Source organism: Macrobrachium nipponense, chromosome 25 (genome assembly GCF_015104395.2).
Source record: "Macrobrachium nipponense isolate FS-2020 chromosome 25, ASM1510439v2, whole genome shotgun sequence".
Lineage (NCBI taxonomy): Eukaryota > Metazoa > Arthropoda > Malacostraca > Decapoda > Palaemonidae > Macrobrachium > Macrobrachium nipponense.
Genome location: NC_087214.1, coordinates 62,971,603 through 63,089,498, shown reverse-complemented (window position 1 = coordinate 63,089,498; position 117,896 = coordinate 62,971,603). Strand labels below are relative to the sequence as shown.

Below are 117,896 nucleotides of genomic sequence, written 5' to 3'. Positions count from 1 at the left end.
TCTGTCCAGCTGATCAGGTGTGCACCGCAGGATCAGTGGTCAGACTTCTGGACCAAAATTTATAAGATGGAGGCAAGCATACCTCTTTATAAATAGCACAAATGCAAGAACTAGTCCTACTTCAAGAGCCAAGATGAAGTCATGGGTTTGTCTCTTGTTGGCTTCCACTCCCTCCCTTGTTGGGGAGTGGTGGATAAAACTCCTATCCCTAATGAAAGGGATAGGATAGATAACACAATTTCCCACACTCACACTTTCCCCTTTACGATACCTTTAACCTGCAGGACAATTGGTTTAATGAAATACCAAACACACAACACACAAACAGGTACTCGCCTCTGGCTCCAGATAGGCTAGGCTGTGCTGTCCGCTGGATAGGTTATAGGCTAGCCGTGACACATCCACCGCCGATAACCAACCACAACCCGCCAAAACCAACACTGCCCCAACCACCACTCACAGACACCGAAAATGCACCCCCAACCTCTTCAACTTCACCAAAACCAGACAGACACACGCACAACAACCTTACAACACCAAAATCAATCAATTACCACAAAATCAACTAACAACCAACGGACAAATGCTACCAAACCAACTCTGAGAATTCACTAACTGCCTTACTTCTTCCGACTCTAGTAACAGGCTTCCACTGACTTACTAGAGAGCGCCACAACAGACATGCTTCCGACCGCCATTTAACCACTCCAACTCATTCTCTCTCTCTCTCTCTCTCTCTCTCTCTCTCTCTCTCGTATCTCTCTCTCACTCTCTCTCTCTCTCTTCTCACAACCTTTGGAGATGTTGTCAAATATAAACTATCATTACTCCTCCATACTGTGGGTAATATCCCAAAGGTAGAAGGAAGTAAAGGTGGCCTGGTTGGCCCAAACCCCTGCCTTCAGAACCTGCGCCAGGGAGAAGTTCTTGCGGAACGCAAGGGTTGGACCAATACCTCTGACTTTGTGGGCTCTCGGACGAAGGGTACGGGTGTCGTCACTACCATCGGCATCGTATGCCCTCCTGATCACCTCACATAGCCAGAAAGAAACAGTGCTCTTGGAAACTTCCTTCTTGGTAACCACGACGCTAACGAAGAGGCGTTGACACTCAGGCCTGAGGTGTCGAGTTCTCTTCAGATAGCGCCGTAGCGCCCTCACTGGACAAAGCAGCATCTCATCCTCATCATCATCAGTAAAGTCCTTCAGGGAGGGGATCGTGAAAGACTCGAACCGGTCGTCAGGGACCGAAGGATTCTGAGTCTTCTCTACGAAGTTCAGGACGAAATCGAGCGTCACAGATCCCCATCCTCTGGAATGCTTGATGTTGTAGGAAAGACCATGAAGTTCCCCTACTCTCTTTGCCGATGCCAGGGCCAGCAAGAAGAGGGTCTTGAGGGTCAGATCCCTGTCTGACGACTCAGAGTGGCTCAAAGGTCTGCGAGTCAAACTCCTAAGGACGAGAATAACATCCCACCCCGGGGGCCTGAGTTCCCTGGGTGGGCAAGACCTCTCAAAGCTCTTCATCAGGAGGGAGATTTCGAAGGAAGAAGAGATGTCCACACCTCGCATTTTAAGGACTAGTGCCAGGGCGGCTCTGTATCCTTAAACTGCAGAGACGGAGAGGAGCTTCTCTCGGCGAAGAAAAACAAGGAAATCCGCTACCTGCTGAGCAGTGGCTCTGAGAGGAGAGAGACCCCGTCCACAACACCAACCACAGAAGACGGCCCACTTCCCCTGGTATACAGCTGCAGAGGACTGTCTGAGGTATCCAGCCATCTCTGTTGCTGCACTGCGAAAAAAGCCTCTCGCTCACAAGAGATGGTGGACAACAGCCAGCCGTGAAGACACAGGGACTCGACCGACCGGTGGTACCGCTCTACGTGTGGCTGGCACAGGAGGTTGTGCCAGGGGGGAATCTCCCTCGGTGCTTCGGCGGGCAGAGCCAGCAAGTCCAGGTACCAAACAACTTGAGGCCATTTGAGGGCCACCAGGATCATCCAGAGATTCGAGGTGATCAACGCCCTGCTGATCACCTTGCGAATCAGACAGAACTGGGGAAAGGCGTAAACGAAGAGGTTGTCCCACAGGTGTTGAAGAGCGTCCTCTGCAGCTGCCCATGGGTCCGGCACAACTGAGTAGAAAACCTGGAGTTTTCTGTTGTGTCGGGTGGCAAACAGGTCTACGACTGGATGGCCCCACAGGTTGAAGAGCCTTTCCGCCACGTCTGGGTGAAGGGACCACTCGGTTCCTATCACCTGATCCCAACGGCTGAGCTTGTCTGCTACTACATTCCTCTTGCCTGGAATGTAGCAGGCTGACAGCTCTACTGACGTGCACCTGCAACGTCAACTGGTGCAGCGGAAGGGACACTAGGCCCCCCTACTTACTGTTGACGTACACCACTACCGTGGTGTTGTCGCTCATCAACACCACTGAGTGTCCCACCAGACGATCCCAGAACTTTTGGAGAGCGAAGAACGCTGCCTTGAGCTCCAGGACGTTGATGTGAGGGTGCTTGTCGTGATGATCCCACACACCCGCAGCCAGCAACTCCTCCAGGTGTGCGCCCCATCCCTTGGTCGATGCGTCTGAGAACAGCAACATCTCCGGGGGGGTTTAGTGCGAAGAAGCACTCCTCTTACAAGGTTCCCGTCGTCCAGCCACCAGGCTAGGTCCTGCCTCACCTCCTTCGTGAGGGACACGGGGAAGAAGGGAGGGTCCCTTGCCTGTGACCAACACTCCTTTAGTCTCCACTGAAGAGACTGCAGGTGAAGACGCCTGTGAGGGACTAGCTTCTCGAGACAGGAACTGTCTTGCTGCCTCCCTGAACCTGCTGATCCGCAAATCTGCGGGGAAGACTCACCCTGCTGCCGTATTGATCAGTATGCCCAGGTACTTCATCCTCTGCTTGGGCTCGAAATCCAACTCCTCGTAAATCACTACGATCCCCAGATCGCAGCAGAATTCGAGGAGTCGGTCCTTGTCCTGTAGCAACTGCGAGCTCGACTAGCCAATTGTCGAGATACCTCAGAAGACATATCCCTACCGAGCGGGCCCAAGACGACACCAGCGTGAACACTCGCATGAACACCTGTGGGGCGGTTGAGAGACCGAAAACAAAGTGCCCTGAATTGGTGCACCATCCCGTCGAGGATGAAGCGGAGGTACTTCCTGGAGGATTGATGGATGGGTATCTGGAAATATGCGTCCTTCAGATCCACAGAAAGCATGAAGTCTTTCTCCCTGATGGAATTGAGCACTAATCGTACCGTTTCCATCATGAACCGAGTCTGGCGAATGAATCTGTTCAAGGGAGAGAGATCTATCACCGAGCGCCACTCCGCGAGGACTTCTCCACCAGGAAAAGTAGACTGTTGAAGCCCGGCGACTGATCCCATACGATCTCCACAGCATGTTTGCTCAGCATGGCTTCTACTTCCTGCCGAAGCGCTATGTCCTTGGTTGAACCAGGAACGTACGTCTGAAGATAGACCAGGTTGGAGGTAAGGGGTGGCCGAGACTCGAAGGGTAGTAAATATCCTTCCCGAAGAACGTTCACTATCCAGGTCTCTGCTCCGTAGCGCTGCCATGTTGCCCAATGGCTCGGCAGGCACCCCCCAACTTCCGGCAGCAGGTGAGGGGGAACGCCGTCCGTAGCGTTTCCCGCCTCTCTTCGGCTTCTTCTTCCCAGATCCTCCTCAAGAGAAGGACTGGGAGGAGGGCTGGTTATGGTCGCTCCTTACTGAAGAAGTCAAAGGCAGAGTCTTTCCTCTGGGCTTCGACGAAGAAATCGTCTTAGCCGCAGAGGAAGCGCTAGCTAAACTCTCAGGCTTAGCCGCAGTCGCTCGAGGTTGCCCAGCCACCTTCGAAACTGCCTGGTGGACTAGACGGTCCGTTGCGAAGATTCAATGCCGCCTCTCGCCCAGCCACCCTGGTCACTCGGGTGAGGACAGCGTCCCTACGCCGAAGAACAAGGTTGGCCCACAGGTTAGCCATCTCGTGAGCCAGGTAGGAGATGGCCCTACCTCCAGACTGGCACAGTCTCACCAAAGCCGGGTCCCCTTCAGGAGTGATGTTCCCCAAGGAGGCCGCGGTTTTCGACACTGTGAGGGGACCACAGGTCAAGCCAGGAGACTGCTTGGAATGCTGCCATAGCGGTAGATTCCAAGGCAAGTGCCTCCTGCTGCGAGAACCAGAGGTTCTCTGACAGGAGCTGCTGTAGGGACACCCCTGGAGTTAGCCTAGCCAGCTCCAGGTTAACCTGTTTGGGCAGCAGAGGATCTTCTGAAGGCACGTAGACTCTCCTCTGTCGTGGTAGAGGCGGGGAAAGGAGCTTGGATGACCTACCGGACCGAAGCGAACCCTCCTGTCCGGAGACAAGAGCGTCCACCTGGCTCAGTACGCTGTAAGCCAAGGCTGATTGCGGCAGACCCGCAGTCGTCCTGGGCTCCTTTTTGGGACCCCAGAACAACTCCAAACCCGATGTGGGCTCGGACGGTGGGAGTGGCGATCCTTCCCCAAGGTCGTTGTGCCGACAAATCAGCGCAATAACCTCTGAAAACGGCCTCTGGATCTCGGGAGTGACTGCATCCTGCGGAGACGGGCCGTCAAGCCCGTCCAGCGAGAACGCTTCCCTAGAACCTCCTCCTCCCACAGGAGGAACCACCACAGACCCCTCATGGTCTCCTCCTGCCACTTGCGCATACTGGTCGATCCGAGGACCGTGCCAGGTTCGTAGGGCGTCGTGGGGGGATCGCGAGGGGCGCGCCTATTCGCCTTGCTCTTTCCAGTGTACACCCAAGGAAGTTGAAGGGATAGGAGAGGCAGACCTGATGCTCCCCCCGCGCCCACCAGCCGAACCAGTGTGCTGAGGGGGCTGCAGGCGATCGCCAACCCGCGGTGGCGATTGAGCTGCATGCCTAGTCGAGCGGCTGGACTGAGAACAGCGGCGACGGTCCCGAGCATCAGAAAAGCTGCTGCTAGCCCCCCTCTCCGGCCGGTCCCGGTGGGAGCGGCGGTCGGGGGACCGGCAGAGTCCGCTGTCAAGGTGGGAGCGAGGCCTGTCCTCACGGCGCGCCACGTTGCTTGGACTGCCTCAACCCTGGGTACCTGCGGCTCGCTGCGAGAGCGATCGCTGGCCTGGCGGGAGTCACCTGGATGACTCCCACCAGTCTTCCGCTCCATGCCTGGATCCTGGCCCCGAGCAGACTCGGTTGCCTGGGTCTTGGTTGTACGGTCACCGGTGGGCAACCGCACACTTGGTACCTCTCGAGAGCGAGAGGCCAAGACGGTACCTGGCACCGAGGCAGAGCCTCTGGCGCCAGGCGAGGAGGTACTGGTGTTAGCCGGTGCTCCTCTGGTCCCCGTCCTCTTCTTCCTTGCGGAAGGAGAGACAGGCCGCGTTCCCGAAGGAACAGGAGGACCAGGGAAGCCCCAACCTTCCTACCGGAGTGGGAAGGACCCTTAGAAGTCTCAGAGCGAGCTTTCTTGGGGGGGGAGAGGAGGCGACCTTCTTCTTAGGCTGTGGGCCCTTAGAAGTCGAAGGGGAAGCGGCGGCAGACGACGACGAAGACGAGAAGACGACGACGACACCTTCCTCCTCCTCCTCTTCTTCATCAGCTTCTTCAGGACCACCGTCAGGTCTTCCATCCAGGACGGAGCCAGGGCAGTTGCCAAAGCAACAGGGCCCGACTGCACCTGTCTGGAAGGACCTGGGGTGGGAGCAGCAACACCACGAGCAGGAACGACGGCAGCAGGAACTGGTACTGGTACTGGAGCGGGAGCATGGACAGGAACAGGAGGCGGGGCCAGAAACCAGTGGCATCCTATGCACACGTGGCAGGTCCAGCGGAGAGCTCTAAGGACACCGGAAGTCAAGGGCTGAGGTGAGAGCGGCAAAACCAGGTGGCAACATCACAGCGGGCATCCTCACCTCCGTCAGCGGCATCTGCATAGCGGCTGTCGGGGTCACCGTGGCTACGTGCTGTGTGTACACCAGGTGCAGCGGCGCAGCATAGCCAGGCGTGGATACCGTAGTTGTAGTGGTGGTGGTCGAGCCGTGGGTGACCGTCATAGACCCCCTCGCCAGGTGACTCGTCGGTGTCCCCTGGAGCCCCAGCGAATACCAGGCCCGGCCGAGATCGTCACCCGTGGCAAGCAAACCTGAAGAAGGGAACAGAGTCAGGTTAGTAAGGGGGGGGGGTTGCCCCTCGCCCAGTGGGGGACAGATCCCACTGCGAGCGAACGGAAGACCCGAATACAGTTGAATGTCAGGGTACCTCGGCCCCCCCCCCTACACTCAACTGATCAAGCTAAGAGAAGGAACGAGATACCTCCCCCGAAGGGGAAGGAGCCATGTGAGGGAGCTGAGATGGAGGGAGAAAAGAGGAAGATGTGTCCGTGACCAGGGAAGCAACCGGAGAATCCTCTGAAGACTCCCTGGCCGGCTTACGAGGCTTCTTCCTCCCCCCATAGCGCTCCCACTGCTCCTCCGACCAAGAAACACATACATTACATGACTCGGTGCGAGAGCAATCTCGCCCTCTACACCGAGTACAAAACTCATGAGGATCGACCTCAACAGAGGACTGAAAGGCCCCACACTTACGGCCCACCTCACCAGGGCACAATCTGCGGCTGATGGGGGCGGCACGGGGGTCTCTCCGGTTCTCAGGATTCCATTTCGAAGTTCAATCACTGAATGAATGATACAAAAAAACACACGTGCTTACGTATCCTTTTGCACAAGCACACAATAATAGAGAAAGCCAAAAGAAAATCTTCACGCAGTGAAGCACACAAAGCATATGACCATAGCGAGCAGAGAGGCGAACAACACATCTGTCTCCGTCGGCAACCAAAAGCAAAGTGGCTCCTCTCCTCGCAGTCGAGCTGACTGCCAACTGTGGGACAAGCAGTTAACTACCGAACTCCCTTGTTCGAAGCTTACGACCGATTCAGCTACCGCTAAGTACCATTCCTATTGTTAAAGGACCGAGGGTTTGCATACATACCGCAACAAAGGACACACACCTTACAAATAAACAACTTTGCCTCTGATGTCTAAATAAAACTGAAAATGCTGCAGATTCTGTCAGAGATTTCTTACTTTTATACATGTTCTTGTTATACAACCTGAACCCATATCCTGAAGTTTACTTTGGTAGTAATTTGGGTCTATCTTATCTGAAGGAAATGGTAAAAAAAATACTGGATTACATTACTTCCTTTACTGGAATGCATTCACATGATTTCATACAGATTGTTGATACACAAGCACATAGTTTAATTCCTGAATAATGTTGAGAAATTAATCTTCAAAAATTGCACACTTCTTCTCTAGCTTCAGCACAAAATTTTGGAGATATCTTTGCTGACATTAATTCTCTTACACAGTGCATGCTTGTGCAGTATTGCCTTTATGCCACTTAACAATAGTCAACAGTTTATATACATTATATATTATTTTTTTTTAAACGAAGCCTGCGTGGTAAGGAACTACTGAAATGAAGCTACAAGCTAGATGTTTGGTCTTTTGGAAAGGATATTGCACCTTGAAACAAATGTTTTATCCTGTATCCATGCATTATGAATATAGAAATACTCTAGAATGCAAAGCATGCTTGGGTATTTCTTTGCAATGATTCTGCTTTACAACCCATGCTTCCGCTTTTCACCTCTGGTTCAGAATGTGGCAATTCAACAGGAAATCTTATGTCTTTAGCACTTCTTTAATGAATATCTGTTTTCTGACAGAATAACATAATCTTAATTCTATATGAATGAACTTTTAGCATTAGAGACGTAAAACATGCATAACCAGAAACACCAATAATCTTTACTGCAAATTACTCAAAACAAATAAAAAATATAACATAAATTTAGGCATATCGTAAATGAATGAACACTATATTTGTGTTAACATATCCATACAGTACTCCCATACCATACTCTTAGCAGAAGCATTAGGCAGATGCAATATCCTTAAAAATGTTCATTCATACTGTGACTTCAAAAAGTCGTAAATACAATACATAAAATGAAATATTAATGAAATAAAGGACTCAAACAGATTTTTCTGAGGGCTCTCCCAATATACTTAAAATATTTCCAACTATGTAATGTGTATTTGGCACTACTTTACAAAAAATATTGGATCTTACCACAAAGGCTTCAGCGCAGAGGGGTTGCACCACTCAATAAAATGTTTATGATAAATATCCCTTCCCTCACTCCAATGTTAGCACTTTTGTACCAGTTTAGCTGTCTTTAGTTGTTTTATTGTGTCGAATGATGCAACAGATTAGTTCTAAATTATCTAAAACGATCCGAAGAATGAAATGTTAACATCTGATGCTGACGTAAGTATTACTATGGAGGAAAATATAAGGCATACAGTGAACAATTCATTTACAGAAGACTACAAAAATAAGTCTGACTTCAATAATAATCACAGTATTACATACATTTAGTGTGAGTGGATTACGACTCCCCTAGCCTGATCACAGTATCAAAACAATCCTTGAATAACTGAAAAGAGGTCTATAGTAATTGAAGGGAATTGGTGCTTTGCTTTTCATATTATACAATAAAAATAGATTTAGCTCTTGGCATGTAATTTGTTTGTTGGAAACCCCTGCCACAACCAAGGCATAACATTGACTGCTATTCAGTGTTGCAGATTGAATAGAATTCAGAGCATTTCACTTGTATAGACTGATTGCTAGGTATCTAAACCAACTATGTACGTATACTGTATTGCCATGAGTGTCAAGAGAATGTCAGGAAATCTTCAAGAATCGTGAGAAATACAATTTTTCTTGCTTTAGAAAACTTTGTGATGTTGATGTATGGATGAAATTCAGGTGTATGTTTTAGAAGGAATTCCAAATAATTTTGCAGCCCTCCTCAATCACCACTAAATAGAGCCTCACATTATTTAGTGTACTATATCCATAATCCAATTGAAAAATGAGCAAATACAACTGAAAAATAATATGCACATTCCTTCAGATATATATGCATATCTGGTATTTGTAAATCAAAATATTACCTTTCTCACTTAACTTTCTGGTATTTCAGCCATTACAGTATTTGTATTTCTATCAATATCTGGGCTCTAATTCCTTAATAATCTGTAACACAGAATAATACTGCTTCTTAAACAGGTCCACAAGGAAATAAGTATTAATTAAGGCCAATTCTGCATGACTTCCATGTGTACTGTAATTCGTTTGAGTACAGTCTATAAGCGTATGCATCTGTAAAAGTTACCCAATAGACAGATGTGACCTGGCTCATTGCACAGTACAGTAATCCTAATTTAAACAATATTTATACGTACATATCTATAAAATGATTTTGGTAAATTTACTTTAAAGGGATGCATAGGGCAATGACAAATCCGTATGATCTTACCTATGTGTCTTTTCACATTTTTTAACCAAACCAGGTACAGTCGTCTAACTCAACTCTGCCAGATCTCTCCCTCGGAAAACAGAATTGATGTACCGTGAGTCTCCCGTGGATTTGACCTTCCAGTCAACAGAATGGTTTGATTGAATTTCCTGTTCACTGGAACAAAGCTTACAATGGACCAGACCTAGGAAACGCACCTTGGCACAACTTACCCATCGGTAAGAGTTGAAAGTACGCTCCTTGGAACACAAATGGCTGCCATTGGAGATACTTATTAAGAAAATATATTTATATATATATTTTTAGAGACTTTAACAATAAAGACCAAGAAAATAGATACATAGTACAGATAGAAAGATAAATAGAATTTGCGGCAAGTACACACATATTCTGTATACTGTCAAATACTAATCAGTTCAATTGAATGGATTTGTGATTAACCATGGACAAAAATATCTATTACAATGTGCATACTAACATCATGTACACATTTGTGTGTGTAAATACCTGGCATTTCTAGTAAAAATCAAGGTAATTTGTACACAAAATACATACATAACACACATCCACATTTAAGAGAATGAAAATGAGTTTAAGTACTCTACAAGGATCACAAAAAACAAGATTTGCTATCGTTTATCATGACGAGAAAATGTCTTTCATTCTTTTTTTGGTCAGGAGAGAGATTTGATATTAATAGACCTTGAATAAGAATAAAAAAAAAAAAAAAAAAAAAAAAGAGAGACACAAACACACACAAATGTAACATGTACTGTACTGTACATACCTTCAAATATTTAGCAAATTCTATGCTAGTTTACACAAACATCTGGATGATCTTACCATATTTGTAGTTCAAAAAACACTCTTGAAAAAGAGAACATCAACAGTATGGGAATTTCGCTGAAAATGTTACGTACATGTATTTGAATCTCCAATGCAGACAACAACAGGCCCACATTAATTCTCTGAATCCATGTGCAGCCTTTTGCATCATTTTCATCTTGTCATTACACCTTAAATTTATAGATGATGAAATTTTTAAAAATTCTTTCCAAACTGATACTTCAACTCTATTAAAGTCTGAAAATATATTTCTTTTGTCACCAATGAACCAGCAAAGGTGTAGGACACTGGATATGCATACCTGGAGGAATTCCAAAACAACAATGCCTTGAGAATTTTGTGATCGATAGATTTCATATTTGAATGTTATTACGTAGGTAAAGATATCCCTTCAAATCCACATTTTCTTTGCTCCTTGACTGTACTAAAACATTTCTATTATTTTCATGTAGTATATAAGCAGGCATTATTGTTTCCCACAGAAGAATGTATACTAATTAGGTATACTGTGTATACATATATATACAGCATATATATACACATTTATCATAATACAATGAAGCTATTCAAAGCAATGAAGAGGGTAACCTCTTTTACGACATCAAAGCTCATTTATGATCTTGTAAGTGTTGCATGATAAAATGACATGAAATTTCTAAAAGAACAACCTGTCTCAACCATAATACAAATATGGATTAAACTTATAACGCACAAAGATCCCAGCTTGCCGAGAATTACACGCCTTATTGCCCAAGCTGCAACTGGGTGTTACCCACAATAAATTCCTATACCATATACATCAGTAAGTACCAGTCCTCTCAGGAACAAAAGAATGGGTGTGGTTCTCTCAGGAACAAAAGAATGGGTGTGGTTCTCTCAGGAACAAAAGAATGGGTGTGGTTCTCTCAGGAACAAAAGAATGGGTGTGGTTCTCTCAGGAACAAACGAATGGGTGTGCTGCATCGGTGTAACTACTAGACAGAACACAATTCAAACCGACATGTGACCTTCTGCAAATGTCTCTGTGACAGTCAAGTTTTACTATAACCTTCATGAATTTTAAGAGCAAGAGACAAAGGCCACACTTTGAAGATGACATATCATCGCTAGCGATTCAAAAGATTCCTGTGAGCTCTCTAAATAGAAAATGTTTGTTCTTTCAACATGCCTTACTTCAAAAGGGACAAATGAACTCAATTCTTCAAGATAAGAATCTGGAAACAACCTGTGGCTTTCCTCCTCTTCTGAAACTAATAAGAATTATTCTGTCAAGTTGCATCACAAAGCAAATTTTGCATGGCAATAACATTTGATGTAAATTATGACAGTCTGCATTAGGAGAGTAAATGTGAAGACAGCAAATATTCCACTGACCATCTCTTGATGGCAAGAGTTAGTACACAAAAAAAGGTTTACAAAAATTGTCTCTTAAAAGACCCCTTACAAGTTCATGAATGATCAGATTAAGATGCAAAGAGATTCTAAAAAGTTAACACTAGCAAAGGGTGAACTAGATCACCACTCCATAAATACCAATCTTTTTTTCCTTTTAGGAACTACAGATATCACTGCAACCAACAGAGCAATCAATAACAATTATGATACCTCTTTTGATGTAAATGGAAGCATAATGCTCTACACTACAACAAACCAAGAAAAAGCTTGCCTTACACCAAACACTAACTAAGGTTCGGAAAGGAAATCAAAGGAATCCTACGAAAACGCTTCTTTCAGAAACAAAACAAGGCAAATCCTTTCCAGTGTGAGAGTCACACAAAAGAATCTGACAAACAGCGGACGAAACGTGTAACAAGTCCACTGGCAGTTACCCTTTCGTGTGCCATCCCCTTTTAATCGACGCTCTCTCAAACATCACGTAACATAAGCAGCATTTTACTAAAATGATAAAATAGTTCATGAGGACTATTGCCTTGTCAAGTGAATGCCTGTTTCCACACTGCAAAAACAAACAAGAGGCTCCAGAATGAGATCATGTTTACAGTACAGTAGTACTTCAAAATTTTAAAGCAACAACAATCACATACTGCTTAATATAAAATTTTTAAACAAATATATTTATGTACATATTCCTACCTACCACTTTAAGAGCTCATAGTAGAGTTGAGTGTTTATTCATAATAAAGACATTCAATGCAAAATATATTCAAGTTTAGTATGTGGCTACACTTAACTATCTCACCCTTAAGGTGACAACAGAGAATATTCATAGAGTACAAGTTTACTGCAATTGACTTTATAAGTTCCAGCTTAATTGACATAAACCCTAAGGTATATAGAAGTCCTTATGTTTAAGGAATGAACTTGACTGGGCAGAAAATTCTCAAGTTTACACAGCAATGTAACATGACTTATCAAAGTCCCATACAATTTCAATTTCTCTAATCTATACTAACACTAATTACAGTCTCACAAATACTTTAATTGAAAGTGGCATATCCAACAGAATTCTTACATTGCAGATACATCTCCAGCGTTCTGAAGTAGTACTTTGAAGTCAAACCCTCAAAATGTTTAACAACACGAAACAGTAAAAGACCCTTCTCAATAAATAGCCCTGAATCTCATCACATATTTGGAGACAAAATTAAAGAGGGGAAAACAGAATGCACGAATACAGTAATACAGAACAAAGGTATTAATAACATCCTGATCAAGGTGACTGCAACTTACTGGGAGTGAAAGTTAAGTAACTTGCTTCCATACCATCTCAAATAGTTTTTCTAATTTCATTCAGAATTCCCAACTACATAGCAACAATATCTTCAAATTCATTGAGAGTACAGTACTTTCTTGATAATGCTTTTGTGATTCACCCATTCAAAATTTCTTCCATTGCACTTGACCGGACACCCTTTTTCCTATCTTACAAAATTTCATTTCTATTAATAACCAAAAGGATGAAAACCAAAGCTCAGTTTATCCACAAATGTTTCTGCTAACCTTCCATCCACCACACTTATATGTAATATATCGAAAAAAACGCTTTTCTAATCATTAAAATGTTAGGCGATTTAGTGTAACGAGGCTTTCACCGATGGAAAAAAAAAATCAACCCCATTTCATAAAAGTCTGGGAAACCAATGTTGCACTGGCATCTATTTTTACTTTCAGTTCTTTGAAGAACATTACCTACTGCCAGGCAAAAATGTGTGAATATTTCATCTGAAACCACAAAGACTGACGAACTCCTCTTCGGTGAACGAACTTCAATCAAAATACTCAATGACCACCCCAAAAAATAATAACACTAATAAATTCTAAAGTTAATTTCTCAATCTGTGAATATAGTGCAGTAGATCAGATCCATTCTGTTAATAACCATATTTTGATATGAAATTTTTAACAAGTAAACCAACCATCAGTGTGAGAAAATAATTGACAGCTTTCGCCATAATAATGAATAATAAATACTGGTACTTTCAAACTCAAAACAGAAATTCAGTCAAAACCCTTGAGTAGCTTTGCTGCAACAACCACTGAACAATTAGTTTCCATGGTTATTTTAGCACATGATATACTGTACTTCCTTATATCAGAACATACATTCTTATTGTTTACAAACACTGCTCCATTAAAAAGGTCACTTTCCTGCAACATTTCATATCCTCATCATGTGCTTCCATCATAGCAACTTCTCCCTGTTTCTCTACACAACGCACTTTCATATAATGTAGTACACATCACAAAATGCCTCTTCTTATTCCACTCTACAGGCCACAACAATGGTAGTTAGGAATTTTAAGCTAGTGGTCTGGTTCCATTACCTAATAATAATAAAATATGCTTCATATATCTTTCTTAAGAGGTGTCTCTTCTTACTTTCATGTGTTGAGCATACTTTGCTTATTCCACTTATGAGCTGCTGTTCCATTTTCTATGTGCTACCAATCTACTAATACATCCCCTTAAAGGATACCTTTTCAACATCCCTGCTATAAACAAATTTGTTCATATATCCCACTTAGAATGCTAATTTCACCTCTCTCCCATAGGCTAACCATGCATGCTCATACACCTCTCTCCATAGCTGCCTATTGTTCTCTTCATAACTGCTTGTTGTTATCTTTTATGCTACACACATTTCCTGAAATTACACCTAAGAGCTACCAACAACTAGTTATTGCAACTTCAACTACCCAGTAAAGGTGGATAAAGTGTCCCCAAAAACAATGTTACACAGGATCTTCTACAAACTGCTGCCCATTTTTCACTTTCTCCTTAAATGAAGAACAAAACTAATGATGTGCACAATTCATTTTCAAAAGGCATATGTGTACAGGGACAAATTCGTTCCAGTCAAGTAAACAATCCATGCTCTGCTCTCTAGACTTCACATAAGTAGGCAAATATTCAAATGAAAGAACTGCATAATATCAGTAACTTTGAAAGAAATACAGAAAAAATTGAAAAGTACTGTACTCCAAATTTTGCTTATCAGGAATAAAAAAAAATTCCAGAACGTAAGTGGTTTCTAATGGAAAAGATGAATGAAATGAAGAAAAAAATAGAAAGTCCACTCACAGTCTCTCTAACAGTTAATTCCAAAAAATGTATAAAATTGTGAATTAATACCAAAAAGATACAAACTTGTTATTCATAGCATTAATAATAACTAAACCGCTAAATATATAATAAATTTGCAATGAACATGAGTGCAAAATTTGGGATGCTACAAAAGAAATTACAGCTCAGTTGGGAAGTATTTTCTAAGATAAAGAACAAAAGTAAATCACTACAGAACAGACTATTAACTAATCTCATTTATTTCTCTGAAGCATTAACATCCTGGACACTTGAAAACGGTCATGAACATAAGAAATGAATATTCTCTATTCTCCCTTCTGCCTTTACTGTACTGTACATTGGACTAACAAACACTCTTTGAGTCCTGTATAGATTTCTGTAGCAATGGTTTATTGCTGCACCAGTAACAATATAAAGCCCTAACTTATAAAAAACACTTAAGTAGAGTTAAATGCACAAATACGCTGGTATTTGACGTCACGCTTCGCGCCATTGGAATTCACAGCTCTACTTTCAATGTGTGTGGCCTTGAAAATCTTTTCTCCTGTCCCTGAAAACAATACCACTCTTCTCCTCGACAAAATATTTTCGGCGCCTTTCGTAAAAACAGCAGTCATTTTCGTAAGCGCTGAGTCGGCGGAAACTTTACAAATCGACGTTGGATAAACTACGGCACGTGTCAATTTATACACTGATAATAAAGCACTTAAAACTTGATTTTCCATTCCATACTTATAGAAAATATAAAACACTAAAACATAAAATGATCACCATTGAAAAAATACATTATGCATAACCAAATGTTCTCTGCTATGCATCATATTCCAAAGCCATAAATGGTGGCAAAACATTCTCAACAGCCCAGCACTTTCACTCGAATGGTAAAGGATGGACCCTTTCTACATCTGCACCAAGTCACAGCAAATCAGTCTTCACTCTTGAAATCACACTGCTGTGTTGGCATTTTTATTTTCTTTCCTTGTAAATGTGAATGCCATAGCAAACACATCACGGAAAAGAGAGTAAGAGGTTGCAGAAACCTCGAAAAATAAGTCCTCAATATCTTGTGTTGGTGAATACCTAATGACGACACTTGGAATAGATCAAGCCTTCCATCATGTTGAATGAGTTTCCATCCGGATGCAATGTTATCAAAGCTCCTGATATTAACTGAGCCTCCAGGAAGCCAAAGTTGTCCACACCAGTGATGACGGCCGATTCTGACTTGAAGTTCTCATTTTGTACAATTACAGTTGCATTGCTATAAATGAATGAGGTTCAGTTGTAGGTGATTAACATCATAATTTATTATTGTCATTATTTTTCCTATCTTCACCTAATTCTCAGCTTAAAAGGAAATTATAATCAGGCTGGCCAGAGGGACAATGTTTTATTCAAGTCTATGTTTCAGAATTGTGAGTATACTCGTGTTCATGAAAATGACTGAGTCAGAACTTCTTTAACAGTTTTGTTTTGAAACCAACACACTTGTGATCTTGAAGACCAGCAAATCAAATTTTATATAAACTAGATGATAAATAATAGATACTCTATCATTTCATTCAGAACTCATAATTTATTATCTAATCTCAGTTACTAAAGATTTATTATGACTTCAATCTTTACCAAGAAAAAGAAGAATGGGTCACAATAAGGTTTGAGAAAAAAACGGTGAGTGAGCAAGCCCTTGACATGACTAAATTAAATAACTTTTGTCTACTAGATGACCCATCTCTCCTGTACCCACTTTTGAAAACCTCAAGGTGACCTAATTAAAAAATTTTTAAACTGGTTCTGTTTCAGCTACTTTGCCATGTCTCACAGACATCCAGTTATTGCCTAACAAATTCCCAAAACTTCCCTTCTCTTCCTTCAGTCTATTCCTTATTCCCTGAGCCTCAGATACCAATGCTTTCCCTTGGTCTAGGTCTAGCATTAAAAAAAATCATTGCATTTTCTAATATTCAATTCATTTACAAAACCAAACAGCAGGCAAAACTACATCTTGGCAAATCCTTTGGAAACTAGAAACAATAACATCCAAAGAACTGCGCACGAAGAGAAGTTCAGCAGAGAATTTCTGAATAGTGTGGGTTCCTTACCTGTGTAACCAGTACTTGTAATACTTATGGACCACTCCCTCTGGCCCACTCTTCTGGAAGTCATTCACAAGCTGTTCGAAGGCATTGAAGGTTCTGGCAAAGAAGACTTCTCGCTCCAACTCAGGAAGATTCGCATTGTTATCTTTGTTATGTTGCCGGATGGCATCGTTGATGCAGTACGTGGGATTGCTATTGGACAGATTGACACCACATCCTGAAAATAAAATCCCAACAGTTAATGTACAAATAACAGAGGCACCACAGGGTTCCTCCTTTTAAATACGTACAATGAACCTGCCACATATCCTTCTGAATTCTGGTCAAGTAATTACACATACTGCATGTGATTTCCATCCATGTTATACCATGCCATTTATAAAAGTTTAAAAATAATTCCAGAACATTATTAAACCTTTTTATCGCTAAATTTACCTTTTTATCGCTAAATTTACCTTTTTCATATTTTATGTAGGCTGTTATTAAGCAATTTGGAATTATGTTGACTGGAATCCAAATTTGAGCAGCTAATTCTGCCCCAATTATTTGCCATTTGCTCAATAAATTCAGTGCTGTGCCTGTTATTGACTGCTCTTTTCATATCATGGGCATTCAACCCTTTGGAAACTTGACAGGCTAGTTCACGACCTACTTGTTCCACAAAAATGATCGTCATAATGAATATCTAATTATTCTAATTATCAAGCATCCCAACTAGCTGCATATACCACAAAGATACAACCTAACTGTTTTGAAATAAGCAAGACATTAAAACAATGAAATGAACCCATATTGATGTCATACAAAGAACTGGATGAAAAGTTCTAATGAAATCCTACAATGAAAGGCTTCATATCCCTGAAGAAATCTGCTAATGCCTCATCAATATGAAACATTTACTCCCACCAACACATTGCAAGTAGTACTAAGTAGTCTAGTGTCACTGCTAGATATCATCGGCCTACTTCTAACATACTTTATTAAAATATGACTTACCTATATTCGCAATGACCACGTTTCCCACAGTTGAGGCCTCCACTATCACACCGCCAATCTTATGGTCTCTCCCTATGTAAATATCATTAGGCCACTTCAAACACACAGGTATATCACTGTAACCAGGCTGATCTCTCACTGCATCAGCCACAGCAATTGCTATCAAGTGCTGGATGAACGAGAGATGCTGCCCAAGAGTGGACGAAAGCGCAACGTGTAGCTGGATCGTAAACATAGCACAACCTAATGGCGACAACCATGCATTGCCACCACGACCTGAAACATTCAAAATACTGCATAAATCAATGCACAGTGCACTGGTAAAGTTGGATACATGGCATATAATTCCTCCAATTGCAAGACAAATGACAAACAAAACCTCTATTTTTTAGATAAAATCCAATGACAAAATATATTTGGAACAAACTGGAATGCAAATAAAACAAAACCTTTTCAGAATGATAAGAAAACATTTATATTTGTGTAAATCCAAACAAAATTGCAAGCATTAAACCCACTGTGGAAACTTTGGAGCAACACCGCTTATCATTACTGTATGTACTTGATCTGAGGAGTTATTCACCTTTACAAGGTGTTTTGGCACAAACAAAAGTAATCTGGTTTGTCATTTTACCAATGCCTATTATTACTACCATTACCTTTGCCATGAGTTTGTTGAGTAGGAAGGACTACTATTCCATTCAAAAGAGGTGGATGTCCAGCAGTAGCCCTCATACTTGATGACATTACATCACAGTATATGAGCAAGCGCCCCACATATGTTGTCTTTAAGGCCTGTAAAAATTTCTTTGATTAATACCTTTAGACAATATCAAGAAATAATGGAAGACACTTCTTTAAATACAGTAATCATTTACAATTTGGGATAAACATGACAGTAACTTATTTTCCTGGACTCCTCCTTGATAAATTTTGCTATAAAGCAAAATAACCTGTAACAACAGTGGATTCCCAAATGCATAACGAATCTATAAGTTCCATTCTTTGTAAAAATAGACTGTAATACGTATAGAGACATTTTACGAGAATGGTCAGTCACATTTTACAAGAACAGTCAGTCACACTGTAGACTTTAGGAAGGCTGGTCCAATAAGAGTCATTCTTAAATAAGGTGTACAAACTGGGTAAGATGAAGGAAACTAGCAGCACAGTTAGCTGAATAAGGAACAAAGGGAATGGATAAAAAGTATAAAGCAAATGGCAATATAGTTGGAGCCAATGGGATGCTACAATTGACCTATAGCACTATCTACAGTGCACCACAGAACTCATGCTGTGTGAAGTACAGCTTTATGGGGTCATAACCAATTTAACCCTTAAACGCCGTAGCGGTAAATAAAAAAATGACTCCCGTATGCCGGAGGGGTTTGAGAGTGAGCGCGTAAGCGGAAAAAATATTTTTTTCAAAAAATCACAGCGCGCTTAGTTTTCAAGATTAAGAGTTCATTTTTGGCTCCTTTTTTTCTCATTGCTTGAAGTTTAGTATGCAACCATCAGAAATGAAAAAAATTATAATTATCATATATAAATAATGCGATATATGATAGCGCAAAAACGAAATTTCATATATAATTGTATTCAAATCGCGCTGTGCGCCAAACGGTTAGAGGTAACAAGTTACTTTTTTTTTCGTTGTAATGTGCACTAAATTGCGATCATTTTGATATATAACACATTGTAAAACGATAAAAGCAACACAGAGAAAATATTATCACAAAATGATGCATGAATTCGTAGCGCGCGGATGTAAAAATATTTTTTTCAAATATTCACCATAAATCGAGATATTGTTCTAGAGACTTGCAATATGTTTTAAAATGAAGATAAATGATTGAATATGACAATTTGTCGAAAATTGCATTTTTCCTAACTATACAAACCTGAGGTCCTTTAACAATAGGAAGTAGCTAGCGGCAGCTGGAACGGTCGTAAGCTTCGAACAAGGGGAGAACGGTAGTTAACTGCTTGTCCGACGCGCGACTGGGAGGTAAACAAATCACTTTTGCTTTTGGCCCATGCAAAATACGCAGAGTGAGGGGTGGCATGAGGAGGGACTATATGTAAAGGACCTCAGGTTTGTATAGTTAGGAAAAATGCAATTTTCGACAAATTGTCATTTGTTCCGATACGTAATACAAACCATCGGTCCTTTAACAATAGGAAGACTCACTTCTTGGTGGGAGGAATCTGAGTCTTTTGATGAACAGACTGGTGTTCGTCCATCCCTGGAATGCCTCCCTGGTCGTAAGAGCGAGGGAGGGATCCAAGCCTCTGTCCGATTGATCGGGGTGTGCACCGCAGGATCAATGGTCAGACCTCTGGGCCGAGTACTAAGAGAGAGGCAAGCGTATCTCTTCGTACCAGCAAGCAAGAACTTGTTCCTGTTTGCAAGAGGCAACATAAAGTATGGGTTGTCTCAAGCTGGCATCCACTTCCTCCCCCTTGTTGGAGGAAGTGGTGGATATACGCTCCTATCCCTAGTGAAAGGGATAGGATGGGGCTCTGTTCAGTAGCTCACCTGCATCTTGTCCTTAGTCCAGCAGGGTGACGACCGTGTCCCTCTAACCACAGGTAGAGGGGAAGAAAAAGATGGGAAGAGGAGCCAGTCACACTCTCATTCACTCATCCATTCTTACGGTCACACCAGGACTCGATGCTGTTCAGCCTGCGAGGGTCTGGGTTCGCTACACAACGTGTTGAGCAGCCACCACGGGTCCCAAGGAAAAAGATCCAAGGACCTGTGGGCAATATCCCGAAGGTAGAAGGAAGGGCATGTGGTCTGGTTGGACCAGACCCCTGCCTTCAGTACCTGCGCCACGGAGAAGTTCTTGCGGACAAGGCAGCATCTCCTTCGCATCGAAGGCGGTGAAGTCCATTAGGGAGGGGATTGTGAACGACTCGAACCAATCGTCAGGGACCGAAGGGTTCTGAGTCTTCGCTACGAAGTTCGGTACGAAATCGAGGCGTCACGGATCCCCATCCCCTGGATGCTTGACTTCGCAGGAGAAGTCATGCAGTTCCTCAGAGGAAAAGAAGGAAATAGTCGCATGACCTATCCCTCTTCTCTACTTCGGTGATGTCCAGTACCCATACTGGTCTGTCCGTTTGCCACGAAGTCTCTCGCATCCTCCTATCCCCATGCAGCGAAGTTCTCGGTAGTGGATAGGACACCGACACTCCATGGTGGGTGTCGATGGTATAGGTACTGTGACAAGCTATTAAAACGAAGTAATGATTGCTCTGTAACAACCGAACTAAGTCAACAGCATAGTTCGTAACTGACTCGGGCGCTCTGACAGCTGCCGACTGACTGCGTCGGTAGGAGGCAAGTTGTCAAAGCATCCGAGTAAGTCACGTGACCTTCGCCTTTAAAGGGTTATGCCGAGAGACCAAACAAATAATGTATTTGTTTGTCACCAATGCCGGACAGCGAGGTGATGATTCTCTTAAGGCATGTGCCCAACAGGCGAAAGTCAATTGCCTTCTAGAGACCAAGGTCCCTGAAGGTAAAACATCTCATGGTTGTTGAATCTCAGCTAAGGAGAAACAACACTATGTACCGTTGAAGACGAAGGTAGATATTGAATGCAACCTACGGTCTTCACAGATGAATCGAGAGAAGGATTCTCAAGATTCATAGCCTGTTGTACAAATGGACTGAAAAAACGCTAACCGCTATTCATTGCTGTCCGGTGAGAGTCGTAGTTGCAATGAAAGCGGGGCGTTCTTCAGTAATGAAAACACAGGGGAAAGCCGCCTGAAGAACTGCTTCTCATGGGCTGAACATTTGGAAGTAGAGCTGTCAGGTCGGAGAGTAGGCGATGTCTTCTGACACATCTCGTAATTCGGGTTGAACAATGAACAATTGTACACCTACAATTACGAGATATTTTGAAGACAAACTCAGATGTCTGCAAAATCATTCGCATTATCGCAGTGCGATGCAGCGAGACTTGTACAGACTTCTGTTACCGTGGCGGTAAACAGAAAGATGAAAAAGTCCAAGAGATATCTCTGTTGAAAATTCTCGCAATGTCGAAGGCGATGGAATCTAGCGGTCACAGGGGGGGGGGGGGCAGTAGATGCCTTTCCTTCATTTTGCGAGAATCCCCGTTAATCAGAGACCTAAGTCCATGATTGTTGGGCAGAGATACGGTTCGGTAGTCAATCAAAGCAGGGGAGAGAGAGACATACTGACCGTGAATCTCGGAGGCCCAGCTGATACTGGGCTGCTATCAGGCAGTTCAATACGCAGTAGTTGAGCCTGAGCTCTCGCTGACTCGTCATCCTGAGTTGCCAGGTAATCCATTATTCCACGAAGGAATGCGTTCGGCTAGAACTACCGAGCATAAAAGATATGCTCGAGCAATTATATTTAGGCGAAACGAATTTCGGTAAATATAAAAGTTGAAATGGTGTTGTCGTGACAAAACCGTAAGTATATAAAATTGAAACTAAAAACTCCTGGGAGGTTGCAGGCAACCCCGAGTTGCAGTTCAATTTTGAATACTTCTCTTATAAGTCGCAATCCGTAGATTAACTAGGATATGCGCCTACCCCTCGGACAATTCAACTGCTTAGTAGAATCATGTCGCGAGGTTAATATACGTAGTATATTGGTAGGATTCTGAACACGATCTCCATCCTAAATTCTTTCCTTCAAGAAAACAAAATAAGGATTGGAGATCGACCACCTTCGTTCTCTATCAAAGAGAGTGAAGGAGAAGTCTTCCTCGAAGGAAAGCTTCAATGGTGAACAGAATACTAAGACGATAGTTCAGCCAAACTGGATATTCCGTCCGATCTCCTCTATTCCAGGTTGGTCGCCTACTGTGAGATAGTTTCTTTCAGCAGCAGTCTTCTTCCCAATGCTAGAAATTCAGGAATTCGAGCATAGGCGAGGTTCCCGATTATCGTGTAACATATCGGGGATTCTCGTCTCGCTCACTTTGGACCGTGGTCTCGCTGTAAGTGTTTGGAGATCGAAAAAAACTCGAACACCTCATGAATGCGCTAGAAAAATTCCGTTAGAATTCTAACGCAGTCGCTGCGAAACCCCCACCGAATTCGTCAAACGATTATCGGCTGGTGGTCCTCTCGATTCCCGTAGAAAATCGAGAATGGGGCAGGATTACCTCCTCAACGAACCGGGGGCTTTACGTCAGGTAGGACCCGAAGGTCCCCCCAGGTAGCGCAGTCCCCGGAACGTTGGGATCCTACAGAGAAATTCTCGTAGGATCACCCTCCTGTTTCCCTCGTAGCCGTAAGGCAGAGAGGGAATGGGGGAGGAATTGGGATAGCTCAGCATAGCCTTTCACCCAGTGGAACTAGGCGTTGGAAGACTAAGGGTAGGAACTGGCCCATCGCCTTGCGGCGATGGCCTCTCAAGAGTCTGGGAAAACGAATCGTCAGGAGAAAACGTTTTCCCGCGGAGGGTTAAGAACTCTCACTGTAGGTAAGGGTCTGCCGCCACTGTGAACGTCGTCTGGGTGGGGCTGATCGACACCTGACAGGAGAGAGCCGATACCGTCCTCGACTCATTCCAGTCCTCGTCGAGGTCGAAACCTCTCAGGAGGACCGAAGGAGTATTTAAATACGGTGTCCGAAGACACATAGAAACGCCGCTGTCGCAGTAGAGGAGGTGGAAGTAGCTTGATCGACCGGCCAGAACTGAGAGAGCCTTCTTGTCCGGTAGACGAGAGACTCTGGTTCGAGACAGAATCGGCAAGCTCCGATCGCGGCAGACCCACCGTCGGTTTGGGTTCCCTCTCGGGCCCCAAAACGACTCGAGCAGAGACGTGGGCTCTGCTGGTGGGAGCGGCAATCCTTCCGCAAGGTCTTTATGCTGATGAATCAGCTTAATGACTTCTGCAACTTCCTCTGTATCTCGGGAGTAACCGCGTCTTGCGGAGTAGGACCGTCCAGTCCCTCCAACAAGAACAGATCCCGAGATACTCCTCCTTTAGAAGGAGGAACAGCGGCAGGCCCCTGACGGTCGCCTCCAGCTACTTGCGCGTATGTCCTGGTCGGTCCTAGACCCGTGCCTGGTCCATACGGCGTCATAGCGGGATCGCGAGCGGCGCACCTCTCGCGATCAGTCGTAGGTACCTCGCTCCTCCCGGTGTAGCCCGAGGAGGTTGAAGGTACAGGAGAGGCAGACCTGACGCTCCCCCCTAGCTCGCTGGCAGGACCAGCGTGCTTGGAGGGCTGCTGCTGATCGTCAACCCGCGGTGGCGATCGAGCAGCAGGCCTAGCCTTGCCGCTCGCCTGGGGCGAGAGGCTCGGCTGAGAATGTTGACGCTGATCTCTAGCGTCAGGCGAGCTGTTGCTGGTTACTGTCTCCCCCCCCGCCCGGTCCCGATGGGAGCGGCGGTCAGGTGACCTGCTAGGCTCTCTGTCGCGGCGAGACCGGCCAGCGTCCTCTCGGCGCGTCGAGCCGCTGGTACCGACGGCCGCGGGGACCCCTTCCTCGCCTCAACCCGTGGCTGGTCAGCGACCGTCACGTCAACCCGAGCAGCCAGTTGGTCGCTGCGAGAGCGTCCACTGGCCTGGCGAGAGTCGTGTGCACGACTCTCGCCAGTCTTCTGCTCCGCGCCGCGGTCTTGACGGCGAGCGAGCTCGGGCGTCAAAACTTTGGCTGGACGGTCTCCCCGTGGAAGAGCGTCCACTCGGTACTTCTCGCGAACGAGAAGCGGCCGAGACGGAACCTGATTTAGCGGCAGGACCGCTAACACCAGGTGAGGACGTACCAGCCGAGGCTGGTACACCTCTGGTCCCCGTCGTCGTCTTCTTTGCAGAGGAAGAGACGGGCCCCGTTCCCGAAGGAACAGGAGGACCAGCAGAAGAGCTCCCCGACTCGCCTGAGCGAGACGGGCCCTAGAAGATCCCGAAGGAGTCTTCTTAGGGGGGAAAACCGGGTTACCAGCTGGTCGCTGCAAGAGCGGCCGCTGGCCTGGCAAGAGTCACCCGAGCGTCTCTCACCAGCCTTCTGCTCCGTGCCGCGTCTTGGCGCCGAGCGAACTCTGGCGCCGAAACTTGGCTGCACACGGTCTCCCGAGGGAGAACGTACACTCGGGATCTCTCGCGAACGAGAGACCGAGCCGGAACCTGGCGTAGCGGCATCGCCGCTAGCACCAGGCGAGGAAGTACCAGAGCTAACCGATACTCCTCGGTCCCCCGTCTATCTCTTCCTTACGGAAGGGGAGACGGGCCCTGCTCCCGAAGGAGCAGGAGGACCAGCAGAAGGACCCCCCGTCCCACCGGGGTGGGACGGGCCCTTAGAAGTTCCCGAAGGAGACTTCTTAGGGGGGAAGGCAGCCTTCTTCTTCTTCAGCTTATGGGCCTTAGAAGTCGAAGGGGAAGAGGCAGCAGCAGACGATGAAGACGAAGATGACAGCTTCCTCTTCTACTCTTCCTCGTCAGCTCACGCAGGACAGTCGTCAGGTCCTCCATCCAGGCCGGAGCCGGGGCTATTGCCGAAGCAACACGGCCCGACTGCACCTGTCCGGAAGGACCTGGGACTGGGGAAGACACACCGTGGGCAGGACCATCATGGACAGGCTCAGAAACCAGGAGCGACAGGAACAGCAACCAGCTCAGGAGCGGCAGGAACAGCGGCAGCGGTAGACCCAGAAGGGACAGCCAAGCCAACAGCGGGAATCACATCAGCGGCAGGTACGGCAGGCCCAGCGATCGCCTCGTAGAATCATCGGCAGCCAGCGGAACCTGGGTACTGGCGGCCGGTCCAGGGGCGAGCTGCTGGAACAGCGGAAGTCTGGGGCAGGCAACACGAAGAAACAGGCGGCGGCGGCAACACCCCCTCGGTACGGCGGCGGCCCTAGTAGCGGCAGACGGCGGCCACCGACACAGCATGGGGAGTGTAGACCAGGAGGGGGGGGGAGCAGCATAAGCGGCCGTGGTAGTAGTGGAGACCGCCCCAGACATCGCTAGACGCTGCCAGCAGCCGTGGATGCTAGGCACGGCCCTGCCGCCCGCGGTGGTCCATACCTGTTCCAAGGCGTCTCCCACGGATGTAGCACCTGCGGTAACATAGATAGATTAGTAAGAGGGGTTCCCTCACGCACGGGGGGAAGACATGCCCCACCCCGAACGCAAGGAAGACCCCAAATATAAAATACAACGAAGAAGCTGAGCGGGGGGCAGGAAGGAAGACGAAGAATCGGATACCAAGGGAGTCGCGGGAGAGCTTTCCGACGACTCCCTGGCAGACCTTCGCTTCCCCTACCCCCGCACAGCAGTGAAAAGTAATATGAAAATGAAACAGAATACTGCCCTTGCGATTCACTTCATAGAACTTAAAGGGGAAAAGATCAATTCCCGGGTAAGAACGGAAACTTGATCCAAATAATATGATGCTATCATAAAATATATATGAAATGAAACAGAATACTGCACAATTTCACTTTCACATAAAAACGTAAGGATCAATTCCCGGGTAAGAACGAAAATTGATCCAAATTAAATTCATGCAAATAAATAAATGAAAATGAAAGAATATTGCAATTGCGAATCCACTTTCATTCCATTCTATTATACAAAATAAAAGGCTCGTGCCGAGCGCAATCACTCTCTCGGTAACGAACGCACAGGGCAAAAATATAATGAAAAGAGTACTTACATTTTTCAATTACACACTTTCGCCCAAAATACATGACTCGGCGCGAGCGCGCCCGCCCTCGGCACCGAGACATAATTCAAGGGTTCAATTCATGAAAAGAGAGGAAATCGCCGCATCTACGGCGATAGCTCCATGTTGGTCCATAATTAAGTAATGAAAATGAAAACAGTGTACTTACAGTTTCATTTTCAAGTTAAACAAACCATTAGTAGAAAACACAATATAAACAAAGCATACGACGATGAAGCGGGCAGAGAGCGATGACGAACACGTCCTTCACACCCGCGGCCGAAAGCAAAAGTGATTTGTTTACCTCCCGCGCGACTGTCGGACAAGCAGTTAACTACCGTTCTCCCCTTGTTCGAAGCTTACGACCGTTCCAGCTGCCGCTAGCTACTTCCTATTGTTAAAGGACCGATGGTTTGTATTACGTATCGGAACAAATGATAAATGCTACAACCTTCCAATATTTTTTGTTATATTGTGCATGTTTTTGCGCACATTTCCATATATAAACCTTTAAAAAAAGCGTAATATGAAAAGGCACAAATATTAGGAGAATGTGACCTACGCGTTTCCGAGATTTTCGGCCGAGAATCGGCGCGCGGACGGAATAAAAATATTTTTTTCAAATATTCACCATAAATCGAGATATTGTTCTAGAGACTTGCAATATGTTTTAAAATGAAGATAAATGATTGAATATTACTAGACTGTAAGTATTTGCTTACCCCCTTACCCCCAAGATAAAAATATATATATATATAATATATATATATATATATATATATAAATAGATATATATATATATATATATATACATATATATATATATATATATATATATATATATATATATATCATATATATATATATATATATATATATATACATATATATATATATATATATAATATATATATATATCTATATTATATATATATATATACAATATATATATATATCTATATATATATATATATATATATATATAATATATTTATAATATATATATATGATAAATATATTAATAATATATATATATATATATATATATATATATATATATATATAAATATATATATAATAGATATATATTATATATAGATATAAATATAGAATATATATATATATAATATATAAGATATATATATTAATATAATAATTTTTTTATACGTATATAATATTACATTCTTCGATTCTGGTACCAATACATAAATAAAAGGAATGCAGGTGACACTTCTCTTTTCGCATACAATGAAATGTCTTATTATTATTTTATCATGCACACATTCAGATATATAAAAATTGTAATAAAATATAAAACTAAATATAAAATAAATGCAGAATACTCACTCGTAATCCTGACTCTTTGTTCTATTCTTGTTTTCTCCCTCCTCCATTGAAGAGTCTTGCATTTTTTTCCGCTCGACATGACGAGGTACAGGTGGATGGAGGGAGACGCGCGCCCTTACTGCTGATGGACCCGGCGGCCCCGTGCGCCCTCCGCTGTCGGTTTAGGGGGCGCGCTCCAATACATGACCTTAGTGTGATACTTTCGGTCACACTCCCCTATCCTCCAAAGAGCAACTTTGCAGAGACGACAGAAGAACCGGGTGTCTCTCCTTCTGCCATTCATATGGCACACCCGGCACCGTTTCTGCCTTCGCCCTTCTAAGGCCTCCAGTATGTGTTCCCCTGGCTGCAGCCGACACGCAGGGTCCACTACCCGACGAGAAGCGGTGATGGCGGGGCCGGCAGCAAGAGGGGGGGGCGTCGTCAGCAGGGGCGGCGGCAGCAGGGGCAGCGGCAGCAGGGGCGACGTCAGCAGGGGCGTCGTCAGCAGGGGCGGCGGCAGCAGGGGCGGCGGCAGGTCGAGCGAAGTTGGCCCTCCTATCTGCCCTTTCCTCTCTCTAGGGGCAGATCTGCAGCTCGGGGCAGGGGGTCAGTTATGGAAGGCCACTCATCGGGATCGAAGTTGATGAGGGCATTCCCGGCTACCTCTAGGAACTGTACATGGGTCAACCTCGGAAGATTGTCACCGCGGTACCCACAGTACAGTATGTAGGCATTTTGGAGGGCCAACTGAAGGATGTATTTGAGGAGCTTCTGTGTCCACCTTCTGGTTCTCCTGGCGAAGGGATAGTACTGGATGAGCTGATCAAAGAGATCAACTCCTCCCATGTGCCTGTTGTAGTGCTCAATGACAGTAGGCCGCTCGGTACGAAACTCCTCAAACACAACTCGGCCCTGTCGACGTGTCTTCTTCCGCTGTACGATCTCTTCTTGGATGGGTTCATGACTCGTCGTAATCATGGGGACGAGTCGGACACCCTTCCAACAGATGACGAAGACAGCGCCCTTCCGCCGCCACTCTGTCTCTCCTCTTGCCAGGTGTTGCGGATGACTAGCGAACCTCTTGAGGACATTCGGGGCCCCACGCACCAACCGAAGGGTACCACTGACGTGAACACCTGCTTCATACAGTTCCTGGGCCAGGGATACCGAGTTATAATAATTATCCATAAACAGGTGATATCCCTGGTTACGGAAACGTCCCACAAGGTTGAATACAGTGTCACGCAGCGTGGAGAATACCCCGGTATACACTGAAAAGTCCACAACGTATCCAGTGTTGGCCTCGGTAATGAGAAAGAATTTCACACCATATTTCTTTGGCTTCTTGGGGTTATACACTTTTATACTAAGACGTCCTTTGTAAGGCATCATCCCCTCATCCAAAGACAGGTTCTTTCCAGGAATCACGAGATTACTACACCGCTCACGGATATAATCCAACACTGTACGCACTAAAATGAGGCGATCACTGTTATTCCGGGGTATGGCCCTTCGGTTGAAGGCGTTGAAGTACCTGTCCATCGCCAGGAAATTATCACGGGACATAACGCCAGGCACATTCGGCATACATAAAAAATAACTTCTCTTCCAATATTGCCTGACGTCGATAGCAGGTGTCAAACCAAAATAAATGTGGAGCCCCAAAAAATGTGCCATGTCAATGAGGTTGCAAACCCCGCCAGTAATACGACAAGGTCGTCTTCAGCTCATACCGGCAGTACCAGCGTAGTCCACCGTCTCGTGTACCAGGTATTCCAGCAATTCCCGCGTCAGGAAAAGCTGGATGAATCCCAAAACAGTCAGGGGTACTGGTACGGTCATCCCAGGGGTTGCCGTGAAGGGGTGCATGTTAGGAGGGGTGGGGGCAAATATTCATCCTCACTTTCATCGGGACTGATGTCCTCATCACTCGATGACCATCCGCCATCAAAATGAGGACTTGCGACATGTTCCCGATCAAGCTCCGAAAGATATTCGTCTATGTCCCTTGGTTGGAGGCCTCCCAAATGCCTACGAATGCCCCTAAGGACGCCCACATGCTTCCTAGGGGTAACCAAAGGCAAACGATGTGTTCCCGAAACACTTTCAGCCACACAGAACGGCCTTGAGGCGCGGGGTCATGCTGGGTGCTTGGCCCCTCGCCAGCATCCATGTCCAAAACTCGCCTTACACGATCCCTTCCGACGGGTAAAACGCGCCTTTCACGGTTCACACGTCGTTGAGACATATCTAGGAATGTCTTGTAGCAATACAAATGCTCAAAGTCTCGCACAAGTCCAGAAAAACACGCTTTTCACGAAAGATCGCTCTCGGATGGTGCGCTACTGATGCTGGCTGGAGCGAGAAGAAGGGATATCGCGCATGCGCACCTGGGTCACGCTTCAAAACAAAACAAAAAAAGGCCTTGATCCGTGGACTCCCAGCATTCCCTAAGGCGCGTGATTCAAAAGTTTTAGGCTGGTAGGCCTATAAGTATTTTTCCGCGAATTTTAAAAAAAACTTTTGTATGTCGACGTAAAATACGTCCAGTCGGCACCCGACAGACAATTTATCTCGACGTAAAATACGTCCAGTCGGCGTTTAAGGGTTAAAGGTTATAAATAACCTTACAATTCAAAAAAATCATTAGGTGTCATTGATTGACATTTACCTAGTTAAATGTCACATGAGTCTACATATCCAATTAAAGTAGGTGCTTTCTGATGTTCACAACCTACGCATCATAAAGAGATAAGATGTAGGATTTATTTCAACTCAACAACAATCATCATTCAACTTACTTCATAGTACTTAACAGTAGAAAAGGTCATGGGGCAAGCATTCATATAAATTGGAAGAATATGTTCATCTGGCTTCTGCGGAGTGTCTCCCGAGGCTATGAACTGGATAGTAATCTGAGGACGTTTCAGTTCTTGACCTTCCATATGAGGTTTCAAGTGTGTGAGCAGTTCTTGCTTCAGCTGCATAAAGCAAAAAAATTGTTTTAATGAAGCAATTTGTTTTTACTCAATTGTTACACAGAAATGTGGGGCTTGCTGTACACTCTAAAATTGCATTACAGAATAAACAGGCTGATTACGACGCTAACTTATGAGAAAATCATTTTCACCTTAAAGTAAAACTTGGTTGTAGTGTACATATTTAATTTAAAGAGTTGTTTGCAACTTTAGTGACTGAAAGCACATATGACATTCACTGAAATTATCTATGAGGTTGAATGCAGATATTTATACATATGTTTACATACCGAACAGCGTACGAGGAAAAAAAAAAAAAAAAAAAAAAAAAAAAAAAAAAAAAAAAACACCAAGTGTCTACACACTGTGTACAGCGGCCCCCCCGTATTCACGTTCTACGGATTCGCGGACTCGCAGATTCGCGGATTTCTCTCAGGAACATTTCCCCGCATTATTCACGAAAAATTCACCTATTCGTGGTATTTTTCTATAAGAAACATCCACAAATTCCTGGTATTTTTTATCAATTTCATCATAAAATGCTCTTTTTGTGATAAAATTATTAAAAAAACCTGGTATAAAAATTTTTAGTGGGTTTTTCTTGAGTTTTAACTAACAAAATAGGAGGCTTTAAGCATTTTTGTAGGGGTTCCAACTATTCGCGGGTCTTAACTATTCAGGGGGGGGGGTCTGGTACGCATCCCCTGTGAATACGGGGGGACCATTGTACATGCAAACTTTCAGCGCTACGATTTTTACCTCGTGTCTGCCTAAAGCATATGCTGCAGTGAACAATGATGCTGCATTTGTCTGTGTAGTGTCCATATTCAGTTCTGTGGACAAAAGATCTCTCAAAATTTCGAGACGTGCTTCATTGCTGGATGACAGTTTGGCACTAACCTCGGAAGCTCCAAAACATTCTCTTGGATCTCGTTCCAAGTGCACCTAAGAATGGAGAAAGTCATCAACAAAAATTTTTCAAACAGATGTAAAACAATATGTACTTTACAGACTCAGAGCATCAGAAAGTGCTCATCAAGAAAATATTAGACCACCTTTCATGCTTACACATTTTTTTTCTAGGAATGCTTGGCAAGTCATGTTTTGCATAATGTTTTGCATAACTCTGAACATCGTAATAAAAACTTTTAAGCTTTGCCATGGTAAGAATCAAGTTTTGTCCCCTTCTAATAGGAGGAACCTCATTATAGTGAACCCTAAACTAAGGGACTTACTTAAATGCCTTGCAACTCACCTGAGAAAATACAGCTTTTCCTTTGTTTCCTTGAAGTTTGGCTGACAGAAGTGATGGAGCTCCCCACGTGTCATCTGTTGCGAGAATGGTCAGGTTGAGACGATGGCGTCCTCCCCACTCGTCTGTGATTTCCACGTGGGTAGGCTCGACACTCACAGCAGATCTGTTTTAAAAGGGGAAAATGTGTACCTCATCAAGAAGGAAAAAACCCACCAACTCTTGAAAGAATTACAGGAAGCAGGGAACTGAACTGTCATAGCAAATGTTTCTAGAGAAAACTCACAAAACTAACTTGTAAAATTTATTTGTTCAATAAACTTTGAAGAGCATGCTACCAATCAGTCCCATCATGAAACCTATAAAGAAAAAATCATACTTTAATAATTCAAGTTCCTTTACTCCAATTATGCTTTGTTCTAAGAGAAATACATAATAAAGTGACAATGCAGTCCATTGGGGTAACGATGATGACGAGTTCATGAACAATCACAGGGGGGCAGAGACGATAAAGAAAGGGGTAGTCTTTAAAATTTTGCAACCATTCATGCTTGGCAGCCTCTACTACATTATCTACAGTAAGAGTGTTTCACCATTTTGAAAAATTGGTCATTGCAAAAGCTGTGAAAGCAATAATAATAGGGTATAAAATCCACATCATTCTTTAATTGAACTTAAACTAGTTGATTAAGTCAACCGTCAAGACATACTGGACAATCCAGATGAATTTATCATGAGTCATGGGATATGCACCCCTATAATTACTGCTATTCAAAATGATATTGTTATGATACAATAAAGTTTTATACATACTTACCTGGCAGATATATACATAGCTGTTGACTCCGTCGCGCCGACAGAATTTCGAATTTCGCGCACACGCTACAGGTAGGTCAGGTGATCCACCGCGCTGCCGCTGGGTGGCAGGAATAGGAACCATTCCCGTTTTCCATCAGATTTTTTCTACACCATCTGTCTCCTGAGGGGAGGCTGGGTGGGTAATTTAATTGTATATATCTGCCAGGTAAGTATGTATAAAACTTAATTATATCATAACAATATCATTTTTATACATTCAACCTACCTGTCAGATATATACATAGCTGATTCACACCATTGGAGGAGGGTAAAGACAGCTAATAACTGATTTAACAGAAATCACAACAATCGTTGTAGGTAATAATAACATAAAACCTTGGTTCCTACCTGTTTAGACTGAAGACTTCATGGTTAATGCCCAGGAGTCTGCTTAGTCTCAAGAGCCTCAGCGAGATATTGATCTATTGCTAAGAGTTCTTGTAGGTCTGCCAAAGGGGTCTTATCCACTTACTTGGCCGATCCTATAAGGGCTATGTCAAAGGGTTTCAATCCACTTATATGACAAGAACCTTTTTTCTAAGGAGCACAATCCCGATCCTGATCACCTTAACCTAACCAAATGTTGTTTCTAAGATTGCAAGAAGTCATCCCCAGACTCCTTGCAACCAACCAAAAAACTCAATCACAATATTTTAAACCTAATTCTTTATGAAAAATAAATAAAAATAAACAAATATAATTTCAATTTGTACTACCTCAGTTGTAAGACCTATTCACATTCTCACTGTCAAAAGCACCAAAGGCCGCTTGTGCGACACCAAGCACTCCTGTCAGCAGAAAATCCTGATACTGTCTTAAAAGGAGAGGTCCATGTACGAATTTAGACAATGTCTTTAATACTACTCCGTTTAAAAGGCACATTTCTAGTTCCTCACTAGCAAGGGCTACGGCCGCCTGTGCGACACCAAGCACTTTTACCAGTAGTAACACAAAAACCCGCCTCAAATAGTGGAGATCTCCATAATCAAAGACACCGTTTTTATCCAAGCCTATCCTGTAAGATAAACTCACAGTTCCTTACCTAAACAAGGCCATGGCCGCCTGTGCAACAACTAGCCGTCAGATAAGAAAGTTAGAGCCCATCCCACCAGTATGGTATGGAAATATTAGACTTTTAATAAAAGTTTAAGGATCGGTATGTGTCCTCATTCCCAGCACTGTATCCGCAGACACAAAAGGACCTAGAGAGAAGCACTTGTCGTAGGTAATTTTAACATCTCTAAGATAGTGGGATGCAAATACCGAGTTGCATCTCCAATAGGTCGCATTAATAATGTCCTTCATGGACATATTCTTTTGGAAAGATAATGATGTTGCCACTGCTCTTACCTCATGAGCTTTAACTCGTAATATTTTAAAGGAATCCTCTGCACAATCGCTATGAGCTTCCATAATCACACTTCTAATAAAATACGCTAGCGCATTCTTGGACATTGGTCTTTTCGTGTCCCGAACTGCGCACCATAGACTTTGTTTACATGCCTTCAACTCTTCTTTCTTTTTAAGATAGAACCTAAGAGCTCTAACTGGGCATAAAGTTCTTTCAATTTCGTCTCCCACTAAGTTTGAAAGACTTTTCACCTCAAAACTCCTTGGCCATGGTTTCGAAGGGTTCTCATTTTTTTGCCAAAAAACAGAGTTTGAAAAGAACAGATGGCTGCGTCTTTCTTAAAACCCACCCGAGAATCTAGGGCATGGATTTCACTTATTCTCTTAGCCGTCGCTAAGGCTATGAGAAAAACACACTTTCTCGTCCAATATCTGAACGAGGCACGGTCGGGAGGTTCAAATTTTTCCGATGTAAGGAATTTGATTCCAACTTGGCGGAGTAGAGGATATAGATTTTGACGTCTCGAACGATCTTATGAGATCGTGCAAATCTCTATCCTCTGCCAAGTTTAAGCCTCTATTTCTAAATACCGCTGAGAGCATACTTCGGTATCCCTTTATTGTAGATACGGACAGATTGGATTCCTCTCTCAGGAATAACAGAAAATCTGCTATATTGGTCACAGAGGTATTGGAGGAGGACAGCTTATTCTTCCTACACCATCTTCTAAACACATCCCACTTCAATTGGTAGACCCGGATAGTTGACGATCTCCGGGCTCTAGCAATTGCTTTCGAAGCCTTGCTTGAAAAGCCTCTCGCTCTGACCAATCTTTCGATAGTCGAAAGGCAGTCAGAGCGAGAGCGGGGAGGTTTTGATGGAACCTCTCGAAGTGGGGTTGTCTGAGAAGATCTATCCTGTTTGGAAGAGATCTTGGGTAGTCTACTGTCCATTCCTGTACCTCTGTGAACCAATCTTGGGATGGCCAAAACGGGGCGATGAGAGTTAATCTCGTCCCTGTTGATGCTACGAACTTCTTCATCACTACTCCTAGCAACTTGAATGGAGGGAAAGCGTAAGCGTCGAGTCCCGACCACTCCAGTAGCATGGCATCCACCGCTATCGCTCTCGGGTCTTCTACTAAGGAGCAGAAGTTCTCTATCCTCTTTGACAGGAACGTCGCAAACAAATCTATCTGCGGCCTTCCCCACAGGTTCCACAGTCTTTGGCAGACTTGCTCGTGCAGAGTCCACTCCGTGGGGAGAACTTGGTTTGTCCTGCTGAGCCTGTCTGCTCTGACATTCCTTTCCCCTTTTACAAATCTGGTCAGGAGGGTGATATTCCTCTCCTCCGTCCATGACAACAGATCCTTCGTTATCTCGAATAGGGAAAACGAGTGCGTCCCCCCTTGTTTTTTTATATAAGCCAACGCCGTGGTGTTGTCTGCGTTGACTTGAATCACTTGATTTCTTACTTCTGACTTGAAGAATTTTAATGCCAGAAACACTGCATATAGTTCTTTGGCATTTATATGCCAATCCTTTTGTTCTTTCTTCATTTGACCAGAGACTTCTCTTGCCCCTAGAGTCGCTCCCCATCCCGTCTCTGAAGCGTCTGAGAACAAGATTTGGTTTGGGTTCCGAACCTCTAGGGACACTCCCTCGTTCTCTTTGAGTGGGAGCAGCCACCACTTTAGGTGTTTCTTCACCTCTATTGTTACCGGAAAAGTGTCCGACAGATGGCCCTTCTTCCAAGTCCAAGATCTCTTTAGGAAGAATTGTAGAGGCCTTAGATGAAGTCTTCCTAGGGATACAAATTGTTCCAGGGAAGAAAGAGTCCCTATAAGGCTCAGCCACTCCCTGGCTGAACTCCTGTCTTTCTTTAGGAAGGATGTTACTTTCTGAATCCCTCAAAGAATCCTTTCTTGGGACGGAAAAACCCGAAAATCCCGAGAATTCATCTGAATCCCCAAATAGACTAAGTCCTGACTGGGGATCATCTGCGATTTCTCGAGATTCACGAGAAGTCCTAATTCTTTTGTCAATTCTCATGTTTTCTTCAGATCCTCCAAACATTGTTCCTGGGATTTTGCTCTTATCAGCCAATCGTCTAGGTACAGAGAGACTCTTATGCCTTCCAGGTGTAGCCATCTGGCTACGTTCCGCATCAGGTACGTAAATACCTGTGGAGCCGTGGAGAGGCCGAAGCACAAGGCCCTGAACTGGTAGACCTTCCCTTGTATCACAAACCTGAGATACTTCTTTGATGACGGGTGAATAGGAACGTGGAAATATGCATCCTGCAGGTCTAGAGAGACCATCCAGTCTCCTCTTCGCAGGGCTGAAAGTACCGAGGCAGAAGTCTCCATCGAGAACTTTTTCTTTTCCACATATTTGTTCAGAATGCTCACGTCCAAGACTGGCCTCCATCCTCCGGATGCCTTTGGAACTAAAAACAGGCGGTTGTAAAACCCCGGAGAGGAAGGATCCTGAACCTCTTCTATTGCCTCTTTGTCCTTCATTCCTATCACCATCTGAAGAAGTGTCTCCCTCAGAACAGGGTCCTTGTACTTCGCCGACAGTTCCTTTGGGGAATTCGACAAAGGTGGTCTATCCTGAAAAGGTATAATGTAACCTTTCCCCAAGACTGCTAGCGTCCAAGGATCGGCTTTCCTTATCGCCCAAGCCCCTACGAAGTTTAGGAGTCTGGCCCCTACAGATGTTTGGAGGACTTCGCTGCTACTTTGATTTCTTGAAAGATCGAAAGGAGGACCTTCCTCGCTTTTCTGCTGTCTTCCTTTTCGTTGGAGGACGAGAGGTGGAACCTCTCCGAAAGGGCACTACCGGAGTACGAGTAGTCTTCCTCGCTACTGGTACTGTTGGTCTCGATTTCTTGGAGGATTGTACTACTATTAAATCTTGGGTTGCCTTTTCAGCAAGAGACTTTGAAATCTCCTTCACCAAGTGCGAAGGGAAAAGGTGATCCGAGAGAGGAGCGTATAAAAGGGCTGACCTTTGTGAAGGAGATACCGCTTTGGTCAGAAATGAACCAAACAATGATCTCTTCTTCACTACTCCTGCTCCAAATAGAGATGACAATTCTCCCGAACCATCCTGAACCGCCTTATCCATACAGGATAAAATGCAATGCAAAACCTCAGGTTCTAAAACATCTGGTTCATTTGCCTTCTTGGCCAGCACTCCAAGGGACCAATCCAAGAAGTTAAAAACTTCTAGTACATGGAAAAGTCCCTTGAGGTGCTGATCCAATTCTGACATGCTCCAATATGCTTTAGCTGTATTCAAAACATGTCTCCTCGATGCTTCAACCAAGCTTGAAAAATCCGCCTCCGTGGAAGATGGAAGCATAAGTCCCATCGCTTCCTCTGTCCTGTACCATATTCCCCTCCTACCCCCGAGCTTACATGGAGGAGTGCAAAAAACTGTCTTCTGAGCTTCCTTCTTCACCTTCATCCAATTATTTAAAGATTGAATAGCCTTCTTCATTGATATGGCTGGTTTCATTTTTAAATACGAAGAAGATTTAGGAACCTTCGTACTGGAGAACAGAGATCTCGGGGAAGGAGGAGGTGCAGGGCTTAGAGAGTCTCCAAATTCTTGCAGGAGAAGAGAGGCTAACACTTTATAGTTAGATACCCCCTCATTGTTCGGGGTTTCTTCCTCCGACACTTCATCCAACTCCATCATAGAAGGAGAGCGAGCTCTTTTATTAGAATCTTTGTCCGTAGACCTATTCCCTTTAGGAGAAATACTCCTAGAAGGAGAGAGACTGACAGATCTAGAAGCTCTCCCTTTCTTATCCACTAAAACATCCTGAGACATGGAGGTTGAAACCGTAACCTTCGATGTACCAGGTTGCTTCCTTGAATTAGGGTTTCTATTTGTAGGAGACTCGCTATCCGAAGACATTACATGACTATATAAAGATCTTCTGTTACCCCTTATAACTTCTCGCTCTTGCAGCTCTTCATGTTCAGCTGGCGCCTTGCGCCTGACTGGCGCTTCGCGCTTGGTTGAATCTTCTCTGCGTGCTGCTGCGCTCGCGCTCGCTGACCTCGCGCTGCGCTTCGCGCCTCGCGCTCGACTAGCGCTTCACGCCTGGTTGACGCTTCGCGGCCGTCTATCGCGTCGCGTCTGGCTGGCGCTTCGCGCCTGTATGTCTCTTCGCGGCAGCCTGGCGCTTCTCGGCAATCTGGCGCATCGTGCCTGGCTGGCGCTTCTCGTCTGGCTGGCGCTTCGCTCCTGGATGGCGCTTCGCGCCTGATTGTCTTTTCCTGCTTGTAAGAATTCTCACGTGCGGCTGGCGCCTCGCGCCTGGCTAGCTTCTCGCGCTTGGCCGTCTCATGCGATATCGGATAGCGCCTGGTTGGCGCGTCGCTGGCTGGCGCCTCGCGCTTACCTGGTAGTTCTTTGCGGCTGACTGGCGCTCCGCGGCTGACTGGCGCTCCGCGCCTGGCTGGCGCTTCACGCCTGGCTGGCGCCTCGCGCCCCGAACTCGCGGGTCTGTGAAAAATAGACCCTTCATCCGAAGAAGAATCTTCTTTTCTGGGAGGTTGATAGTAAGGATTTTTTTACTTCTTCACAGGAAGATTAACATCCTTTCTTCTTGGAGGATCTCTCGAAAGAACCCCGACTAGAGAAGCAATAGACTCTTGCATATCCTTTAATATCTTAGTCGTTTCTTCTCTCTGGTCTAAACGAGAGGAAGGAGAGCCTTCTTTCTCCATTCTCCACGACTTAGCGGGAGAAGCCAAAACCTTTGCTTTCTTAATCTCTGTCGGGGAGTCCTCCGAAAAACGTTCCGGACTCGAGTTTATGCCCGATTCTTCCCAGATCCTCTTCAAGGGACGAGAACGATCCGCTGATCTCCATCCTCTTTTAGGTGAGGAATTCTCCGAAGACGAAAAACATTCACGTAGAACGCTTTTTCTAATGCGTTCTCTGGCAGTCTGTGACGTTACAGATTCTGCCGAAGAGACGTCTGACTGGTGGGGATCCTCCATAACCTCCGTAAGGCTTTTGACATTCCTTCTCCTCTGGGCTTGGGAGCTTGAAAGAGGTCTAGGCCTGGGAGCGTTGTGAAGCCAATCAGACGCCTCCTCCACTTCACTGGGGAAATTCACATCACTTTCCACAGCACTACTTTGCTTACCTTCTATGGCAGCCATTTTACGCTCCATTTTCATAAGCGCAGCTTTAAGGCTTGCGATGTCCGAAGCAGAGTCCGTAGGATCTGCATTCGGAGAAGGACCTGAAATATTACAAGGAGCGTTCATAATGTTAGAGGAGGGTACAATATTACTCACCAAACCACTTGAAGTTTGAGAGCTAGGCTTGGTTTTGGAAGATGACTTCCTTAACCGGTCTTTCTCTAATTTCTTTAAATAAGAAGTTAGAGACTTCCACCCTTCAGCACTCAAACTCTCACATTCATGACAAGTGTTATCCATCGAGCATTCATACTTCCTGCATATTTTACATACAGTGTGAGGATCAACCGAAGCTTTCGGCATTCTCACCTTGCACCCTTCATTCACACACATTCTTACCACACTTCCAGAATCAGACATCATGATGAAAATTCCAAGCCAAAATCCAAATAACGATTCACAATAGCGTATGCCAGTACAACGATCCAAATACGTCACCAAAGGGTCCAAAACGATGATCAATTGTATCCAAAAACGAAATTCAGCCGGAGATACCAACAACGATGTTGCCAGTATGGCCGACAGAAAAAATCTGATGGAAAACGGGAATGGTTCCTATTCCTGCCACCCAGCGGCAGCGCGGTGGATCACCTGACCTACCTGTAGCGTGTGTGCGAAATTCGAAATTCTTTCGGCGCGACGGAGTCAATAGCTATGTATATATCTGACAGGTAAGTTGAATGTATAAAAACTTTTGTCACTTACAGCAGGTTCCACAGCACTGTGAAGAAGTCACGTCCACTAACCTGCTTGGGATTGGTTTTGGCTTCTCCACTTCCCTGGAAAAGCGTTTGTGTTGGGGCGATGAATGGAAGCAGTGTTGGTGGTGCAGCAGTTGAACTCCTGACCACTGATGGTAACTCACTGATACAACTGCTTGTTCTTGTACCTCCACTGTACCTAGAATGTCCAATCTTTCTTAGGCTCCCCAGGCAAATGAATAAAATACAGTGGCTTGAAAAGTCTTCAATAATTATGTGCCCAATACCTTTGTAGCCATATTCACATGTCCAGTTTCTAAGTAGTTTCTTTAATGCAAATACAATATACCTTTAGGTTGTACTTAAAACACACTTTACTCTCCAGTTAAGAAAAAATATCACAGCATAAACTAAGTTTATCTAAATCTGTTAGTACTAAATCAATATGATTGCCACAGAATATTCTTTTATTAAATTACATTTATATGAAATTCATTACCTTAACCAGTTATATAAATACTGAAAACTTAAAAGTTAAGTAACAGACCCTTCCTTACTCTTCAGAAAACTATTATTGTAAATATAAAAGAAAACTGAAATTCCACTACATGCAAAAGATTGCTTAAACTATACTGCAAATCATGTCCCTAAAACTGGTGAGAGGCAAATTCCAAGGATTTGCAAATTGGTTCCACATCCCAGTGTTTCAAATGTGGCACAGTGTGCCATGTTCATCCTCATGATATGACGCAACTACAACATGCAATGTTAACCACAAGCGTCATGAGAAAAAGTCGTTGATTATGTTCACGCTCACATTACGACAACTGTTTCATATACGCTAATAAACATGTGAGGATTGCAGGTGGCGATCAGTGTTTATACTTAAAAACTACACCACTCAACTGAAATAAATGACTGACATGATCTCACATAGCATCTTATAATTGGAACCATCCAACAGAAAGACAGACAGGACAATGGACAATAAAATATTAAAAGTTGTGCATCACAGGCATTCACGTTAATATGGGTTTCTCAAATATCTTGATGAAATGTCACATTTTTATATTGTGAATCAAGTTACATCAAAGTGTCTCAAGGCATTTACCGATTGAGAGGTTAGTGGTCACAGATCTGTAAACGATCACTATAAAGTTTTCTATGTTTATGACAGTACAAAATCTCAAGTCTGGGTCTGATGATTAATTCACATCAACAAACATGTACTTCTTAGTGTACAAAACTAACGTACCTTGTGAAAACTTCTCAATACACCAAAATAGAGCAATAGTAACCGTTAGCCTATCTTCCAAGACATTCAGTACAGGTAGATTTCACACTGGAATACCATTTGTCTTACTCTATTCTTACCAGAGCAATAAAATGGTGGTAAGTCCTAAAGGCTTACCCATAGAGACCCTTTCTTGATAATTCTGAAGATTAAAACCTGGACATGATATGATAAGTCTGGCACTTCCAAACATCTTTCACATAACCAACAGCCACTAAACACCAAAATACCTGCACACAATTTAGCAATGTAGGACTGATAACAGAATTCACTACATGTAAGACAGAACTGAGAGAAAGATGCTTGAGAGAGTGAGAATATAGGATATTTAGTGATGAGGGAAAGAGTGAGAGGAGAAATCAGTAGAATGGTGGGGCAAAGAGAAAGAAAACCTATCTGCAACTGTGGATCTTTGAGGTCAATGATACAAAGCAACACCAGCTGATTAATCCTATTATTATAATTTTAAAAAATAAGGATGGTGGACAGGTTCCACAAATACTAGAACTCACTGTCATCACCATCATGAAATTAGATTCTACGATGGTACTACATAGAGGAAATTCAGCAGTCAATCATGGAATGGTACTTTCAGACATTTACCAGTTGATTTTGCAGAAATTAAAGAACTAAGCATAACTTATTCAGTATCAAAGGGGGATCTTTGAAGACAACAAATTAACAGCAAAATTTAGCAGCCAATTCCTCTGATGTATCAAATAACAGACGATGCCACGATGGCACTCTGTAGCTAGTGTTACCAGAAAGAGCCAACAATGGACATTGCTTGGACATTTAATGCCAAGCAGGTATCCTAGCTACAGCTACATGGGCATTCATCAGTTGATGCAGCAAGAATAAGGACAAAAACCTGACAAAAAATTTTTGCATTTTCACGCACTTAGGGGATTTGAAAGATCATGCAATCTCATTCATTAACCCATGGGCTGTGAATGATACCTTCAGCTGTTCAGTCTGAAACATGAGCACAAAATATGTTAACCACTTTTAATGTTTTCTATGAAGGGAAATTTTGGTTACTACATAAAAAACAACCAGCAATAATGTGGCACTCTGTAATTTCTGAAACAATGGTAGAGGAAAAAAGTGGATGGTTTTTGTGACTACCTGCACTCTCATTGATTAAGTGGTACATGATAATTCAAAGGCATTTAGTAATAAAAACAAACAAGTATTTTCTCTTCAGTACCAACATATCATCTCAATGAGGGCAATATAGATCACAAACTTTTAAGACATTTGAAACTGCCAATTAAACTGAGCCTTATAAAATGACAAAAGTTCATCTTGATCCATTCTATTCAGCCAGCCTGATGATGAGCCATTTTTTCTCTCACAAAACCAAAGGGAAAAACGTATGACTGTTGTTTAACAATAGCCAATAACTAATGCAATTATACTAAACAAGAGAAATGTTAAATTACACACCAAGGTTATGGGAGCGTCACTGCACTTATCACAGTTACTACTGATGTCACTACACTACAATGCAACTTCTTGTTGCAAAGATAGAAATAATCAATTATATACAAATTGACAATGGATATCTTTCCCTCCCAGAAACTTTCTGCATAAGGGAGGAAAAAACATCAGTAAAACTTCAGTAAGAAGAAATATTCCTCATCACAAGTCTACAACATCTACAAGACAAATGCAGTACACTTAAGACCCTCATCTGACACCACTTTTCTGTGAAAGCGAATAGCCAATACCTGCTACATCCTTCTATCCAAACATTAGGCTGCCACAAGCTAATGTCTAACTATGATCATTTGTATAAATCTTGCCTTTCCTTGTAATTTTGTTCATTCTACCACATGACAAGAAGCGCTACCTCAAATCCTCATGAACACTGCAAGCAATTTTAAATGATTGCACCTTCTGTTCGTCCAGCCCCATGATAAATGAAAAAATTTGGTAAAAGCTTGATTAGACTAATATAAAACAGATGGATAGCTTCTAAACAACTTCTTTTCAAATAAAAATTAAATTTTTTTTCTTCTTCTTATGAACTTGTAAGTCTTGCATAGAAAATAACCTTAAAATTCATCTAGCAAATCAGTTAAGGCCCTTACAACTAGTATTAAAATTCATAGAAGATGACACCAGCAACTACCTTACCAAAGGCAGTACGAAACACTTTTAATTGGGTATCTCTGGTTAAGGTAAAAACCAAACCAGAAATATGTTCACAAAGATTGAGCACATGTTTATTAAGGCCAACACTGAACATTGGTACTATATTTCCATTTGGTTCCGCATGTACACTGTAAACCTAAAGCATATCATTCTAATACTTTACTGAGCATATGTTCTAAAGCCCTATACCTAATGCAGATATACTTCTCACTCAACTGAGCATATACAGTTCTGTATACTGTAATCCATAACCACTTCTCACTCAACTGAGCATATACAGTTCTGTATACTGTAATCTATAACCAAAGTCTTGAAATGCACTAGATTACATCTAGACTTCTTTTTAGAAAGACAGCAAACAGCAGCATGCATTTTCAAGGCTTAACTACCTATACTTTGTGGCCAATGCTTTGAGCAAAATACAAAATTTCATAAGAGTAATTCCACTCAATGCTTCTTTGCCTACGTGGCCAATATCGCATAAGCATCATCATCACAGCAGTTTATCTAAATATTACCGAAGCTGAAACCATGTACAACCTTTAGTTCAAAATCTGATCAATACCCCATACTAAGCAGTTATTACAACATCATATCATTCAAGAAAGTTTAGATACTTACATTAGCACTGTATGAATCATACTGAATCAACTAGGAAATGTAAATGTTTACAACCACAAACATTTCAAAATGTTGTAACTGGGAAAGAATATTCCAGTAGTACATTATCATACAGCAAATAATTCATTAATAACAATGCATAGAAAGGTGACGAGGCTGCTTGTGAAAACACAGGCCAATTACAGTCCTGACAAAAGACTTCATTTTGGCTTTCATTTTGCAAATTCAAGCTTGGTGAGCTTATGGTAAGTCTGGCTTGAAAACAAAGAGGACATACAGATACAAAATAAACCAAAATATAACAGCTTCAAGCATGGCATTTACAATAAATGCTATTAGACCTGGCTTTGAGGTTAATTTTCAGGGAAATTTTGCTTAATGGATACAAAACACTGCCTTCCAATTAAGACACATTTTACACAGGAACGGTTTGTATTTCACGTGAAAATCTCTCACATAATCATAGCAGAATGGGACAATTAGTGCCAATGAGTTACAAAGACAGGCCAACAGAAATGGAAGCAGTATTCCAAATAGTACATTACAGTGACACAACAAAGAATTCTTAGAAGTGCAGGGTATAGCATAGCTTCATTTTGGCATGAAGATGAAATCTAAATAATAAAAAACCACAAAGCAAACTGAAATACTAAAGAGATGTAACTGGGTGATAGCTTCTTTTTGGAATGTTTTTATTCAAATGAATACAACGCACAACTCCTGGGAAAACAGTATTGCACGGTAGTACTTAACAGCTGAACTTCTTTGGGCACCGCATGAATTAATTAGAAGACCCACACTTACTCTAACAAGAATTTTGAGAAGGAAGGCTAGAATGAGTGGAGATTTGTGCAGGATAAAACATGCAAAAGATATGAGCAGCAGAATTTCAAAGGGGCCTTTGACGTTTTATTTGCCACTGCAGACAATATGATGATGATCAAGAGATCATTGACTGCCATATTCCTCATTTTACAATGTAGTACATATTATTAAAATTACAAAAACTCATTTTCCAAAAGAATCACCTAGTCACACTTGCGTACGTTGTCTCTGCACAAAATAATGGGGCATTCAACACACAAGTTCTCATTGTGTGAATGAACAGTTAGAACATACAAATATCCCTCTGGATATTTCACACAGTATTTAGCCACTCACAAATGCACATAAATTCTGGTTAAATCCAAGATGGACTTGGTTCACCCACAGGTACAAAACTATTATATGTAAAACTAGGACATGACAGCATACAGAAGACATCATCTGGCAACCATTTAAATCCATATAGCCTGTTCCAATTCATACACAAGAACAACTCGAAAAAATCCCATTCTCAAAGATTTCCCAGGATAAATATATCCGACGGACTAACTTTCTTAATAAAAATGAATGAAGACATCCAAAAAATACAGTTATTTTTCTTGGAATAAACACACAAATAGTAATGACACTAAATTTTTTAAGCATGAGATAAAGAGAAATTAAGTACGTAATGAGAAAACAGGTATGGAAGCTATGGAGAAAAATGAGGAGAAAATGATAAACAGAAAAATGTGAAGTAATCAGTTGTAAACAGAAGAACATAGCATATGAATAACAGACATGAAAACAAGGAAAAACAAGATGAAAACAATGATATTCCATATAGTTTAGAACATTTCCAGTCATCTTCATGGGAAAGACAAAGATTAGTAATGATTACTTTCATAAAATAAAATAAAATAAAAATGTCTGTAATATCAAACAAGACACGGCAAATGTATGAAAAGAGGTATTCAACAGTGTGCAACATCACAAGACATGCAGTGCCTGACTCAAAAATGAGGCTGACAAACATTGTAGTGATATTTTCAGCACTGCCACAGAAGTTAATTCAAGATAATGTAACTGGTTTTACAATCTTGATCATTTAAATGCTCAACATGTAGTACTTATTTATTAAAAAATCCTGGAATATTCTAAATACACTGACAAGTGTCGTTTTATGGGCAACAAATCAGTGATTGAGAAGAACATATGCAACAGCAGCCACATTGCTTTTCATTTCTGCTCAGTCCAAACATTGGCAGAATCTACATCAACTATAATCAACTTTCCACACAAATTCTCTAAAGCCAGTAGATCTGTAGTATACTCTTCATTATAAGGATGATCATCGTGTGGGACCTTTTTAGTAAAAGTAAATATATGCTCTTAGTGCAAAAAATATATTCCAACTTTGACTAAAACACTTTTTCCCAAAAACAATTTCCTTACACAAAATCTACCAAATCAATAAAAAGCATGCATAAATTTATAGCATTAAAAATTCAGTTAAAGACAGTTTGATCATGAAGGGTTGCACCAAAGCTTCTAAATTCTATTAAAAGCTGTGAAGTGGCAATAATTTCCATGTTAAAATAAACTCATTTCTATTTCCTTTCAGACACATACCATATTAGTCATTTTTAACAACTTAGTTCAGTTCCGATGTCTTATGTATCGTATCACCCCATGTTATTAATCTGTAAATACTGTGAATTTCTGACTAGAGGTGAATACTACCTCTATACTACAATACTGTAATCTTTAAATTCATACAGGCTAAAGTTTATATATAATAACTTTCTATTAAAATATAAGATGATCCACCAAAAAATTATTCTTTCAAAACAAATTATGATTAACTGTATACCACAATATTGTGGCCTGCTACAAAACCCATGACACATTGGTGTCTTGTTTAAAAAACAAAAGAACAGCGGTATCAACAGAAGGTCCTGTTCATTAGTTGTTGGACCACAGTCCTCTGTAGTTAATGGGACAGTTAACTACAGAGCCTTCTACTGATACTACTGTTATTACGATTTTTTAAACCAGACACCAACACTTCATGGGTTTTGCGCTAGTTGCCTACAATACAAATATATATTTTTTCAATACTATCCCTTCACATAATTCAAGTTCCATCTTCACAACCCTGCAACATCTTACAGGTTAATTATCAAACCCCAACAAGTGACTGAATGGAGAAGATGCAAAGCTTTTCATTTGTTTGTTAAAATGACATGTGTCTACGATTTTGCCTAAAATGGAATTGGTCTATATTATGTGTGATGAGTTTATATACTGAACATTTCAATATTTCTTAAATTAGAATTTGACACACTACAGGGCAATGGAAATTCTAATGAGAATGCAATTAAATCAACTCATAATTAAACCCTTGTAGTAAAAAAAAAAAAAAAAAAAAAAAAAAAACACAGCTTAGTAATCCCTCATCATGTGTCTATTCTATTTCTTCCAATTCTTCTTCTTTGGCATATAGTACATGTCATTCATAATATGCTTTGAATATACTTTTTCAAGGGACTATTTTTTTTCCTTCTTGATGACTCACATTTATTATTCAATTCTATTTAAATGCTGTGGATACTCCCATGAAGGAAACAGAACTGGTTATGTATTTTACATGAAAGTAAAAAGAAAAATGATATTGTTATGATACAATAAAGTTTTATGCATACTTACCTGGCAGGTATATATATAGCTTATCCTCTTGACGCACTGGCAGAATTTGAAAACTCGCGGCAACCGCTAGTACACTGGTAGTTCAGGTGATGGCCACCCCGTTCCCGTGGCGCTGGTACTTGGAACTATTCCCGTTTTCCTCAGATTTTCTCTGAACCCTGTCTCCTGAGGGGAGGAGGGTGGGAATTTAATTATATATACCTGCCAGGTAAGTATGCATAAAACTTTATTGTATCATAACAATATCATTTTTATGCATGACACTTACCTGGCAGGTATATATATAGCTGATTGACACATTTGGAGGTGGGTCATAGACAGCAACATCGTCATAATTAAAAAATTAACTAATTTTTAAAATTACTATTAGGTTCCTTACCTGCTAAGGTAGCTGACTTCGTAGGTCCTGCCTCTTAGCCTGCTAAACCTTAGTAGCTCTCAACTAGGATGTGACCTGTTTGTTGAGAAAGCTAACAACAAGGGTCTGACAACTGGACATGACCAATCTGCTGACAGAGAACCCTAGCCCTCATTTACCACGGGCATTCATGCTAGGAAAGTTAGTCACCTGAACCACACACACATACTATAATAAACACTACACCAAAAAACTGAGCCGGTATTAACCTTCTCAGACAACCATAAAAAACACTATAACCTAATTAAAATAAAAACCTAGCATGTTATTAGGTTATGGGGTGGAAACTCCTTTGCCCAGTACTGTACCTGAGGATACGTACGGGCCTAACTTTTGACAATTATCAAAAGTTGTCTTCACGTCTCTAAGGTAATGGGAGGCAAACACCGAGTTTGTCCTCCAAAACGTCGAATCTATAATGTCCTTGAGGGCTAAATTTTTCCTGAATGCTAAGGACGTAGCTGCTGCTCTAACCTCATGAGCTTTAACCTTAATCAAGCCGAAGCATTCTTCCTGACAAAGTAAATGAGCTTCTTTAATGACTTCTCTTACAAAGAAAGCCATCGCGTTTTTAGACATAGGTCTAGTAGGATCTTTAACAGAACACCACAGAGAACATGAAGTCCCCCTAATGCTTTTTGTTCTTTCTACGTAAAACCGTAAAGCTCTTACTGGGCAAAGAACCCTTTCTTGTTCTTGACCTACTAGATCAGCCAGTCCTTCAATCTCAAATGATCTTGGCCACGGATGCGAAGGATTCTCATTCTTGGCTAAGAACTCCTGTTGAAAAGAACAAACTGCTTTGTTGTGCTTCCAACCTACTTGCTTGTCAATAGCTTGCAGCTCGCTAATCCTTTTAGCTGTAGCTAAGGCTACTAAGAAAATAGTCTTCTTCGTTAGCTCTCGCAAAGACGCACTGCCCATAGGTTCAAACCTATCCGTTTCCAAGAACTTGAGAACGACATCCAAATTCCAAGAAGGAGTTCTGCAATGTCGATCCTTCTTTATATTAAAAGATCTGAGAAGATCTCTAAGATCTGCGTCGTTGGACAGATCTAAACCTCTGAGCCTAAACACTGCAGACAACATACATTTATAACCTTTAATTGTCTGATTAGCCAAACCCAGTTCCTTCTTCAGATACAGAAGGAAATCTGCAATTTGTGTCACAGAGGTACTGGATGAAGAAATCTTCCGATTCTTACACCATTTGCGGAAGTTCTCCCACTTCAACTGGTACACTTTGATAGTTGATGTCCTTCGTGCTCTTGCAACTGCCTTCGCTGCTTCTCTAGAAAACCCCCTCGCTCTGATAAGTCTTTCGATAGTCTGAACGCAGTCAGACCCAGAGCGAGGGTGTTCTTGTGGAACCTGTCGAAGTGGGGTTGTTTGAGAAGATCTACTCTCGTGGGTAGACTTCTCGGAGAATCCACTGTCCATTCCAGTACCTCTGTGAACCACGTTTGGGCCGGCCAGTATGGGGCTATCAGAGTCAGCCTTGTTCCTCGACTTTCTCTGAATTTCTTCATTACCCTTCCTAAAATCTTGAACGGGGGAAATGCGTACGCGTCTAGACCCGTCCAATCTAGTAGGAAGGCATCGACTGCGACTGCAAGAGGGTCCGGGATTGGAGAACAATAGTTCGGTAACCTCTTCGTCGCTGCGGTAGCGAAAAGATCCACTACTGGTGTGCCCCAGAGCTTCCACAGTCTCTGGCATACTTGAAGATGCAACATCCACTCCGTGGAAAGCACTTGTCCGTCCCTGCTCAACAGGTCCGCTCTGACGTTCTTCTCTCCTTGAATGAACCTGGTGAGCAGGGTGACGTTTTCTCTCTCCGACCACAGAAGAATCTCCTTCGCCAAGTTGCAAAGGGACAACGAGTGGGTTCCTCCTTGTTTTCGTATATATGCCAGAGCTGTGGTATTGTCCGCGTTGATCTGCACCATTTGCCGCTGATCCACGGTCTGAACGCTTTCAGAGCCAAGAAGATCGCCATCAGTTCCTTCCTGTTTATGTGCCAAGCTTTCTCTTCTTCGTTCCAAAGGCCTGACTCCTCCCGAGGGCCCAGCGGCGCTCCCCAGCCTGCGTCTGACGCGTCGGAAAATAATATCCGGTCTGGGTTCCTCTGCTGGAGTGACGTACCCTCTGACAACCTCCCCGGAACTAGCCACCACTTTAATTCCTCCTTTATCTTTGAAGGAATTGGAAACCGGAAGGAATCTGGTTGCGATCTTCTTGGCCAGACTTCGTTCAGAAAGAACTGTAAGGGCCTCATGTGAAGTCTCCCTAGGGAAATGAACCGCTCTAACGAAGAGTGTCCCCAGCAGGCTCATCCACTCTCTCGCCGAGCATTGGTCTTTCAATAGGAATTCTTGCACTTTCCGAAGGCACATGGTCTGTCTTTCGGGTGACGGAAAAGCCCGAAAAGTCACTGAGGATATCAGAATCCCCAAATAAACTAGCTCCTGAGAGGGGATCAACCGTGACTTTTTCAGGTTTACCATCAGACCCAGCTGCTGAGTTAAATCCAATGTGATGTTTGTGTCCTCCAGACATTGCTGTTTTGATTGTGCTCTTATGAGCCAATCGTCGAGGTAGAGAGAGACTCTGACTCCTAACAAATGAAGCCACTTCGCCACATTCGACATCATTCTTGTAAAAATTTGAGGAGCCGTGCACAGACCGAAGCAAAGGGCTTTGAATTGATAAATCCTGTCCTGGATCACGAATCTCAAATATTTCCTGGACCTTGGATGAATCGGAATATGGAAATACGCATCCTGAAGGTCCAGCGTTACCATCAAGTCCCCTGGTCGTACCGCTGCCAGCACTGAATCGTTCGTCTCCATCGTAAACTTGGTCTTTTCTACAAACAAGTTTAGCTGACTTACGTCCAGTCCTGGCCTCCAACCTCCTGATGACTTCGGTACTAGAAAAAGACGGTTGTAAAAACCTGGGGATTCGTGATCCAGAACCGGTTCTATGGCTCCCTTTTCTAACATGCTGACAACTTGAGGCCAAAGAGCCTCTCTCTTCTCTAAATCAATGTAATGAGCCCCTAGGGCTCTCGGAGCTGTAGCGAGAGGTGGTTTCTTTAGAAAGGGGATCTTGTATCCTTCCTTCGCTACCCTTACAGACCAAGGATCCGCTCCTTTGCTTTGCCAGACTTCCCAGAAGTCTAAAAGTCTGGCCCCAACACACGTCTGGAGGACTTCTGAATCATTGCTTGGTTGAGGTTTTCGAACCTCTTTTGGCTGGAACTCTTTTCCCTCTAAAGGCTGGTCGGGAAAAAGTCCTACCCCGAAAGGGCTGCTGTGATGTTCTTGTATCCTTCGGAGTCTTCTTCATTACGTTAGAAGGTAAATACTTCCTTACAGAAGACATCAGTAGATCCTGAGTAGCCTTCTGAGTGAGGGAGAGCGAGATGTCCTTAATGATATCCTGAGGAAAGAGTTGTCCTGAAAGAGGAGAGAACATCAACTCCGACTTTTGCGCGTTCGAGACTCCTTTCGCAGCGAACGAGCACAAAAGATGTCTTTTCTTCAAAAATCCTGCTGTAAAAAGTGAAGCCAGTTCATTAGCTCCATCTCTCAAGGCTTTATCCATACAGGACATGATACTTCTCGGTAACTCGGATTCTGAAGAATCTTCCATCTCTGAAGTCCGAGCCAGAGCCTCCAACGACCAGTCAAGAAAATTAAAAACCTCAAAAGTCCGATAGATACCTTTGAGTAAATGGTCGAACTCTGACGAAGTCCACCACACTTTGGCTGAATGTAAAGCATGCCTACGGGAGCTGTCCACTATGTTGGAAAAGTCTCCCTGGGAGGAGGCAGGAACTCCCAGGCCAAGACTTTCCCCCGTAGCGTACCAAACACCAGACTTAGAAGCCAACTTGGCCGGAGGAAACGCAAAAGAAGTCTTCCCCGACTCTCTCTTCTCCTTCAACCACTCATTCACACGTTGAAGGGCTTTCTTGGCTGAAATAGACAAGGTCATTTTCAAAAAAGACGATTTCTTGGTTGTCTTCGTCTTCGAAAATTGAGACAAAGGCGATGGCGGGCCTGAAGGTTGAAAATCTCCTTCAAACAAAGAAAGGAGGCACTCTGTAAGTCTCTTGTAGTCCGAGGAAGGAGCTTCCACATTCTTGTCCTCTTCCGCACTCTCCACAAATTCTTCCTCCTGCAAAGAAATATCTTGAAAACCAAGATCCTGATGACTCTCCAAAGCAGGATCCTTATGCAGAGCCTGCTTAGAGAGCGAATGCGGAGCTGTCTCCTTGTAAAACTCCTCTCTTCCTTGTCGAGAAAAAGTTACCACATGCTGCCGCCTGCGTCCTGCGTCCTCCTGAACGTATGCGTCCACCATGCGTCCATCACTCTTCCTCTTGCGTCCTGCACTGCTTCGTCCTTCTTAAGGGATGCACTGCGTCTTGGCTTGCGCTGCATGTCCTGCGTCCTCTTGGAGGACTTAACCGGGAGAGACGAGTCCTTACGTCTAACCGAAGGTTGTTCGGGCTTCTCCCATGATTGGACAATCACTCCTAATCTCTCCTGCATGTCCCGCAGAACTTCCTTCGTCTCCGCTTCCTTACGAGACTCCTGATGATGAGGAGATCGAGGACGCACCGGGCTAACACGGAGAGGCGAGCGATCCTGCGGTCTACGCAGTGGAGTTCCTCTAATCGGAGAAACACCTCTCACCGCACCGCTAGTTACTTCCAACGGACGAGAAATCCTCTTCCTTTTGATAGGGATAGCTTCTTCATCCTCCGATGAAAAAATCTCAGGGCTACTCCACCCTTCTTGATCAACAGCCCTTTCATCCTGTGATGAGGACGGAAAGTATGACCTCTTGAGAGGCCGCGATACTTCCGCAAAACGCCTACTCCTTCCTGACGCCGAACTATCCGATGAATAACTACACTTCCCAGTATCGCCTTTTCCATGGCGTACTGGTGCAGCCTGGGACGCAACAGGACTGCCTGAAGGGACGACTGAACGCGAGTAAACCCCTCTCGCCTCCCTTCAACTGTCGACATGCCTTCTCCCTTGGGTCTGGGAGCTTGACAGAGGTCTAGGTCTAGGAGCACGAGAGGGACGATCAGGCGCCCCCTCCACAACACTGTCACTAAACACTTCCACTTTGTCCGTTAACCGTTTAATCTGATCTCCCATGGACGCAAGGGCAGCGAACACTTTCACAATTTGTGGATCAGTAGTATCCTCAGATACAGCAACGGGCGCAGGAGAAACCTGAGGGGAAGGTGCTACATCTACATGTGAATGAGCTGGAGAAGACACATGCAAAGATTCATTCATAGGCTTACTCGAAGACCCCGATCTCTCACTCCTAGAGACAGATCTTCTCACCCGATCTTTTTCCAATCTCTCAACATACTTCATAAGAGCCTTCCACTCTTTCTCATTCAGACACTGACATTCATTGCACCTATTGTCCCACGTACATACAAACTCCCGACACTTCTTACAAATAGTATGTGGATCTACCGATGATTTCGGCAGTCTCACCTTACACCCTTCTTTCACACAAACTCTAAACATACTTCCTGAATCAGACATACTAAACCAAAATCTAAACCAAATGCGATTGCCACGCTAACTTCGTGAATACGATACCAATATCCAAAAAGTCAGTCAACGAGCAGGAAATTCTATCAGAGAACCAACAACAATGTTGCCGGTTCGGCTGGCAGAGAAAATCTGAGGAAAACGGGAATAGTTCCAAGTACCAGCGCCACGGGAACGGGGTGGCCATCACCTGAACTACCAGTGTACTAGCGGTTGCCGCGAGTTTTGAAATTCTGCCAGTGCGTCAAGAGGATAAGCTATATATATACCTGCCAGGTAAGTGCCATGCATAAAAATGCAGATTTACCCCATGTAAATCCACCTAATTAACAAAATCAAAATTTTCAGAAAGCCAATTCTAAAGTAGTGCAAACCATTAACTTACCAGAGTCTATTACTCTGACGTCTTAAATGATAGAACATCCAGAACTGAATGTGAGAAAAGCATACGTGTGATTTCTGGCAGGTGACGACCACCTTGGAAATTGAGGCAAAAGTTACTAAACCTGCCTTCATCACGTTTTCTTTATTTTCAAATAAAAACACACCTGCATCTAAATGAAAGGGATAGAAGCATCAAAGATGTGCTCGTTCTGATTATGCAGACTTGGATGAGTCTACATATGAAATAAAAAATAATTGCCTTAATAAGCATCCTAGCGGGAGGAATGATATTAAGACTTTCCTTGGAATATACAGACTTATTCGCATAAGCACAATATGTCAGAAACCTTTGTAGTTGCTGTCATAGCAGATGACTAACAAGTGACCTCAATAACCTTTTATCTTGAGGAGAGTGAAAGCAATGCTTTCCTAGGTACAGGGACACAAGGAGGTGAGATTTACTTTTTACCTCATTTCATTATGACAATGTTGGTGGTGATAAAAAAAGGGGGTCATATGACCAGGGGTGGGAGGCCAGAGGACTTGGGGACTGTCCAGACAATAAACCACTGTCATGTCTTGGTTTACATGTGACAAACAAAAGAGTGACCGACTGGTTGTTGAATAACAACAAGGGCAGACACCACAGAAGCAGAAGTGTTCGATACAAGTGCAGAAATTACAAGATGTGAATTCCCCTTTGAGATAACAGGTTTGAAGAGGATGTCTTGAATAAATCAAACTCCGTATCTGCTAAGGGAAGAGTGAATTGAAAAAAGGAAGGACTCAGAAATAACATACAACTCAAAAATTACAGAAAAAATACACTGGTGTTAATTATGAGAAATGGGGGGGGACAAAAAATGTATTATAAATGAAGAAGCAAAGGTATTTGGAAAGAGATAAAGAATTTATTTCACTTGAAACATCAAGCAAAAGTGACCAAGAAACGTCAGGAATTTTGGGGATACAACTGGAAGGGCAGCCTTTACCTACCTATGAACAAAGGTGGTTTGTATCTTGTAGCTTGCCCTTTGAGTTACTGCAGTAATAGGCTCTAGTAAGTCTGATTTGGTGTTACGCACAAACATGAAGCTTGTAAATTTTAATGTGCCCAGAGTTTTTTGTTAGATTTATCATTTAGGCTGAGCAATATGACCTTAAAACACAGATAATTTTCTTTGACCAACTTTACAAATTGCATGTGTCTTCTTCAATGTTATGTAGAAAACAATCATTTTTAACTACAAATCATTGCTTCACAATTGACAGTACAGGTAAGTTAATGAAGGGTTTAGGTTAGCTCCTATGTAAGATGTCACATGGTGAGCAATGATTTGCATTTTGTATGAACACGAAGTCCTTCAACAGCCTAGTATTCATACAAAATCACAAAACTTATAAAATTTGTTCAAACTGATTTTTATCATCATCCTTATAACTGAAAAGGTTTATATCAACAGAAGCTGCTAGGGGATGCTGTGCTATGAAGCAGGACACTGAACTCAAAAGAACTACAGTCTATCGTAATTGCATTCTTGTTCGCTCTAAGAACACAGACTGTGGGTTCCTACACCAAACTGGTTAAAGTGTAAAAGGGTTTTAGAAGACATCTTCAAAGGGGTAATACCTGAGGCTACCAGGCTAGAAGTCCAGGGCAGCTCGAAAGCTACAAACCCAAAACATTGAAAAAGAAGAAGAAGAATATATTATTATCATTATGTTAGATCATACTGAATGTCTGGCTTCTGGGTGAAAATCTTGAAACTAAACTAAACTACATGGGAAAATATCTTCACAAAATGTTTCTAGCTAAAAAATCATGTTCGTTCAAAAGAACACAATTAAAATTCATACCCAGAGCCATTTAATCATCTCACTGAAGAAATCAATAACAAAAACTAAAGGATATAACATATCATGACCTCGTACATGCCAACCTCTGAGCTATTCTTTACATGAAACATTAATGGGCATTTTATCCAAAGGAGTACCATGGCATACATCTGAGGGGTAGCGAATCTGTCAACAGCTTGACTTCTCAAAAGCCCGCAATATAACTGATCAGGTGATATCCCAGCAACCATTACACAGATTTGCAATTGATTACTAGACTATATTGTTATTTTAGTATCCTATGGAGTCTATATAGGTCGCCTAATAAAAATTAGTACAGCAAACTAACACGCAAGAGCTGTCCCCTTTGATATTATTTGATAATTTCTTTACCTAAACTAAACTTGACAGTTTCCCAAATTTCAGAAGTTTAAAAAGATGTTAATTACAAGGAACCAAGAACCAGCCCGAGAATAGCCTTTATTAGGCTCAAAGGTCTGGATAAACTAATCCTTTATAATAATAAATAACAACAAACTAAGATAATGATACAGCAGATTCTAACCTATCTGTAATATGCCAGGATGCGACCTTGGTTGTATTGAACTAAATTTGAGCTTTCAAGGTGAAAACTCAACTCTCATACTTCTAGAAAAAGCTTTAAAACTACTAGAAAATCAATTCCATTACCACTCTTCAAAAAGGGTCCTCTATATACAGCTATTTAAATAAATACACAAGGTCTTCTACAGGAAAAACCAGAGGAGAACTCTCCAAGGCATTTTCAGTGAGGTTGACATGTATAAATACAATTGCTGCAAGCATTACGGGAATAGATGAAGCTCTTTTTTTCTCACAAATTAAGAGGCAAGAAGCACAATTACTGTACCACAACCATTCAAAAATTATCATGCTAATTATCCTCAAAGATTATATTATAATGCCACACTTAGCCACAAGATAAATCATAAGTTCAATATTGTAATCAATGCAGGTGATGATCTTACCCCTATGTTCTCTATACCAAAAGAAGTAACGTGACTTGATAAAGACTCTTAGAAGGTGAAATCTTTACACACACATTAAGTTGAATAAAAAAAGAAGTGACTCATTAAAGTGTAGTCATAAATGCAAGAAAAACATTCACCATGTACACTTATTGATAAACTCGAGTAGTATAACTAAGTCTAAAATGCACATTTTCAGACACAGTACGTACCAAAGAGTGGGACGGCCATATTTAAAAAGTCGGAACATATGGAGAGAACGCGGCCCCCTTGTAGCAGGTATCTGTTGGTGAGGAATTTCTCAGGGTCAGTCCAGACATCCCCAAACACGATAAGCTTGGTGACATGAACATAATACAGGCAGTCCCTGGCTTACGACAGGTGCAGCTTACGACGTTCTGAGGTTACGATGCTTTTCAATTATATTCAACAGAAATTATTTCCAGGTTTACGGCTCATGTTCCGGGGTTATGGCGCTTACGACACCAATCTGGCAGAAGATATATGACTCCAAAGATGAAAAATAATCAATATTTTAAGGTTTTTTTTTGAAGAAAAATGCAATAAAAATGCAGTTTACATAGTTTATAATACACCCTAAGCATTAAAAGTAAGGTTTTCTTAGGATTTTTGACGCTTTTCCAGCTTATGATGCATCTCAAGAACAGAACCCAGGTCGTAAGCCGGGGACTGCCTGTACAACGTAAATATGAAGGGTACTAAAACTCTGAAATGACACTGCAATCTAGTTTACATCTGTGAGATCTGGCAACTCCTGCGCATACGAGGTGGGAGCTGGTCAGTGACCACACACAGCACTCCGTGACATAATATTTATAATTGTCAAACTCCCATCATCTTAAAACACTGACTGGCAGTTTTTTCCCCACCAGCAACAAGCTGATTTCCTAGAGCACCTACAGCATTCCTCTACTGATTACTTTGGGGTTAGGCTATCCTCTTTTCTCTTAATATTCCTAAATTTTAAGATTATTTGTATCTTTCCTGGATATACTACAAACTGGAGACAGATATTAGAGTATAGTAACAAGGTGGTTAATCAGTGGCAAGTAGGTGATTGGCAGAATACAACCCACTCACCTGCCGATATCTAGTTCATATGTTAGGCTGATTTGTAACTTGTCGATAAAAAAATCTAATAATCTCCATTTTCCAACAAATGTAAGCTACTTCATTTGCACCTTCGAAGCTTAAATAACCTAACAAAAAATATGTCAAATGAAAATTACAACTGACGTGCAATAAACCCGTAATGGTTGCTTCTTCCTTGTTATTCTTCTCAACTTTACCTGATAAAGGCTGTGGAAATATGAGCTGGGACATCACCGCAAACAACCAGTAGTGTGGTGCTTCCTAACCAGGGAGACTTGAAAGCCATTTCATCCGTGAGTTGATACATAATATACCTGGGACAGGGAACAGGTACAAAGGATTAAATCACACTTTTGAAAAGGTCAGAACAACAATTAGTTCTTTGGTGAACAATAAATGTCACTTCATCCCAAACCCTATAAGATAACTATAAAGCATTTTCTATCAGATGGGACAAGTTAAATTTTTTATGAGATATTATTTCCACACAAATTCATCAATCATTCATATAGAGCCTGGATCACTGCCCATGATGTTAACAGACATGGAAATTCGAAATGCTGACAAACGAAGAAGGAGCAAAGATTATGGAATTATCACATCAAAGGAATCTGATTAATCGAGAATGAGGGGCAGTATGCATACTGCCTTAAATATGGGTCTTACCTGTCCTGATTTAGACAATTTTTGAGTGTTTCTTTGATAGCAACATAATAATCTGTCTTATTGGCTGCATAAACAAGAACATTTGGAGGTTTTTCCGTTTCATTATCCAAATTCTTCCGGCAAGGTCCTTCTTCTTCTACTCGCATCAACTGAGAACCTGGGGTACCGTCTGGTGGTGATGGTCCTCCTAAAATTAAATAATTTCATACAAATACCTTAATAAATTCACATTCCTTAAAATATTTAGCATAATCTTGGTACAGGCCACTTGCAACATAAGAGGGGAATACATAAGTTCATTAGTGTATGTGACAGACATTCTTATGAAAACAGTAGTACAGATATTATGGTTTGTTATGGAAATATTGCCATATGCAGGTGCCAGATTATTTACTTATCAATAAATATTTCCTTTCAAAGATGTTATACTTGAAATAAATTAAATTAGAGTTGAGTATATTTATTTAACGTATCAAAAGATAATTATTTTGTAAAGTAAGGAAAATATATAACAACAGGTCCATGAATTCTAATTTTATTCTCAACTACGGCTTCGTGGCAGCAATAGCATAAGCATTTGGAAGTTGGGTTTACTGCCACTCAAGTCATGACCCAATGTACCGTACTGTACTGGGGTATCGTCAGTTTGCACCCACAGCCAATAAATAAATACATTAAGCCTGTCAACATTCTTTAATAGCAAAGTGTGATTCAACTAATTTTGTTCTTTGATCAATAAAATGATATTGTTATAATACAATAAAGTTTCATACATACTTACCTGGCAGATATATACGATTAATGGCCCACCCAGCCTCCCCGCAGGAGACAGGTGGAAGAGAGAAAATATGATAGAAAACGGGAATGGTTCCTAGTCCTGCCGCCCAGGGCAGGCCGGTAGATCACCTGACCTACCTGTAGCGAGTGGCGCGAAATTTGAATTTCTGTCGGGGACGACGGAGTCTTAGCTAAGTATATATCTGCCAGGTAAGTATGTATGAAACTTTATTGTATTATAACAATATCATTTTCATACAATGAACTTACCTGTCAGATATATACTTAGCTGATTGGCACCCATTGGTGGAGGGTAAGAGACAGCTAAAATGGAATAGACAGGTAAACAACATATGTTGTAGGTATAAAAGAAAAAACCTTGGTTCCTACCTGATAGGTGGTAGACTTCGTGGCTGTTGCCCGGTAGTCTGCATCACCTCAAGACTTTAGCGAGATATGTGATCTATGGCTAAGAGTTCTTGTGGGTCTGTCGATGGGTATATGAACCGCTTATTCGGCAGAGCCTGAAAGGACTTTGTCAATGGGTACTGGACCACTTCTATGACAGCACACCTTATGAAGGAGCACACAACCAATCCCGACCACCTGATCCTAACCACCATGTTAGTATAAAGAATTGTTCTGAGTTATCCCCGAACTCATTACAAACAACCCATAACTCGAAACTAATACGCATTCATACAAAAATTCCAAAAAATTTTTTTAAAATACTCCTCCAAAAGATATCACAATAGTTCCTTACTGAACAACAGTGACTGGCCGCCAGTGCAGCACCGAGCCCTCTTTGTCAGCAGAAATCTTGAACATATCTAGTAGAAGGTATGTACAAAGTTAAGGATTGGTGTTTGCTCCCGTACCCAGTATCGTATCCGCCGATACGAAAGGCCCCAGAGAAAAACATTTCTCGTAGGTCACGCGAACGTCTTTAAGATAGTGAGATGCAAAAACCGAATTGCACCTCCAATATGTCGTATCAAGTATTTTCTTTAGCGACATATTCTTCTGAAAAGAGAGAGACGTCGCCACTGCTCTGACTTCATGAGCTTTTCCTCTTAAGAGTGGAAAAGAGTTGTCAGGACAGAATTTGTGAGCATCTGTAATGACGCTCCTTATGAAGAAAACTAGTGCAATCTTTGACATGATTCTTGTGGGATCCTTAATCGAACACCAAAGACCTTGCCTAGAGCCTCCCATTTGTTTCTTTCTTTGTAAGTAGAACTTCAAGGCTCTTACCGGGCAAAGAGACCTTTCTGTTTCTCTACCCACAAGACTCGATAAGCCTTTGATCTCGAATCTCTTGGGCCAGGGATTCGAGGGGTTTTCGTTTTTCGCTAGAAAAAGTGTTCTAAACGAGCAGAAGGCCGAGTCTCTGTTGAAGCCTACTTCATCTTCAAGGGTGTGAAGTTCACCAATTCTTTTGGCTGTCGCCAAAGATAAGAGAAACAAACATTTCCTCGTTAAATCCCTAAACGAAGCTAAATGAGGAGGCTCGAATCTTTCAGACGAAAGGAACTTGAGAACTACATCCAGGTTCCAGCTGGGAGGAGTTAGTTCCTTAGATTTCGTTGTTTCAAACGATCTAATCAGGTCGTGCAGATCTTTATTATCAGCAAGCTCTAGGTCTCTGTTTCTGAAGACTGCCGAAAGCATGCTCCTGTATCCTTTTATAGTCGATACAGACAAGTGAGAGTCCTCTCTCAGGAACAAAAGGAAATCAGCGATTTCGGTGATAGAGGTACTGGAGGAGGACAACTTCTTAGACTTACACCACCTTCTAAAAACCTCCCACTTAGACTGATAGACTCGTCTAGTGGAGGCTCTGCGGGCTCTAGCGATAGCGCTTGCAGCTTTGCGAGAAAACCCCCTCGCTCTGACAAGTCTTTCGATAGTCGAAAGGCAGTCAGAGCGAGAGCGGGGAGGTTTTGATGAAACCTCTCGAAGTGTGGCTGTCTGAGAAGATCCATCCTTCTTGGAAGGGATCTGGGGAAGTCTACTGACCACTCCAGCACCTCTGCAAACCAATCCTGTGCTGGCCAAAAAGGGGCTATCAGGGTCATTCTTGTTCCATTGGACGCTACAAACTTTCTCAACACTTGCCCCAGGATTTTGAAAGGGGGGAAAGCGTACACGTCTACATGAGACCAGTCTAGCAGGAAGGCGTCTACCACGAGAGCTCTTGGGTCTTCCACCACTGAGCAAAAGACTTCCAGCCTTTTGGAAAGGAATGTGGCGAACAGGTCTACATGAGGAGTGCCCCAAAGATCCCAAAGACTCTGACACACCTCTGAATGAAGGGTCCACTCTGTGTGAAGGACCTGGCTTCTCCTGCTGAGTCTGTCCGCCCTGACGTTTCTCGTACCCTGAACAAATCTTGTCAGGAGGGAGATGTTCCTCTGGGAGGTCCAAAGTAGCAGATCTCTTGCTATTTCGTACAGGAACAAGGAGTGTGTTCCTACCTGTTTCCGAATGTAGGAAAAGGGCGGTAGTGTTGTCCACATTCACTTGGACCACACTGTTGGTCACAAAAGGTTCGAAGAACTTTAGAGCCAAGTGTACTGCCAGAAGTTCTTTGCAATTTATGTGCCAGGACACCTGTGCTGCCTTCCAGGTGCCTGACACTTCTCTCGGTCCTAGTGTTGCTCCCCAACCCTTCTCCGATGCGTCTGAATATAACACTCGGCTTGGGTTCGGAACTTCCAGAGAAATTCCCTTGTTCTCTTTTAGAGGGGGACAACCACCATTGCAGGTGTGGTTTCATCTCCATTGGAAGGAGAAAACTGTCGGAGAGAAGTCCCATCTTCCAATTCCAAGATCTCCTTAGGAAAAACTGAAGAGGACGAAGATGAAGTCTTCCTAGAGGAAAGAACTGTTCGAGCGAGGAAAGGGTCCCTAGAAGGCTTAACCATTCCCTCGCCGAAGTTCGTTCTTTCCCTAAGAAGAGAGAGACTTTTTCCAAGCCTCTCACGATTCTCTCTTGCGAAGGAAATACTCGAAAACCCCGAGAATCCATCTGAATCCCCAGATAGACTAAGTTCTGTCTGGGGATCAGCTGTGACTTCTCGAGGTTCACGAGTAGTCCCAACGACTTTATCAGGTCTAGGGTCAAAGAAAGGTCCTCCAAACACTGTCTCTCTGTTCTGGCCCTGATGAGCCAATCGTCCAGATATAGAGAGATGTTGACGCCTTTGAGGTGAAGAAACCTCGCCACATTCTTCATCAGGTTTGTGAAGACCTGAGGAGCTGTGGACAAGCCGAAACACAAGGCCCTGAACTGAAAGATCCTTCCCCCCGTCATGAAACGGAGGTACTTCTTCGAAGAAGGGTGAATCGGGACATGAAAATAAGCGTCCTGGAGATCCAGCGACACCATCCAATCTCCTTTAGAACAAACTTGTTCAGAGCGCTGACGTCTAGTACTGGTCTCCAGCCCCCCGAGGCTTTCGCAACCAGAAAAAGACTATTGTAAAACCCCGGAGAGTTTTGCTCCAGTACTAATTCTATAGCTCGTTTGTCCCACATTTGATCCACCATCAGACGAAGAGTATCCTTCAGTACAGGGTCCCTGTATCTGGCTGACAGTTCCCGCGGAATAGTCGTTAGGGGAGGACTGTCCTGGAAGGGGATAAGATATCCCTTCCTGATTATAGACATCGAAGAGGCGTCCGAGTTTATGAATGTCCAGGCGTCTGCAAATCACCGAAGCCTGGCACCCACTGGTGTTTGGAGGTTGGCTGTCTCACTTCCCTTTCTTAAAGGGACGGGAAGAAGTTCTACCTCTCCTCTCAGGACCTCTCCTTTTTGAGGGAGCTCTGGAGGGAGGGCCTCCTCGAAAGGGCTGAACAGTAGAAGTAGGTCCTTTCTTGTCAACCGCAACAAGGGGTCTCTTCTTCCTTGCAGTCTGAAGGAGAAGATCTTGTGTCGCCTTCTCAGTCAGTGAGTGAGAAATGTCCTTCACTAACTGAGAAGGAAACAAGAAGTCTGACATGGGAGCGAAAACCAGGGCTGCTCTCTGTGAGGGTGAAACCGCCTTGGTTAAGAAGGCACTAAAAATACTCCTCTTCTTAAGGAGTACCGCTCCAAAGAGGGAGGAGACTTCTCCCGATCCGTCTTGTACTGCCTTGTCAATACATGACAGTATACTAAGAATGACTTCGGGGTCTAGACCTTCGGAGTCATGAGCCTTCTTAGACATCACCCCAAGGGACCAGTCTAAGAAATTAAAAACTTCCAAAATATGGAAGAGGCCCTTGAGGAGATGATCAGTCTCAGAAATCGCCAAGTCACAGCTCCAGTTCATTCAAAGCGTGTCTACGCGATGAATCAACCAAGGTTGAAAAGTCCGCTTCCGCCGATGCTGGGAGAGAAAGGCCCATGTTCTCCCCAGTTCGGTACCACACGCCTCTTTTTCCAGAAAGTCTGGCTGGAGGCATACAGAAGGTGGTTCTGACCAGATCCTTCTTTGATAACATCCACTTGTCAAGCGACTGTAGAGCTCTTTTCATCGAGATAGTCGGTCTCATCTTCAAAACCGACGAAGACTTAGGTACGATTGCACTCGAAAACAGAGATCGAGGCGAAGGAGGAGCAGCAGGAGTCAAGGAATCTCCATACTCTTGCAAAAGAAGGTCTGTCAAAACTCTATAGTTAGAGAAGCCTTCTCTACCGTTAGCCTCGTCTTCCGAATCTACGTCCACACCGTGCGGAGAATCGGCTTGAAATACGAGAGGATCTTCACCAAGTTCTCTCTCTACTGGCGACAAACTCCTACTAGGAGAGGGACTCATCGAGTGAACAGATTCTCTCTCAAGTCTACTAGATGTTTCGCGTCTGCTTGACTTCTCACGCCTGGCAAGCTCTTCGCGCTTGGCTGGAGCTTGTTGCTTGGCTGGCGTCTCGCGCCTGGCTGACGCCTCGCGCTTGTCTGGCGCCTCGCGCTTGGCTGACTCCTCGCGCCTGGCTGACGCCTCGCGCTTGTCTGGCGCCTCGCGCTTGGCTGACTCCTCGCACCTGGCTGGCGCCTCGCGCTTGGCTGACTCCTCGCGCCTGGCTGGCGCCTCGCGCCTGAGAGTATCCTTGTCTAGAGCAACTCGCTCGGAAAGCTCCTGACGCCTGAAAGAATCTTCGCGCCTGGAATACGTCTCGCGCTTGTAAGGCTCTTCATGCCTGGAGGACGCTTCACGTCTGGCAGGCGAAAGAAGACGAGACTTCTTAATAGGAAGTCTAGCGTCCTTCTTGCGAGGGGGATCCCTCGAAAGAACTCCAACTAAAGAGGCTAACTGTTCCTGCACAGCTAACAATATCCTCTTGGAAGCCACACCAGCGTCCTCTTCAATAGAAGAAGCAGGAGACCTCGAAGGTGTGCGATCCTCAACTACCGATCGAGGAGGCGTCGAGACCATCTTAGACTTCTTGATAGAAGAGGGGGCTTCCTCCGAGAAGCGCTCCGGGCTCGAGTCAAACGCGGGCTCTTTCCAGTGCCTTTTCAATGGCCTAGAAAGATCCGAGTCCTTCCACCCTCGTTTAGGTGAAGGAGAACCGGACGACGAGAAACAATCTTGTAGGACGCTTCTATTAAAGCGGTCCTGAGCAGTCTGTAGCGAAACAGAACCTGCTGAAGGGACGCCTGACCGTTGGGGATTCCCCACAACCTCCGTACGGCTTTCGACTTTCCTTCTCCTCTGGGTATGTGAGTTTGGAAGAGGTCTAGGCCTGGGAGCATCGCAGGGACGGTCAGACGCCCCCTCCACAACACTGGGAACACTCACTTCACTAAGTAAATCACTATCACTTCCCTTACCTTGCATGGCCGCCATTTTTGTCTTCATCTTACGAAGAGTAGCCTTCAGAAGCCGAATCCGAATGCAAAGCCTGTGAGGGTTCAGATACAGAGGGAGAATCAAAATCATTAATTACAGGAGAGTTAGACTCAGAAAAAGGCTCAATAGGCCTTGTACTCACACCCTTTTGTGCAGCCCGTCTAATTCTATCCCTCTCTAACTTCTTCAAGTAAGAAGTTAGAGTCTTCCATTCATTAGCATTCAACTTTTCACACTCAATACAGGTGTTAGCTAAAGAACAGTCAAACCCCCTACACTTACGACATACAGTGTGAGGATCAACCGAAGCCTTCGGTATCCTCACCTTGCAGCCTACATTCACACACACTCTCACACTAACACTTGAATCAGACATTCTATCAGAAAAATCAAAAGCAAGTCCAAATCCAGTCCACGGTAGCGAATGCCAAAACAACGATCCAGTACGTCACCAAGAAATCCAATAAAGATGATCAAAAAGTCTTGAAAAGCGAATTCCAGTCAGGAGGTAGTAACAACAATGTTGATACCACCAGCGACAGAGAAAAATATGATAGAAAACGGGAATGGTTCCTAGTCCTGCCGCCCAGGGCAGGCCGGTAGATCACCTGACCTACCTGTAGCGAGTGGCGCGAAATTTGAATTTCTGTCGGGGACGACGGAGTCTTAGCTAAGTATATATCTGACAGGTAAGTTCATTGTATGAAAATGCTTTGCATGCCACATTTAGTAGGCCTAAATTTAACTTCTGATTTTGACACCTGATTAGCCTAGGTCTATTTTCAGCAGCATACTTTCTCGGATACATAATGTGAATTAATATTTAAATTCCCAATAACTATATTAAACTGCTTAATTTTATTATTCCTTACTCCCTATATTCTTTTTTATTGGCCATATTCTAATTTTTTCTAATCGTTTTCATTATTGCTTAACATGATTTACTCAGACCTAGCTGTCTCATGTAAAAAAGTAATCATGAGAAATCAAACGAATACAATTTAGTCTTATTTTTTTATCTAATTCCTTACATATCATCCTGTTTCATCCGGAAATGTTGGAAAGCTGCGTGAGTCAAAGCTGAAGAATAAATTAAGAAAGGCTTACTTTCATAAAACTTTCTTGGGTTAATCTTTCTGTAGTTATTCATTTCTTCTAAATAGAAATAATTAAAATGTGTTTCACAAGTATGCCTAGACCTACTGCCATAAGCATATGATAAGTATCTGAAAGGATACAAAATATGAAAGGTGACTTCCTCGTTTAAGTCTATTTCAGATATTTTTACAACAAAAACCTACTGCTGTAATCAGGGGTTGTTCTTTGACAGCCGCAACAATCATACGGTGTAACACGAGTTTATGCAAATATTTTGGGGAATGAAAGAGAAAGTAATTTTGAGCATAAATATGTTATTGTTATAATACAATTAAGTTTGTTCATACTTACCTGGCAGATATATATATAGCTGTATTCTCCGAAGTCCGACAGAATTTCAAAATTCGCGGCACACGCAGTGGGCGGCCAGGTGGTAGTACCCATTGCCGCCGCTGGGAGGCGGATATCAGGAACTATTCCCATTTTCTATTCATATTTTATCAGTGCCACTGTCTCCTGAGGGGAGGTGGGTGGGCACTTTAATTATATATATATGCCAGGTAAGTATGAACAAACTTAATTGTATTATAACAATAACATTTTGTTCATGAAACTTACCTGACAGATATATATATAGCTGAATCCCACCTTCGGATGGTGGGAAGAGACAGAATAGGATTTTTGGGAAACTAAATTAAGTAGATGATATACATCTTGGTTCCTCACCTGTTAGCATAGCCGACTTCATGATTACTATCACCAAAGTCTGCTTCTGCGTTACTAGTGTTGCCGGCGAGGTAGAGACCTGTAATGCTGGTGCGCTCTAGATGATCTGTCAACGGGGGCGTGACCACAATGTGACTAGACCATATGACCATACTTCTGAGGGCAACGAAGCTAAAACCACCACCTGACCTAACCTATCAAAGTTAGTTCCATAACTTCTAGGCTAAAGAAAAGGAACGAGCCTCAAGCGACCAACCCTTCAAAGTTAAAAGCACACCTATCCCTTTTCTATAGGATAGGATTCGTGTTGCTTCCTGCCCCCAACAATATATCTACGGATATGTATGGTCCTAGCGACTTACAGATCTCAAATGTCGTCTTCACATCCCGTCGGGAGTGTGAAGCGAACACAGAGTTGCTTCGCTAAAGCGTGGCACTCAGGATGTTACTGAGTGTCATGCTCTGTTGAAATGCTTCCGAGGCCGCGCCCTCACCTCTTGAGCATTCATATTAAGAAAAAATCTCAAATCTTTATGCAAACATAATGAATGAGACTTCTTAAAAGAACTCCTTGACTATAATGCCAGGGTGTTCTTGGACATGAACCAGTCTGGTCTTTTACGGAACACCGCAGATTGTCCGTTGACCTCGACTTTCTATAGTTTTATCAAGATAAAACTTGAGAGACCCGACAGGGCACATGACTCTCTAATGCCCTTGCCCAATAATTTGTGCCATACCCTTGGTCTCCAAGCCTTCGGGTCAAGGGTTAGATAGGTTTTCGTTCTTATCAAGAACGGAAGGCTTAGAGGACAGACCGCATTATGTCCTTTAAAGCTAAAACCTCTGATGATGGCTAAAACCTCACTAACCCTCTTTGCCGTGGCTAGAGCGGTTAGAATGTTAGCCTTTCTGGTCACGTGTATTAAGTTCGCAGAAAGGATAGGTTCGAAATGCTTTTGGCATCAGAAACTCAGACTACGTCTAAGTTCCATGCCGGAACCTGCGATCCAGAGAATTTCAAGATCTCCCCAGACCTCAAAGATCGTGAAGCTTTGTTGTTTGACAGAACCGAATCTCTGAGCCTAGAGGCCGTCAACAACATATTTGCATATTCTACAATAGTTAGGACTTCTAGCTTATCTCATACTTCATACGGAAAGATAGAACCATAAAGAAATTCACAGAGGTCGAGGTGGAGGAACAGTCATTTCCCTTCACTATTATAGAAAACACAAGATATGACGAATTGCTTCAAGAACCCTTTGTGTTTTGTGTTTGTATGGTGTTTTGACGTTGGATGGAACCATTGGTTATTCAGCAACGAGACCAACGGCTTCCGAACCACATCGAGAGTGAACTTCTATCACCAGAAATACGCATCTCTGATCGCTCTATGGAATGCCAGAGAATCGAACTCGCGGCCACCTAGGTGGCAGGCAAAGACCATACCAACCACGCCACTGAGGCGCTCCTCCAGAAACGGCCCCCTCCGATTGAACACTGAAAATAGGCAGCACTGCTTTGCCTTGGCCAAGAGACTGCCATTAATCTTGAAGATCTTATCGCTTCTCTATAGTCTGAACGCCTTCAGACTCAGAGAGGAGAGATATTAGATACTTCACTAAGTGACGATGTTAGATTACCCCAATTCTCCCGGGAAGGGTCTGGTTTGGGACACTTTCTCTGAATTACCTGACCTCTGTGAATCCAACCTCTTAGAGGCCAACATGTGGCGACTAAAGCTAATCCTCTAGGATCATGAATAAGGGAACAACTTAAGAGGAAGCTCCTTCGTCTTCAATATTACGAAAAACTTAACGAAAGGACGCCCTCAGTCTCTCCTCAACTTTCGACATACTTCTAAGTGAGGATTACTCAGACGTCAGTAGTTGTTGCCTTCGATCGAGTAGACCCGCACGGACGTGCACTAGTTTAACGAACCTCTTGAGGATCGTTACGTTCCGTGCCCAAGCCCATAACCAACTCTCTCTTCTTGAGCTATGAGAGAGCTGAGAAATTATCCGAGATGATTTGGGCCACTCGATCCAAACTCACCCTTCGAGGAACTGAAGAGCCGACCAATTTGGCTTCCAATTCTTTCAGACAATGTGCCAGAACATCTGTTCCTCTGTTCGGATGTCTGGCACCCTCTCGCTATCACCCGAGGTGATCCTCAAGCCGTTGAGAGAAAATTAGAATTATTACTAGATCTTTGATGTTATTCCAATTTCTTTGTGAGGAAAAATTGTAGAGGTCTGAATTGCTGTTTATTCAGGGAAAACAAGCTTCTCCAGCGAGGAAATGGTCCCCAGCAAACTCATCCATCCCCTCACTCAGCCTGCTTCCTTCCCTAAATAAGGCTGCGCTTTGCATAAGCAGAAGAGCATTATTCTAGTGCTATGCCGCGGAAGATTCGTACAGAATTCCGTTACCGTGCGGTAAACCCGCACCGAACAAGTATAAGAGATATCTTGTTGAAAATTTTCTAAGTAAACGGAAGGCATGTTCATTCATGATTACTAGAAATTTCCTCAACCCGAGGCTAAAATCCATGATTGTAGGGCAGAGAGACGGCTTATTCAGCCATTCCCGCAAGGGAGAGAGACGTAACCAACCTCGCATGTCACCGAGCTAGCCGGTACTGCGTAGATCACAGTAACAGCAGCCTTGTTCATCGTCTCGCACTATCTGCCTGAGTTGCCAGCTACTCCTTTTACGAAGGGATAGGTATGAAATTATCGAGCAAAAGGAAACTCTCAAGCAGGCATATTTAAACAAAACAAAATTCGCTAAATACAGAAGCTGAGTTGGTGTTGTCGTAACAATACCTGAAGAGTTGTTCTTACTCCGAAAACTCTTGGAAGGTTGAAGGGAGTGTCAATTAAATACATTAGAACAACAGTTCTTTCGGCTTCTATCCGCAGAGGTAAATACGATATGCGTATATGACTTGACCCATGCGTTAGCAAAATGACGCAAAGATAAACTACGTAAGTATTGTAGTAATTTGAACATTGAATTCTCTACTACATCTTTCCTCGACGAGGAAGAGAGAAAGAAAGGAAAACGACTGTCCACGTTCTAATGAATGAGACTTTTTAAAAGAACTCCTTGACTCTTTGCCAAGACCCTTTGCCAAGAAAAGGGAGTAATATTCGAATAGAGATCATCAAGAGAGAACCGAGGATCGAAAAGGACCGTTCAATGTTCTTATGATATTGGACATAAGACTTCCTGGATCTAGTCTACAAGTCTTTTTCTTACTCCCCGGATGAGCCTCTGAAAATGAATGAGAGCTCTTCCGAAATTTGTTAATGAGTTTATCCGCTTAAACGATAAAAACGTTAAAATCTATGTCAATGAGAACTACCCCATTTATGAGGGGTCCCCCACTTAAATGACAAAACGTTTAGTATCTTGACAATGGGGAAAACGTCCTTACTTGACAAAACTATTAGCACTTTGCTAATAGGGGAAAACCCTTTAACATGCCCGAAAGTCACCCAGGAATCCGAGTATATAATCTTCCCGATTCTCAGAGAAATCGATGAAGAGGAAGAGGGATCGAAGAAAAAATTCGGGTATGTCTCTCCGCTAACTCCGAATCCTTTTTAAAAATGTCTGTAAAGGAATGTCCTGTGGAGAGTCCTGAAAAAACCTCCTCTTGACGAGCGTTTAGAAAGCGTCAAGCGTCCTAAGAAACGTCCTGAACAGCAAATAAGACGCCTTCTACAAGTCTTTTATCTCGTAAAGCGTCCTGCCGAGCTTCCACCGAAGCGTCCTGGCGAATGTCCACAAAAGCGTCCTGCTTAGCGTCCTGGAAAGCGTCCTGCTGAGCGTCCTCAAAAAAACGTCCTGCTTAGCTACGAGCGTGTCTGAGCAGAGAACACCAAGTCTTCTGAACGACGTTTCAGAGAGGAACTCGTTGAGCGCCCTGATGCATGCAAGGCCCGCCAAGAGGCGTCCTGGCGAGCGACCTTGCCAACATCTCAATGTTATGACGAACCGCGTTTTGCGTATGACGTTGAATATTTTCAAGGGACGTCCTCATGCGAGTCTCCATGGAGAGCCGCACGCTGCTCCTGAAGTGTGTGAACACTAAAGGAAGACGTATGGCTTTCGTCTTCAAGACGGGCCTTAAAGACCTTCATACCTTCTTACAAAGACAGTGGCCGCCTGTGCGACAACTTGCGTCTTAGTAATGCAAAAGAACATCTCCAGAAACGCACTCAGCAAAGGAACGCCGAGCGTCCGAAAGACACCCTCGCAAGGTGCTTGCCGAGCGTCCTGGAGAATGTCTCTACTTATAGGACGTCGAGCACCTCCAAAAGCTTCCTCACGTCTAAATTGCCCTTCTTATGCCGAACCAGAGACATAAGTTGTTTGACTGTGCAAAGCAGCTTGCCGGACGTCAAACTTATCAGCTTGCTTTTTCGAAGTAAAGCGAACGTTACATAACGTATACGGAGCGCCATGAGGAGAGGAGACGAATACTGAGTTGCTCCTCCAAAAGGTGGAATCAAGAATGTCCTTGATTACCATATTCTTTTGGAATGCTAGCGAGGTTGAAACAGCTCTAACTTCATGAGCGTTCACTCGCAGGAGGCTCAAATCACTCTTCTGGCAAGATGAATGAGCCTCCTTAATAATGTCCCTTAGGAAAAAAGCCAGTGCATTCTTCGAAAAGGGTAAATATGGTCTCTTCACTGAGCACCATAAATTACCCGAAGGACCTCTTACTTCCTTCGTTTATGTAAATAAAATTTGAGAGCCCTGACAGGGCACAGGACTCTTTCATCTTAAAAAGTATACCTCACGTCTACTGCCGAAAGGACGCCAGATCAGCGTGTACGTTCTCTCGTGACGAGAGAGAGGACGTGAAGCGTCCTCTTCTCTAAAGCTTCTTAAGAGGGCGCGAGTCCTTCCGAGAGCTCCAACCCCTGTGTGGGGAGGACGCCTCGGAGGACGAGAAGCAAACCTTCAAGATTCGTGCACGTGCTCGATCTTCGGCAGCCTGGGAAGCGACAACAGGACCTGCCGAAAGGAAGCCAGATCAGCATGAAAAACCCGTAACCCTCCTTCGGCTTTTGACATGCCCTCTCCCTGGTTTCCTGGGAGTCCGACAGAGGTCTAGGCCTAGAGGCGTTATGGGGCCGATCTGACGTTCCCTCCTGACGAGAGAGAGGACGTGAAGCGTCCTCTTCTCTAAAGCTTCTTAGAGGGCGCGAGTCCTTCCGAGAGCTCCAACCCTTGCGCGGGGAGGACGCCTCGGAGGACGAGAAGCAATCCTTCAAGATTCGTGCACGTGCACGATCTTTAGCAGCCTGGGAAGCGTCAACAGGTCCTGCCGAAGGGACGCCAGATCGGTGGGGAGCCCCCGTAACCCTCTTGCGGCTTTCGACATGCCCTCTCCCTGAGTCCTGGGAGTCCGACAGAGGTCCAGGCCTAGAGGCATTATGGGGCCGATCTGACGCCCCCTCCACAACACAAGGGGCACTACACTTCACAACACTGATTGGAGAGCGAGCACTTTAGTCTAAGATTACTTGATGTAATCCTCTAGCAGACACTTCTTCTAGGCCCGTAAGCCATACCACAGGGTTAGGCAAAATAAAATCTACAGGAGGTTAGAAGGTTCATTATTTCTAACTTCTGTTTACTGTGGAGGAAAACTCCTGATTCTAACACGCTCTAAAATGCGTACATGAATCCTACTTCTTCCGTAATCAGTCACACATTACACTAATTACATTGAACTTATGCAAAGAAAACATGTAAACGTCATATATACTAAGCGAGTGTCTACCGAAAGTTCCGGTAGCCTCACCTTACCCCATGCAGACAACAAAGTCTGAAACTAGGCTAACTAGCTTCAGACATCAAATGCAATGAAAAAATTTACGAAAGCGTATGCCTAGCCACAAATCCAAGTCAATAATCGAAAGAATAATTAGGATACTTAAGCAGCTAATGAAGTTTCAAAATCCTAGGCGGAGGTCTGTAAACAGTTGTTCACCGACCGGCGACAGAAAAAATATGAATAGAAAATGGGAATAGTTCCTGATATCCGCCTCCCAGCGGCGGTAATGGGTACTACCACCTGGCCGCCCACTGCGTGTGCCGCGAATTTTGAAATTCTGTCGGACTTCGGAGAATACAGCTATATATATATCTGCCAGGTAAGTTTCATGAACAAAACGCATTTTAAGGCTTAGTTTGTCAGTGAGGGGAATTTTATAATAACTGTTATCTTTAGTGCGGCTTTCATGCGATGGAGTTTGTAGAGAGAAGTTGGAGTAGGCTGAGATGTGGGGGAGTGGTGGTGCCGTACAGGAGGAGGATAGAGGGATTAGGCTGATGTGAATAAATTATCTCTCAATAAAATGTATTATTTAGGTTTTGAAAAGAAAAATGCGTGTATCATGCCATAATTTATGTTTTACTGCCAATACGTCACTAAATGACCTAGTATTAAAATTATGCTTCCATCTTTTGCGTGTCCTAATATCAAAGAACTATCAAGATGCAATAATGGATATTATGCGGGTCATTCCTCATACCTGGGGTTGACAATCCTCTCTTAGCTGGAGAGAATACAGCAGCAGACGAATGTGGTCTTCTGAAGGGGCTGGAGGTAAAACTGGAACTGTGGGGAAGGCCCCGAACAAATGGTGATCCAGTGCGTTGAAGGTTTGGATTAGATGCTGCTATCTCACGCGAGCCTGAAAGATGCATGTTGTGAGGTAAACTAAGCTTCTTACCACCAGGGCTATGATGTGAACTCCTTCTATGGAAGTATTCTGAATGTCTGTCAATTTCTGAATCTTCAAACAAACTACAAGATGATCCATGATGAGAATCATTCTGGGCATGTAATTCTTCTAAGTATTCCTGATAATCCTTTTGCGTACGGCTAGACCTGGGACTGGTTTCTGGTAGTTCAAACAATGTCTCTACCGATATCTCTCTATGGAGACGAAAGCTACCCTCACGAGAGAAGGGGCTTCCACCTGGGGACTTCCCTCCATCTGAGCAATGTTCCCTGATTTTGCCACACACAAGAATTTCCATGGAAGATGATCGCTTATTAAGTTGTGTTAAAATGCGCGACCCTTCTTTTCTTTTGGCAGGAGAAAGAGAGGTCTTATTGAGATCAGCCCCTTCACTCATGGTTCTATTTCGCTTTTCAACAGTAGGTTTAAAGCCAATTGTTACTGAAAAGCTGTTACTGGATCCACGAAGTGCTCGCGTCCCCATGACAGGGGCTGGGGGACTCATATCTCTACTGGCAGGAAGACTATATGAAGAGGCTGAAGCAGGCATTTTATTTCTTTTGGGTGAAGTGTGTGGAGATGACTGAGGAGAGGAATGAGTTGAAGACAAAAGGGGGTTGTCTACGGATTCCTGACTACTTGAAAGATGGCGAGTAAGAACATGTCTATACAGTCTAGGGGACGGCTGGTTTCCGAGACTAGCTTTGCGGGGATGGCTTATAATACGTTTCGGAGAAGACTGAAGACTCCCAACGGGACTCTCGCTGTCTGATCCTGAGGTACCAAGTGCAGCGCTACTTCTACGGAGGGTTGTTGCTACACCCGCATCCATGGGCTTACTTACCTGCCTGACACTAACTGGGCTACTAATGACAGGGCGGCTTTTGACATTACTTGATACTGGGCTAGAGCGGGTCTTCTCTACATCTCGATTAGGGCTGTCAGAGACATTACCTTTCTCCCCATGTTTGTGCTCATCATGAGATGGGGACTGTGTGCTGCCTCTGCTCTTCCTATCAAACTTCCTAAACAAAGAAGGAGAGGAGAGCTTCTCTTGGGATGATGAGTCTTTCTCTTTATCCTTGTCCTTCATCTTACTCCTCTTCAACAACCCCTTCAAAGACATCATGGTGGATTTTTTCTCACTGCCACCACTTGCCTCCTTTTCTTTTTTCTTTTTCTTGCTCTTATCCTCCTTTTCCTTCTTCTTCTCTTCCTTTTCCTTTTTAGATGATGCTAACGTTCCAACAGGCAATGTGGCACTCCTGTGCATCTCCTTATTCTTATTCTTAATGCCTTTTTCTCCTGAATCAATGTCAACAGAGAGTATCTTTTTCCTTGCACCTCGTGCTCTTTGCTGTGCACTGACCTGATCGAAATGTGGAAATTTATCAAGAGAACCCTGAGACTTAAGACTAGCTTTATCACACTTCATTGACAAATCTTCCGACTTTGCACTCGAGATTGAACCTTCCTTCCTCGACCGTAGTCGTACTTCACCACTGTGCTTTTCAAGGAATTCCAGTGAACCTCCAACACACCAGCCAGAATTTTTTAGTGAGCTCACACTATGTTCACTGTGTCCCTTGGATGGTCGTCTTGTATCACTCTTAATGCTTATAGTTGACTCACAAGATTCAACTGAACTTTGATTACGAACCTTCTCAGGTTCACTCTCTTCGCTTGTTCTAGATTCAATTCTAACAGAAACTCCTACACTGTTCTGACTGTCTGAAATGCTTTTCACTTCTCTTTTGCTTCCCAGATCCTGTATGGATGATTCCTCTTTTCTACCACTATTTCTCCTTTCCAAATCTTTGTGTTCACCTCTCTGTCCACTCATCTCTTCCTTGTCACTCACTCTGATCATTTCGTCGTCAGAAATACTCGCTGGTTTCGAGTGCTTTTCTCTCCGTAGTTCAGCCACGGGAGACAAGACAGGCAATTCTCTTGGTCTACTGTCAGTATTATCTAAAATCTTTATTTCAACTTTTTTCACCGGTAAAGACTTTTTAACAGTACTACTACCACCATTAACTGCCTCTGCACCTTTCTCTTCCGAATTAGGAACATGTGAGGAGTGCTTAGGTTTAATTTTCTGGGCGCCTTCGACTACCGAGGATACTTTAGAACTGTCCTGTTCAGCCAAGTTCTCTCCTTGAGCATCTGTTACCTCAGAATCAATGATGTCACCTGTAAAAGGATCGTACGTAGCCCGAGGAGAAATTGCAGACTGTACAACTGGAGACAATATTGGTTGCTTGGCTGGTGTAACTACTGGTATCGTATCACTTTTCCCTGAGGGACTAAAAATAGATGTTCTATCTAATGTTAAAGATTCTGGCTCAGACACACCTCCCCTTGGTGATTTTTTGGGAGTTTCCATTAAATTTACCTCTTGTTTCCCTTGCATCTTTGTTCCTTCATGCATAATACTTGTTGGGGAAGACGTGCACTGCTTATCAGTTTTAAAAGTCACATCTTTTACAAGAGGTGCAATCACTTGGACTCTTTTGGCATCACCCTCTTCTCCTGCAGCTTGTTCGGGAGACAATTCTCTCTCATGTGATTCATCTCGACTGTCAGAGGGACACTTTTCTTCTGTCTGAGAAACAGACGTTTTGATTTCAGCTTTATTTGTGACTGGTTCCTTTTCTACTACATCTTCTGGCTTGACACTTTCAATTTGACTGGACTCTTTTTGTTCTGAATCTACCTCTTCACTTGGAAGCGAGCCATCCAAGTGACTTTCTCTTGTACTCTCATCACTCAAGGTTGATGTGTCAGAAATACCATCCTTGGCTGAAGGCTTCATATCCTCTTTCTGCTGATTATAGAAGTCTTTCACTGAAGGTAGGGTTCCCATGGTACTCAAATCTCTCCAATCTTTACTCTTGCTACTGCCAAGCTCTTTAGATGGTACCACAGTAAACACACTCATAGCCATTTTTGGTGGCTCTACCTTGACTTGATTTGCCATGTCTATCTTTGGGCAATAAATGACTGGCCTGCCATCAAAAATATAGTTCTCACTAGGTGGTAAAAACACCTCGTCCTCAAGATCCGAAATGCCACTCTTGCTGGAATGACGACTGGGTCGGTCGGACGTGCTGTACGTTTCTTGATTGTTGGGGCTTGACCTATCACTGACATCACTCTTCCTGGTTGCATCTGATCTTCTTTTAATACTTCCATTGGGTCCTGGGGCAGGTGATTCTACTATCTTTGGGCTATCAACATGAACACTGCAGCGAATTTCAGATGAAGGAATAGTTTCTTCGATGTCACATTTAACACCATTCTGTTTTCCAGATCTGACTATGGCACCCTGATGTTCAGCAGCGTTCACAGTAGGTTTGGATGATTTACTGCTCAGTGTCCTTACTCTCTGTGTATTATCCTTACTGTCATACATTTCGATTAGGTCAGCAACTGAAGGCTGCTTTCCTTGCTCTCCCAAAACAGTGAAACCAGAACTTTTCCGAGTCCTGGCTCTGGATACAAGGTCTTCAGATGATCCAGATTTTTCTTTAACTTGACTTCGTGATGCTTTGCTCTGTTGTTCTGTGTCAGTTGGTACAATACTATCATCAGCAGCCGGTCTTGTTAAAGAGCCTAAATCAACTTCAGTTTTATTCCCATCGACACCGTTCATGTTAAACTCTCGAGTTTCTTCACCAGTTTTCTTCAGTCCGATTCCTCCATCTACAGGGGTAGAGGAGGCCCTTTCTTCTAAAGGTGTAATCTGTATCTGACCATCCATGAATTCAATCTGCTCTTCTTGCGACCCCTGACGTAACATTTTCCCTGCTTGCTCTTCTAACGATACTCTCGACACCACAGTATCTTCAGACGACAGAGACTCACTGGTGTTCATCTTCAAAGAGTCGTGGCATTCATCCGAAGTGCATTTGCTCTTGTCATCTCCATTAACAGATACAGTTTGCAAGCTTTCCTCAGTTTTTGAACTTTCCTCCAAGTCCTCTACGGCATTGCTTTTGCTCTCGGGTATTTCTGCACTGAGACTGGACGAGTCCATAGAGCTTTTCTGGGAATGGGATGCTGATCTAAATCTACCTCTTATATCACATGCTGCATGGTAAGGAGTGCTCTGGAAATTATTGGGGATGCCAAAAGCGTCTAGAGTAACACCTGCTTGTTCACTTGCATGCATTTTCATAAATCCACTCTCCTGAGTGATAGAATCTGACATACTTCCCCTAGCAGACCCTTCCTTCGAGACAGGACCACTTTCAACTAGTGTCAGATCTCCTGTGGTAGACGACAACGTCTCCATGTCGTCTGAGAGTGTGTCAGTTCCAGGAAAACGGTCTGTATCTGTCAAGTCAAGGCTGTCCTTTGATTTACTTAGAGAAACACCATCATGGCCGCCATACTTTTCTTCCTCGGGTGCTAAACTCTCATTTGGCAACTGTTCCTTCAAACTCGAAAATCCAGATTCAGTCGTTGACTCCACAGGACTTGGCAGTACCTTTGCTATGGAAGATCCTCCACTGCTGTTCTGATCACTGTGCATACCCTCCACTCCTGAATCAAAGAGAGAGCTGTTAAAAGGGTCTTGATTTGGGTCCTCTTGCTCAGTACTACTGTTTATGCCATTCAGGTTTAACATAACATCCTCACGAGTAATCTTGCTTTCTGGCCCGTGTTCCTCAGGTGAAAAATCATCTTTTGATTCGGTCATATACTGACTGGCCATTGAGATTGCATTCATACGTTCCAAACGCAGAAGTTCTTGTTTTGCTACCCTCAACTTCTCCGAGTCTATTGGCGCTCGCGTCAATTCTATAACCACGTCGTCCGTAAGACTATCCGGTTGGGAGCTGAGCATTCTATAAGGCAAAGATTCAAAGGAACTTTCACTAGCTGTGCTTGACTTTGTATCTAATTTGTGAGTATCCTTCAAACACCTAGGCTTTTGACTTCCTCTGTTGTTATTTCCTTCTAAGAATTCACCCAAACTTTTCTCAACTGCATCATTTATGATATCTCCATCAGCCATGTCAGAGGCTTCACCTACAGGCTCTTTGCCTTTGCTTTCTTGTTCCACAGTTTTTTCCTCCAAAATGATAGATATTCCAGCAAATGTGTTCTCCTTTCGCTTACTTCCAACGCCATCTTTATTATTAGTACTATATGAATCTGTTAACTCTCCAGATATCAACAACCCATTAGATTTCTTCTCTGGCAAAATATGAGGGTCTTCTAGTTTAGCAAAACAAGAATCATGAACAACACTTCCATTCACCAAATCCATTGCACTTACTACATCTACCCCAGAATCCAAAACTCTGTCCACTTTTCTTGAAATTTCATCTCCATTGACACAAGTTTGGTCTTTTTCTTGTGTGGTTTTGACAGGCAGAATAGTTCCATCATATTTCAGTTCCAGTGTCTCTGAGGCTGTTCCATTATGTTCTTTCATTTCTGACAAACATTCTACTTCAATAAGATTAACTGTAGAAATGACTGGAGATTTTGAATCATTACTTATCTCTGAAGGAACATTCTTCTCCATAATATCAAACTGCTTTGTAATCTCCTCAGGTGTTAGAACCTTCCTGGTAATATCAATCTTGTCTGTGACATTTTCACATGTTACACTCTTTTCTGTACTACCAGCTTCATCCATTATTTGTTCACTTGTTACAATCTGTTCTGTAGCTTTTGGTTGATCTGCCACTTTTTCAAGGGCCACCTGTGAACCTGACAAATCTACCACACGCTTTTCACCTCTGGGCACTTCTTCTGAAACTGGGTGTTCTGGGCCTGCCTCCTTTGATACACTGTAAAGATCCACCTCCATACTCATACCTACTGGTATGTCAATGCGGCCTTCCCTCTTTATGGCTGGCAGAGGAAGTTCATCACTCTTTACCAACTTCCTGACAGTTTTTCCTGATGGTTTACCTACTTCTTTTGGCTTTACACCATGAACACCTGGAATATTGGCATCCACTATTTTCAATTTAAATTTATTTCCCCTCACAGTAAATGGTTCTTCTGGATCTGAAGACACTCTTGGCAGAATCTTTTCAGGAGGAATAGAAACTAAAATACTTCCACTCTGCTCTGATTGATGTACTTCAGTTGGACTGCTTTCTTCTGAAATTTCCGTCACTTTCCCTTCTCTGTCATCCTCTTTAGCTTCCAGCCCCCTAAATTCACTCGACTCTTCTAGTTCCTCACGTGTTGGTGTTTTGATCTCGGTTATAACGATCGGCACTACAGAACTAGGTTCCTCACTTATTGCTTCATCTTGCCTTCGTACCTGGATCTCGGTTACTCTACCATTCATATAAACCTCTGGTTCGATAGGGAGCAAAGGACGAGGTAATTTTAGAGTTGGATTCTCCATCTGGACTTTAGGAAACTGATATTGGAAGTCTGGTGATCCACTCTGCTTAACAAGATAATTTTCTACAATGTTAGCCAAGTTATCCTTGATTAAACTTGTTGCTCGACTGAGATCTGCTTCACTCTTTATTCGTACAGGATACCTTCTGGGTTCACGAGTCACAACTGATTTCTCTTGGATATTGTTTCCTGAGAATGAATGCTGACTGGAAGCGCCACCATTGTCCTCTTCTCCTGATGACCCAAAACTTCTATTCTTGGTCCAAGACCTCTGTTCTTGTGATGATGTAATTGCCCTACGATAATGTTCTGCAGCCTCTCTTACAATCTGCCTCTCTGCCCTACCAGGTTCTGCTTGAAGACTCTTACAGATAACAGCTCCTGATATGCAAGTGTAACGTGGCAAACATTCAGGACCAATCCTATCACCTTTCAGCAAGGAAGTTCTGTCTTCTTGCTTAGAGGAAGGACCATTCAAGCAGGAGGATCGCTGCAAGCTATACAAAGTACAAGTACTCCCTCTTCCTTTACTACTGTCATCGGGATCATTCCAGAGGTCTTCCATGGGATTTGTTACAATAGAACATGGCTTCTTATATTGCTTTCCTTCTAATTGATTTAGAACTCCTCTTACAGACAATGGCTGTCCAGATATTACATGAGATCCAGAAATAGCCCATCCTCTTGGATAAAAATTGTAAACGTTGCAGGGGACGTCGTCAGTATCTGACGTAGGGTAGTCACTCACACTGTCATAAGATGACTGGGGATCAAGGCTAGATACATGTTTATCACTATCAGTTGAAGACTGAGGGTTGAGAGTAGTGGAGGTATCTTCCGTGGAGTTTTCAGAGGACTGATGGCGCATGGTATGTGACAGTGACGGAGGGTGAAGGGAGTTGCTGCGAGCTTCTAAGTCTTTGGCTGCAATAGCTGGTAGTTGATGCACTGTAAAACAAAAGAAACACTTGAATTAGTTCTTTTGAACTCCTTGCACAAAAGGTACAATTATCAGGCACCTATCTTGGACAGGTAATATTTTAAAACTATCTTAAACTTATAATAATAGAAATAGAAATTAAGATTTTATTCTTCAATGGTATTATGAAACATAGTGCTAATGTAGCCTAATACTACGCTCATATTTTTTTATGGGAGGAATGACTAACAATTTATTGAAATAAAACAAGAAACTTCTAAGTCCTGGCAAACGAGGACCACTCCTAAAGTGAACACCTCTGTGGCAGTAAAGTCGACCCCCACCTATTTGCGGTTCTGGATTTGCAGACCCACCAATTCGAGGATGTCTCTATGGGACATATATGGGGCAGTCCCTGGTTATCAAAAGGGGTTCCATTCTGCCGGCATAATGATAACCGAAAATCACTGATTTTTGGTTATCGGCACCTCTGTTAGATATGTATTTCTTCTTTCCCACCGTTATCCCTACTAGATTAAAGGGTCGGCTGCCTTATGCACCTTCTCCACTGCCTTCTATCAAAGGCATCAGCCTCCACCAAACCTCTTCTCTCCATATCTTACTTCACTTTACCTCACCATCTAATTCTGTCTCCCTCCCAATTATCTTCCTCACAAGCCCTCTCCACTCCCTCCTCATTATCCATCCTCAACACGTGCACATACCATCTCTGTTAGGTATGTATTGGCGTCAATACCCAATCATTGGTGCTGATAAGCGGACATCGGCGCATATTGGTGCCAAATATGACAAATTTTCTAAGACAATTTGTATTTTTCATAGCTACAAACCTGAGGTCTTAACAATAGGATAATTTCTAGCGCCTAGCTGGATCCGGTTAAAAAGCAGATGAAAGCAAGGAATCTTGTGATATCTGGCAACACATGCGTAGATCGGGTAAAGAGTGGTCAAGGACCGCTCATCTACGCCAGTCTTTCCCAACTCAGGATGACTTAACAAATAGAGGGGCCGCTAGAGGTGGGCAGTATAATGTTAAGACCTCAGGTTTGTAGCTATGAAAAATACTAATTGTCTTAGAAAATTTGTCATTTGTTCATACGCAAACAAACCCTCAGTCTTAACAATAGGATAGACTCATACTTGGAGGGAGGTATAAGACATCCTAGACCGGCTGGGGGCCTACCCACCAGTCCAGCTCTCAAAAGAAATAGTGGGAGCTACTCAGGACCCCAAATCATCTCTTCAGCTGCCTTTGTCGGGGCACGTTCAGTCAGTCTTGCAGAAGGTTAACGCCTCTGTTTCTGACCGGGACGGTTCACTTCGGTCTAGGGGCTCTACCAAACTTCTACCCAATCCCCCTCTCGCGAGACATAGGAAGTACTATGCTACGAGCTCTGCGTTTTTGTTGTCATGCCATCTTAACCCAGACATCATTCGCCCAAAGCCGGGTTTGACATTGGAACAGGTGAGGTCAGTGGCTCCGTCCTTGTCTCCGCAAGATGCCTTGGCATTGGAATCTACGGCGGCCTCCATGTTGCCGACGGTTTCTTGGCTGGACTTCTGGTCAATGGTTATTGCCAAGATAGCTTCTGACAGGTCCCCTGATGGGTTGGTGAGTGCCGCCTCGCTTGCCAGTCTATTGCAGTCTGGGGGCAAGGCGTTTTCATATTTGGCTCACCTCAGTGCCAATTTATGGGCTAATCTTCTTCTGATTTGTGGCTTTGTCTAGGATGGAGAGATCGCTTGACACAAGAGTCTTTGCTGGCTTTGAGGAACGGTGATCTGTTGGAGTCACAATTTTTGTTTCTATGGACAGAACTCGAAAATGCGATAGGCAGGCGCCAGGCAGACACCAAGGGCCGACTGATGCACCAAGCCATGTCTAAGTCAGAATCTCGCCCTCGAGACGTCCGGCTGCTCCTCCTCCCCTGGTCCAGCAGCAGTCGAGGAGAGCGTCGCCTGGTAGGCCATCAAGGACCTCAAGTTTAGCAGGGCCTTCCAGTTCGACACAGCCTAGGTCTCAAGATCAACGCCCCTTTCGCTCTTGTTCCTTTAAACCAAGAAGGGGCCCAAGGGGCAGAGGTCAAGGGGGCTGTCAGTAGGTTAGGCGCTTCTCCCTCTCCTGCGCCACGGGTGGGGGGGTGCCTGGCTGGCCATTGGGCCAAGTGGCAGAGTTACGGGGCAGAGAAGTGGGTGGTAGATGTCCTTCGGGTGGGATACCTGTTGCCATTCGACTTCTCTCCTCCTCTGTCGGACAAGCTGCAGCTCAGGAAGGTGTATCCTCCAGATTCTCTGAAGTTCTTGGCTCTTCGGGAGGAATTGCAGAAAATGCTGGACAAGGATGCGATAGAGGAAGTAGTGCGTCCGTCCCCAGGGTTTTACAGTCACATCTTCTTGGTCCCCAAGGCGTCGGGAGGATGGAGACCTGTGATTGACTTACCCACCTTGAATCGCTTCATCAGGAAGACACGGTTCAAGATGGAGACCCCGTGCTCGGTGTTGGCAGCCGCGAGGGAAGGCGACTTCATGCTGTCGATAGACTTGAAGGACGCATAATTCCAAATCCCTGTTCATCCCACGTCCAGGAAGTTCCTTCGCTTCTCTCTTGTGGACAAAGTCTTCGAGTTCAAAGTCTTGTGCTCCGGGCTGACGACAGCCCCTCAAGTGTTCACAAGTCTTCTCTCTCGTGTCAAGTTGGGCCCATGCTCAGGGGATCCGTTTGCTAAGGTACCTCGACGATTGGTTAGTCTTGGGAGTTTCCAGGGAGAAGCTGGTGCAAGACGGATCATCTAATTCGGTTCTGTTTGGACTTGGGCATATTTGTCAACCAGGAAAAGTCAAACCTCGTACCCATAGTCATCGATACGACAGTGGCAAGGTATTTCCGTCGGATCAGAGATTGGAGAAGTTGCGGGCTGTAGCGCGCAACTTCATGTCAAAGTCACATCAGTCAGCTCATCAGTGGCAGGTTCTTCTGGGAATCTTATCTTCCCTGGAGAAGCCGGTCCCTCATGGGCGTCTTCATCTTTAGTCTCTGCAATGGAGACTGGGAGAATTCTGGTCTCCGGCGGGGGACTCATCTCCCGTTTATGGTTCCTCTGTATTTGGAAGTGAGAGAAGACCTTCATTGGTGGTTGGACGACCAGAATCTGTTGAAGGGTGTCCCTCTGCGTTCTCTCCCACCGGACTTCCTTCTGTTCTCGGACGCCTCCCTCGCAGGTTAGGGCACGCACTTAGGCAGCCTCATCGCTTCAGGCATTTGGAGTTTGGAGGACAAGCAGCAACATACCAACGTCTTGGAGTTGAAGGCGGCTTTCCTGGGTCTGAAGGAGTTTCAGGGGAAGGTAGAGGGTCACTCTGTCGTTATCATATCAAACAACATCACGGTGGTAGCCTATGTGAACAAACAGGGAGGCCTGGTTTCACATCAACTTCATACCTTGACCGTCGAGCTTCACCAGTAGGTAATCAGCAATTCGGTAGAGCTCTCAGCCAGGTATATCCCAGGGAAATGTAACATGGTCTCAGACAAACTCAGTCGCCGGGATCAGATCCTAGGCACAGAGTGGTCCCTTCATCAAGTGGTGGCAGACAAGCTTTTCCAGATTTGGGGGAGACCCATGCTGGACCTTTTCGCAACACGCTACAACAGGAAGCTGGAGGTGTTCTGTTCAGTGGTTCCAGATCTTTTAGCATTGGCAGAAGACACATTCCAGCATCCCTGGGACAACCTGGGGGTGTATGCTTTCCCTCCGTTTTGTTTGATCCGTCAGGTTTTGAAGAGGCTGATGAGTTTGCAGGGTCTCAGAATGACTTTGGTAGCCCCTCTGTGGCCTCAGGCAGAATGGTTTCCAGATCTGCTGTTGTTGTTGTCAGAGATTCCGAGGGAGATTCCCCTTTGGCAGCATCTCCTGTGTCAGCCCCATGCAGAAAGGTTCCACCAAAAAGTAGAATACCTGTCTCTTCACGGTTGGAGGCTATCAAGTATCTCCTCCGAGCGAGAGGCTTTTCTCAGAGAACAGCTGGGCACATGTCCAGTAGTCTTAGGAAGTCAACCTCCGCAGTTTACCAAGGCAAATGGGCGATCTAATGTGATTGGTGTCGTAAACAGGGTTTTTCTCCATCTAATGTGATTGGTGTCGTAAACGGGGTTTTTCTCCACTCACGACCGCTATTCAGCGAATAGCAGACTTTTTAACCTTCCTCAGAGACGAGAAACGTTTGTCTGTTTCTGCTATTAGAGGCTACAGGGCGGCACTGAGTTTGGTGTTACGCCTTAAGGGTATCGACATCTCCTTTTCCTGGGAACTTTCCCTGCTAGTTAAGGGGTTTAAGCAGTCAAGTTCTCCTAGAGAGCTCAAGCCTCCAACATGGGATGTTTCCTTGGTGCTTTAAGAGCTTAACTAAGAGTCCATATGAGCCCTTGCGTCGCTCATCTGACAGGAACCTGACGCTCAAGACAGTTCTCCTTTTGGCTTTGGCATCTTCCAAGAGGGTAGGAGAGCTCCACGGTCTGAGTTAGGAGGTGAAGCACACCAGGGGTTGGAAGTCGGTGTCCTTCGAATTTGTCCTGGAATTCGTGGCCAAGACCCCAAATCCCTCAGTGCATGGTGATAGGTTCACTTCTTTTTCCATTCCATCACTGATTGACTTTGTGGGTGGTGATGTGCAAGAGCTTTTGTTGTGACCTGTCCGGGCCCTGCGTTACTATCTTAAAAGGACTCGGCACCTTAGACCAGGCTGCCGCAGACTTTTTGTTAGTACAGGCCATACAAAGAAAGATGTGTCTAAGAATACTATCTCTCTTTGGATACAGGAAGCCATCAGACATGCATACTTGATTCTTGATGATTCCACCACATCCGTGCAGGCTAGAGCACATGACGTTAGATGTGTTGGTCCCTCTCTGGCTTTCAAAAAGAACTTGGCTGTACATAGAGTGCTGGGCGCTGGTACTTGGTTACGCCAGTCCACGTTCACTTCCTTCTCTCTTAAGGATGTTACCCACAGATCTACGGACATGTTTTCCCTGGGTCCTGTGGTGGCTGCCCAACAGGTTGTGTAACTCATAGTTGCCCTTAACGGGGCACCTTTGTACCTTACCTAAGATGATTATGTGGATGAGAGAATGAGTGAGTTGGCTGGTCTCCTTCTTTCTCTTGTACTTTTCCTTCTTCCTTCGGGCGGTTTAAGGATAGACACGTCATTTGCTGGACTGGTCTGATACAGGTGAGTGAGGTAGTCATACTGATAGTGTGGTCGTGACTCCCCATACTTCCATCGATGAATCAATGGAAGAAAAGGAAGGAGAAGCAGGGACAACGCTACTATGGGGGTTGACTACTGCAGAAGACAAAACATCGGGAATAGGAGCAAAGCCCTCCCAAATAGGAAGAGTGGAGACTCCGATGTTCCCTCATACCATAAAAAAACTTCCTCCACTGCTCCTTAGGCCATGCCCGGCATTCCGTACAAGGATTCATAATAGTACAAAAATTCGAACGACACCTACTGCATGTGATGTGAGGGTCGGTCTCTGCCGAAGCCAAAAAGTGAGAACAGGGAACCCAGGAACTCCGGGGCACATACGCTGACGCCAAGAAGGGCAGAAGAAGCCATAATACCAGGGAAAAACACACACACACACACACACACACTAAAAGAAACGAAACGGGCAATGAACCGGGAAAAGGCCAAGAGAGGTAAACACAACTCTCACCCAGGAGGTTAAAGAAAAGACTGGCGTAGATGAACGGTCCTTGACCACTCTTCACCCGATACACGCATGTGTTGCCAGATATCACAAGATTCCTAGCTTTCATCTGCTTTTTAACCGGATCCAGCTAGGCGCTAGAAATTATCCTATTGTTAAGACCTCAGGTTTGTTCGCGTATGAACAAATTGCCAATCTTCGTCGCTAGACAAGCCCCACAAAACTGCATTGCCGATAACTGGGGATTGCCTATATACACATTGCTCGTGGAAAATTCGGCTATTCACTGTATTTTTCACTGAGAAATATTCACTAATTACTTACTGTCTTTTCATATTTTCATGACTAAATGCATGTTTTGTGATAAAAATATTTATTAAAATACTCAGGTTTAAGTATTTTTAGATTTTTTTTTTTTAACTATCAAAATAGGGGTTTTAATCTTTGTGGGGGTTTGGGGGGGTTGGAGGGGTTATGGTACACATCCCCTGCAAATACCAGGGGTGGACTGTAAACACCACCCTGTCACCACTCCCTTACCAATCGCTTTGTCCTCTAGTGGACTTACCACTTATCAGAAGGGAAGAATGTGACTTTCAATCCAAGAAATTATTTAAATTCCATGAAAAAAGTTTTCCAAAGAATTGTGTCCAATTAAAGAACAAATAACTCCCTTACTAGAATTAAATAGCTATTTCAATAGAAAGGCGAATACATAACAGAAGTGAGAATCTTGTCTGAAATACCATCATGTATATCTATACCTAATCCAGAAAAATAATTGACAAATACTATGGGGATAAGTGAGTGCTGGAGCCTGCAGTTTTTCCTTTTTAAACTCTGGCCTGATGGACACAAGAGTTGTAAGGTTAGGGTAATTATTACCAATGCATACAAAAACCAGACACACACACACACACACAGTAGTAGTAGTACAATCATGACCCAGTCTCAATACGAAGAGAATACTGTTGTAAACGTATAAAGAAAATTTTATGAAAGGATAGTCTTGGAAGGAAGTCGTCTACAGAAATGTTTATAAAAGCTAAACCTTGTCCACTTAATCTGTTATGACCTTAGGTAACTTCAGTATGCTAAATAACTACTTTTGCTTTTCCAAGAGCTAATTCTTCGATCCAGGTTGAAAAGAGGGCAGGTTAAACAATCTTGTACTACTCAACAATTAAATCAGGAAAGCTAAGGAAGTGCGGTAAAGGTTACCCTAAATAAAATTTCAAAAAAGACAGGCCTCACATGTCAGAAATAACAAGTGCTTCTTACGCAAATTCTTAGACAATGTGACCCTTCAAAACTTGGAAGGAATATACTCTGGCAAGAGAATACTTGAATATTTATATGAAAATACAACAAGTTAATTAAGCAAAATTAAACATGAGCTGAAATAAGGCTCCAAAACAGCCTTGTATAAACTAAGGTTATAACATATAAATGACTAATTTCTCTCACACCTAACCTCCTGAATAGTTCTTCACTTATCTGTGGAACTAAATTTACCAGCATGGAGAGACATAACCATGTTGTCTATTGTAGTATTATGTAGTTTTATTTCATCTTGGCCAGTCAACTGACCATAATTTTTATCCAAAAAGACAAACATGGCTGTGTTTTGCCATATTTGATCTCTTTCATATGAAAACCTACAATTTCCTTAGCTGGTTGAAAAAATTCCAGTTGTTAACAATTGAGTGTATTTGTTTTATCACAAAACCCATCATTTTTACACAACGCATCTTCCACCTGGATCTTTAGGGCTGTAATCAGAATCTTGAGATGGTGACATTTTAAAGTGCTGCCAGTGAAATGGCTTCACTGTGTAAGAGTGAAGATATTGCTACTACTGTATTTCCAGCATGACGGAATACTTGGTACCACTAGTGCTAACATATCTGATATTGCTTGGACTACAACATCTGTAGTCTGACAACATAAGGATCTACCTGACTGGTCCACAAAAGCCGGTTATGTGCTACTTAGCTAAAAACCTGAGACAGGTGAACAAGGTAGTGATAGGAGGGCAGCAGATTTCTTTGACTCAAAACACTGAAAACAGCAACAAATTTTGTATGCCAGAAAGCTCTTCCCTTCCTGCTACCATATATTTATCTCATCCCATACAGAGTCTAAAAGCCAGTCTTACGTGGGCCCTTTTCCAAGGCAAATCTGTAGAACATATTTTGCTTACCCCCAATAAGTACACCAAACTGTAGCAATATCTAGTGTCTTCACAAGTGAATCCTCATGCTATAAAAGATATACAAATACAGTACAAGCAAACAAAAACCTTGTGTTTGCAAGATTCCTGAGCACTTGAAATGGCAATAGGCTCAAAACAAGGTAGCACTAACTCCAGAAAAACCTAATCTTACCAATAAGTAATTAATAATTTTGGAACCTAACATTACAAGCATGAAACAAGAGACACACACAAGCACACAGCTGTGTCCAGGACTCACTTGTTTTTGTACTTCCATCTGTACAAAAACAGGCTGAAACACTAAGTTGCTTGGATGTACACAAGCTACACCAACATGCACAAATATACATGTACTGTATCTGCCAATAATCATCTCAACGAAACCAAGGAGAAAATATCTTGGTAATGATACTGTTATCTCTTGGATAATAATATGCCTGAATGGAAAACCAATGATCAAATCTGTAGCAACCAATGGCAATCAAGTAAAAGTTATAATCACTTTACATAAGCAGTGAGTCACATTTCTAAGACTCACACGAAGTGAACACTGAAACATTAAGGAGAAGTTAAAAAGCATGACAGAAAGACAACAAGAACAGACAAAAAGTTAAAATCCAGATAACAATGCAGCCAAGGTCAAATGGACGTTGCAAAGGACCTCTCAGTACAGCTCAGAATAATTGGGTTTAGGACCAAACACAGACACACACAAACTTGTCATGAACACCCAATGATCCTCTCCATCCATGCAAGACACCTGGAGGAGCCAAGCAGCGAATGCTTAAGTCTCTGTACATATACTTACACTGCCATCTACCACCCGCCAAAAATATTTTTTCCACCCCTTGCTCACAAGAACACTAAAACTGCACAAGTGAAAAATATATTTAAGTAAAAGTCTGAAAAAGGTTCGAACTTGGGATCAAAGGAGTGAAATCATTGATGACTGTTTGGGGACACGGACAATAATATGAAGAGATAAGAGAAAATGAACATTATAAAGAGGTAAGAAAAAATGAAAAATCAGCAGGAGACCCTGCGGTACAAATCTACATGGAAGACAATACCAAGTCAAGTAGTACTTTTGGCAAGATGTAGGAGAGGTCCATTAAATTTTTAGTCATTGCCTCATTCACTTTAACCAGCAACTGACCTGATACTCAGTTTGCTGGTTAGTCTTGACTGGGATTTAAAGTTTAAACACAAGTACTGTAAGGGGTTTGAAGTTTGTTCAAATATCTCATAATTGAATTAATTTCCAAACAAACAAATTATAGCATAACATTTTTAAATGACTGAATAAGTAGTAACACAATACCATTCTTAATTCATTACATTACAAAATTCCTATGATTTGTTACTGCAGTTAGTAGAGACACTAGTCTACTGTAATATATAGTAGTATATCATAAAGGATGGTGTATAAACACCATTACTACATAAATACCGCAGTTAATAAGACAACAGATGAAATGTGAAATAGATTCTTATGATATCATGCATCCTATACATCAAACAATAAAAAATAAACTGCATGCAAAGCCCACATACTGCGTGCAACATTAGCCAAGTCAAAACAACTGCTGCTAGTCAACTGAAATAAAAAGGAAACAGTAACAATGGCATGCATCCATAGGAACTTGCAAAATAATAAACTAAAAAGAAAAAAAGAAAACGTAACATAAAAACTTACACCGAGACAAAGAGACCCGCCACTCGGACCCTCAGCACCAATTTTCAGTAAGAGAGTTGTATCTCCTGAGCTCTGGAGAATCTACAGTGAGACAGGCATGGGGGGGAGAGTGACCGGAGAGTCCCGCATCAGATATACTTTTTTCCAGTTCTCAGTTAGGAAATTGATTCTCGTGTCAAAATCCAAAGTATTTCAAGAAATAAAATAAAGGAAATCAATCAAAATTAATTTTCAGTATCAACAATCCTGAGGCAAATTTGCAAAAAATAAAAATAAACAGGTTTGGAGTCTAAATACTATACACATAACTGGACGAAGGAATGATAACAAAAGCTTTCATGTATCCTACATACAAAAGAAGTAACTTAATGGATAACATAACTCAATCAAAAATTTAATTCAGGTAGCTTATTATATACTATCTATTACACTATGCTAAATCTTATGCAAAATCAAGTAAAACAAAGTTTCTTAGATGAGGATTCAGCAAACTAGGATTTAAATGAAATAACTAAAAATCTTCATCCAAATAAAGTACTATAAAGTCTGGATGCTACACTAGACTTTATTCTCACTCCCGTCTTGTTCATAAGTTGAGAAAGAACAAGTAAAACAAAGCCAGTATAATGTCACAAGTGCCCGATACAAAATATATCTGAGGAGAGATAAAAATGAATGTAGGATGCCACTAAGAATACAGCAATAGGGAAAAATATTGCATATCAATTACAAGACAGCATGGGTTCTTAAATGCATTTCATGACAAAAAATATTCTACAGAGGAAGGCAAAGAATACCATATTCTAATGAGTAACTACACCAAAACAGCATCAACAGTAACAATGACCAAATAAGTTCAGTATGTATGTACCTTTACCCTGCTGGAAGTCATGTGAAAGCAGGGGTTCATTGAGGGAAGGGGGCCAAATAAAAAAATTGAACATAAGGATATCGAGAAAGGAGGAACACAATGCAACTGCATTATGAAGCAGTTATTTCAACACTTCCAGATTAATTGGTTTGCCACTTAACCTGCTTTGATCAACTCTCTCATTATCTCCACTCTTTCTTGTGACATTTCCAGGCTTTGAGGACTGTCCCAACTCATAACAAGACGAAGATAAAAGCAACCGAAAAAAAGACAATGTAACAATGCATTCCCCATGAGAAAGCTTGGTCAAATGAAAGGTAAAAAGGATAAAAGTGGCAGTGCATCACAAATACATATTGCCATTTTCCTAATCCTGGAAATCTCTGAAGGAATACTTGAACCTTTACTATAAATATTCAAAATTGAAAAATGATTTAAATCAGTCCCTCTTTTGAGGCCAAACCCTACAAACAGTGAAATAATGTAAAACAACTTTAATTTTGATTACTATTCTGGAAAACAAAACTGCTACATTGTCTTTATGTCTATTTCAAAGAAGCATTTAAAAGTAATTACTATGCCTGGAAAAAAATAATGAAACAATAATTCAAACCAAATGAAGCATAGCATCACCCAGTGGAAAGGAAAAATAAAAAAAACTAAGAAAAATTGCATGTGAAGTATCAGATACGAAAACTAATAACACCAATATTGCTAGCAAGCTGAATGAACACATATATACCTGGCATATTCTAGCTTGCAAATTCCACAGTGTGAAGTAAATGCATGAATAACTTGCAAGCATATAAAATGAAAATATAAAGAGCTTATTATACTGCACAGTGTTGGACTATACACAGAATAAAGTAAAACATTCAACTTGGACAGTGCATAAACCATTTAAGGGATATTTCAATTTTCTGTCTTCAAAAGAAGATCTACACAACACCAAGTCAGGATAGTTCTAACAAAACCTTTATCTTGATTATACTATATTTATTCTACAATACTAATAGTTTTCACAGCCTTTGAATAATAAATTAATCGAATGACTAAAAAATACCGTATTAAAAAAAATTATTAAACAAAGCTCATTCATTTCTTGAGCAAAAAGTTCTATGTCTTTGTCATGACTAATTAACTCATCAATTATCAAATTTGTATCTAAACCAAAACTAACAACACATTATCTAATGCCAGTACAATTGACTTTCTTTACCACAACAGCTCCCTAAAAGAAGCGATATTTGTTTACACTGTCCAAGTTGCATCTATAAGACAAGGTATGAATTATAGATACAACAGCAAGAGTAGAGATAAAAATCTAGAAACCAGAAATACCAGGAAATCCGGACGGAGAAATACTCCGTGCATATTCCAGTTGGCTGAGACCTCGATCTGCAAGTGGGCCCCCTGGTGTGACACTTTCAGGGATACTCAGAGGATCATCAAGCGTTGAGGGCTCACCAACAAGATCAACAGCTGGAAAGAAATGTTAACTATCATAAGAGTTGTCAAAAAAGCCTCTGTTCTGCATTCGTGGTTTCGGTTTTCGCAGGTTTTTCTGTGGAACACTTCCACATCATTCAATGGAAAATTCCCCCATTTGCAAACTTTTTCACAGAGCAGTCTGTATTTTTATATTTTCATGACAATTAAAGGTTTTAGGATGATAGTTTAGGTAGAATATCGACTCTCCTTCTTTAAAACTTACCGTAAAACCTGACTCTCAAGTGATGTTATGAGACTAAAATGATGAAAAAGCTGAGATTTTGGGACTGTTTTACACATACCCCATTGCTACTGACCTAATTGAGACCTATTTTGTTGCAAAATACATACAATTAATATTATTGTCTTCATTGTGCATAAAAACATGCCAAGTTCTCTCTTTATATAGATAATGTCAATTTATTTTAAAAAGTTCATAATAGTAAATATTTTCTTTTTTTTGGCAAAACATGCACTCATCGACAGAGAAACCCCTCAGACCCCACTAAATATCCTGGTCAGCAAGGCATAGTGATACAGTTTGAAAGCAAGGCATAGAAAGAAGTTTATACAGTGGACCCCCCTATTCACAGGGGATGCGTACCAGAACCCCCTACCGCCCGAATAGCTAAAATCTGCAAATATACTTAATCCCCCTCTAAAAATGCTTATACATACCCGAATATTTCAATAGTTTTATCACAAAAAGTGCAGTCATGAAACTGATATGAAAATACAGTAATTATCAATATTTTTCCATGATAAATACCATTAATAGGCAAGTTTCCCATGAATAATGGGTAGATATGGTACATTGAGAAACCCACGAATACTACACAAGTGCAAATCTTGAGAACGTAAATACCGGGGGGGGTCCGCTGTACTGTCGTAACAATTGCAGTACGTATTACAAGATATTTAAAGATTGCAGTTGTATACTTACTCATTATCTTTGTGATGATAAAATCATCATCTATCAAAAGGGCATTATTGAAGAAGGCTTGAATCATAGCTAAGAGTTGAGGAGGAGTGGCCATAACAATCACACCAAAAGTGCCCCGGGCTTTCCAGGCGTACGGCTGCGACAGATGTTCCACCTGCACAAAAGCCATGAGTCAAGACTTGAAAATACAAATGTAGAATACTACAACCTGAGAAGAAGTAGCTGGCCCCCTCAAAGAACTGCAAAGCGTTCATGATTTTTCATGGAAAACTGGTGCTATGGACACATTCAACCTGGTCTTATTTAGCAAGACCTCACTCCTAAAATCCAAGAGTTGACTATGCTACAAGACATACAAGATTGTTCTTAGAATTGTGTAAAAATGCTGTAGGTAAGTAAAAGAGCAATGAGATAAAACAGCAGAAAGATCAAAGCTACTGACAATGACAAAAACAATTAGCTTGTAATCAATGACCAGGTACTTGAACTGGATTAAAAAAAAAAAATTTAAGTTTCAAAACAAGATGTTAACTACAAGAAGCAAGGACAAGTCTCATTAATTGAACTTTGCAATCTAAACAAACCATCTTACCATGACATGGTGATCGAAAGCCACGTCAGTTTCGTGATCTCGGTAAGAGGCTTCGAGAAGGATCGTAACAGTTCCCGAGACATCAGAGCTCCCTGCATTATGCTCATGATTTTCAACTGTTTTACTGTGTGGGCTACCCTGGGTGAAGGACGAGGCAAGAAAGAGTGTCCATCGTTTCAGATCTACTTGTTGCTGAAATAAACAAAAACAAAGAGTTTACAGTATTACACATATGCTACGTACGTACGGTAAAAATCCAACCACGTCAAATTAAAAAAATAAATTTAATGATGAATTATACAAATACTGTATAGTAGTATACAAGAATCTTCATGATTCTTCCTTAAATCCGATGTTACCATGCTATCCCACTTTTTTGCAGTGACAGGTTCCAAAAACCACGCAGAAATGCAAAATCCATGGAAATGAAAAACACCTCTAAAATACTTATATTATATACATGTGTATATATATATATATATATATATATATATATATATATATATATATATATATATATATATATATATAATATATATGTGTGTGTATTATATTTATATACATATATGTATATAAAAGAGCTCCAGCACATATCAAACTGGCTCTGCACACCTGAATATATATATAAATATACTATACATATGTCTATATATGGGCTATATGTCTACGTACAATGAAATCTGCGGTAGTGGTTCTACAATTTGCTGACTTGCAGCCTCTATGAGAACCGAACACTTGAAGGCCTTCATTACAAATGGCTTTGCATATATATTGTACGGAAGATATGTAACAAGACAAAATTATTTGGGAACATAAATTGTGAATTTGGGATTAATAATGAGGAAATAAATCACAAACAAAATATATTCATAACGTATCTGTTATTTTAGAGGAGTACATTCAAAGAACTGTTACTGTACGTATATCACACTGTATAAAGAAGATACGTACTGTACAATGTTGCTTTATATACTGCATATAGTACAATTCAAGTCTTAGTATTTCAAAATAAGGCACTCAGAAAAATATTTGGAAATAATTGGAGGGATAGGATATCAAACAACAGAATTAGAGAAGTAATGCTGGAATTGATTAGGCCATGTGTACAGAAGACAGGGAATAGCATGAGATACATCCGGGTGGGTTGCCCTTGGTAGAAGAGATAGAGATAGAGGTAGAGGTAGGCCAAAGTAGATGTCATTGAGAACAATGAGGCAGCAGGAGATGAGTGTTGGAGAGATTTAGAGGAGTTAGCTCAGGACAGAACGTGGTGGCGTGAGTTCATTAAGGACCTGTGCATCCCCATGGGGGACACAGGAAATGATTGATTGATTGATTTATATAGTGCAATATGAGCATATAACAACACCAGTGAACGTTATCTTCATTTCAGCTTGGAGGCGAAAGATATTCATCAATATCAACTCACATCAAAACAGTTAGGAGTTCAACCCAGAGAAGGTCACATTACCTAGCTTAAGTTTCCAAAAAGTCCAGACAAAAGTTTCCGTACATTTAAAAAAAATAAAAAACTCAAACAGCCCTTACCCTAGGGATGACTATAACAGCTTGTTTGTTATTATCACGCCATATCATCTGACCAACAGTGCCGTCACTGCTATTCTGACAAAAGGCGGATGTACTGTTTGGCTCATTCACTGTCACTGTTCCTGTAAATGATACAATGAACAAGGTAAATTTGATTCACACGTTATGGCACTTGAATTTGAAGTCAATGTACCCCTATGGGCTCGCTTCAAATGAGAAGGGCTCATCTTCTGAATACAGGCCGTCCCCGGCTTATGACGGGGCTTCCGTTCTTGAGACGCATCATAAGCCGAAAATTGTCTTAAGCTGGAAAATCGACAAAAATCCTAAGAAAACCTTACTTTTAATGCTTTGGGTGTATCAAAAACTATGTAAACTGCATTTTTATTGCATTTTTCATAAAAAACTTAGATATTGATTATTTTGGATTTTTTTTTGAGTAAACCTGGTAGTAATAATTTCTGATGAATACAATTGAAAAGCGTCGTAACCTCAGAACGTCATAAGCTGGGGACTACCTAATAATAATAATAATAATAATAATAGTTATCTTCAACAGCCCCCTACAGAATGCAACCTGTGAAATACTGAGAGAGGAATTACATCTCAAAAATGAACACCAATACGTAACATCCTCCTGAAACAGAAGCGTTCCAGAATCAAAATTCTACATCTGATCACTGCAAGACAAACACGCATCAAGCATTTACAAACCTGAAGACGAGTCGACCATGTTTTGCACAAGGAGCGTCGACTGCGGTTGCGAAAGGGCCTTGGCCATGAGCATGACAGCCTCGCTGTGCCGCCATCCCCGCAACATGCGGCACAACAGCCCACACATGGACAACATCTTGGCATTTGTGGATTGGTGTTCGAGGCTAGGACCTCACTGATACCTCACGATGGTGGCCACTGTCGAAAACGTCTGAAAGAAATGGAGAGAAGCTTAGATTCGCCACTTTATCTGTAGTTCAGAGATCAATTTCACAAAAAAACCCAAATGCATTTATTAGGAATACAGGCAGTTCCCGGTTATCCACGGTCTCGGATTTGCATAAATAATAATGAAGAAAAAAATGGACATGTATTTGGCCAAATGACATTGGGACATAAGGATAACATAATCAGTTATCTGAAATACAACAGAATATAGAATTTAGGCCTATCACGTCACTTGGGCTGAAATGGCAAATTGAGATTAAAAAAATGTTTGAAAGGTGTGACAGGACGAAAACCTCAAAGCAGTTGCACTATGAATCAATTGTTGGGAGAGAGTGGAAAGTAGGATGGAAGAGAATATGAACGGAGATACAGTCAAAAGAATTATAGGGGTTGCAGATAAGGGCCCTAAAGAAGGGGACGTTGCAAAGAACCATAAGTGAAATGGTAAACCAGTTGCTTCCCAAATACTGTCAAATTTTTTGTCTCTAATATATAGGATTTTAGACATCGTTTCAACAGTTGCTAAAAAAAATTATTTATATTTTTGGCTGGCAATACCCTGAACCAATTAATCAGCCTGTAGAATAAATTAAAATAAATGTAGAAAATCATATATGGTTCACATTTGGGGATAAACAGCTAGTAAGCATTTTATTTTCGTATAATTCAATCAAAAAGTATTTGCATACACCCCTTATTCTCCTTGAGTGTCAACCTTAGGATGAGTCATTTCCAACATTATCAAGCACCAAAAATATAATAAATAAAAATGATTTTTTTATTTTCATTTCGGAATACGTCAGACAACTAGACACATTATAAAAATAAGTTTATGATTCTAACATGCTGTTTTAGATTAAGCTGACCTTAAGCCAGCACGGGTTCTTGCTCATAGAGCAGCCCGTAATGGTTCTAACAACGCATGGACATAGCTCCTACCTATTAGCATTATTTTCAATTTTGAAACGCACCAATCAATTCGCTCTCAACGACAGCATCGCCTATTATACGACTGAGCAACCAACTGTTTCGAACGGCCTGGTTCATCTAAATGCTTTATAAACCAACCAGGATATGTATATATAAACTTCAGGAGTTCCACTTTACCTACCATCGGTAAATCCGAGAAATCTTTCGCAAATGTCCCCCATTATCATCAGCGTAACGTACAACGGCTTCAAGTTGAGATAAAACACTTGTGTTGATCTCATTCTAAAGGCTAATTTTATTTCTATTTCGAAGAGTGGTAACTGTCTAGTTATTTTGTCATACTTGCTATATAATATAATCCTGTGAAAATGCCCGGTCTTCAAAATGGTTTCATAAATTTTCGTTGAACGCAAATAAAAAAAAATAAATTTTTTAATTTTATAGAAATTTTTTTGTTCACTTTTCATATGGCAACTTCTCTCTGTGCTTATCAACTTTGTTATTCTAATCTAATCTTTCCGTAGTATTTAAGAATCAAAATAAGCCTTTAAAAGGTTCACAGGAGTTATCGTGGAAGGGGGGGAGGGAATGTAGTATAAATATATTTAATTCTTCGTACATTTCACTTCAACTCCATAGTTTAGAATCAAGTTCCAAGTTCTATGTGAATGTTTCGTTCGGTCACATTTATGGTATATGCTTTCCACTGACTATTAATAGCTATGTTGAGTGTGCGACCGATGAAGGGTTCGATATGAAGTTCACTGACCGAAGTCAATGCCGGGTTGGTTATACCACTTTCAAAAGCGTATTTTATATATAAAAAATACACTGTTTTATCACTGTGACTAAAAGGGGTGCACGAACCAAATATTGCTCACGCTATTACCTGCATTCATGAAGCTTAAAAGGAATACTACGGTCGAGCAGCTATCTATCGTGCAAGGACAAATACTGAACGCTTTTTATTTTAAATTTCATATCCTTGCCTTAATCTTACGATATATATTTAAATTCATCATTATAGAAATTAAACTCGTAGCTAAATTTACCGTGCCGTCCATATGCGTTTCATGTTAAAGAAAAAAAAAACTCTTAAAATATGACCAACGCTCAATCAATTGAATTGTATGTAGTTCTCATGAATGGTGGTGAAGCCGTGAAGGAATCTTCATAGTTTACATCAAATAAATATATCTAATAATACGTGCGTTTCTCTAACCACATAATTTTGGTTGTTTATTATAGCTCCAACAACATGAAAAAGAGGTGTTTTTGTATTCGATTTTCTTAAGTTAATAAGTGCATGTTTTAAGTACTGAAATAAAGCATGTGTATACTATATATATATATATATATCTATATATATATATATATTATATAAGTATATATATATATATATATATATGATATATATATATAATATATATATTATATTATTATAATAGATTATAATAATATATATAATATATATTATATAACACACAACACCGTCTACAGGAAGCACACGCCATGCTAAACAATAAAAAAACCTATTAATTAAACAAGGTCATAAAACTAAACATCACGCGTCTGCTATAATACAAAGCAATTGCAATGTCATATATAAAGTTTGGCCATATTTTTTGACAGGCCAGATATATATATAGACACAGACCTAACCATAAAAACCACCCTACATACGGCACGTATAGTATAGGCTTTCCCAAAAGAAATAAAATTTACCCCCTCCACAGCACCGTACGTTGCTGGAAGGTAAAACTCCAAGGCAGTGGTCTTGACAAGATGATTAGGGGTCACTTATATGGCCTCCGCCCGTGCTGAACGATCACTTTCTCTCTCTCTCTCTCTCTCTCTCTCTCTCTCTGCTCTAGATGAACATATCGGCCCATGATTCCATTATAGACGACCCGAGGAGGTCAGTCGGTTCTTGAGAGGGTTTTACCTCATCGGCCTAGCTTGGCGTGCAGATCGATAGGCTTAGGCTATTTTTTTTTTTTTTTTTTGTGGGGTGAAGGGGGTTCAGCCTATAGTTTGGATTGAATTGAATACAAAGTTTAGGCCAAGCACTAGGACCTATGTGACTATGAGGTCATTCAACGCTGAAAATGATGTTGAAACAACTGCGCAGAGATGGTGGAAAGTCAGTTGGGGCCTATATATAGCCTACTGTTTCGAACAGAGGTAAATTTTGTTTGAATATTTTCCAAAACCCATAACGGAAGACAAGGCATAAATATATATCTAAGATTATTCTAGTACTACTGGAAAATCGTGGTATCTCAAATGCCGTAGCATTATTCCAGCTTCCTAAATATTTTCCCTTCTTTCGAGGAGGTGAAAAGTGAACATACAATACCAAAATAGAAAAATAAATCAACATTGATCTAAAAGCATGTCACAGAAGCCCTTCAACGAGCTATTTTTGTGTATATATCTGAGCCGTTGTTAAGTTAGTGTGGTAGTAAGAGCAGGAGAGAAAAAGGTCTAAGAGAATATCTCAACACGAATAATAATGATCCATCGTCTATTAAAACGTCTATCAACTTTATTTTCGACTGCTTGTATTACTGAACAATTACAAGTCACATTTCCTTTCTGGTTGTTCTAAACTACAGAACAGTTCCATTTCATGAATCCTTCAGCCTACATTAATTGGCTATCTACGGGCCTCAAACCAAATTTCCCGATAGCCATGATTTTACACAACTGGAACTTAAGCCTACACTTCATTGGCTATATATACCCAGTACAAGAACATCTATTTAGTCTTCTGCAACAGTAGTTCAAGCTTTAAGTCTTTTGTCTCGTCCGAGAATACTAGTGTAACTATAAAGTCTACTGCTAGACCAATTCGAACTATGGACGAACATTCACACACTGAAGAGTCGAACGAATTCTTAAAATATAACCTCAATGACAAGTTATTATTATTATATATGGGATGAAAAAATGTGACAAAGTTCAATTAATATAACCGCACAAACAGATAGTTTGCTGAGAGAAGAGAGAGAGAGAGAGAGAGAGAGAGAGAGAGAGAGAGAGAGAGAGAGAGAGTAGAGAGAAGAGAGAGAGAGAGAGGAGAGAGAGAGAGGAGAGAGAGAGAGAAGAGAGAGAGAGAGAGAGAGAGAGTCTAACGTGTTCTTTCTTAAAGTAGCTTGTTCCCAACGTGACAATTACCGTTTGAGTAAACCATCCAAGTGCAGTATGTACCGTTATAATTGGACTTACGTAAAGTAACATAAAAAAAATGCCCTCTCTTTCTACGTTGTTTAAATGCGAAAAAGACGAAAATAGAAACTTCACTAACTCTGCTACGAGATTCCAAGATATTCGACATACGAGCGCACATAATACCCTCAGAGTTTATTACCATTATTATTATTACTTAATAAAAATACTGGCCAGAATTGCCTACAACTGTTAAATATGTTAATCTTTTATCAACTCCAACCTGTGTGTGTGAATCTACTTTTAACTATAGCTGGTTCACTTAAGGTAGATTCTTGGATGAGCCGTATGCTTACGAGACGTTTGTTTGGAGGCCGCTGATTGGCTGATACCGGGAGGTAGGCAGCTCCCAGCCAATCAGCGCCCTCCAAACAAACGTCTCGTAGCCATAGGGCTCCCCCAAGAATCTACTTTAAGTGAACCAGCTTTAGTTAACTAAACGCCATGAGCTATGGCCAAGTATGGGGTAACTAAAGGAGAAAGTATAGGTCTATGGTTTAGCGGCGGTTAGAGACATCGCATTAACATATAAGTACTTCGTCTCACAGTCTGCTTTCACATTGAATACCATTGCTCGCTCTCTCTCTCTCTCTCTCTCTCTCTCTCTCTCTCTCTCTCTCTCTCAGGATATGGAGACACACGTGTGTGACAGAGAGCGAATCATTACAAGGCAGACAACATATAAGGAAGCGTTCTGACGAAAAAAGACAAACACAAAAATGGAAGCAGCTATAATTCTTGAATCCTTCCTTGTCCTACTAAAAGGTTCATCTGTTATTTGTATAATACAAACGACGAAACTAACTGTATAGTGTCAGACCTTTGAAAAAAAAAATAACATTCCCTGAGCACATGCATGTATCTTTGATTAAAAGGCACTAATACTTCATGACATGCATTATTACATTTCATGACATGCCTAAGTCTGTGCTGCAGCAAACTGCTTATGAATAAAATAAACAACAAAATTCAGTTTCATATGTCAACACTAGTAGGCTAACAATAAAAGATGGTCAACTCAATTAACAGCTGCTCTTGAATTATAAAAGACACAGCAAACTTCGTGTTTATTGTAATTTAATGGCAACCACTAGGGGTTAAATATAGCAAAGACCCACGTTAATCCATGCTGGTCTATGTATTACATAGATATTATTGAGCTACAAAACATTTCCAACAGTCACTTATTACCAATTTTGTTGAAACAAGCAACTGCTTGGTGCTTGCAAGCAGCCAGAGTGGAAAGACAAATCTGGTCAGTTTCCACTCAAATCCTTCATCAACCGATCACTTCCTGTGGCACCCTAATGTATATTTTTAAGACCACCATTACTTCTAACTGTAAATGTCTGCCTTCTGGTATCAACTCCATGCGGCTTAAAAGAATGTTTCACCTTAGAGGAGATGCCATGATTTTGTTAGACAATTCCATTTATACCTTGGAGAACCAAAGTACTATTAGCAGGGTCTCCTGGTTTATGATAATGATACCTTATCAGGCTTTCAAAATCTCTCTCTCTAAAAAGAATATGAATTTGCAGATTATATTCATTAGTAGTTACTTATATCACCTGACATAAATTAGATCACCAACTTGTTAAGAGTAATGAACAGGTGCTCTGATTAACAATAGTTATGAGCCTAATTCAAGCAACTTATCCTAATGTAGCTCAGAATGAACGAGGTTTTCATGGAGTTTTGGGATCTAATTGGGGTAACGCCTTCAAGTCCTTGTAGTAAGGGTTCTGTAGCTATAAACAGTTGCTCCATATTACTAAATACGTAGAACTCTTATTACTAAAGTATCTCCCAACAAAAATGCCCACAGTTCAACTATAATACAAATGTAGTTCAGAAATATATGTTAAAAGCTTAAAGCTATGCAAACCCCATGTACATAATGTACTACGTACTCAACAGCAAATTTAGACTAAAGTAAAACTTTTATTTTGGCTAATTGAATCACATTATTACACACAGCTAAAACTTATAGGAGGCTATACTACTCTGTAACAATAAAAATTAGGTGCATGGTGCACTGTTTTGTACAAAAACAATGGTACAATGTATTACTAACATTGCACTTTATAGCAAAACTTATCCAAGAGGAATTTTATAAATGCTACTTTTAGGAATTTTAACAATGCTACTTTTAGGCAAATTAAAATTGCAAGATCATTAATATTTGTTGCATACAAATATGCTGTCTACTTCACCAGCAGTATGGAATACTATACACTTTTATCTTCAATGCTGTATAGCATGAGACAACAACTAAAATGTATATGAATTACAATTTAAAACATATTTTTACTAGGTCCGATGTCAGGCTACTCTAGAGCAGGATTGAATCTATACACATGTAAAACTCAGCTATGAATAAAAAGTTAAACTTATGTCCTAAGAACAATGAAGTAACTTGTAAGGAAAATAAAGTTGTAGATGTAATGAAAGATAAACAAAAATGATATTGTAATGATACAAAGTTTGTTCATACTTACCTGGCAGATATATATATAGCTGTATTTTCCGAAGTCCGACAGAAATGAAAAAACTTACGACACACGTAGTGGGAGTCAGGTGGTTAGTACCCATTCCCGCCGCTGGGAGGCGGGTATCAGGAACCATTCCCATTTTCTATTCATAATTTTATTTCCACTGTCTCCTGAAGGGAGGTGGGTGGGTACTTAAATTATATATATCTGCCAGGTAAGTATGAACAAACTTTATTGTATCATTACAATATCATTTTGTTCATGAAACTTACCTGTCAGATATATATATAGCTGAATCCCACCTTTGGTGGTGGGAAGAGACAGAATAGAATTTTAGGAAACATATACATGCAGATAATTGATATCTTGGTTCCTTACCTGTTAGCATAGCTGGCTTCGTGGTTACTGCCACATAAGTCTTGCTTGTGCTACTAGAGTTGCCAGCGAGGTAGAGACCTATAAGCTGGTGCACTCAAGATGATCTGTCAACGGGGGCATGACCACGATGTGACTAGACCATTGACCATACAATGAGGGCAACGAAGTAAAAAACCACCTGGCCTAGTCCACCAAAGGTATTCCACTAAACTAGACTAAAGAAGGGAGATCCGCCTCGGGCGGTCGACCCCACAACCAAAAAACACACACAATTAAAAGCTCACCTAACCACTAAAGGAAAGGATGAGTGCTACCTCCTGCCCCCAAAACAGTGTCTGCAGCGACGTATGGTCCAAGCGACGAGCAATGTTCGTATGTCGCTTTCACCTCCCGCAGGTAGTGTGAAGCGAACACCGAGTTGCTCCGCCAATATGTGGCACTCAAAATGTCACTGAGTGCCATATTTCTGTGAAAGGCTATCGAGGTCGAAATAGCCCTCACCTCGTGGGCATTCACTTTTAAAAGCTTCATGTCACTATCACTACATGTGGAATGAGCTTCCTTAATGGTGTCTCTCAAGAAGAAAGAAAGCGCGTTCTTTGACATGGGAAGATCAGGCTTCTTAACAGAGCACCACAAGTTGCCCGAAGGTCCTCTACAGTCCTTCGTTCTGTCTAAATAGAATTTGAGAGCCCTGACAGGGCACAGGACTCTCTCTGGCTCACTACCCACGATCTCTGTCAAACCCTTGATTTCAAATGTCTTGGGCCAAGGGTTGGAAGGATTTTCGTTCTTTGCTAAGAACATAGGGCTTAAAGAACAAACTGCATCAGAGTTCTTAAACCCAACATGCTTGCTTATTGCCTGGATCTCACTAACTCTCTTTGCCGTCGCCAGAGCAGTTAGAAAAAGTGTCTTCCTTGTAAGGTTTCTAAGCGAAGCTAAGTTGAGCGGTTCAAAATCACTGGACATCAAAAACTTTAGAACAATGTCTAAGTTCCAAGAAGGAACTCTTGGTTGAGATACCTTCGAAGTCTCGAAAGACTTCAGGAGATCATGAAGGTCTCTGTTATTGGCTAAGTCCAGCCCTCTATGCCTAAAGACTACAGAAAGCACACTTCTGTAGCCTTTTATCGTAGGCACCGCTAAGCGAACTTCATTCCTCAAGTAGAGAAGGAAGTCTGCGATCTGGCTCACAGAGGTAGAGGTGGAGGAAATGCCTTTCTTCCTGCACCAGCTCCGAAAAACAGCCCACTTGGATTGGTATACGGCAATAGAAGAAGGTCTCCTTGCCGTTGCGATCGCTTTAGCCACAGGTCTTGAAAAACCCCTCGCTCTGGCCAACTTCTGGATAGTCTGAACGTGTCAGACGTCAGTCAGCGGGGAGGTTTTTGTGATACCTCTCGAAGTGGGGCTGTTTGAGTAGATCTATCCTTGGAGGCAGAGTCCTCGGAAAGTCTACTAGAAAAGACATGACCTCTGTGAACCAGTCGGTCGCTGGCCAGAAGGGGGCGATGAGAGTCATCCTCGTTCCCTCTGATGCCACGAATTTCCTTATTACTTCCCCTAGGATCTTGAACGGGGGAAAGGCATATACGTCTAGTCCCGTCCAGTCCCAAAGAAGGGCATCTACTGCTACTGCTCCTGGGTCTAGAACTGGTGAGCAGTACAGCGGGAGTCTCATTGTCCTGGAAGTTGCGAAGATGTCTACGAGAGGACATCCCCATAACTTCCACAACCTCTGGCATACTTCCTGATGAAGGGTCCACTCCGTCGGCAGAAGTTGACCTTGTCGACTGAGCAGATCTGCACGGACGTTTTCTACTCCTGATATGACTAGTCAGGATAGAGACGTCGTGTGCCTTCGCCCATAACAGGATCTCTTTTGCAAGGAAGAACAGGGATCGAGAGTGGGTTCCTCCCTGTTTCTTGAGGTATGCCAGGGCTGTGGTGTTGTCCGAGTTGATCTGCACCACATTGCCGGAGACTTCGTCCTGAAAGAACTGGAGCGCCAGATGAACTGCTGCCAGCTCCTTGAGGTTTATGTGCCAGGACACCTGTTCCCCTCTCCAGGTGCCTGACACTTCCTCCCCCCCCAGTGTTGCTCCCCACCCCGCGGAAGACGCGTCGGAAAACAACACTAGGTCGGGGCTCTGAAGCTTGAGGGAAAGACCCTCTGCGAGCTTCAAAGGGTCGGTCCACCATCTTAGATGTTCCTTTACCTCTTCCGATAACACCAGAATCGATTCCAAATTGTTTTGGTGCTTCCAATTGTCCGACAGGAAGAATTGAAGAGGTCTGAGGTGCAACCTCCCTAGGGAAACAAACTTCTCCAGTGAGGAAATGGTCCCCAGCAGACTCATCCATTCCCTCACCGAGCATGATTCTTTCCCCAGAAAGGTTGACACTTTGCTTAGGCAATCTAGTTGTCGTCCCTGGGACGGAAAAGCCCGAAAAGCCACTGAGTCCATCTGAATCCCCAGATAGACTAAAGACTGAGAAGGGGTCAGATGTGACTTCTCGAGGTTCACCAGAAGCCCCAGGGACTTCGTTAACGACAAGGTCGTGTGAAGGTCCTCCAGACACCGGTCTTTCGAGGAGGCTCGTACGAGCCAGTCGTCTAGGTAGAGAGATCCTGACTTTGGAAAGATGAAGCCACCTCGCAATGTTCTTCATCAGTAGGGTGAATACCATCGGAGCAGTGCTGAGTCCGAAGCAGAGAGCCCTGAATTGAAACACTTTTCCTTTCAGGACAAACCGCAGGTATTTCCTGGACTGGGGGTGGATGGGGACGTGGAAATACGCGTCCTGGAGATCTAGTGAAGCCATCCAATCCCCCGGTCTTAAGGCTCCCATCACTGACTGAGGTGTCTCCATCTTGAACCTCTGCTGACAAAGAGGTTCAGGTTGCTGACATCGAGTACCGGTCGCCATTCCCCCGACTGCTTTGGCACCAGGAACAGTCTGTTGTAAAATCCGGGGGAATTCAGGTCGGAGACCTGTTCTACGGCGTGTTTCACAATCATCTGATCTAGCAGATCGTAAAGCACTTGTTGCTTTTCTCCCTGATAAGAAGGTGACATGTCCCTGGGTGTCGTAGACAGCAGGGGTGGTTTCAGGAACGGGATCCGGTAACCCTTCTTTAAGATGTCCAAGGACCATTTGTCCGCACCTCTCTCTCCCAGGCTTGCGCAAAAAGCTGAAGCTGGCTCCAACCGGTGACTGAAGGACTTCTGTTTCACTTCTTGTTCTTGGCAAGCGCAGTGGCTCTGCCTCTGGAAGTGCCTCTTCCTCGAGGGGCTGGTCTCGAGGAAGAACTACCTCGAAAGGGCTTCGATTTCTTGAGAATCGAAACTCCCGAGGACGAAGGAACCGCAGGTCTCCTTGAAGATTGTGCGAGGAGATCTTGCGTGGCCTTCTCCTGTAGGCTGGTAGCAATGTCTTTTACCATAGCCTGGGGGAAGAGATGATCCGAAAAAGGAGCGAAGAGCAAATCTGCCTTTTGTGACGGAGAGACAGATTTAGCTGTAAAATTGCAAAACAGGGATCTCTTCTTCAAGAGCCCTGTGCAAAAGTGAGCTGTAAGCTCCTCCGAACCATCTCTGACGGCCTTGTCCATACACGACATTACGCTGGACAGCTCCCCCAGACTAATCAAGTCAGAACTCCTAGACTTGGCATCCAGAACTCCCAGACACCAATCTAGAAAGTTAAAGACCTCTAATGTCCGAAAGAGGCCTTTAAGGTGGTGGTCCATTTCCGTAGTAGACCAGGAAACTTTCGAAGAGGACAGGTGAGACCTCCTCGAGGCATCCACAATGCTTGCGAAGTCTCCTTGAGCTGACGAGGGAAGTCTAATACCTACGTCTTCTCCCGTCTCGTACCAAATGCCAGCTTTCCCACTAAGTCTCGAAGGTGGCAGGGCAAAAGAAGTCTTTCCCTGAGACTTCCTTTTCTCCATCCAGTCATGGACTTTACGAAGAGCCCTCTTAGTTGAAAGGGACTTCTTCATTCTGACAAATGCCGAGACCTTGTTGATCTTGGAAGAAGAAAGTTGCGAGGGAGGAGAGCGAGGAGCTTCCGGATGAAACGCATCTCCAAACTCCGATTGAAGAAGGCGGGTCAATACCTGGTAGTCAGAAGAGACTGCCGCCAAAGGTTTCTCATCATCAACTTCAACCGAAGCATCGCTAACCTCTGCTTCCGACACAGGTGAAGTCGGAGGAAGTAAGGCTGAACTAAGACTATCTGGTCTAAGTTTCCAAGAGGAGCGTTGCTGTGAAGTGGAAGGCAAAGCTGACTCCTTAATAGAAACTCCGGTTGTCTCTCTAAGACCCAAAGTAACTTGCAAAGTCTCATCAAAAACAGGTGGGTGACGACGAAAATCCACATCCTCGTCCACCCGAGCGTCCGCTGGCGCACACCTGGCGTCCACTGGCGCACGCCTGGCTGCTACTAGCGCGGGATTGGCGTCCACTCGCGCGCTGCTGGCGTCCGCTGGCGCACGCTTGGCGTCCACTGGCGTGCGTATGACGTTCACTAAAGCGCGCTTAACATCTCGCGCGCGCTCTGCTTCCGCCAGTGCACTCTTAGATGCCACTGGCGCTCGCTTGGCTTCCGACCGAGCGTCAAGATGCTGAACTTGCACAGAAGCGTCCACACAAATATCGAGCTCTCGCACCGCAAGTTTACGAGCGGGTAATACCGCTTCATGCGCAGAGCGAGTAAAATCCTCTTCACGTCCTCTAGAGAGCCGCTGGGGAGTCGCACGAACTCTAGCAGGCGAAGAAAGTGGAGAGATAGACGAGCGAGGAGAAGGAGAGGGAGACCTTCTAGATCTCTTCACAGGAAGACGGTCATCCTTTCTCCTGGGACGTGGTTGCGTCCCTCTCTTACAAAGAGCATCAGCAAGTTGTTGCTGCAAAGAGCGCAGAATCTTCTCAGTAGGAGAGGATTCCTTGTCAGGTGACGGGCTGATCCTGTGAGAAGGCGAGGGGCGAGAAGACGCCTTCTTCCTTCTCCCAGGAACTGCCGTTGAACGCGCTCGGGAGCGACTGGGGCGCTCAACAAAGTCATCATCCGATGACTCCTTACGTTTCTTCTGTGGCGGGAAGGCTGCGAACATACTCTCAGGCGAAGATCGCCGCTCGAGAGCAAAAACTGGACGTGAAGCGTCACGATCACCAACGCTCCTTTTCAGCGGGCGTGAAACAGACTGAGAGCTCCACACCTTGTGCGGGGAGGAAGCCTCTGAAGAAGAGAAGCACTCTTTCAGGAGACGTGCACGCGCACGCTCCTTGGCAGTCTGGGTAGCGTCAACAGATACTGCCGAAGGCACGTCAGATCGGTGGGCGTTCCCCGTAACCCTCCTGCGGCTTTCGACATGCCCTCTCCCTGAAACCTGGGAGTCCGGCAGCGGTCTAGGCCTAGAGGCGAAATGGGGCCGATCTGACGCACCCTCCACAAACGAAGGAGCACTGTCACTGCACTTTGCACCTTCACTTTTGCCTTCTAAGGCGAGCACTTTGGATTCTAAATTACGAATCGACTCTAAGATAAGCGTAAGGGTATTACCCTCCACAGACACTGTTTCAGGGCCCGAAGGCAACACTACAGGGTTAGGAGTAGTCATTAAAGGAGGGTTAGTAGGAGAAACATGAACTTCCTGACGTTTACCTGAAACGCTCCTGGAGGAAGACCTCCTTAACCTATCCCGTTCAAGCTTACGAAGATAGGACTCATACGCTCTCCATCCAGAATCAGAAAGACACTCACATTCCTTGCAGCGACTTTCATACATACAATCATGCTCCCTGCAACTCTTACACAAAGTATGAGGGTCTACTGATGCTTTCAGTAGCCTACCTCGACAATCACTCTTGGTACAAAACCTGGCGCTAGCCGAACTAGAACCAGACATCTTATTTAAAGAGAAATCAAGCCAAAATCAATCAAATCCACAATTAACGTGTGCCTAGCCACCGATCCAAAAGTCAAGATACCAAAAAATCAAAAAGGGGTACTTATAGTAGCCAAGTTTCCTAAATTCAAGACGGAGGTGCTGAAAACTGTGTTTACAACACCGGCGACAGAAAAATTATGAATAGAAAATGGGAATGGTTCCTGATACCCGCCTCCCAGCGGCGGGAATGGGTACTAACCACCTGATTCCCACTACGTGTGTCGTAAGTTTTTTAATTTCTGTCGGACTTCGGAAAATACAGCTATATATATATCTGACAGGTAAGTTTCATGAAAAAAAAGCAGTTTCTCATCTGCTACAGGTGACCAATTTGCATTCGCTGCAAAACTGTAACATATTTTAGTTGCACATGCCCATATTCATTCAAGTTGAAAAAGATGAGACTTCCCAGTACAGATCAACTACGAGGGAAGTAAGCATAATAATTAAAACTACAGTAGTATTCAGCTATACAGAATTCCCAGTAGAAAAGCCTGAATTGTCATGTGACCAGACCTTCATTCATCCAAATAAACTACACCGCAATTTGACAAAGTTCATTCAATAAAAAGAGCCTTATGATCAAATATTTCTGATGTGGTAAAAGGCATACATGCTAACACCACTGCTTACATTTCCTTGGGTGCTTTAGATCAATTTGAAGTAAAATATTGTAAATTATATTTAATGTATGTAAACCAGAAAGTGCTGTGGGACTCAAAGGTAAAGGGGTCTCTTGCCACATAGTCATCAAACTACTTTCATGAATGTCTCGGTCTCCTTTTCACCACTCATTTACAAACAACAGACAAATACTTAAGGTTAGCCCTATGAGGGCTCACAATTGTAAATCAGTGGGTTCACTGAAAAGCCTGGAAACTAACTAATACTAACTTCAAGGTCTTCAAAGAAAAATATAAATGACGATGTTCATTCGATGTCTAAAAAACTGTCAGACAAGTTTCACAAGTAAGTCAACAAACATAAGGAACATAAAACTGTAAGGCTGCTTGTTTGACAGATATTCACCCAAATAATAACAAACAAATGTACAGCAAGACATTATTACAGTATTATATAGGAGCACTCGACTACAAGACCCTTATTCTAAGAAATATATATACTACAGTACTATAAACTTGAGTCACACAACAGCTGTGTTGATAGACAACTAAAATGACCTGTTCTTATTTTACCACATGAAATCTGTATATACTGAGATAGAAGCTGTATGCCCAGTAATAAGAACTGCAGTTATCATGTCTAGACAATTTTAAAATTCTTAGAAAAAAAAGTTAATCCAGCACAACCTCAGGCTATTAATATAAATAATATCCCTCTCCTAAATGATTTTGCTATATTGATTGTTATATTTGAAGGCACCTTAAAGAGAAAACTTCTAACCAGATTGGAAACATGAACCCAAAAGAAAATGGTAGCAATGAAGTCCCAATAGAAATTATTGCAACCCACTTACCTAACCTCCCACCACCATGCGTAGCCTGTGAGAAAATACATTTCATGGAGACACAGTCAATGAAGGGGAAAGGAGACAAACTGAATGAACTAACCTAACTTTCTACAGGGTCTTTGACCCTGGGCCCATATTACAAGTTTCACATAAAAATGCATCCCACCTGTAGCCTCCCGTTAAAAAACAGGTCCAGACTGAAAATATGCCATACCTACTCTACAAGCTTAGGCTAAACTGTATATTTGCCACTAAACACAACCTACTCCACTTAGGTCAATTTGCAAAATGTCTGAGTTTCAAAAGTGAATCACATCTTGACACTCTGGATTTGATATTTGCTTTCCACCAACATGATAATGGATAAATTAGTCTTTTAATTAAAAGATAGAAAATTAAAATTTTGTAATCCACTGTGATTTTCTTAAAACTAATTTATTTTTGGAAGACTGTTGGTAATTTCTTACTCTGAAACTCAGATGTATACGTGATATCCTTAACCCATGCAGTGTAGAACTAAAAAATAGCCTTTTTAACACACAAAATATCTAATTAAGTAGTTCTCTTGATAATCCTGTCCAAATCAAGAAAAAAGTGTTTTTCATATACCATTTCAGCACTTATAAACATTATTGCCTACAGACAAAAGGTTATGACACTACAGTAAACGACAAGTGGCTGTATCCAAAGGTCTACTTTTCAAACTATGGTTCATAAGATGAATTGAAGAGTCCTTTATGAGCCAGTGTGATATAGGGGTTAAGGTTTAAATCAAGATACAATAGTTTACTCAGGATAGAGGCTACACAGATCATAGTAGTATGGCGGGAGGTCAGACAAGATGGCACACTGCCCCAGGTAAGATTAGGTTAGATATGGATATACGTATCCCTTTTAACCGACATTTTACTCTCTTTTAAGGAGAATGTCTCTGAGAAAAGACATATTTCTCCAACTCATATTAGAAGTTAATTTATCCCCTGCTGTTGGTGGTAACGACGAGGGTTTTTTTTTATAGTTTACAAATATACAAAAACCCAGTATATCTCTCCCATGCAGCTCCCCTACAAAAGGTGTAGGATAAGCAAACCCTTCATGCTCTTTATGATAAATTAGTCACATTACTCAACAAGTCACTATAAATAAATATAAAACATAATTTTTGCTACTTGCTCCATTCTGAGGTCTCCTTAATACTATATGCTCAATGGAAAAATCATACCATTATTCAGAGGACATTAGTCACCAAGATATTCACTAATAAATGCTGTTACCCGGCTGCACTTTTTCTAAGTTCCGTTAATGCGGGATTTTGGACTCAGGCTCTGCTTGACAAACTGGTTTCACTTCTTAGTCATGGTTCCTTCGGTGCAGATGCCTAACTTGTTTCTTGGGTTAATTCAGCCGATATGACTTCTTTTTTTGTTTTTACTAAATGTTTTTGACAGTCATTTCAGTAAAGTAATAAATCAATAGTTAAAGCGACACCTCACACTAGGTCAGTAAGGATCCTTGCCTACAACTGGTCAGGTAAACACCCAATACCCTAGATTACGATAAATAGGTATATCCTAAATATACTACCCTTTATTATAGCCTAGATACAATACGTCCTAAATCTACCCATGTTTCTCACTATGGGCCCCATAATTGTAGGATATAAGGGGGGGTGGGTTCCAGTATCTCCAAAACTAAAAATTGCTACCAAAATGAATGTCAGAAATATTCAAAACACAATAAAACATAGGAAAATCATATTTTCAATTCTGAAATACACTTAGGCCTACAGTTTAAAACAAAAATTTACCACAATTTTAACCAATTGTTTAGGGCCAAAGGGAGCCAAACCACCTGACCTGGTATAAAACCGCTATCTCACACAGCTTAAGCAAGGATGCAGCCTGCCACGGCTTCAACCACAGGTTGGGGAGGGGCTCCATGAGGGGCAAAACCCCACCCTTGGAGAATAGCAGAGTTGTGTTGTTTCAGGGAAGGTTAATTGGGTCGAGTTACTGTGAGTTATGATTACAGACATAAACCATAGTACTGTTGTTTTGGATGAGTGTTTTTCGGCATACCTTACTTTAACCTTGCTGCTCAGGCTAGTAGTATCCAAAGACCCCATTTCCCAAGTACATACCCACTTCCCCCTCCATGATAGACATACCCAGGTCTAGGGTTAAGTACGGTTGGAAATTTGAACCATGGTTTATCTTGTATTTCGCGTGATTTTTATTCCTTGAAATGAAATTGCTGCAAAATTGTTTTCTTTGCCATTTATCGAACCTTAAAAACCCACATCCCCATAACCAATTTTACTTGGTGGTGTTCCTTTTTGGGGGGTATTCCTTTTTTGGGGAGGGGTCCATTTTTACCGAGGTGGAAAAAGTTATAAACCATGATTTTCATTCCTTCTGGAATACCAGTTGATGGCAAACTTACTAACGTAATTGACCCCTAGATCATAACAGTTTCTTGCAAATATTCCAGAAAATTAAACGTAATACCCTGAAATCATTCCGGTTTCATGGAAATATTCCAGAAAATAATACTTAATACCCTTAAATCATTCCAGTTTCATGGAAAATATTTCAGAAACAATCAGACCCAGAAAGGTCACGATAAATACACGAGATTCCAGCCACCCTAAAAATAGCCTGGTGATAATTACTCTGCGAATATATATCGGTTAAGTATATCGAATAAGGGCAGGTGCTATTAAAATATGGCTTGAGGAAGCCCCTAAGTAGCATGACAGCCCAAATGACGACAAGTATTCAGGGGGACAATTATTAACGTTCACCCTAAAACGGGCGAAATCAACATTTCGGTTCCTCGTCTCTTAATCGGGAGATCGACAACAATCCCTGAGGAGTTTAAAACGTTTGTTTTTTCTTTTCCTTTTTTACGAGCTGTCAATTAATCTTTCCAGAACGTAATAGAAGAAGTAAACGTTAAAAAGACCAGACATGACATGTAAGACGAGACGGCGTCGCTAAAAAAAACTGGTAAAAAAATGATAATAAAATTCTTCGTCAGCGAAGGGTTCGTCGTCGTCGCTCGCAGCAGATTATTGAAAAGGGACGTCTTTCCCAAATCAATACGCCCCCAACCATAGACTGAATGACAGCTGCACTGTCACATACTTACGTTAGAGTGTCTGCAGCGCGATCATTCTCTCCCTCTAAGGACCAACATGTTAAATTATCCTGTACGTTTCGACGGGGTAGGGTTGGGGGTCTGCCTTTCGCCCCATCGAATGAACGCAGGTGATCATAACAACGTCTGCAGTGACACTGAGATCGAACTTCTGTTTTCTGCTACACGACCGATCAAATTAAAGTCTATCGTGTAGACATGTCGTCTGAATATTTGGGAAACAATGATAAAACTTCGTCTTATAAAACTAAATTCACATTAAAATAGTCTTTTAACACCTAAAACGTAAAGTCTATTTTCTATTTATTTCGTCAAATGGTAAGTATATCGATACTTTACTGATCCCGCAGTTTCGAAATCCTCCCAGTCTAGCAGACGAAACTAATTGAAAATGCTTATTGGGCGTGTTTTCCTCGTGACATAAATAATATTTTGAAGATGAAATTCTTTCAGATCACGTCTCTGCGTCTCCTTTAGGAGGTATTGGGTATTTTGACAATATACAGTCCTGTTAATTCAAAAGACGTATTTCGCGGGTTAGCAGACGAAACTAAGGCAGACGCTCTATTGGCAGACGGTTTTACAATTTCATTGCATCTGCATCATAATTAAGGCTTTTGTTTTTAATTTTAATAAAGCATCTCAAATGGACTATAATAATGCCCAGTACTGGCCATTTATAGACGGCTATGTTGTGTGAGATTATCCCATTAGCCCCCAACAAAACCACGAAGAAGAAACTATACCAAACAATCAATAATAACCAGTTGATTACTTTCATTTCCACTTTAACTGCTGTTTACATTTTAAGACTGATTTGCCTCATCTATTACAGCTTCTAAGATCATTGGTCCCTCATTATCTCCCCCATGTAAGAGAGCATACTACCAGGTGAGTATAAATGAATTACTAAAACAAGATTACCAATGTATAAAAGCTAGCATCACCCAAACTTTCCCATAAACATCGTTAAGAAATTACTTGAAGCAATATGTCACTGGAATTCAGAATCTTAGTGAAAATTGTTAGTTTTGTAGAATGTAGGTGCGGACCGCATACACAACATGAATAAGAATTCTTTTATATTAATTCACAAATACATCTGTAAATCAACTACTTCCATTCTTCCACTATCTATATTAGTAGCCACTGGTCCATCTTTCTGTTTCCATTTTATAACCATACTATTGACTGCATTTATTCTCTGTTTTCGTTTTTTCATGATTGAATATAGAATTTATGCAAAATACATAGCGTTGGGACCTATGAGGTCATTCAGCGCTGAAAAGGAAATTGAGAGTAGAAAGGTTTGAAAGGTGTAACAGGAGGAAAACCTCACACTTGCACTATGAAACAATTGTTAAGGGATGGTGGATAGCAAGATGGAAGAGAGACAATATGAATGGACACACAGTAAAAGGGATGAAGGGTTTGCTACTAAGGGCCAAAGGGATGCCGCAAAGAACCTTGAGATAATGCCTAGAGTGCGTCACATGAGGTGCACTGACGTCACTACCCACTTACAGGAACTTTTCACTATATTCCACATCAGTGCAGTATCACCCATAAACATCAATTATTTCACACTCAATAACCAAATCTATTATTCCACAACCAGCATACATTAACTGTCCTTGCTCTGATCTCTTGTATTACTCCATTCTCCATTCATAAAGATTTTAAATAGTCAAGAAAACACAAGATACCATTCTCTCAGACTCCCTTTTACACCAAACTGATCAATTTGCTACATCTGTAAAGTATGCTAAAAGACCCTTCCATTCTATTGCAAAAATGTATTCACCCTCAAAAAAACCCAGTCTTCAATCATACTATAATGGGCGTAATGTCTGTCTGCTGTCTGTCTGTCACGGCCAAACGGCTGGTCAGATGGGCGTGAAACTTGGCAGGGTTATGGTAGGGACCCCTAAGATGGTTTGTAATGGGGTTTCATCCAACCTAACCCCCTCCTTTATAGAAGATGAAAATTATCATCAATATCCGCAAGATTTTTTGAATAACTTAAATCCATCGGGACTGCCAGTGCACAAAATAATGTTGAAGAAGTACTGCGCGGTAAGGTTGCTTCGGAATTTCGATCCTGCCAATGGACATAATAAAAAGGAAACTGACAAGTTCCTACTTTCTACTCTTTTTTGGAAGACACAGAATCATAAGAGCATTTATTAGTAGCCATAACACGCTGACATACAAGTTGCGTCTTTGCAGTAACATAATGAAAAGAAAGATACTTTATTATTCGTATCACCGTGCAAAGTAATTGACAAAGAAACGAACCAATCAAGATCCCTGTTCCGTTAAATGAAAGTCACTGACAAGAGAGAGAGAGAGAGAGAGAGAGAGAGAGAGAGAGAGAGCCATTTAACGACATTAATGCACTACAATTTCATAATTTTATCTTGCTATCAAAAAAAGTGAGAGAGAAAGAGAGAGGAGATAATTTGTGATTTGAGGGCTAAGTAATCTGATAATCCCTTCACTGTCTTCATTACTTGACTTACATTGAGAGAGAGAGAGAGAGAGAGAGAGAGAGAGAGAGAGAGAGAGAGAGAGAGAGAGAATCATTAAAAGAGGGTAAACAATAATGAATACGAACTTCTTTACATTCATTGATCGTCCCTTCACTTACTTTAAGAGAGAGAGAGAGAGAGAGAGAATATCATTAAAAGAGGGGAAACAACAATGAATAAGAATTTCTCTGCGTTCAGTGATCGTCCCTTGAATTACATTACGAGAGAGAGAGAGAGAGAGAGAGAGAGAGAGAGAGAGAGAGAGAGAGAGAGAGAGAGAGAGAGTATTCGTGTAATTGCCCTTATTTTAATATTGCT

At 42.5% G+C, this 117,896-nt stretch overlaps 1 protein-coding gene across 7 annotated transcripts; it reads right to left on the bottom strand.

Annotated features, from left to right (window-relative positions):
* Positions 1 to 7,216: 7,216 nt before the first annotated feature.
* On the bottom strand, positions 7,217 to 115,200 carry LOC135199452 (uncharacterized). 7 transcript variants are annotated; one of them, XM_064227514.1, is made up of 20 exons: positions 115,039 to 115,198; positions 97,194 to 97,404; positions 96,480 to 96,601; positions 94,932 to 95,123; positions 94,340 to 94,493; positions 93,247 to 93,387; positions 75,047 to 81,418; positions 73,880 to 74,041; positions 58,879 to 59,065; positions 58,410 to 58,526; positions 57,312 to 57,382; positions 55,887 to 55,925; positions 40,318 to 40,471; positions 32,136 to 32,298; positions 31,640 to 31,825; positions 30,704 to 30,883; positions 18,565 to 18,700; positions 17,906 to 18,181; positions 16,913 to 17,126; positions 7,217 to 16,071 (listed from the first exon to the last, which is right to left on the bottom strand). In XM_064227514.1, exons 2-20 carry the CDS (start codon positions 97,327 to 97,329, stop codon positions 15,891 to 15,893), a joined length of 9,183 nt encoding a protein of 3,060 aa, XP_064083584.1. In that variant the 5' UTR covers positions 97,330 to 97,404; positions 115,039 to 115,198; the 3' UTR covers positions 7,217 to 15,890. The 7 variants fall into 7 exon arrangements, with proteins under 7 accessions (XP_064083584.1, XP_064083578.1, XP_064083579.1 ...); XM_064227508.1 differs by having other exon boundaries at positions 73,880 to 81,418; positions 115,039 to 115,199; XM_064227509.1 differs by lacking the exon at positions 115,039 to 115,198 and adding an exon at positions 98,533 to 98,615 and having other exon boundaries at positions 73,880 to 81,418.
* Between the last annotated feature and the right edge of the window lie 2,696 nt (positions 115,201 to 117,896).

Bases quoted from the DNA above. Each gene is read 5' to 3' on its own strand.
- LOC135199452 (XM_064227508.1), bottom strand. From the start codon at position 97,329: ATGTTGTCCATGTGTGGGCTGTTGTGCCGCATGTTGCGGGGATGGCGG. The intron at 55,926-57,311 runs GTACGTACTGTG...TTGGGTTTGTAG, and splicing joins TATGGCCGTCCCACTCTTTG to CTTTCGAGCTGCCCTGGACT. The intron at 16,072-16,912 runs GTAAGGAACCCA...ATTCATTTATAG, and splicing joins TACAAGTACTGGTTACACAG to CAATGCAACTGTAATTGTAC.